This window comes from Haplochromis burtoni, unplaced genomic scaffold (genome assembly GCF_018398535.1).
Source record: "Haplochromis burtoni strain Fernald_Lab_line unplaced genomic scaffold, NCSU_Asbu1 Contig_52, whole genome shotgun sequence".
Classification (NCBI taxonomy): domain Eukaryota; kingdom Metazoa; phylum Chordata; class Actinopteri; order Cichliformes; family Cichlidae; genus Haplochromis; species Haplochromis burtoni.
The window spans coordinates 2177135-2300421 of record NW_024582413.1 but is presented as its reverse complement, the minus strand read 5'-3'; the positions used below and the strand labels follow the sequence as shown (position 1 = coordinate 2300421).

Genomic DNA, 123287 nt, shown 5'->3' with positions numbered 1-123287 from the left:
AATTTAAAAACTGTACTTTTGAGTTAAAATATATATTTATAATTTTAATAAATGACAAATTAAAAAGGCATGAACATTTTTTTTGTATCGAAAAAATATCGAACCGTGACACCAAAGTATTGAACCGAACCGAACCGTGAATTTTGTGTATCATTGCATCCCTAGTATTTACATGTAAAATTCAAACAACTATTTCCCATTTTTTCAGTTTTTAAACTACATCTAAAACATTTGCATCTGGATAGTTTAAGATATATAACTAGAGATATTTTAAATATGTAAATATACAGATATTTACATATTTACACTGATATACTCTGGAGCCTTTCCCAGTCTATCCCAGCTACCACAGGGCGAGAGGCGAGGAACACCCACACACCTCGCCAGCTCCAAGAAAACAAACATAACAGCACGAGAGGGAGAGAGAGGACCTTGTTATGGTGAGTTTATGCATGAGAAGTAACTTTATAGGACAAGGACTGGTGTGAAGTTACTCCTCACTGATATGTGTATTAATAATGGATTGCATTTATATAGCGCTTTTCGAGACCCTCAAAGCACTTTACAATTCCACTATTCATTCACTCTCACATTCACACACTGGTGGAGGCAAGCTACAGTTGTAGCCACAGCTGCCCTGGGGCAGACTGACATATTGCGCCAACGGCCCCTCTGGCTATCACCAGTAGGCGAAGTGTCTTGCCCAAGGACACAACGAGCAAGACAGAGCTGGGGATCGAACCGGCAACCTTACGGTTTACAAGATGAACTTCCAACCCCCTGACCCACGGTCGGCTCATGTATTATTGTTGCTGTGGATCTGCAGGTAAACTCAGACCTGCACACTGAAGCTCACCTCCACCATTTGATAAATGAATCCTTTTCAAGTCTTGGGGAGGATGTTATCGTCTGTTCCTTCCTCACCTGATTCTTATCCACAGGGGGATCAAGTTCAGTTATCTTGAACTTCTTCTGCTTAAGTTTTTACAAATGGATAAAGTAGAGTTTAAATACCCTGTTTTGTTATGATTCAACCATTTATTTGGTAATAACGAGATGAAAATGCTAGAACATCATACATATAGTTACAAGGCTTAATATTACCAGTGGCATGTGGAACCTATAAGGCATGCGCAACCTTTGCATAGGGCTGGAATGGCATCTTACAGTACTAGCAAAATACTGCCAGTGAGTTTATGCTTCGTCTATTTCCCTTTACAGGAGGAGTGGTGAGAGGACCGTAAGAAAACACAAAATAAACTGAAACATAAGCAAGGGATAAACGAATTAATATAGTTAAATAATAAGTAAAAGCGGAAGCAAAAGTGTCATGAAAACAGGAGATGTAAACAAGTGACAAGGAAACAGGAGGACAGCATACACACAAAAACAGCACTGCAAGTACGGCTATAGTGTTTAAACACATTGGATTGTAACTTTCATGAACACACAGTGAGAGAAAAGAGCCTCCACAGTGCCCCCTGCCTCTGACCATCAGTAACAACAGTCTTCACTCCATACCATGGGATAATATTTAGTACATATATCATATATAAATGTCTTTCACACATCTCTTAGTGAGTGTCAGTCCACCAGCTGATAGTCAGATTTAAGGGCAGCTGGGGCGACACGCTGAATTAGAAGCTGCAGCTCCTTCCTGTGATTGGCTGAGGAGGCGCTGTGTCTCGCTGGCCTGTGAGTCTGGGCTCTCTTCCTCTGAGCTGGGTGGGACGTAGAGGCCTAGGACCTGCTTAACCATAACAGGAAGCTCCTGGGGTGGAAAGGGAAGAGGAAAAAGGGGAAGTTACAAAGCAAGCAAGTTATTAAATTATCAGTTAACATAATATAGCACAAGATAAATTGTTTTCCTATTATAGTCTGATAATACTAATAAAAAAATAATAATCTCAGATTTGGACCAACAGATATTTTACTGGCTGTATGTCGAATCATGAGGTATGAAGTGGCCCTGTGTCTTACCTTGCACAGAAACAGCTGTAGATAGATGGCCTCGGCTCCACGCAGAACGCTCTGCAGGTCCAACTTCATTGTCAACTCGTTTATGTGCTGCAGATGAAAAACATTATAGAAGATGAAAATCTGTATGATTACAGAAAAAAATAAATAACCGTCATCTTTAATCCAGACACACACTTTCAGAATAGTGTTGAAGTCATGGTTCGAGCCTATCAGCTCTTCTCGCTGGGACTCGAGGATCGAACAGGCGATCAGCAGGTGAAAGTTTTCACATGGAAGACGAGTCCAGAGGACCTGAGGAAGAAAACACGATGCTATAAAATGCGATGTCAAGATGCAGCCCAAACAATCCTTACTGTAGACTTTAAAATAGTAGCACATAATATATTAAAAAAAAAAAAATGTGGGATTCGGTTTCATAACAAAAATCAATTCAAGACACGAATATGTTAAATTGGTACAGTCAAGCACTCACCTCCCACAGTGTGAGGATATCCTCAAAGGAAAACTCTCTCTTGAACCAGATGAGCAGCCAGCGGAAACAGAAGCAAAGCGAGCCGCTGTCCTGAGAGTCTGAAGGACATGCAAGGAAGGGAGAACTGGAATTTTATCTCTTTACAAAAAAGAAATTATTATTGCACATCCAGAGTTTTCTCAGTTTCATACATATGCGTGGCATGTATGTCACCTTCAGCATATCTAAACTTATATGTGAGAGGTCAGATTCAACAGAAACACGGTAATGTCTTCCTTTTGTGCACCTCTGGTCGTCTTTCTGCATTGCTGCTATATTTAAGGTTCGACTTTGCCTTCAGTGTGAAACTGACCTAACCTCAAACTGTGAATTCCTCCGCCAGGAACAACCTCTCCAAACCGAGTTCTACTATAACATCTGAGTAAGAACAATCAGTTGGGATGAGTGGAACTGTGGTGACATGACATAACAATCTTTGGTCACTACCTGCCCTAGCTGCCAGATTTTCCCTCCCTGTGACTTTATCTTCTTCCCCAAATGCAATGCAAATTGACAAGTTGCTCCTTTTAGACAGAAGCACATGTATACAAGTTAGATAGGAACTATGTCTGTGAAGGTTCTCAGTCACCCAGGTCATCGTAGTCAAAGGAGCTTGCAAAGAAAAGCATCTGGACTTCTTTAAGTTACTTAAAGAAGTCCAGACGCTTTTCTTTGCAAGCTCCTTTGACTTAGATAGGAACTGAAATTAGTGCTGAGGTGCAAATCAACACAACAATGCTTTAAAACTTCTTTATCTTGCCCAGCTTTACTTTGCACGTTTCATTTTACACTCTCACTTCTACTGTTAATGTGCCTGGCTAAATAGGAGCTCACTTACCCAGGAAGTCACAGAGCTCTGGGTCCAGCGCCTTCAGCAGGATACTGAGCTGAAGAAGCTGCTGCTTCATGGCCTCCTGAGACTCTTCAAAGTTCTGGTGCTGCAGGAAAGAAAAACAAAGACCTGTTCTTCAGCTGGAGTCTACGGATTCTTACAAATACATCAATCTTTTGGATGTTTCTGCTTTGACACTCCGCTAATTTCATTATTGTTTTTCTTTCACTGCTTCCCCAGATCTCAATGATTAATATCACATTTCAGCACAACATAGAACCAGATGACATTTTTTTTAAGAGAGAGAATGTGCATTTATTTAACATTTAACAAGGTGTAATGCTTGAGATTGTTGGCAAACAGCCTCAGGCTACAAACCAAAATCCAGTGAGTGTTTTTGTGGTTGCTTCACAACTGGAGACAGCGGCGAGTTAGCAGAAGAGCACACTGAGAGACATCCAAAGCAGTTTTAAGTGTGGGCTTTTTATATTCATTCAAATCAAATGTTGATGAGGTCTCAAGTCACTGCACAAAAATCACTTCACTGGCCCAAGTGCATTTAAACTTTCAAAGGTTATGTTTGTGCTGCTGCCGAGTTAATTATTCTCCATTCGGAGCAGAAATCGACTCAAATATAGAGTAAAAGCTTTAAAAGCTCTTGTGTGTCTCAACAGAAGATCACGGGTTTGTGACAGACGATAACAAAAAAGAGAACAGATATTTTTACTAACCACCAGCTCCATGAATCCTGTCAGACACCAGAATGACTCCACCTCATTCTGGGTGACGAACAGGATAGGAGAAAGAAGATCACTCATCCCCTGCACATAACCTGCACCGATGAAAAAGGAGACCTGTGTTACAAACATATTTACATACATACCTTACTCAAACCGCTTTTAATCGCTGCCAAACCCTTTGTTGATTGGTCTTAAAACATCATGGACATCTCTGTTGTTTCACTCCTGTGACGTTTCCTCCTGTTGTTGCAAATCTTTCTGGTCACCAGACGCCACTTGTACTGGCACCGTAATGCTTGTTCAACTTTTATTTTCATATACAAACAATATGAAGTCATGTGAAAGTAAGCTACTGAATCACGTGGTGTACTTAGAGAACCAATTTTAGCAGCAATAGGTTGACGTGATGGGTTTCTATATGACTTCATCAGTATCTGGAGGAGTTTTGGTCCACTCTTCTTTACAGCATTGCTTCAGTTAATTGGGCTTTGAAGGAATTACTCTCTTAAGGTCCCACCACAGCACTTCAATCAGGCTGAGGTCTACACTTCAACTGGGGCCTTGCAGCACCTTGATTATTTTCTTTTGCAAACATTCTGTTGTAGATTTGCTGTTGTGCTTGGGAGAGGATGTCCTGTTAGAGGACCCAATTTGGGCCAAGCTTTAGCTCTTGTACAGCCTTACATTTGACTGTGGAATACTTTTGTATACAGAAGAGTTCATGGTCTAGTCAGTGACTGCAAAGCCGTGGCACTGTTCTTCATGGCCCAACACGTCTACTTTGGTTTCATTGTTCCTGAAGTCTTGTAGTTTGCTCTTTCTAAACCTGTCCCATGTTCTTTTTAGAGAGAACGGGCTTTCTCCTGGCAACTTTTACAAACAAGCCATACTTGTCATGAACTTAGCTCATGGGTTTTCTGCTATTTCTATGCGCCTTGCACGGTGTGACCTTGGGGCGAATTTGTTGGGTCGCCCACTTCTGGGAAGATTGTGGCATTACACCTGAAAGATCCAGACCAGGAAACTACCAAAGGTGGTCTTTTTGGCAGTCACATATACCGGTGATCAATTTATGAAGTGCACATCTGTTTACCAGCGGTTCATAAATACACACCCAGATCAAAGTTGTACATGCAGTAAGTCATCAGCACGTCGTGAAGCAGGGTCAGTCCCGGATTGTCATTCCCAGAGAAGAAAGTGTTGTGTCTGTCTGTCCTGTTGACGTCTCTCTCTGTCACAACAGAACAAAGACAGTTTAACTTCTGACGGGCAGCTGACTAAACGCTGAACAGATCTTCTGTTATTAGACGCACTGACCTATCAGGCTTCTGTAGCCTCTGAGGAGGGAGTTTCTCATCTCCTGCTCTTCACTGACAGACTTCCACTGCACCTTCATCCTGAAGTACTCATCCCTGCACACGCAGAAGGGTTGTTAAAGCAAGTGAATAGTTCAAGATTTTAGGAAATACACTGGCTCTCTGCTAAGCATTAAAAAAAGAAAAAAAGTGTCTGCAGCTAGCTCAGGAGGGAGGGAGAGCAGGTCATCTACTAATTGGAAGGTTGGTGGTTCGAACCCTGGCTACTAACCCAAAGTTACTCTCTGATGTATCCAACGGAGTGTGTGTATGTGTGTTTGAATATTAGCTATGAAAGCACTTTTGTAGGAGATGTGTGTGAACAGGGCAAGTTGTATAAAGTGTTTTGAGCGCTCAGGTGGAGTAGAAAAGCGCTATATAAGAACCAGTCCATTTACCATTTACCAAGCAAGGCAATGAGAGTGTTTCCCAAAGCTTCAATAAATTATCATAAAGATATGACAGGAAAAAAAAATTCTACTAACGTTTTGACCCGAAGAATGTCCTCTCTTTCCTTGGCAGTGCTGTTCCACGGATAAAACCCCAGCAGGAATTTCCATATCTCCTTCCTCAGTGAGTGTGTGATGCCCTGCAAGATACACAAAAACCCCATCAAAGAATGCACACCTGGTTAAACATGAGAAACACATGTTTGTCTCTAAGGCTACGTTCACACTGCAGGCGAAAGCGCATCAAATCCGATTTTTTTGACCCTATGCGACCCATATCCGATCATGGTATGACAGTGTGAACGGCACAAATCCGATATTTTCAAATCCGATCTGGGTCACTTTCGTATGTGGTACTGAATCCGATACATATCCGATGTTTTAGAAAGCGACTGCTGTTTGAACGGTCATGTCGCATTAAATCCGTCTTTTACGTCACTGACACAAGACAGACGCCAATTATCAGCGCCGGAGAAGACATCGCGAACGCTTCCTGGCCATCCAGTGAAACTGTTGGGAAGACAACGTTGGAGAAACGTGAACATTTTATTTGTACTGTATAATCTGCAGATTCTGACAGAAATCTGCAGCTATCCTTTGAAGCACCGCTCCTCTAAAACAGCAATAAGGATCATTATTAGGTTATTTACATTATTATGTAAATAACAAAATAACTTAAAGCAAAAATTGGGAAACGTAAAGTCCGAAGTCTTTATATTAAGGGCCATCAGTCAAACAATACTGTTTGCTCTGGGTCTAAACAGAGCGCGTTGTGTGTGACGTCTTCTTTTGCGCATGCGGGCCGCTTTGAGGGTTCACACTAGAGCGCGTTTGCTGTCGCATTTTATTTGAAGTGTGAACGAGCAGACAAAAAAATCGGATTTGATCAAAAAATTGGAATTGAGCATTAAGACCTGCAGTGTGAACGTAGCCTAACTCTATTTACTGTCCTACCCCTCTGAACACAAGTTCTTTGATTTTTTCTTGGCAAGTCACTCGCCCCTCAGAGTCCAAAAACTCCTCCCACTTATCCAGAGGCTGTCCCCTTGTTACATCTGGTTTGGGACCAAGTTCCACACCCTTGATGAAAGAAATAAAAGCAAACATTAATAACTTATTTTTTATTCCATCTATCCGCGCTCAAATTATCTTTTTGTATCTTTCTCTTACGCAGGTGATGAGTTCGAATCCGGGCTCTTCATCAGGCTGTGGAGGCAAACTGGGATCCTGAGGAGTACGTGCGTGGATGGGGGACTCTGGAGGCCGAAGTGCTGCCCTGAAGAAATTTGTGACTTTGGAGAATCCACCAAATGTAGTGGCATACGGGTCATGGATAAATCTCTGTTATAGGTGAAAAAAAAGAATGTTTATGCAAATGAAGGCCTGTCGTTTTAAGTATGATGTTTCCTTCACTAATGTTAGCTGGTACCAAAGGCTATGATTAAAAAAGACAGATGAAACCACTGTGTCGCTGCCACCGCATGTAGTCCTGTGTTGATTGTCTGTTATATGTAGCACCAAGGTCTTGGAGGACCATTGTCTCGCTTCACTGTGTACTGTACCACTGCATATGATTGAAATGAAATGCCACTTGACTTGGTGGAACCTGTTTGAAGCTCTGATGGTTTCGTTTTTGGCCGATCCCATCTTGCTTTCTATATGCATAATCTGTATGAGAGCAGTGCACAGATACAGAAACCTGCTAATAATTAGTACAATGATCTATTAGTACAATTACCTGCACAGTTAGTGCAGGTAATTGAGGTGAAGGCTGGTAAACAGCTACTGGACAAATCTGCCTGTGATGGCATCCAACTGTCAATGTGACCATGCCCAAATAATGCAACCTACTTTAAACATAAAAACATCTGAAATTGGTTTCGGAATTTAGTTGTCATCCGAGGGGAGACTGGCTCTGGAGGCCAAAAACTCTGAACTGCAAAAATGCTATGAACATGTTTATTACTACTCTGCAGTTGGAGATGTTAACATCGGGGATCTATATAGCTCAAGCTGCTTTTAGAGGAAATTGAGATTTTGGCACTTCCACATTAGCTTTTGTTTTCAAGTTCTGATGCTGCTTCGGTGGAAGATGACCTCATCACTGGGTCACTGGTGTTAATGGACAAGCTAGTAATTCATAGATTTTAAAACGATTAAGTGCGAGATTACTTAAAAAAATTACTCACTAGAAATGCAACATGCACTATCCTCTAAAAAAATAACAACAAAAAAAATCTACTTACTGAGACAAGATCATTGCCTCCATCCTCAAGAAACTGCAGCCTATCAAAGGACTGAGGGAGCGTGCCTGAGTCCTGGGGGTAGGCAAGGAAGAGCCGCCCGTCAAGTGGTGACCTGATAACAAGAACAGAAACCACATGACACGCTGACAAAGAAGCAAAGGGCATCTGAAACTGAGGTACTAATCAGAGTTTCTCCAGCATGTAAACAATGCTGGCATTCCACTGTAATTAGAAATCTGCTGCTAAAATGATTGCAGTGATGCTTACGGGTCCAGAATAATATAGCGCTGAAGTGCCCTCAGCAGTTCCCGGGTTCCTCCTCTGTGGAAGTGCAAAGGAGGCAGTGGGTGGCCACCTCTACTAGTCAGCACGAGAAAGTTTCGACCCAAGGAGAACCGAGACCTCCGAAGAGAGTACAGCTCTGAGAGAGGCAGCGAGAACGCCCACTGACCTGTGAAAAAAAAAGAGGAGTTTTTAGTTTTCTGAGCACGAGCCTTTGCTAGGATCACCAGAAAAGCAGACTGCACCTGAACTTTTGACTGGGACGTGTTCTCGTTCTTTCTTCACGGTGCTTATAACTGCCCAGTCTGGCTCATACCCCGGGTCAAAGTTTGTATCCTCTTCCCCTCCATCACCATCCTGGTCAGGTGGAGATTATTGGATGAGAATCCTATTCGAGCTAATAACAAATACAAATACTTTTTATTTTTCAGCATGTAGCAAATAGATGGTTCCCAACCTTTTTGCTGTAGAGTACAGCAGGAGCGTTGCGACCGTCATCCTCCAGTGGACTCCACTCTAGAGCTGGCAGCCCAGCCTGAAAAAATAAAGACATGATAGGTTACCCCCGTGCTTTCCTGATCATACCTTTGACCTAAACAGTCTTAGCTCACACAGACTTTCTTACCCGCTCCACAATGCGGATGAACCCTGGGATACTAGTGTCCTGGTTACTCTTCTTGGCATTTGTGTGGAGGTATACCCCCTCCTTCTCAAATATCAGCTGAGGAGAAAAAAGCCCCACATAAATATGAAGTAGCAGAAATTAAGTGTAAAATGTATTTGCAGTTAAAGGTGTTTTTTTTTTTTTGATTGGTGTCAAATTTCAGTCACTCAAACAGGCAGGTAATAAGAATTAGCCTAAAGATTATTTTAATCAGTCATCAATAACTACAGTATAACTGATACCATGTGTGGTTGAACACCACTTGTTTCTCTCAGAAGTTGAACTTGAACCATATACAAAGAGCAGGGATTTAATGACCTGTGCATACTCCGAATTCCTATCGCTACTGGTGTTCTCAAGGTAAAGAGGTTGTCCACACCTCTTCACAAAGGCTAGGCACTCTGTGTGACATCTAAGCAGCATTTCAGGCTAGCCCAGCCCTGTTTTTGCCCAATCATTGTGGAATTTGCATGTTCTCAATACACCTGATTGGGTTCTCTCCAGGTACTCTGGCGTCCTCCCATAGCCCAACATGTCTTTTCAGCCCCAGTCACACACACAAACTGGTCAGTGACCTCCTGGCAACCCAAAATCCTCCAGCAGCCACTTTGCCTTAGGAACCAGTGGTCGCCAAACAGGTCTGTGTTCCTGACTTCGGGCTAATTGGTGGTACCACACTGACAGCAGGTTGGTTGTAAACAAAGAAAGTTTACTGTCTTGCAGTTAAAAAACAAACAAACATCCACGTGGAATAAACTCATCACATGGCAGATGGATACAAGAATTAACGTCAAACACAGCTGATACAAACTAACTCGTAGTTATCTGAGGTCAAGTGAGAAAAACAAAACGTGATCATTGTAAAAATAACGTAAACTTTAGAAATCATGAGAACTAACTGAAATACTTACATGATCACACTCAACCTATAAAATTAGCTCATTTAGTTTCAGTCTTTGTCAGTCAACACCACAAGCATTAACCCACAAAAACCATGGTGGGTTCAACTCAGGAAGCTAAATGACAGCTCGGTATTTCCTAGGAAATAGCTCAAATGCCTTAATAGCATATAGTTATGGCAAACGAGGTCTTCGAGACCTTATTTAGAAGATTAACGTATTTTCCTGTTATTTTTAAACCTCATTTGAAAAATGATTGACGATGGCTAAAACTTTTTGGAAAACTGGACAGCAAACTAAAATTAAAAACTAAATGATACTAATAAAAAATAAATAAATGCAAATGTAGCCCACCCAGTGCCCAAATGTGATTAACGAGCCCGTGCACCACGTGACCAGTCAAACAGCTGACCCGGCAGGTAAATCATAACAAAGAGCTGGTAAATGACACATTCACATCACATGACTATAAAGTCACTGCTCTGCTCAGGTCAGTGGGTGAAAGCGAGACAGCCAAACAGGAAAAGTTGAATTAAGTTCGCGACTTTCTGAACACACTTTAAGCTTTCATGTCTGTGTGGTTATACACACAACTATACAAAAAAATATATCCAGCTCTTATATCGAGCTAAAGCACCACGTAGCCCAGCTCGAGCTTAACGAACGTTACTGGAGATCCACAGCTAGCTTTAGGTGCTACCATTAGTCAGCTATCAGAAGTTCTGCCCAATATTCAACAGCACAGTTACGAACATTCACAGAAACAGCCAGTGAAAACGTGTTAAACATTTAATTCAGGAGTACCTTATAATCCTCAGCGCTTTGCTCCATTTTCCTGTCGTCTCCGTCGTTCTCCCAAAACAAACGTGACGTCAAGCTTCCTGCTAATGCAAAACCCCGCCCATGGCAACGTCATGTCAGAAAACACCCAATCAGAACGTAATTTGTACTGCTTTGTTTTTAAATTATATTTTAAACGCTTTAATATTATTACAGAGGCCAATATTTATGTAAGAGTTTATGGTATTATTTGATTTGATTTTAATGTCAGCTACAAGCAGTGACCTATTATGTCTGAATACCTTAATGTAAATATTTATGTAATGCACATGACAACCACTAGAGGGCAGCAAACAACGCTGACTCTAAACAGCAATGGATTAGAAAAAAAAGAATAACTTTAGTTGTAGTCTAAAACAACAACAACAACGACAACAACAAACACAGTTACAAAGTGCCTCACAGTTAGGATGAACACCTACATCAAAAGACTGTGCACATCCCAACACACAGTGCATGTGTTAAGTACTTGATGTAAACTTTAGCTAAAATAATGAGGAAATGATTACATGAGAGCTACTCTAGACTACTAAAAATTAGGTTTCAGCACTTTCTTTTTTAAACAAACCAATGACTCAGCTCACTTAAAGGAAGAAGAAAGGATGTTACAAAATGTACTGGTTTCAAAGACAGAAAAATGTGGGTATGCACAGCATTTTAATGTGAATGTGGCTCAAGAATATCACACAAGACCATAAAAATATTCCTAAGCTTCCATTTATGCTTTTGGAAAGTTTCATTTAAATAAAACATTGTTCACAGTTACATCAAAATATAACACTCTTTGCCTCAAACTTTGTGGGATCTGATCATCTTGCCTTGACATGACCAGAATGATCAATACAATACTACACACTAATACTAATACTAAAACTCTACAGTTACTGGAAAGATGAAAATATTTAAATTTAGATATTCTGAACATAATGGGTTACTCGGCTGTCAAATTGCAGCGGAATAACCAGAGCAGATCGGCAGGCCTTAGACAAACTCGCTGCTTTCAGGGATATTTCAAAAACAATATTTCTGGCACTGATCTCGGTGGGGATGAACAGATGGTACCTTTCAGATGCAGTCGCAGTTTCAGGCATCCCTACATCCCCTCTACACCAGCAAGATAATTACATTAGAACAGAAGATATCCATCACAGAGAAATAATAGAGTTTTTGTATGATAGCCCTATATCTGCTGCTAAAATAGTGTGGCTGATTGGGGTTTAAATAATTCATCGATTTACAACCGTTTTATGTGTTTAGAAAAATTTTACTGTGACCAAGAGCTGCTATGATCAATATTTATTTGATTGCAACTTATTAAAAGGATAAATGTAAACGTTAATGTCTATTTGGGAAATATATAAACACAGATTTATAAAGCTCAAGGAAGATCCTGAGGAGAGTGCAAAAGAGCATCTAGCTACAAAGGACCACATCTCCCTGCCGAGCGCCAGCTGAGAGAAACATGACTCCAAATTCATGCTGATCTATAGCTACTGAACGTGATGATGATATCAGGGCTGTGCTGACAATTAGTTTCTTCTGGCCTCGCAAGAAAGAAAGGAAGAAATGCCACATTTAGAGCTGCTGACCCACATTTTTTTTTTTTTTACTATTGTGCAATTTCAGACAGTGATGTTGCACTTTTTCTCAATATAACTGCTAGACTACAGCTAACATAATTACACTACTCTCAGGTGTTTCCAAATAGCAGTGTAATAATCACAGCAATACGAGCGGCTCATACTGATCATTGGATAGATGTTTATTCGGCACCCAAGTGTGCTGTTGCAAGCTCTCATTGTGACCGCCAGGTGGCAGAAAACACACAACTCCAAAATCACTCAGGCTGCTGGTTCACCGAGGTGTCGTCATTAACGACACTTTAAAGGGAGGGACGGCAGCTGCTGGAGCTATCCAGCTTTTACTGCAGAAACAACGCAGGCCCATAACTTCCGAGTAGCTGGTAGGGCAGGTGGGCTTTGTTGAGGCTAGGGGGGACAGCTCCATGTGCACGAGAACAGAGCGAGCACGAGCCCGGCCCCAAACGTCTGTCACGTGTGAAACGTGCTCTCGAATGGAAGGCAGTAAACAGGTGACGTCAGAGAGGCGTCAAGTTAGGCAGAGTTAAAAAACGGATAAGAGCCAGAGAGAGAGAGTCCTGAGTTCAAAGAGCAGAGATAGTGGTAAAAAAAAAATGTGGCAAAGCATATTTTAAAAATATTAAAACTTTTTTTTTACCCAGGGATTTGACTTGTGTTTCTATACATGTATTTTTCTTTCTTTCTTTTCTCCAATTAAAATTTAAACTAATTTAGATGAAGTGGAAAGACTTGTTTCTAGGACGGCTTTCTTACATATACGTCTCAATTTCTTTTCTTGACAAAATAAATAAATGAACAAATAAAATAAAGAACCGAGTCAGAATCCAAGCTGGCTTTACTGATTCATTTAAATACATTAGCATCACCTTGACATTTGCCGTATTAAGTGAATGTAAAATGCTATATATAACACAAACCCTGGCATTATAAAATGGTTTATCATTTTTTTAATTAAATAAATAATTTATTGCTATTAACCTAAACCTAACTTAAACCCAAGTGCTTATATTTTTGTCATTTAGTTAGTAAATATGTAGTGCATATGTAGTGTAGGGATTCCTTTGGTGCTTAGGAGATTCAGCAGTTGTAAGAACTGTGTTTGTGGGAGATGCTAAGGTAGCACAGGACCAGGTGTAATAGGCCGCTTTGTCTTGCTCAGAGAAGGAAGCTGATTCAACACAGTACTCTAATCTGTATGTGTGCAGTAGATCTACTGTTCCCTGAATGAGTTACTGTAGCTGATTGAGTAATAACTGGGGATCGGTTTTCCTCCAGAGAGACTCGTTTTAAAGTATTTCCTCAGGAGTCATATACCCATATACCTGGGCTCCGTGGTGTTGAATTTCTGTCATTCATTGAGTTGTACTTTCAGTATAGGGCTTGCTTTGTTCTGTTTGTGTTTAGGATTTTTAATTGACCTCAGTTCTTCTGTATTCTTTAGGACTTCCGGCGGCTAGTGCGCACACTTAGGCCAGTGGACTACGATGGCTTAGTAGCTTTCTAGAAAAGTTGAGTGTAGTGATATGGGAGTGTGATCATGTAGTCAGGGTGAGGTCATTTTAATAGTACCCCAACTTAATCTTTAGTAGGACCAGTGGATTTTTATTATTATTATTATTATTTTAACATTTTATTAACTGATTTACATTTCCTTTTGAGGACCACACATGTCCACGCGACTCTCTGGCAATAAACTCAAGTAATGTATGTAACTACCTATAATTAATTAATTTCAAGTTTTGGAAGTTATTAGGAAGTAAATAAACAAGTTATCCAAGTTTACACAAAAATCATTTAAAGCAAGTCTGGCCTTTGAAACACTAGGATGCTTATTTGATAAGTTATGTTGAAACTTAATCTAAATTCACTTTAAATGCACACTGAGAGATTAAAAAAATTGCAGGTATTAAATTTATTTATTAAAAACCCCTTAAAAAACAATGGGTAACTGTATACTGATTTTTCTCCTGTAAAGTAAGAGTTTAAAAAATACTTTTTCTCCGAAAGTAATATTTTTTACCAACAGCTTTGAGTTCAAGATTATTTTACTTTAAATAATTGTATTTTACTTAATTTAAAAAAAAAATGCACGCCGTGTTATGTTGACGAAACAGACTTTTATTGCGAAATTCCTGACCGGAAAAGGCCTTATTAATCCTTGCTAGCTTGCTCTCGCTGGTGTCGAGCCTAGCAAGGGGAGAGAAACCGTGGTAGAAGGCACAGTACGAAAGATTCAAACAACTTTAAGGTCGATAAACATCTGGCAGCGTGGAAGAAAGAAACTGACAAGGTAGGTGAAGGTCTCACCTCGTTTTTGTAATTTATCTTTCCAAATCTTGACTCCTACTAAAGCCCGAAAATGGAGGTGAAGTGTGCTTCCATCATGAGGAGGTTGCACACAACACTGATTAAACAACAAGATCAGCGACAACAACAACAACAGCAACAACAACAACAGCAGCAGTGGTGGCAACCGTGCAGTAATGCCCACAGCGTGCAGTTCAGAAATGAGACATAGATCAGTGCAGATGTGGCAGCAAATGGAAGCAGGAGCGAGCAGAGTGGTTTGAAAGCGATGCAGTAGCTACAGTAGTTAGCATCGGTAGGTGTCATGCAGCCCACAGAACTGGTGGGGGCTGCGACAGTCAGACTAATTCATGCAGGTTTACACGTTAACCTGCACACACCTAAATTAGACCAGGTCCCATAAAACCAAATGTGGGTCAGAGAGCGTGTTTGCATGCAACAGTGTGGAAGGCATTAGGGTGGTATTTTATTATATTTAACTTAATAAAATAAACTACGCAGGTTGAAGGTTTGGGGTTGATCACACGAAGAACAAATATGCAACAGTTTATTTGAATGCAATTGTTACAACTGCGTGTAAGCATAAAGGGAAGCTAAGGTATGTTATTTCAGCTGCTGTAATGTCTGAGGACCATCTTTGGGTGCCAGTAGGGGTACGTCCATAGATCAACACTTTTTTTTCTTTTTTTTTTGCTACATTCCTTGTGAGACTCACATGTTGACTTGTGTACACCAGACACCCCCCCCCCCCCCCCCCCCCCCCCCCCCCCCCCCCCCCCCCCCCCCAGAGATATGATATTAATCAGCTGGTAGAGCGTTTAATGACTTGCAATAGTCCACGAAGGGGCCCCAGATAGAATAAAATTCTCTGTATTTGCCCTTCGCCACAAGGGAGTGTTTTCTAGGTTGACTAAACCCCAGTTAACCTCTTCACATCCACCTAGTGAGTTGGGGTAGGGTTAGGTTGTCATCTTTCCCTTTTTATGGAGTTTACAGGTACTTGTAAATGGCATCACCACTTATTTTGATATGGAAGAGTTTTCCTTTCCTGCTGATATCTCAAAGGGATTTGTATTTCGGGTTAGAGTGAAACCACTGACTGTTTGCTTGCCAAGTGAATGTGTTAATCACTACACTATGGAGCTAAACCCATACAAAATTAGTGAATCGTGAGAAATGTTCCCATCTAACCCCTGCAAAATCAGTCTGTTTTTAATGTCTGTGACATGCAGTAACAGGAACAAGCACTGGTACTCTGTATGATTTATGTATTTTCTTACAATCCAGTGGAAGCTGAATTTTAGGTAATCTTTCCAGGGTCCTGTGTTAGGTGGCTGTTGCCTAATATGCAACTCTTTCAACCCCTGCGTTATTTGATGGTGGCTGTTAAAGGGGTTAAAGTATAATTGGAATCCTTTAATTGTCTTTAAACATCAGATGTTCAATGTAATTAGAGGCAATTCCACTATGATCTCAGTCTTGGATTGTGCTTGAAGAACTTTTAAGTCTTTTTGTAATGTTCTTTGAGAAGTCACAAATTCACAAATTGAGCCAATCAGTTGTCTGCATTTTTTTAAGTTCTTCCAACCTTTTTGTGTTTATTGTTCACATGAAAAAAAAAACCAGCAGTGATTTAACCCAACTCTATTTATTTCTATTTTTTTAGGTATCACCAGCAACTTGACAACACCTCTTCTCTCCCCTGGCTCTCCAGTGTGTAAGGACACCACCTTGTATGTCATATCTCAAAGTCACCCAGTGCCTCTCTGCCTAATAGGTCCTACCCTTCCCCTTCATCTTCATCAGTGCAAAAACTATCCATACACCAGCAAGTGAGTAACTGTAAGTTTTCAGCCATTTGAGCAAAGTCAGACACGCCACAGCTACCAAAGTCAGTATTTTGTTAAGTTTGATGCCCCCAAATCCTCAAAGCTCTTCATCACTTCTTAGTATTACTCAGCTGTCTCATCAAATCAGCTCATCAAAGAAATCTGTAAACAGCATTTAGCACCATTATGGCCTCCATCACGCAGTCATCCGAGCTCGAAATCCCAGACAACCACAAAGAGAGCTGGCTGGCACTACTTTCTGCAGCAGAAGTGTATTGCCAAAAGTCTGGCTGCGACCTGGCCATACTCACAGCCTGTAAGAAGTTCCGGTCGGTGACTGGAGAAGGAGAAGTGGGGAGGAAGCGGGAGAGCGGCAGTTCCTTTTCCAGGGAGTGCGATTTCTCTTATAATGTATGGGGTCAGGGATTTCTAGCTGAGTCGGCGCGTCGCTACATGGATGACATTGGTGTGCTGCACTCCACAACCATGCTAACAGCCCAAAAGCACACACGCCAAGCTGGAGGAGAGGGAGGAACCAAGCTAGTGGTTGACTTGACCTCTGACCCTGGAAACAGGGGGGTGAGTGAACTGTTTGCTTTAGATAGCAAACTGCGGTATTGATTCAGAAAGTTCACATCTGTAATGTGTTTGATTCTCTGTTGTTGGTGCAGAGCTTAACAAGTGACGTTGTAGTGGGAGGAGTCAGTCCTAGTGGAAGACTGTACTCCCAAAACTACCCGTCGATCTACAGCTCAGGAGCCGTGACCGGGCAGGGCGGCGGGCAGAACGGTACCGGAGAGAGGGAACGTGAGAAGAGCGCGTTGGAGGCCGAGCGAGGTCGACAGAGGTCTGGGATTGAGGATTTAGAAGAAGAGGGTGAGGATGAAGAAGAGGAAGAGGACATGGATGAGAGGAGACTCTATGGGAATGAAAGTGCAGGTGAGGAACGACACTGTAATCTGTTGCTGTGTCCCTGATCCATGCAGATTCTTACTGTGTTCTCACTGGAAACGTGATGACCTGAAGTATTCTGTTTTTTTTTTTGTTTTTGTTTTTTTAATTTAAGAAAAAAAAACCTTAATTATTATAATACATATGCCCACATATAAGTTCTATTAAACTACAATCGGTTTCACAAAAGGACACATGAAAACCACGTCAGCATCCACACTTATTCAGTTGTAGTTTGACTTTATGTTTGCTGAATTATTTTAATAAAAATTCAACACATTGCCTTTACCTAGTCTGTTTTGTAGGCCTAAAGATGGTGTTTGTGGCCATTCATTTATGCACAGCTCTCTTAAGGTCCCTCCACAGCATTTCAGTGAGGTTGAGGGCTGGACTGAGCCATTGTGAAATCTTGGTTCTTTTTTTTTGTTTTGTGTTTTTTTTTTTTTGTTTGTTTTTTCAAGCTATTCTGTTGGAGATTTTCTGTTGTGCTTAAGATCACTGTCCTGTTGCACGATCCAGTTTCAGCTATTTTTAGCTGCTGGACAGATGGACCCACATTTGACTGTAGAATACTTGGGTAGACAGAGGAGTTCATGCTTGACTCAATGATTGCACGGTGCCCATGTCCCGCAAATGATGGTGCAAAACAAGCATCATTCATCATTCCTCCACCACCGTGCTCAGTAGTTGGTGTGAGGTGTTTTTGTTGATATCCTGTGTTTTGGTAAACTCAATGCATCCTTTCCAGTATTTATCAAATGTATCAAAGTTTCATAACCATGCTCAGATATAATGCATGATAATCTTTCAGTGTGAGAGGTCTTTGACATTTGTCAAATAACAATAATAATTATTATTATTTTTAATTTTTTAATTTTTACAATCCGTCTCTAATTGTTTTCCAAAAAAGGAAGATCCCTGGGAAAACCCAAAATATCTTCATGGGACTTGGTAGTGATTTGCTCATTTAGTCCCGCAGGCTCTCTGGCACCATTACTCTCCATCCTCGGACTATTTAATTGCTAGTTTTATGAGCTTTTATGAGCTGGCCATATTTTCCAGCCACACACACTTTAGATAATGAGGAGGTTGCTCATTATTCAGGTTGTTTCAGTTTTTTGATCATTAAAACGCTTCATTCGTTCCGTTTTCACTTTCTGAAACAGAAACGTTAAAACAAAGACTTTTAAAACATTTCGATGGTGTTGAAATAGGTGCAAAAACATTTAGGAAAAGAAAATGAGAAATCAATTTGTAATGCATGTGTTGTGTTTATTCCAATTCAAAGTATGCCTTCTGCTTCAGGTGTGTTCTCTATGGATGAGGACTCTGTTTCTCGGGACTGTGAGCCGTTCTTTGAATCTGATGGAGAGGAAGAGAGCACGGATGGTGAGCGTTCATTATGCCGAGCATCATATGTACACATACACATATGTGCATGAGCTAAATTTCTTTATTTTTAAATTTGTTTCAGGCTCCTTGAGTGAGGATGCCCCTCCGCCATCGCGCGGTATGGCTGTGGGTCAGGGTGCGTATTCATCCCGTCAGTCCCATCCCATGGCGTTGGCCCGCTCCCTGCCTGTATCTGTGCCTGTGTGGGGCTGCAGAGGAGGCAGAGCTGCTCAGGGAGACAGCAACAGTGGAGAACGGGTGAGCGCATCTCGGACACTGAGGCCAAATGATCTGACCTTCTGTGTCACACATGGAGATCGGTGGGCAGCCAGTCAGTCGTTTACAGCTCAGACTAACTAGTTTTAACTCTTAACTTCTCCTAAGTGTTGATCACCATGGTTGGTTACATACAGATTCATGTCAAAAGGGGCCAGCAGCACTGACTACTGAGCAGTCGGGTAACTGGAAAAATTGTTAGAATCCTTACTGGGACCAAAACATTACATAAAATGCAAAGTGATAGTTTAGAGTATAAACCAGCAGAAACTTTGGATTGTAGGTTGAATTAGTGGTGCCTTTTGCAGTGTTTCATTTTCAACCATTTTTTTTTTTAAGCATTTCAGCATTATACAGTTTAAAAAATATGCAGTAGACCCACTAATATACTTACATAATCCTGAATAACAGTCCAATAACATTCGACTCCAAAGAGAATTCAATTTTATTAAATCTAATGATGCATTTCCTTTTGATTGCCCGTCAGTGACCTCACATCTGCTCTTATCAAACTAATCTGTGTGCTAATGTTATCAAATCGCATCACAACAACGTTCAGCAGCTCTCATGAATTTATTTGTAGTGCGTCTGTGTCAATCACAGATAACATGCTAGGCCACCCCACAATTTAATTTGCCAGATGGTGTCTGCTACTGTAGCTCTATGGCCTGCAGTCATGTAATGTAAAGTTAGTGTGATGGATCATACATTGGAGGCTGATACCTTTAACTTACTAGATAATCTTAAGTTATGTAGTACAGAACGGCAACTGGGAGAGCAAGTCCAGGAAAAAGTGGAGTTTCTGCTGGGCCAAACTCAGGCATGCCTCTATCCACACACTGTCATGCGTAAACAAATAATAGTTTGCATAAGTAAATGCATAATGCATCGAAAAATGGTGGATAGGAGCTGCACAGAGAGTGTCGTGTTTTACAACCCCTGTTCATTGCCATAAATGAAAGGAGGGGGAACAAATTAGAATTAATGAATTATTTTAATGAATTGTTGGATAACTTACCATGAGTTAAACTCAGTGCTGAGCTGAGGTTTATCTGGTGGTACTATCTGTAACTAACAAATTTCAGTGGTATTAAATGTTAGAATGTCATTATGAGGTGTTCTGATTCAGAATGAATGCAGACATAATGCCTGGCTGGTAGTTTAAACACAGATGTTATAATCTGTTAAAGAACAGGCAGTTTAAGGATTTTTTTAGTCATGAAAATAAATTCTGGAAAAAAATGTGCAAACAGAATTCAGATGCTCTGATCCAACAGCTTGATGGGCATAGATAAACGGACCTCCTGAAAAGAAATGGGTCATGACATTTTGATAATTAAGCAGGCTTTTGTTTTTAGCGTTCATGCCCGTTGGTGTCAGTCCATCCTGACATATTTCATGCTGTCTGAAGACTAAAACAAAGACGCTATTCATTTGCACCCATTAATGGCCATGACGGCACTGTCGAACACAACTGACAGAAAGAGTGTTTACGGTCGAGCTGGGAATGTCGAACACCAGAAATGTACAGGAAATGAACATGAAAAGGCAATATTTGATACTGGTCAGTTTCAGTCCATATCCCTTGTTAACCCCTCGTTTTCCCTGTGTTTGTCTCTTAGTCGGGCTGTGCTGACCTGGAGCACATCGCTGCCAGTATGAAGGCTCTGCTGGCCCCTGGAGCCACTGATGGGACGGAAATGTTTGGGGCCCTGCCTCGACCCCGTCTCAACACAGGGGACTTCTCTCTCAAGCACTGAGTGAAGGGGGGGAAGGAGAGGGTGTAGGGAGGGAAGGAAAGGGAGTGAGGCAAGTACAAAGAGGGAGAGTGGTAAAGGGATAGGAGGAAATGTGGAGAGGAGTGAGAGGAGGAACCCTGGATTTTCTGGCAAATGTGACGTACAGTATGTGACACAGTGTAAAAGCTAATACCTCCATTTATTTCTCACTAACCAAAATTAACGGCACATGCTTTGTGGAGTAACTTTCCTAAAGAAATGTGGTTATGAACACTAATAACGTTTCAACACTACCCCTGCCCCTCCCACTTCGTCAATACTAGCTTCCACGACACTACATTACAATTGGACCTCGAGATGTTTGTGTAGTGACCCACTGCACTGAACTAAAAGTCACTAAAACAGGGTGTGTAAACATGTACCTGGTGTTTTTTGGACGTTTGCCTTTTGGTCAGGTTACCTGTGAAGTGATGAGACTTTGGGGAAGAGCTGCCTGTACCCGCTTCATCATAGATGCTGCTTCTTTGTGTTTAAGTTCCAACTTTGAGTTGTATTAGCTTTATTATGAAGATGAGGCAATATGTGGTAGTTAATAGTTAAACTTTTTTTTTTTTTGATCGATGCCACTCTCAAGTCTGTTAAATGTTGAGGCATAATCCGGAGACTGTTAGCTTAGCTCGTCTCAGTTTGGCAAAGCTTTGCACACCAGAAAAGCTGAAAGCAAACCGCAAACTAGATGGACTCAGTTCAACCTATCAGCCCCACCAAAGCTAAAAATTAACATGTTATAACCTGCGTCTTTACCAACAGAGGGATCTAGGCCTGTAACTAGTTTATCCAGCCCTTCACAGCAGCACCCGACTGTGCAGCATTTCTAGCTTTACAAATGTCAACAAACAAGGAAAAATGGATACATTGGCCATAATTTCAGCTTAGGAGTGTTCAGGGGTGTTTCTTTTCACTGTCAGCATTACAGTGAAACTGTTTGAAGTTGTACTGTGAAACTGTACCCTTACATATGGTGTAAATTTTATAAGAGGTTCTGTAGTTCTTTACACAAATTCGGCAGCATATGGTGCTAAAAATGGTTCCTACCTCCACCTCAGAATTACAGGAGGAAACTAACATGGGTCTAAATGATTTGCAATAGGTAGTGGTGCTTAGTAACTTTACTATGCACACGAAACTGTCTTTAAATCGTTGCTGTAAACAAATTAGATGCATGTTAATCAGTGACTTTTAAGAGCGAGCCAGCCCCTGTGCTATTTAACCTCTGGTTCTCAGTTCACACCTGCAAAGGTATTCGTGTTTCAAAGAAGGTAAATAGGCAAATTGGTCCTTTTAAAGTTTAAAAATAGCAGGGAGAGTCTCAACTTTTATGGAGAAAACATAAATCCAACATTCCCATGAAAAAAATCCTATAAGATCCACACAGATCTGTGGGTTTAAACACAGAAAACGTTTGCATCTGTTGGTCATTAATCATTGACGAGGTCAGATTTAACTGCAGGGCCTCGCCGTCATTTAGCTCAACATGCTAAAGTTGCCACATTTGTTTTTTTTTTTCCCTTCTGTATACTCCCATCATTTACCTGGTAAGATGACCAAGAGGCCTGCTGTTGCCCCCAATAGAAACCAGTCTATTCCTTCTAAGGGGTAGAAACCAGTGCTTTGATATGAAGCTTGTGGCTTTAGATAATGTGAGCAGAGAGCAGAGGACACCAGCACCTCGTCGTAACTTGCCTATTTTTACTTTTACTTTTGCCAATGAATGACTGACTGATAGAATGATTGTAAATCAAAACTGATTTGTAGGAGATGGGTTTTTTCTTTTTTTCTTTTTTTTCTTTGCTCCTGATATGTTGTTGAAAAGATTGAATGAATGAGAAGACTGTGTGAGAGAGGGTGAAAGAGAGGTAGAGTGCATCTGAAAAGATAAATGTCCATGTGTGACATTTCGAAAAACAAACAAATGTTCCGTTAACTACTTTTATGTTTCAAATAAAGGAGCAACACCAAGAGAAAAGACTTCCTGTATCATTATAGATGTATTCTGATAAAAGGCCTCTAGAGTGTACCAGTGCTCTGTGTTTAAGTCTGCTATGCAGCAGTCACACAGATATAATAGAAGAGCTCAGTGTTATTACACAATATGAGAGTTTATTGACTACATTTGGCACATACAAAACATCCAGACTGAATAAAACAGGCAGTCTAGCTCATGAAAAGTCCCAGCTGGATTGAAATATACCATTAAATGCCCATTCTTCTAAGTTTAAATAACACAGATAAATGCCTGTTAGTACGACATTTGGGCATCTCTGGGGACTGTCTGAAACCAATAAGCTTTCTTCATGCACTAGAGAAAGCAGAAATGGTTACAGCACTTGTTCCCCAAACATCACAAGATCCCCATCTCCCCCTGCTTTTTAAATTGATACGTGACCCTCCCTCCCTTTTCCCCGATTTGCTTCTTCTACTGTATCACTGATCCTTTTTCCGAATAAGGCAGAATGAATTGGTGCCAACCCAGAATCCAGGGAAGACCTTCTCCTGGAGGTTTTCTTTGAATTTGTGAATCAGCCGCACCTCCTTCTCAGCCTCTCCCTCCACCAAGAGGAACTTTATGATGCCTGCGGGCTGGTCAACGTAGACGCCCATGGTGGAGGACAGGGGCATCTGGATGTCCACGTTCTCCGCATTGTGCCAGATTTGACAGCAGGAGCCAGACCAGCCGGCACCCCAGGAGGTTTTGTTCTCTCCGATGCCGCAGGGTCCGTCCTGCATCTTCCGGGGTGAGCTCTCGCTGACCACCCCGATCACCACCCAGCCGTCGTATTCCACCTCCCAGTACCCTCGATGGCCCAGCAGCCCTTCCTTGCACAGCACCTAAAGGTTAGACGAGCCATAGTAGGAAATTAAGCTAGCAACAAAAAAATGGCTTCAAGAATTCAATGATGAGCAGAATTATTGATTTGATTTGCAGGCAATTTGATGAAGTAATGTTCCTAATCAAATTTTCTTCAGGTGATTGCACTTCTGAACCTTTAAATTTGCTTGTCTTTAATTATGGTAAACTGTCTTTGGATTCTTAATTGTTGTTGTCAGATCAAGATATTAACTTGGAAGACTCTAGTCATTTTTGATTTTAACATACAGGAAAAAAACACCAACATGCTGGTTCCAAGACCAAAAGTTTAAATAAAGTTCTGGTTCCTGTTAGTTTTACTTCCTGCCTCTTTGATGGGCCCCTGAGCCTGTTCCCATAATGCCCAGAACGATGATTAACTCCAAGCTTACCTGTGGTGAGTGGTCGTATCTCTCAGGTCTCTGGGGATAAGGGCACACTGCATCTGATGTACGAGCCACCTTAGAGCCGCCCTCTGAAATCCACAACAGTTTCTCTGCAGTTCTGTCATCGAAAGAGAGGGGGATCCAATCTGAGGAAAGGGGAGGGCAAAAATACAAACTGAGACCGGGAGGCTGGTGATGGACTGGTCTTTCAGAGTAACCCAAAATTAAAGACTTTCAACTTTAAAATTGCACGTCTAAGTTTCGAGATCTACTGAATCCAACTCAGAAATTAGATTTTTGAGAAAGAAAACAAAAACCTTGATCTTAAATTTCTGTTGTTGCAGTTTTCAGAGTATTAATGTGCAACTTTTCTGTTTGATTTTTGGCTTAAATTATGTTTAACTGATATCTTTGGATTTAATTGGGGGCAATAACCTAAAATAGTAATATTAATGAACTATTTTTGCATTTATTCCACATTATTGTAATTTTCCCTCCTCCACTACATAAACATTATTTTGTCATCGTAAGTACATCCTTGTGCATGTACTTGCATGAATACTTGAATACTGCTTTTGCCTTTATTAAAACAGATTCAGGCCTTCTCACCAAACATCTGGACAGGTGTTCGTCATTATTCATAGACAGCTGTGTTCAGCTTCTCTTTGTTTTACTTTTCTGTTAAGTAACCCAAAGATGTTAAATGTCATAATTTTATGACATAGAAACTGTTTTGTTTTGGACCGTTCCTCTTCTGACAGGCTCCTGGAATCTTATCCAAGGGTATCTAGAAATGCTATGTCCCCAGAACCTTTGGCACTCTACCACCTCGATGCTTCACTGTCAGCACTGTGATGCATTCATTGTGAAAGTCGTGGCTAGGTTCTTGCCAAACACGCCGGACCCCTTCTGAGCCGAATAACTTTATCTTGGTTTCATCTGACAGAAGAATGTGCTTCCTGCTGTTTTGTTCCGAACAGCCAGCGAGAGTTTTCTGTCACTGATGTTTTGCAGTGTCTCTTACACTCCCTGAACTGCCACATAAGATCTTCCATCCCAGTTTCAGTGAAAAGCCCAGTACCACCCCTGTGCAATACTTGTAAGTCTATTTTTCAGAGTTAAACTGTACAAGCAGCGCATTGACCATGATGTCAATTTAGGAGCACAACCCCTGCTGCGCGGTTTACTTCCTCCACTGCTTTTTCACTTTTCTTTTTGTTTTTGTGATTACAGATTTTCTAACATGTGTAAATTTTTGTTGTGTTGAGTTTCTAACATACAAGCTTTTATAGCTGACTTGGCTGTTTTTTGATTGTTTATAAGAGAGAATCTTCATTTTAGTGCTCCTGGAGTGATTAGGATTTGGAAAATATTGTGAATTACCATGTAGCTCTGTCAAATCCAGTGTGTTATTGGGAGTATTAGTAGTTTATATTAATGAATAGCACCTGGGTAAATGTGAAAAATTCTCTCATTTTGGGGATACTTGGAGTGAGAGTTGAGGAAAGACTTGATTAATGTGACAAGTGACCCTTCAAAGACGGGCTACGTTAAACTGGCAGGTGAACTACGAACACTGCAAACATAGGTTTACCTACTTACCTATCCACCCACCCCACCTTACCCTTTTAGCATAATTAATTTAACTTTATCCACAAAATGCCTTTAAAAAAAAAAAAAAAGAAGGTGGATACACTGGATCATCCCAAGTGTGTGTGGACAGTGTGACAGGCATTCCTTTAATTTCCTTAGTGTTAAAGTGATATTTTTCAGAGGGTGGTTCTCATTTATACAGCCTGCATGAAACAACATGGTAACAACTCAAGAGGCAGTTTTTGGGATCCATTTTTGGGACATTGTAGTTTCAACCCTGCAGAGTAAAATCCCCCACATTAACTGTGCATTAGATGATCAATGACATTGTAAGTTACAGGTGGAGGTGAACCAGTAGAACCAGTTTGTTTGTGTGTGTGTAGGTCGGACCTCAGGAAGAACAGCTAAAGCTGAGGCCGATGCTTTAACAAGCAAGCAAACAAACATGAAGTGCCAGTGCCGTCAGATTCTCTGAACTCCCAGTTCTCTTAACTCCTCATGACCCTTAACATCCTTCCTTCGTTCATTATTGCTTCTCATTACTAGCTTTGTTTGGTAAAGATTAACTCCTGGGTCTGAAAAAGAAAGTCAGTGCTATAAACCTTTATTCTGTCTAACAGACAGCAGGGGGCATCGTCTAAGGTTGCAGAAAGAGGTTTGTGTAGAAATGTCTGGGAAAAGTTTAATGTCTCAGTCGCTATTTTTTAAAGTCTTATTTCATTCAGCATAGTTATTTTGTAAATTATTGTCCCATTTGAGTAAAAGAAAAATAAAAAAGGATAAACTAAGACATGCTGTGGGCCCACTGTATGACTGACACCCACTTTGAGGACACACCTGCGCAAATACAGTATTATACTTATAATTTATTCCAATGTGGATCATGTTATAGTACATGTTTGCTGACAACATCAGTAACCTGATGATGTAATCTAACTCAGCAATGTGAGTGAATGAATCTCAGGGTTGGAAAAGCTTAAAAAAAAAGTTGGGCTATATGAGAGTCAGCCCCCTGCAGAGTGCTCCCCTACAGTCTTTCTCAGAATCAGCTGCTTACTGTGTGAGCAGTGAGTATAGCAGGGTAAATAATATTTACTGACCCTATTTTAACAGTCAGCCTGGTCTAACCCCCCCCCCCCCCCAAAAAAAACCAAAAACAACAACAGCCAAAAAAAACAGGCATAATAATAAACATTAGAAGCAACTATTGGCAAGTGACGAGGCAACTTTGAATCATTTGACGTTTAAGTGGTTCGCTGTTTCTGTGGGATATAACACTTGTGAATATGCTGTTACATATTTATTTAATAATGTAGTTAGTGACTGGTTCTGGGACACATGTAATAGCCTTTTAAATACATATTAAAAAGTGTAATAGACTAATTTGAATTTGGTATTAAGTGATCCAGATATCTCAAAGTCTTACACCACGATTACTTTCTACATTTTTATTCATTAACCTTTTTATGTGGAACAAACGTTGACCATTATTATTTTCATCTTTGATCATCTTAATAAGTTTGCTCCATAATTCTTTCGAATAAAAAAAAAAAAGAAGGAGCTTCATATTAAAATAAAAAGCCTTACATTTCATGAAGTCGGCCCTGGTGGTTGGTTCGGGGATATTGGGCTCATATGGTGGCAGTGTTACTGAAAAGAGGAGGAAAGAGAGGATAAATAATGACACATTGATTTAATTTAATGCATTAATATCCACATGCAAAGCCTTCACAACAGCGGGACTCCATGCTGGTTTTTACCTTCTGTAGCACTACTGTTTTTTCTCCCTGGAAAAGAAAACGAGAGCATCATTTCACTGCTGTCTACTACAGACACTGTATATGGAATTACAGCCTGTCCTCAGACATGATTTCTCACATGAGCTTATATGACAAAAAGCTGAAAGCTCGACGCCCAGGGTGGCAGCGGCGGTTACTTTAAACCTTTTCATCTTCCTCTACAGGCTGCACCTTCTTCATAGTGTCTGCCAGCACTGCAGCTGCAGTTAATCACCTGCTGCTCTCAACACATTGTAGATCACATAGGGGTATGTGTGAAATGTCGGCTCAGCACTGATTCATGGAGTTCCCTCATGCTTTTCGAGGTTCTGGTTTCAACGTATGGGACTCCGCATACATTTGCTGGGAACACCGTTCATGGCCACTGATGACAGGAAGCTCATTCTAAGAATTGACTTTCTGTGGGATGCTTTTCCTTCCCACCGCTGTGGGCGTGTTTATCGTGTCACAGGCTCTCCGTTTGTTCTTCCTCCAGTTTGTGAGTCACTGCGTCTTCTGACATTCGGAGAAAACTGTGATCCCTCACCCGTCCGGTCATCAATCGTGCCTCTGCGTATGTCAAGTTACTGTCTCTCAGATTTCACACAGAAAACGATTCGATTATTTTATGATTCACGCTCACTTAACAGACTGTTACATCCAAGTATTTATCTGATTTGTCTAACAAAATAAGACAGAACAGGCTCGTTTTTCTGACGTCCTATATGGAGGGTATAACTGTGTTCATTTAATGAGAAGTCATAAAACACGCTTTCTTTCACTTTTTAAGAAAAAATCAAGACAATTTAACTAAACTAAACCTCACCCTACTTAAACTCTGCTCTCCCTCCCCTCATTTTTATACCATAAGAGGCTGTAACAGACTGAAATATAGTTTTATGGCAGTATTATGACCGAATCCCTGATTGTCATTCATCTCCACTAAAAATGATAGTAAAGATTTAAGGCTTGGCCATTTGGTGAGGACATGTAGATTAAGGGTTGATTGTTCAATTATAATTGTATAAGTCGTTGCTTTTAGTGATCTAGTACTTCCTGCAGAGTGGAGGCTTTGTATGGGTCAGTACATAAAAACTTAATTTGAAAGTTGTGCTTTTATTAAAGCTGTATAATATCTGTTGAATGGCCAGAATTACATTACTTTTACATTGTTGTATACTTATTCAGTCCTAGTTGCAGGCTTCATAAAAAGTCTTGAATTAAAAATAAAAGCATCCAGTGCAGGAGTATTTTTAACTTCAGTATTATGACGTAATTTGATTAGTTGATTTTAACTCCTTTAAATATTTGTTGAGTGTTTTACGCAGCGACAGTGCATCCTGTTTTATAAAAATCCTCATATACCTGTAAACTTTATTTGTTAAAAGTACTGTTTGTAGTTCCCGTCTGCCAATTTTAACTAAAGGTTTTACCAACAGGGGGCAGCGTTTTCCCACACCACCATTTGTTCTTTTGCCTGTTTAAATAAAGGTGATACTGACTTGCTGCATCATCTTGTGGTACCATATGAAAGTATAGCTTGGCTGAGTTAACCTTCAGTCAGTTACTATCTCTTAAACACAATACAAAGATGTTTTGAACATGAATTTGTAGTGGTAATTTCTTCTTTAATAGTATTAGCTCATTTTGGAAGCCTAAACAGAGGAAGGACATAAACTTGACAGGATAAATCGAATAAATTCATGCTTCAGCTTGATACTTGTTCACTTTGAGTTTATATATCTCCAGGTTTAGTTGATTTTTATATTTATTATTTTTTTTAATCATTGTCCTTATGTTTTTCTTTTTTTCCTCTTTTGTTGTAGAGATTATTTAATGGGATGAACTACAAACTCTTTAAAGCTGTTTTTGATTATAATGGTTATCCTGTGTGTAGTTTAGATTATTAACAGGAATGCAAATGCACTGGATCCCGCGTCTTTAGAAAGGTGACTTCTGAGCCCATAGAGGTTTCCCTATGTCTGAAGCGGAGAATCCGGCACGTATCTCGGCCTGGGGAAACTTTACCTCTACGACCTGTGTGACCCTCCACTGGGGAGGATGCCAGCAGCGTGACAACCAGAAGGACAAATGATGGCCTGGCATAACATCTGCAAACATCAGATATAATTGAAGGGGTGGCATTGCTTTCTCTGAAATGTGTTGGCTTGCAATTCTCTTTACTGTGGCTAATGCACCGAGGTAGGGTAGGGTAGGGTTTCCAGAAGAGGAGTGGGCCAACTTTAAATGTGTTGGCTTTTCCTCAATAGGTAAACTAATGTTCACTGGGTGCTTTAATTAAAACCTAAATATAGGCTGAGGTATTGTTTTACAGGAGCTCATTACGCCAAGAACAATTACCTGATCAACATCACTAAGGCCAGAGAATTTGATAATTGGCTGGGCATGCAGACATATTAATTAAACCCTTCTGAGTAGTAGGATTCAGTTACAGACGAGGTTTGAGTTTGGATATTGTCCACATGTCATGATTGACTTCAACAGCAAGCCTGCCAGTTTACAATGCACAAGCTCAAACGTTTTAATAGACTGGTGCGTGTGCTGCACCATTGATGGATGGGGCAGACAGAGATTTGGCAGGACAAAGCAGGATATCGTGAAGGTCATGAAGTCATCATTGGAAACGGTGGGAGCAGAAAGTCGCTGGTGACAGATCACTTCATCGGTCTTTCTCTCCCTCGTCCTTTGAGCTCTTTCAGAAAGGAACACAGCAGGTGGGATGGGGACACAATACAAGAAAAGCCTTCATTCTGATTTTTACTGGAATTGCTATTGGACAGATTAAAAAGGGACCAACAGTCATTAGATTCATCTCCAAATATGATGTCCCTGGCAACTGTCCGAAGGGAATAAATTGAACATCTCCGATAATCTTGGATATCAAGATATCAAGCCAGCAGTAAGTAAGTTGGGTTACTGGAAATATTCCAGATCTCTGGCTGCACCGTGAAGGTTAAACATCTCTGGATTCCTGTCTACACTCAGCAGTATGAACAAGAAAGCCCCACTGGGATAAACATATTCCCCAGAAGATTGATGACTTGACACAACAGCAATAGAGACATGGAGGGAACAGAGTGAGGTGTGTGGCCTAAAAATATTTAAGGGCAGTGAGGCCATAAAAGGGACGGCTAATGATTAAGCTGCAGGTTGTAATGGATGGATGTGGGTTAGGGTTAGTCCCTGAAATGATTTTAAGTGAAACTCTGGTGCCCTCCCCAAGAGCGCTCGAGCTCAGCTCAGTCCAGCTGGAAAGGTCAACGGCGACTCTCACAGTGTTTCACGAGAAGTGTTTGTTTTGGAGTGTCATGAGGTAAACCTCTTTTTTCACCCCCTCCCCAGATTCCTCTCTCAGTGGGACAGAGCTATCTGCACAGATCAGGTTCAGAGCATCCCACTGAGACAGCAAGATGAGAAGATAGTGAGATGAGGTGGAGGGAGATCCAGGATCATCCCTCTAGTTCCTGTCAAGTGTCAAAACTTCCTGGCTAGAAGCCCTATGGGTGACGAGCGCACATGTGAGATGGAGATTGGAAGGACATAAAGTACACTCAGAAGGAAAAGGCCTTTTTGAAGGGCTAATACAAGTAGAAGAGGCTGTTACAAGTATGTAGGCTCCCATAACAAATTTCCATTTTGAATTATTTAATTATTGTTAGAGTATTTTTATGCATCAAAGATTAGCTAATCATATTGGTTAGATTTGCCACATTACGCTTGCATTCATGTACATTATGGTGACGAATTAAACTTTTAATGGCACTAATTCCTCCAGGAGACGACAAACTGCAGAAGCCGCGGGTGCTATATGTTACATAAAGGCAAAATCAAACAGCCATAAATAACACCAAGATGAGCGTTTGCATTTTGGTCCCTGAATTACTGTGCAGCATTTCACACTTCATTACTGTGGCAGCAGAGGAGGGATTAGCAACAATTGAGGATGGAGACGGAGGGAGAGCGGGTGACTTGGGTTATGTAAGCTATTATGGAATTGGAAACTCTGAAAAAATCCATAAGAAGCAGGTAGGATATGGAGAATCTATATGAAATATCTTCCTCTAGCTGGAGACAGAGAATGAAGCAACGTGGGCGTGTTTGGACAGGTGTATCACGTTGCTTAGGGACAGAAACAAGAAAGACAGACAGAAATATGAGCACTGAAACTGCAGGCGAGGCTGTGACATTGACGAAACGATCACCACCCGGCGAGAGGCTCTTTGTTGACATGATTAATGGACCAAACTGGCACAATCCAAGGTGAGGAAGGATATCTGGCTCCCAGCTAATGTCCAGGGATGGTCAGCGTGAGGTAACTTAACAACGTCAAATAAACAACATATAATATAAAACACATAATAAATCAGTAATAACACACTGTGACAAACTGTAATTAAGATTTTTAAAGTCCATAAGGAATGGTAAATGAACTGCCTCTTAGATAATGCATTTTTACTCATTCACAAAAGCACTTTTTTCTTTGCCCAAGTGCATTCTATATAACAATCACACTGAGCAGCCCAGGCTTCAGTATCAAGAATAATTTGGCATGCAGACTGCTGCAGCCAAAGATCAGACCGCCAACTTTACAATTAGCAGATGATCTGCTCTACCTCCTGAGCCACCTTAATTTAAAACATACAAAAAAACAATCAAACAAAAACATTTGGGTCACATTACATTTGAAAGTCAAACATTTGAACTGCCGTATTTGTCATTAAATGCATCACAGTATAATGTACTCGAGCTTTAGAATATTGACTACAACAGTTCAAATGTCATGAAAGACATATTGAAGACACGATGCTCATAAAGACTCAGGTGAGATTGATTTCTTACCTGCTTTCCTGGGTACGGGCATGATTCTCGTGTTTCTCACGGCGCAGTTTGGCATCAATCGGGGACGTCCTGTGAAAGTGCCTGTGCATCTCCGGAGTGTCACTCTTATTAACTTCCAAATCAGTAGAGAGGGGAGGTGCACGAGTTTGGGTTGGATGTACCGGCCATCCAAAGGGATGGTCCTGTTACTTGAAACTCCTGATCCTTTCTTGGGATCGCTTGATGGAGATGAGCAAATACATCCCAAGTATGCAAACTTATCTGCGTACACATGGACTGAGCACATGCACGAGGTAAACCCCAGAGCTTACATAGTGTTTAGCACTGAGAAATTTAAGTATCTAGTTTAAAGAATGGGGGAAAAAATATAGCAATGTGCCCAAACCTCTTTGTGTCATGGATGTAGACAAACAGGGACGTTGCCAGCAGATACTTTATGTTCTGTGGATTGCCTCATGTGGCTTCTGTCAATCTATTGGATTTGGCAGGTCTGGAACTCAAAATCTCTGCTACTTTGTTGTGTTTGTTTTCTGGTAGAAGCCACTGCCTTTGGGGAGTGTCATTGCCATGGTAGGAGGGCGGTGGTGAGGTCAACATGTCAAAATGACATCAAGATGAATTTGGAAACGTGCAAATTTAATGCCAGAACATTGCATTTCAACATGAAACTCAGTGCTATTCATGCAACCTGTCAGCGGTTTTAATGTTTTGGCTAATTGGCATATGCTCACATCCACAGGGCATATCAGTGCTTAGCCTTGTAGTGGCATCATAGAGGAGTCATTAGCATATCTGCTTAATACATGAAAGACCAGGAGGAGACACAAATCCCTGTAAGGGCTGCATCAGGAAGCATCTGGTGTAAAAATCTGTGCCAAGTCACATGTGTAGATCCATACGCTATGGTGACCCTTTGCAAATAAGGACTCATCCTGTCACCTCAGCAACACGATGAACTTTGACTGACTTTTTAAACTGCAGCTTAAACTGACTGACACAAGCTATAGGGGGTTATTTTCTGTACAGCGAGTGGGAGATGTCGTCAACCCAAAAATCTCATCTATTTGCAGTTGCTTTGAGCGCACGTGGCAAAGAACTTCGAGCAAAGTTGATCAAAATGCTGCTGCACTTCAAGCTTGTAAATAGCAATTTCTAATTTCTAATTAGTCTGTTTGTCCAGATTTTACTCACATTTACTGTCAGTTATATTAAATAATTAAATATAACATTAGCATACATTTATAGTTAGTATAGTGAGTGTACTGTTTTGTGTTTGAAGATAAGATACATTTTTACAGTGTTGTGGAGTTATATGTTAATACTGTTGTAAACACCATGCACAGACATCCTTTTAAAGATTCTGTCCTAATATCAACCCACTCCTGATCCAGAAGCATCTTACCTGGGGGAAGGAGAAAAAGAACTGGACCTTAATCATCGGTCCAAAGAAACAGATTGAAAGTAGGGAGGCCTTGAATCCATGATGTCTGAAGTCCAGGGTGAAGTTTCCACCATCTGTGAAGGCTCTGCAACATCTGCAGCCATATCATCAGCTGGTGTTGGTGGTGTTGGTTGGTGGTTTTATCAAGTCCAAAATCAATGCAACCAGTTTTAGAGCCCTTCAGCTTTCCATGTGCTGACAAGCTTCATGGAGATGCCAATTTCTTTTTCTAGCAAGACTTAGCACACAATGCCACAGCTACTACCAAATGGCTTGCTGTCCATGTTATTACTGTAGCTTGACTGGCCAGCACACATGCCTGACCTGACATGGAATCTATGGGCTACTGTCAACAGGAAGATGAGGAACACCCGGCCCAAAAATACACATGAGCTGAGGGTTGCTATCAAAGCAACCTGGACTTCTGTCTATGGGCCTGATTACCAACGATAACACACATTCAGTGGACGGAAAAAATTCAAAGCAATGCAACAATCCATGGTGACGGAGCCCCGACCACGTGACGGAGTTTTAGAAGCTGGACCTGATCTCACCGACTCAAGAGATCTGATTTTATTATAATTCTTCAAATTAAAATGACAAAAGCATGAAATATTTCACTTTATGTGGAAAACAACGTTAACAATCCAAAAGGTTTTTTTTTTTTTTTAAATATACAATTTTGGGGAAATAATGTTTGGTAAAAGGAACTTTTTTTTTTTTTTTTACATATAATTGTAAGCAACATCTTAGTATTGAATTTATTGGCACATCCTGATAATTACAGTCAAAGAGGAAATAACTCCGTCTCACTGTTATTACAAGAGGAATTTTAATGAGGCGCAAGTCGCAGCTTAGTGATGGTTCCTGTAATACTACATACACACTGTAAGCCATGAAAGCAAATTTCAGCACCTGCTGCTTACTGCTGCCAGTGAGCGGTCTAACCAGTATTGTACCATGACCTTTGGTCTATGTGTGTTTAGGGGTGCTACATTATACACTCAGCAATCACTATGTAATATTCCAGTCCCGACCTGGCTGTTAAGTGTCTGATCATGTTACTTCATTGCATGTTAACATGATGGGGCTGTGGTGAAATGTATAGCACAATTGGTCGCTGGGGATTCATTGAGTGTGAGACCGTAATCTGCGGAGGCCTGCTGGGATGCTTTTCCAGGACTGTGAAGACTTCCCCTTGTAGTTTTCTTAGCTTTTCTCTGATTGACAAGGCAGGTGCTGGCCTCTCAGTGTTTTGTCCACATTTACAGTATTTGGCTCTAAGTATGTATGCTATGAAGAGTGTTTATCCCAGACTGACAGAAGTGACAAAAAGAAATATTTCATGAAAACGATCAAAGCAACCATTTAAATCTACTTAATGAGAAGAAATAAATAACATAGTCGCATTTTTATGCAAAAGGTACACAATCTAAATCTGTTATTGAATATATTTAATTAAATATAGCAAAAGTGAAAGATGCGAGAAAGAACAAAGACAGCAGAGCATTAATGTGTCTATAGGATTTGACTATTTTACTTCATATACTGTAATTTTAGACCCAACAAGGGGATCAGGAACCTTCTTCAGGGTCACGACACATATACAATCAATTTATGAAATATTCATTCAAATAAATCATATCAAAAGTATTTTTTTGGGGATTAAAAATTACAACTTCCTGAACTCAACATTTATTTAGAGAGTGATAATTACCAAAAAATAAATAAAGAGGTCAAACAACCAAAAGGAGGGAACAGATAGGGTGGACAGGGTCTTCAAGGCCAAAACAAGAAACACAGCTTATGAGTCTATGTTTGAATTTTTTAGAAGTTTTTATATTTAATCTGTACTCTTAGATCATCAAACACCACTGTAGCTGTAGCTGAGAGAATTAAAGCCTTTATTGTCATTATACACAGTATAATGAGACTAAAAACAGCTCAGTAAAAGTGCACACGTACGTAGCCCCTTTTAAAAAACTATACAATAATATAACTATAAAAAGAAAGACAAGTCGTCTGCTGGACATCGGTTTTCAAAAGAAGAGAAAAGGAGGTTAAAAATAACATGGCAGCATGGCACAGAGCTTCTACCGGGCTTCCACGCTTGCATGTTTAGAGTGCCCAGATTTACAGTGTGAAAATGACAGGCCAAAATCAACTGGGTCGTCAAAGTTTGAGCACAACATAAAACTCATAACTGCTCATAAATCACATGGTGAAAGAAGTTGGAGCGTCCTTCCTGACATAGTGACGTGCTGACATTGGTGCTCTCCAAACACAGAGGCATTTGTGAGCAACATGCTGCAGTACAAGCAGCCTGTTTGAGATCTCCTCTGTTCTCCTCACTCTGCTGCTTTCTCCCATCGTATTATCTACTGTAATGCTTCTGTCATTCATCTTTTAGCGTCTCATGGTATTGAAACATACACGTGGTAATTTCTGGACTTTGGGCTAAATATGTGTACGTTTCTTCTGTGGTTGGTAAAGAGACAAACTGCATTAAAAATGTTAATGAATTTATATAAAATGAAAAAAAATTGCAACTTTTCTAAAAGGGTCATTTTTGTATGTTACATTAACTTAAACTCAAAATCTTTACCACGGTTTAAATTGTTCTCAATAAGATGCAGACTCCAAGGGCACAGATCGTGCCACTCTGAGGAATTTGGGATCTCGCCTTTGGATACTTATTTTAAATCACTGTCTGCTGAGTTTAATTTCAGTCATCATAGCAACATTTAAAAATAACAACCATCATATCTTAGATCACCAGCCAAATGTGATTAAAAACTACTTAAAAGGTTTGCTCATTTCCCCCCCAACAACAGTGTTTTTTTTCCAACCCAGACTTGCTTTTGCTGAACTCTCTTTAGATTTAATTTCAGAACTCTCTTGTAATGTCTCTGTTCCCATTTTCTGAGACTGTACTCTCAGTGTAACCACAAATACTGGATTCCATTCCTAAACATCAGCACAACAATAATGTGTCACTGTCAGGGTCCCCCTCCCCGCTCCCTGGTACAGGGACATACATCACACCCCCTGCTGACCCTCTGGATTTATTAGTGTGTGAGATACGTAAGTGTGTAGCTGTAGTTCTGGTTTTTAAACTGTGTGGCAGGAAACATTTCAAAACAAGTTTAGTCTCGGCTCATTTAGCTGATGTTACACGAAAACCCAGATTGACCACTATCTCTAGTCTAAGCTCTGCTGCTGTCTGACAGAAGCAGATCTCTTTACAAATAGATGACTTTGTCATATGGCTTATTTCATTCCAGCTCTCATCTTTCTCTCAGCTGTTGTTATCACCTTATCCCTCATGTTATTCATCAAGATAGCGCAGGCAGTGGTTGAAAACAGTCACAGAGTAGGACTGTGTGTGTGTGTGTGATTCTGAGAAAGGTCTGGTTGGTGAGTGGAAGAGGGCAAAGGGGACCAAAGTCTTGAGGCGCAACATTTGACCTCCCAAAAGAAGAGGATGTCCCTCACAGTTGGACATGCGGACTCAAAACAGCCGGTGTGACTGACATATGCTGATGAATGTTGACTCAGGGATTCTGGGACATTCTGTTACTAAAGCCACGAAGCTGTGGTCTCTCTCCTTGACTCATAATTATAAATACACAGATTGGAGGATCCGTGGTAGAGGGGTTGTCCCGCTTTCATTTGGATTGGGCTGCTGTCCAAGCAAGTAATAGCTTACTATTCTAGGATTATGCCTTTGAAATCAGTAGCATTAACAAAATCTCTTCAGTGAATAACAGTTTTTTCTTCCTTTCATTAATTATCATAGCTGTGATCTATATTGATCACACACAGCTGCAGCTGATTAATGTATGGCTACCATAGACTGTAAATAAAGGATGGTGATAGCCACCTTGCTTTCAATCATGGTTAGTAAAGCCTTAAGATGAGCATTTTGCTGTCGTTATCTTAGCTTCTTGAAACCCTCTATGATGAGCCAAGTCTGAATCTGACTGATTTAAAGAGACTCTGTGATGTGATTCTGATGAGGATGTGATACAAGCTGGACAGATCACCAGTTCATCACAGGGCTAACAGACAGGCAGGTGTGTGGATCCTTGAGCAAATGCCTAGAATGAGAATGCCAACTGGATAATTCAGGCCAGGTTGGAGGAACATGTAAACTCTATAGAAAAAGGCCCCAACCAAGCAGGTTGCAGAGCCTTTTTGCTTTTTACATTTTGATGTTCAGTGTGTTGCATTCTTCTCTTGCACTTTTAGTGTTTCCCCAAACATCCATTTTCTTGCATACATAAGAAATCATAAAATGTAGTGAAGTTTTTTTTAAGGGATATCCTTAAATATCCTTCTGTGTGTGCAGTTTTTTTAAGCAGCACTTACTGAATAAACTGTCACAAAAGTTGACACTTGCTGGGGGAAAGCAGCAGCTGCTCTAATCCCACGGGGTTAACCCTTGGGTGTATTATAAAAGATTAAACTGCTGAATGGAGGATTTCCAGTTCACATGTGGTGGAGTGACACAGAGGCAATTCTTGCTTCACCCATTAGTGAAAGAAAACAGGAAGAAAGCCAGAATATACAAGAGCAGATAGAACTAGATTTAAAGTAACAGTTTTGAAAAATAAGGCCAGGTCTTAAAATAAGTATATGTCACTCATACATTAGATTTGGTTACCCCATTTTCTAGATCTTATTATACTTCTTATCTGCAGTTTATTTTAATTTATACTTCTTCCATTTGCAGTTTTTGTGAAGAAGAGAGGACTTTTGCACACATTGAGTCAAACTGATTGATTTATTTCCTAGCCTGAAGTGCAAGTTTCCATTTGGACAGTTTGAATGCAGGTTGTCCAGTTTTAGCAACAGTTCCTACATGAACTGCCATTCAGTTCCATTAAGAAAACACATACCCTCCAAAATGAGGCAACTAAAATAAAAAACATTATTATTTAGATGGATAAACAGGGCAGCACGGTGGCACGGTGGTTAGCACTGTTGCCACGCAGCAAAAAGGTCCTGAGTTCAATTCCACCATCAGCCCGGGGTCTTTCTGCGTGGAGTTTGCATGTTCTCCCTGCGTTTTCTTTCACTACAGTAGTTTTTTTAAATTTTTTTAATCTCCACTGACTATGAAGTTTTGGAAGCATACTACTAGTGCAACTAAATACAAATCGGAGTAAAGAGGACCTATAGTATAGTATAATAGAGGAGCAATAATATAAGCTTGAGTAACTCTCCCTCAAAAAAACAAAGACAGCTCAAGTAATAAATACTTTATTTTCACATTAGAATTAAAAACGCAGTCATCTGCAGGGCACTATATCTCTTCTACAAGAGGTAAGTTGTGTGTGACTGACGTGTATCTTCCATTAACAGCATTATGTACAGCAATGAAAAACTGCCCAAGAAGTATTGTTTAGTTCACAAAAAACAAAAACAAAACATAAATTGTTGTGTTGTTGATCATCGGCCACCGCCATTGCCTGCTCCACCGCCAGCTCCTGCTCCCGACTGATCCTGAGCGCCAGACATCATCAAGAAGAGAACGAGAGGCACAATGTACATCCACTGGAAGAGAAGAAGAAAAGGGCAACTAAATACTGCAATATTTTTGGTTTCAACGTACAAATCAACTGTGATCATCTAGCATCAGTGGCTCCTGATTGGTCATCCCAGATTAGCTTCAGTTCATTTTCACAACAGAAGAGAAGAAAAGGCATAAGTGGGTGACAGGGCCATAGAGTGACGATCTCAGGGGTCAAACACCAAACACATGCTAAATATAGTCAGAATAATAATTTCAGATATACTGGTGGTTTATCCTGTAGACTCCCAATAATACATACTGGTGGATGCCAGTGGTATCCCTAAGCCTCCTAGTAGATACCCCTATGCTATGAATTTCAAAATTCTATGTCGCCTTGTTCTGAGTTATCACATTCACAAACTTGGGTGTCGATGTCGCCTGCCAGCCCAGCGTAGTGACGACAATACACAATCAGTCTTTTACAGCTGACGAGTAAAAACAAATTTGAGCTCTGTAATTCATGTTTTTGGCATTTTCACCTTTCCTCCCAATCACACATGTATGAGAGAAACGCAGGTGGAATGTTAAAAATGCAAGTAGTCGAGATAGGGAAAGAAAATTACTTTAAATACCTGGGCCAACCCAAATGACAGACAGTGCACGAGAGAAATGCAGAATGGATAACAGCAAGAGTGAAAGAGAAGGTTTTAAGACCTGCTATGATGTACAGTTTGGAGACAATTACACTGACAAAAAGACAGAAGGTGGAGCTGGAAGTGTTCAGATTTTCATTGGAAGTGACAAGCACAAACAAGATTAGAAAAGAGTATAGCAGGGACAAAGTCAGAGAGGCAAGGCTGAGATGGTTTGAGCATGTGCAGAAGAGGAACACCGGATATTGAAGATAGAGGAAAATAGGAAGACATCAGAGGAGGCTGACGGATGTAGTCAAGGAGGAAATGCAGGGGGTTGGTGCTAAAGATCCACTGTGGCAACCCCTAAAGGGAGCACCATTGCAAGTATTTGGCATTGGACCTGAAGAGACCATGAAAAGACAGAAGGACAGAATGAGTGGACACAGAAAGGAGACGGGGTTTCATTTAGTCACGCTGACTAAAGGTTAAATACAAACTGAAGAAGGGGACAAGTAAGGAAACTGTACTTCAGTGGGACTCAGCTCTGCTCTCTGCCTCCCCCTGCTGGGGGCTGTGCTGAATTGGTGACCATGAGGAAGATTGCACCACCCAGAATCAAATACCACTGGAACACAGTACAGCATCAGGTCAACACAGATCAGTGAACACAGCAAGAAACACACAGAACAGCAAAACAAGACAGATTTAACAGTGCTCAGGCAAACTAAGACAGGATACAGGGCGGGATTCTGCCTGGAAAAACAGCTCGAAGCTAAGAAAGTCTGAAGACACACAAAACCTTACCATTGGGTTTAAGGGATTACTTTTTATGTTCTTATGCACTTTGTGGGAAAACTAATATTGGACGACTAGCAACACATGGATTCGTGAAACTGGGACCTCTAGCAAGCGACCAGCTGACTGGAGCAGTTTTTGGTATGAAAACAAATCAGACGAAAAACAAGTCTGCATACTCATATGCCCCATAAAGATAAACACTATCTGTTCCAGAATTAAGGGTTTGATTACACTGTCCATCTACATTTGACCACCAAGTCCAGTTCTTTTTACTAGTGTCTTTAACAGAGTTGCATTGCAAAGAAGAAGGAAAGGAGGAGGACTCGCATCGCTGCTTTCAGTGGAGTAAGAGAAACAAACTGAAAAGTAGTTTGACACAAACTGCAGGTAGAAAAGAGCCTTTCAACAGGACAATAGGAATCATTTTGACTTTTTGGGAGATATTTTCACTTTTTTGCCATAAATCCTGGCAAATGAAATAGCAGCAAAAGTGCAGTACAGCACTGATGTCTCCAGTGTATATTAAAACATACTACCGTAGACGTATTTGAAAAGATGTGATGCGTCTGAGAACAGAAAATACGAGCTTAACAGTCATTTTCATTTATTTATTACCTTTATTACCTTTAGGCCCTTCTAACCTATCAGCAGTTTTCTGTGTAAGTACTTACATATTTAGCGATGAAAGATTTCTGCTCTTGTGGGTTCTTCCCTTTCTTCTCAGATTCCTGTTCCATCCGTTCAAGGAAGAAAGCTGTCTCAGGTCTGGAAGAAAGGTGACAATTAGTGTTGTGAAAGGTATAGAAAGACTTGTGCCACCCAGGACAACTGACACAGAGCTGCTAAGCCAAGGCAAAAGCTAAACCAAAGGATGTGGAAAAAACATGCAGGAGGCCTTGACTTATGCAGAGACAACCACAAGTAGAGATGGAAACAATGTCAGATTGTAAAGAAGCTGTAAAGGAGAAAAGGACAAAATCACAGGTAAAAGCAGTGTGACTGACCCAGGTGCATTGACTGGAGCCATTATGCTGAGCGTGGTGTTGAAAATCTCAAGGTCGACCTCATCCTCGACCTCAGTGCCCCTGCAGGCCCCAGGTAACGTCACTATGGAGACACCGATGAGGTACCCGGAGACGTCAGTGTGGAGCGCGATCACATCGCTCAGATGGGACTCAACCATGGCACACTGAGGATCACAGGAGAATGTTAAAACAATATATAACAGCTTATTGCTTAGAAATATTTACAATTTACACTAATTACACACCGTTTGAGAAGCTTTAGGTCAGCACTGATCAAATATTTTAGAATTCTAAAGTGTGAATGCGTTTTTGTTTCTTAATTTCTATTGACAGGATCACAAAGTAACTCATGATATTATACTATCATAATACCTTTCCACTGATAGAGGGACTCTACTTCATACATTCATATATGATACATCACATAATCTGTGTATAAATGTTTACGTGTTAAAAAGAACCACGCCTTTCCTGTCCAAGAGTGAGAGCAGCGCGCCAGCCTCAGATGAACATGTGGCAATTATAAAAGAGGCTACTTCAATGGTATGCAAATAGTAGTTGGGCTACAAGAAGTCAGACCTCCAACATGTGCAATACTTTGCAAAATGTAAAAAATAGCTAAAGATGGAAACAATAAACTTCCATCCATCCATTCGCGTCCGCTTATCCTGTTCAGGGTCGCGGGGGGTGCTGGAGCCTATCCCAGCTGTCATAGGGCGAGAGGCGGGGTACACCCTGGACAGGTCGCCAGTCTGTCGCAGGGCCAACACACAGGGACAGACAACCATTCGCACTCACATTCACTCGCACATTCACACCTATGGGCAATTTGGATTAACCAATTAACCTATCCCCACTAAGTGCATGTCTTTGGACAGTGGGAGGAAGCCGGAGTACCCGGAGAGAACCCACGCAAACACGGGGAGAACATGCAAACTCCTCACAGAAAGACCCTGGCCTGATGGTGGAATTGAACTCAGGACCTTCTTGCTGTGCGGCAACAGTGCTAACCAATAGTGCTAACCTAACTAATAAATGCTGCCCGCTGCAATCATCAATAAAACGTCATTGTCAAATATCATTACACATATTCCTTGAAATACGGTGATATAACTTTGAGGCTACTTCGCCCACTCCTTGTGTCGGTTCATCTTATTTTATTTCAATTCTTTTCTTCCAACGGCCGACCTCCTGCTGTGAGAAATTTGTTCTTTAACACAAGTAAGTTAACTTCCATTAACTTTACTGCCTTTGATAAGGCCACTATGACGAGTTTATCAAGTCAAATTGGTCGAGGAACTCACATTAGAATATGTATAACATATAACTGTATAAATATTCTGTTCTATCCTTTGTGGAAAAACATAACATTTCTAAACCAACTGTATTTTTTCCAGCATAGAAGAGCAAAAAAAGAAACAACTAGACTGTAAATTATTTGGGGGAAACACATAAGATTAACCACATCATAAAAAACCTCATTCAGAGCCAAAATGTTTGCTCAAAGTTGCTCTTTCATAGCTGGAAGAAAATGTTTAATATAATTTTGTATTAACAAAAAAGTTTCTATATTTTGTGGTGAGCCGGTCTAGAGTAATTTTCATGATTCGTGAGTAAAGCAAAATTTTGCCTCACAATAATCATGTGAATTAATTTGCTTTAAACACCCATGAACATTTGCCAATAACAGCCAAAAGAATGAGGAGAAATAGGAGCTGGAATCAAGTTACAGTAATATATTTTAAGAACCTATCATTACATCCTATGATTTTACTCACTTTTCTCCAAGTCATTACCTTTTTCCTGTCTCCATCTAAAAGCTAAGTTTAACCATGCAGTGAAAACTACCCTCAAAAGCCGTCAATAAACATGTGCTCAATTTTACAGGAGGTGTTGTTTTTTAATCTTATCTGTTATTTCTGGAGAATTTGAGGGAAATACATACAGCTCTGACGAATGCTGTGAGGTAGCCTTCCATCTGCCGCTCTGTCTGTCTGTCAGCCTGCAGGAAAACACGAGGCACTCTGATCCTGTATAGACCGTCCACTGCAGCCACTTCCTGTGGGGATAGCCAAGTTAAAAACAAGTAATTTAGAAACGCATGTTCATACAGAAACATTATAAGGAGGATACATTAACACATCCTGAACTGATACTATGGTTAATGTAGTATAAATCTAGGAAAGTTCACCTATTGTTTTACTTGGCTAAACATCCAAACACATCCTACACCAGTGGAACAAGTGAGTGATGTTACCCACGTTGGTACCAACATTTTGGGTGACTTTCAGTCAAAGGTAATTCTACAGATGAGGAGGTGGTGGCTCAAGAAGAAGGTTGTCTACTTATATGAAGACTGCTTATTTGATTTACAGCTCTTCAGGCAAAATGCTGAACCCCAAATTACCTCGATTCATATATGATTAAGTGACAGGTAAAAAATGTCTGAAGCTAACAGAATGCAATGAGTGAGCGTGAGAATAGGTGACTGCAGTGTGCACTGCAAGTACCGACAAGTACTTGTCCCCCGCACCCAAAAAACAAACAAACAAAAAAAAACCCCAACTAAATATTTATTTGAAACAGGGGAAATCTCTCCATCACTGGGCCATCTTGGAAATGTGTAGAAAACATCACTAAATCAATGGTTAACATGGTTCACCTTCAATTTGGTCCTGTCTTCATCTGACAGCGGGTTCTGACTTAGTGAGACACCCGGCTCTCTTCCAGGCTTTAACAGCAGAGCTCCACGCACTTGAAACTTTGCTACATCATCTGAAATAAATAAATAAATAAAAAATAAATTACAAATGATAACAAACCTTCCCTGCTTGGAGACTTGTAAAAATCTGGGTAAAAAAAAAGAAGAACCAACACATTGTACCTCTACATAGTTCATAGTTAACCATAAAATTAAGGTAGAAGTCTGTCATCAAAGCAGAGTGTTTTATTATTGTTAAATGAAGGAATAAACTGTAACTGCCTGTTTTTTTATTTGATTGACAGCATGTTTTGATTTTGCATTTTGAGAGTATAATAAATACTGAATTTGCCCATCCAAATGCTATGATTTCAAAGGGTGTTTAATTCTGGGCTGTGAAATGACTTTTAACTGTTTGTATTGTTACAGCTGACTTTATCCCAGCTGCACGCATTATTGAGAATAATTTAATTTTAAACAGACAGAAATGTCGTAGAAAGCCTTCCGAGAAGGATGGAAACTGTTATAGCTGCTAACGGGGGAACCAACTCCATATTAATGCCAATGGATTTAGAATAGGATGTCATTAAAGCTCCTGTAGGTGTGAAGTGTAGGCGTTCATAGGTTGTTATAAACGCAAAAAAACAATTCTGAAAAATATGTACATTTGTAGCAAATCAGGTACATTCATTAATAAATGCAAAAACATATGAAACAGACACTTTTAAATGGAGTCTGGCATTTACCATGACCATTTTCTTGTTGCGTTAAGCTTAGTTAGCTTACCAACATAATCAATGTCGTATCATACAACGTTACAGTAAGAAAAGAATTAAATATGTTTCTCACCAACTTCAAATGAATGTTCAAGAGGCACAGAGAAACCACTGAACTCAGTCTCCAAGGCATCACCAACCTGAGAATGAACATGAAATCCACTGTTAGCCTTTCAGTCGGTCATACACAGCTAATGCTAAATAGCTAAAAGGTACAGCATCCACTTCACTGCATTTAAATTGATGTCGTCTATGTTATAACACTTCACACTTACCCTTCTTCCGTTATTACAACATGCGAAATGTAAACATACGAAGAAAACAGTGGAAACAACAGCAACCTTAGATTGTACCACACGAGCCATTTTTGACAGAAACAGACACCGGAAGAACGCCTCAAGTGGCATAACACATTAACTTACTTCCGGCGATTTTCATAACAAAAGCTCCTTTTCTTTTCTTATCTTTTCTTTTCTTTTCTTCTCTTTTCTTTTCTTTTCTTTTTCAAAAAGTAATTACGATTTCAAACAAAGGTTTTTTTTTCTTTTTTCTTTAAGCTGTTAGACAGCTTAATTACTTACCATCAATTAATCATTATCAAGTAATCCTACGTTGTCTGCATCATTCCTAATAATGATTGGAGACCTTCATGTGCTCTATATGTAGGTAACGTCATTGCTTGCACACACACACACACACACACACACACACACACACACACACACACACACACACACACACACACACACACACACAACTATGTGATGTGACAATAAAAGTGATTTGATTTGATTTGATTTGAGTATACTTCTGACATTATTTAGGGTCTAATTAGTATTGGAATAACAATTTTATATACGTTTAATATCTGTCACAATATGCCAAACACGCCAATTTACTCTCCTTTGCATTCTAAAACAGAAATACTGAAACAAACATGATAGAGATCTCTTGTGAGTGAGATTAACATGTACTGACACATCCAACGCCAGCAGAGGCTGCTAACAGATCATAAAACACTGCCTCGACCTTCCTCTCACCCCCATTACTTCCACAGAAGTGCCCCAAAAAGTGCAATTTTTATCAGCTGAATAATAAATATTTAAGGGGTAATTCATGTGTTACATCTTTTAGTCAGCATTTCATGCTCTACCTCAGCCAGAGTTTTATTTAGGTAAATGCCCTGCTAAGGGGTAAGTCTTTGATGAAACAAATAAAGCTCTTTAGATCCGCTCCTGCACTAATCTAAAGAGCTAGATCAGGGTTTTACATCAAGCCATAACTGGCAGCAGTTCACATCTGGCACTGGAATGTGTCTCAAGTGACCTCTTATCATCAGATTTCTTTTCCCTGCTAGACTTTTTTTCCTTTTTTTAATCTTTGCAAAACTGTGACTTCTGCAATTAGAACTCACCAAAAAAACTGGAAATGAGGATTGCAGTGGCTATTTGAAGACTTAAGTCTGGCTCCAGTACCTTCTCAATATTATTAAAGTTGGTAGTATGTACTTTGCCCAGTGCCAGGGAAGCTTATGGATTAAGTGTAGCCCTCTGATGCAGGGGTTTGAGTGCCTGACAATTCAGTTACAGTGTTTCTGTTTAGGGGTGTTTCTCTCATTTCAAATTATTTCCCTTGTGCTCCTGCTAAATTAAAAGAAACCAAATACAGAGAGGGGGCTACATGAATACTTAAAATATGCATATATTGACTTTCTTTTTTTCGGTGGAGGAATGCACATTTCTTTCCCCAGAATGAAGTATTCAATCCTAGGGTTTTCTTGGTGGTGTTTGGACATCTACATTTAGAGCTGCTTGCGTATGATAAGATTTAGAAGTATTTTAATCATTTATTTAGATTTAATTTTGAATGGGACTTTTATGAAGGGCTCAACTTTCTGTGAGTGCTCTATAAACTCAGAGGTCCTGCCTCAGTTTGTTAGCACATAGCAGCGTTCCTTCAGCTCAATAGGCTCAGTGAGTAAAGGCTGCAAAATGTGGCACCTCCAAGTCAGAATTTATGGATCGTTGCTGCTCTTTTCTGTGCCTGTGAGCACTGGATCCTGGCTCCAGCTGCTAATTTAACTAGGCTTGAAGATGCTGAAATGCTGTTGGACAATCCAAGGATCAGGTACAAGAAGCACTGTAGCTGTGACTTGACTGATTAGAGGTACCCGCCAAATATAAAAGTATCAAACCAGAGAGAAGAGAAAACAGCTGCACGTTTCTGCCAAATGTGATTGATGCGATTTATTTCTCAATGCTTATTCTTGGCTGAAGAGTTCTGCTGACATGCAATAAACCCTCTGTGGATACAAGTGAAAGGCATCAATCATTTTAAACTTCACATTTCAGCATCAAAGTGCTGAAAAGGAGTTTTGAATTCATCGTTAATCCATTAAAGTTTGGAATACCAAGAAGTCAAGGTTACTTTTGGACATCCAACTTATCTTAACTTATTTATTTATTCATATAACTCTTTGAAACAGAACTCTTTTTTTTTGTTTAAAAAAAGCCTATTCCTTTATTATTCCAGACGTTTATAAGAGTTACAATTAAGCTGAAACGAGGAAATAATGTGCAAAAATGGCTAAATAATTACTACATTTACAAAATTGATATTTTCCTGCTGTCCCAAAACAGTTGTGTGCATCTCCTTAAAAGTTCGCTCGAAATCTGCTTTAGTTTACACACAAATTCCTTCCACATCTTATATGCCAACATTAATATATTAATATATTGTATGAACTGTATTTATGATGTATTCAAACGGGTTATTTGATCATAAATTATAGATGTGCACATACTGCCATTACATTTCTGTTGATGGAAACGGTCTGTCTCTCTGGGCTTCGTCTTCAGCTTAAAGGAGCCAGAGCTCAGTATGGAACATATGGTGACTGTGGCATGTGATTCCCCCCCGGCTTTGCCTTTGAAACCATGCAGCCCTATACAGTATCCCCCCCCCCCAGTGGGAGAGCCCATTACTCTCTGTCACAGCCCTAAACAACGGTGTCACCTTACTATTCTTAGTCAAATATGAAAGCATGTATATTTATGTGAAATGACAACAGGACTTTCACTTTGAAGGAAGACACTGTCATGTCCTGTCTGCCTCCGGGCTGTTAAAAATGGAGCAGGGTGACAAATGAGAGAGAAAGCGAACAAGATGTGAGGAAAAAGAAAAAAACATCCAAAGTTGTAAATATGTTACCACAGTTTCACTAAAGAAAACATTTTCTCCCAATGCCTCAGCAGTGTAGTCTTTGTGAATAAACTTTTCATACTGCAGTGTTTACAACTGATCAGACAAATCAGATAATTATAGAAATTAAAATTGAATTGTTTTCAGTTTTTTACCGCCGTGCTAAGAATCCCTCTTTCCTCCGTTTACTGAGTGTTGCTGCGCTAGACAATTTTTTAGAGGCTGTCAAGCTGATCCTACATCGGGGTGGTGCAGCGCAGGTATGACTTCCATGTAGAGTTACACCACGAGGATCATGTGAGATTTTCCTTTATGCTGGTTCTGCCTGAGGCTCTTTGTTCTAAGAGGAAGTTTTTCGTTCCCACTGCTGCCAAGTGTTTCTCATAGAGAGTCAACTGATTGTTGGGGTTTTCATTCTAATATTCCAGAACTGAATTTTATGCAACCATCCATCCATCCCATGGCTACATAGCAAATTAAACATATTACAGCAATCTACAGCAGTCTAAAACTTATGAACACTGCTCTATCTACACTGAAAAAAGGCCATGTTGGATTTACTTAATTCAAAAGTGGACATTGGTTGCACACAAATGTTTTGCTTTGGCAGAAACTTAAACAACTGAGTTAAATCAACACAACTTTTTCATATTCAATAAACCTGTGCAATTTGTGTTCATAAAACGTGATTGAAACATGTTCAGATGAAGTAAGTTGAGCTCTTGGAATGTTTGAATCCTTCACAATTTTGTCATTTTGTTTCAACACTATTCAATAACTTTTACCCCAATACTAGTTGGTCACTTAAATACTACATGTTGTCTTCATATTACATAATGTTCAACAAAGTCTAGAGTCTGGCTAACATAAAAACTGAATGGATCTACAGCAACCATCCTCCTATCCTGGTTGCAGGGGGGCTGGGGCATAACCCTGAAGTGATAGGTTATGAGGCAGGGTACACCCTGGACAGCTCACCAGTCTATCACATAGAGACAAACAACCATTTGGACTCACATTCTCGGGTAATTTAGAATCACCAATAAACCTAACTCTAATAACCGCATGACTTTTAACTGTGGGAGGAAACCAGAATACCCAGAAAGAAACCACCACAAACTAGCCAGATTGCAGATTTGAACCCAGGACCTTCTTACGGTGAAGCAACAGCACTAACCACCCTACCAGGAAATCCAGGAAAGCTATGATTTCAAGGCTTGATGCAGAATTTTTTTGTTTTTGTCCTTGACAGGTTAAACCACAATAAATAGCAATAGCATACACGTGGTGTGTGTGTAGTTGTCTGCCTCTTATATCCCCAGCGATTTTGACATCTCCTGCGATCTTGTGAATTTTATGAGTCCAGCAACTAACCACTCTTACTAGATTGTATCATGTCATCTCAACAAGAACAAATTAAGTTGTTGAATTTTGTACAGATCCTCATTTAATTACGTTCATAGAAACATGAAATTATTGTGTTCAAATTACAAGTTAGACTTTTTTAATGTAACAACCACCCAATTTACTTTTTTCGGTATACCAAAAAAAGCAGAGGCGGCTGCTCGACTTGACTGAGATGGATGCCTTCCTCAAACCACGATCCAAAGCCCGCAAGACTGAAATCCCGTGCAGTGTCGCGGGATTTAACATTGCTATATTATTGACTTACTTCACTTGAACATGATATGAACAATTTAATCTAGCCTCTCTGCATTTCATGTAGTTTCTACACTATATCCAAGAGCCGGCCAATCCCTTTTTTTCAGTGTACCATAAGTGTGAACGTATTAGAAAACAGCTTACACATCCCATATAAAGCAACATCATCAGTGGCATGTGCAGACATGTTTCTGTCCACTCGATGTGTGTAGGTTCAGTTTCCACTCTTTTTTGCGTGGTTGCTAGCTGTCTAGGTTTACCTTAAAGCAGGTGCCTGCTGTGGCCAAAAGCACGCTGGTGTAATGCAGTGGACCCAAGCAGTATATTTTTCTGGTATAACTCTACAAAGATTGCAAAGTTGTGAGGTAGTTTTCTATGAGCACATTATAAGTATGTCCATCCCCACTGCAGAAATCTGATCTATTGTAAAATACATTTTGATGGGACATGGCATCAGAGTAAACAGGTTGATGATACTTAGTAGAAACTTTCTCAGGTTTCCATGGACCTCACTCAAATCAGGGCTAGGCCTAGCTGTTTACTAAAATATTGAAAAACGGTGTCTCAGATTTTGCATCACTGTTGCACAGCCTGTTCAAAACGTGCTCGCTTGGAGCCCAGCGGCAGGTTGAGGGTATTCCTTCTAAGCGAGCCTAGTCAATCTAAGCTTTTCAGATTTTTGCTTTCAGAGGTTTATTTATAAACTGCGTTATATACAGGTGAAATAACTAGCTTGTTTTTTCAAATACTGCTGTTTTGTCAAAGCCACTGGCATCTGACAGTTATGCATAAGGTTTTCCTTTGGTGTATGTGCTGTCACTCACTGCTATGGATGCTTATAAAGTACATGCTTATGGCGTCACACTGTGCACCCTTAAAGGGGGCTCATTAATAACTCCACATTTTTGTACTTGATTGAGTTACAGTTCAGAATAATCCTTATTTATCTTATATTAGGCTTTGATACAAACCCTTGGTTCACTAATTTACTGAAAGGAGTTTTTTTTAGCTCCTTTTAAGATCATCCTGCTTTTTCTTCTAATTGGTTCCACCTCTTAAAAATAACAGTTGGGTGGTGCTTCTTGTGCCCATAGACAGAGCACTGTACCTGAGATGACATACTATAAATCTTATTGGCACTATACAGATTCAAGAGAAGAAAAACTCTACTAGAAACTGAAGATTTAGAGTAGTGACCCTGAACCTGTGGCTCACCGGAAGTACATGTACATACACCTTATTATTTCAAAGTTTGCCTCTGTCTAATAAAAATCAAGGAAACGTGTCATAGGTCTGCATAATAAACATAACATTTAAAATATGTAGGACTATTGTTGGGAAGAAGGTGTTTTAGCTCATATCAGGATATCCTCCTGTAGTCTTTGTGATGGGTGCAAAATAGAGCCAGAACTGCCAACATAGTGATAAACCCTTAACACAAATATTTTCCAAAGCATATTACTAATTTTAAGTAGTGGAGCCACTGAATTTATTTGGTTGCTAGAAACTTCAGTGCTATTGATTAGCAAAATTTGTATGTAGGCCTCCTATTTCCCAGTTGGTAAGGAAAATAAGTTGCTTAGCGACAATTACTATGCAATTAACACTGCATTGGCTCCACCTCTGAAAATGTTTCGTATGATGTGGTGGATGGCAAATTTTATGCTTTTTTATCTTCATCTGAGCAATCTCTGCACCTGTCGCCCAGACTATAAATCCAACCACATGTTCAGTTTTTCAGTTCAGTTTTATTTATATAACACCAATTCATCACAACAGTTGCATCAAGGTGCTTCATAAGGTAAAGACCCTACAATATTAAAAAGAAAACTTGTTGTGGCTGTTGACTCAACCTATGCGGACACTGCATGCATCTGACAGAATGACAGTATTTGACACACCAGGATGAGACATTTAGAGACTCCTTTGTTTATTGGTGAGCTATACTCATCTGACCATTTTCTGTCTTTTTACTGCCATTTTCCATAAAATACTCTCAGATCACCCTGAATGTAGTTTCTCAAACACAATAAAATATATTTACTTAACAGATTTGTTTTTAAATTATTGCTAAATGACATCCATTAAAAGCTTTAACCTCTATATAGTGCTATGACGCTGTCTTGGGAGAGCTGCTGTGAGAATGGAGAGGACCTGCTTCAGCTGGCATTAAGTGTTTTTCAGTGAGGCTTAACTAATGCAAGCGTTAAATAACTCTGGTGTCATCCTCTGCAGGGAATCAGTGGATCATTTAGGACACCTATAGTAAGTCTTCTATAGCCACTTTGAATCCACAATATATGAATAATTTCAGCTCATTCAGAGAGTTTAGTCACATTATAAATTGCAACTGATGACCTGTGAATGCGTAAAAAAGATTTATTGAAGATAATTCAGCTTTAAAGTAAAGTAATGTAAAGTTATGATATACAGTAAGTCTAACAGACTCAAGGACCTTTTATGTCCTATTCAAACAGCTCTCCATAATCTTCCTCTGGGGTATTTTGTTCTCCTTGAACATATGAATCTTAAGTTGCACTTACCTTAAATAGCTGTTCTTCAATCTCTGCCTCTCTTTCTGGCTTAAGTTCTCTCTCCAAAATTAAAGTCTCAAAGAATACGTATTATTATGCAAGGTTAGGGCTGCCTGAGTAATTTCGAAAGCAAAAAAAATGAGCGCAGAAACCAAAGGAAAAAAGAGAACTGCATATGGATGAAGAAATGGAAAGTGAAAGGCTTATTAAATGCATAATTTAACACTGATGTTTGTAATTTGGTCTACAGTAAGAGCTTACTGTCCTTTTTCTGTCATTTAAATCCTGTCTTTTTTTGGTAAATATATTGATTACATCATATGTCACACATGTGAAGAACAAATCCTAGTGTGAGCATACATAGTTCAGGAACTCATAACGTGACCTCTCTCTACTCTGACCTTGCTCCGTAAATCCCTGCATGAAGCTTTCCTCTCTCACAAAGTACAGCTAGTTGACAGCTATGCCTACAAAAGAACAAATGGGATTGTCATTGCCTATAGGAACGCACGGCTGCCGCTGTTTTGCTCTCATTTTTGATTTCCTTCCCCCTCTCCCTTTCTTGTCAGCTGGGGACAGTGAAAAAATCACTGGGTGGAAGAGGGGGAGAAGAACCTTAGGGTAGGCTTTTCAGAAGAGCAACACCCTCCGCAGGGTTATTGATATATAGTTTAGACCCCTTTTCATGACACAGAAAAATACTGGAACACCTCTTACAATAATTTTTCAACACAACCTATGTTAATGGAACAACACAGCCCATTAGGAGTAGAAAGAATTGCCAAATACTCCTTATTTTGTAGCTAAGCAATGCTAAATGGGTATTCACTACAGCATAACATATATTTGTGGTAAACATGCATTATATAACAAGTTAATTCTACATGATCAGTCTGTTGTGCTACGGAATAAAGTGAGGCAAGTGCTGGCTAGTGAAAAAGATTAGAGTCACAGAAGCCTTAATTTCAAGACCGTTAGTGAAAGCAAGGCTGATACTTGCATTTGCAGTGATTTATACATGGTGACATAGTTCTCCCACAACCCTTCCATGTGCATACACGGAGAGCTGGAGGCAGGCAGAGCTGCAAGAAGACAGAAAAGAGCAGGCATCACTGAGAGATATGACACTGATTAAGTCTGATACGGGAGGAAGTGAAGACCTACGGGTTGCAAAGGAGGTTGCAGATGTGCAGCGACTGTCAGCGAGCTAAAACTTCTTAAAAAGCATGCCCTATTTGCCCTATAAGTGTAGAGGCATTTTCTTTGAGCCATCAGCTGATGTGGCTAGGGACTGAGATCGTCTGATCTGCTGGCACTGCAGCTGAGCTTGACTTTGTGGCCTTCCCAAGCTTAAGCTATGCTTAATTATAGATTTAGGGCATGGAAAAAAGGAAAAGATTCACTCTTCATTTTTTAAACCTCCTAACCCTCATTAAAGTGGCAAAACATATTATCCTCCCCTCTAATAACACAAAACATCTGTGGAGTTTTACCACTGCGGCATCCCTCAGTCAAATTGTCAGTCAGAGCTCATTAGCATCAGTAAGTTTATTAATGTTCTGCCTACAGGGCCTAATGAGTTAATCAGCTGGCAGGTTTTCCCATGGGTTGGAATTCTTTATGGCTCTGAACCACTTTTACCCCTCATGGTGTCTCAGTGCCTCCTCAGGGCTCTGCAGCTACCACTAAGGTTTCAAGTGACAACATCTCTGTCACTCTCTTCCTCCTTCCTTGTTCTGCTTGTTAAGGGGGGGCATGGCAGTGGTACAAAGTAAAAGTGTTGGGTGGGCATGAGGGGGATAAGGCGGTGGTAGTGGTGGTATGGGTGGGGGTGGCGGAGGTCATAAAAAGGGATGGAAGAGTTGGAAATGCAGGCAGAGCCACTGCCAAGCAGGGACGAAGACGCTTTCAGAGGAATCGCTGTAAACAGACACAGTCATGCCTGAGCCCCAGAACCCAGGTAAGCTGGTCCATCCTGTGAGATTAGAACAGAAAAAAACAGACGTGGAAGCTAGTGATTCTGTGCAATGTGCAGATGTGTGGGAGGAGAAAAATCAAGGCACTTCTAACTAATTTTAACCCTTAGTGTTTATTCTTGATAAAATTATCTTTTCAATCACAATAAATCAGGAGTTTTATAATGTCGTTGGTAATGAATGACCTAATATAGACTACAATTTATTAGTGGGCATGCAAATTAAAGCTGTTTAATAATCTGTGGCATGAGTGTTAGGTTTATAGGTGCATGCCTTCATTTGGTATCACTGTGCTGCTTTCTCTTTCCCAAACAACTGTTCTGAGGTATAGTGCGAAACTGCAACTGAGTTCAATGAAAGCTAAACAAGCTGTTTTAATAAATAAAGCATTACATTAACAAATATTTAAAATACTTTCAGAGTTAAATGCACTTAGGTTTTTTTTTGCCTAAATGTTGGTAATCAAAAATAAAACAATCCAAAGTTATGGATAAAGAAAAATATATTCTCTTTAGCTGCTTGAACTTGTATTTTCTTATAGGAAAAGTGTTTTGTATACATGACGTTTAATTTAGCTGAAAAAAGCAAGATGGTAAAAGTTGGCAAACTTATAGTGACGTCTGATGTGAATTTCATAGTTATAATTGATGAAAATGCACGTCATATGCAATTATCTTAAGTGACTATGTTTTATTACAGAGACAGAGTGCATACGCTTTGTTTTTACACTAAATCCAGTGTCATATAATTATGCAAAACTCCATACATTTTATATACACTGAAGTTATTTAATTAAAAGAAAAACAGAGGCTGTAAATGGCAGTAAATGCCTTCTTTTATTACTGATAATAAGCCCTTTCATTGCACCATAAACTGGAAGTATGTGGTTCCAGCAGAGCAGGATAATCTTCCCATGCATGTGGCATAACATTTGGTAAACTCAGTGCTGAAACATCACCACAGCACTGTGATGTAGTGTATGCTGTAATGTTTCTATCAGTCACTGGGTCTGAAATATGCTCCGCTGCCTTTGTCAGCAACAACCTCAAACTGTAAATCATCTTGCAGCTCTAAGCGGGAGAAAGGAGAGCATGCATGAGGGAAGGAGTGAAGGAGGGCACGAGGGAAGAAAGAGGTAACAGATAAAAGCGGAGAGATGAGGGGAATGATTTGTTAGAGGGACCTCTGTCAAGTCAGGTGTAACTACCTTGCCGTCGTATCTCTGCACCTCAGACACCTTATCTATCTGACCCTGATTGCCTCCCTCATTCTATTACACTGTCTCCTCTTCTGGCATCAATCTCCCCATTCGCCAATCTGCATGAAGTTCACCATATCACTGCTGTTATGTAAAAGTCAGAACTCCCATTTTCTCAGATATATAATTCCGATATCTGTTTTACTCATTGAGCTCTTTCAAAGTCATGTGGATCAGACCAAAAAAGGCGTTTTGCTGAAAGAGACACGCGTCTGCAAACGTCCGTATTTAGAAATGGACGTCAGCGTTGATGCATCATAAAATGCATTTGATGCACTGAAATCTGTCCCCTTTAGTGTACCTTATACCCTTTCCCTTTTTATTCTCCCATCAAGCAGTAATTCCATCCCTGCATCCAATGTGTCTCCAGGCCAGCGTCCTGACATCACACATATTATGTTCCTAACACCACATTACAGCCGTCACCCAGTCTCCTCTTGTTCTTGTGTTTCCACCCATCCCAAATTATTGCCCCGCTCATGAACTTCCTCACACATCCTCAGCTTTGGAGCCCCTCTGCCCCTGTCGATCAGCTGGTTACAGCTCATGTGACTCATCCAGTGTTAAGGCTGTTGGGGCTTCAGAAGACTTGGTGATCGGGAAGAAGCACGCATCCCAATAAACAGCCACAAGAATAGTTCTCAAGTGTAAAAGAGATGGCCGTGGTCTTGTAGATCCACAAAAGGAAAGGCGCCTCTAGAGAGGGAGGGGAAACACACTTGGATGGACCTTAGCTGACCCATATAAGACACGTGGAAGGAGCCCAGTAGGATCATAGTTTTCATGTTAATCATGGATTGTTATGTCTCATGAACCAGTGGGCGCTTTGGAATGAGCCAGTCACAGAATAATTAGACCTTGCGCACCAGAGTTGATGGTAATAGTTGCAGGGTGCAGGGTGACAGTTCGCTGGCGCTGCTCCACTGCTGAGCACGCGTAGACATAACAACACAATTTTTAATTACCAGTAACGCTGCCAGAGGCCGCCATCTCTACCCAAACACTCCCTCCCCTGTTAGCATACAAAGGAGCGCGGTTCAACTTAACAAAAAAGACTTTGAATCTGGCTTAGATTCAGATGAAGGCCAGACGTAGACTGATATCTGCATTCATCCACTGCATCAAGTTCTTGAATATCTTAAGCAGGAGTAACCATAATTTTTTTGAGTGAGCACATCGAACTGCTCGGCTCCTACTCCAGTTGTTTTAGCAGAACTTCTGCAGACTTGTCTGTTAGACAGTATGATGCTGCTCAGACAAATGAAAACAGCTATCACTACTGTGAATTTTCAACGACTACTTATGAGTGCGTGTAAATCGTCTGCTGATGCCAGCTTTTTTAGTCTCATAGACTGGATATAACAGCTAAGAAGACCAACTGTCAGTTTGAGGACTTTTGTTTTGAAGAATGGTCTTTGCCATCCTGGTCTTTTGGAGCCAGCAGTAGCTAAAAAGAGAGAGTAAACTCTATTTTCGCATTTAATTCTTGCTAGTGTTTCAGTGAGTGCTTTGCAAAGACATAGATACTTGATAAGTTGAGCATTAGAATGCCACTAATGAAAACCTGCACATCAAGCCAAGTTTTTGTCAAATAATGAATTGAATAAAACAGGTGAAAAGTAGCAGAAAGCTAGTGGCTAAAGACATCGATGCCAGCATCAACCTGTTCCAGTCAAAACAGCCATGCCACAATAACTTAATACATTTTAAACTAAAGATTTAGATGGAAATTTGCCTCTGAATTAGAGATCAAGATGTTTTTGTACCAACCTGTAAAAAATGTTTATTTCTGCTGTGAAGTTATGCATACAGAAATCAGGTGAGACAGACTGACTTTTGAGGCCAGCATCAAGTGGTCATGGAGCCACAGTTTCTGCAACTTCTGGCTTCATTTATCAGCTGGGAGGTTGCTGCTTAGTTATCCGGAGAGTGGGCTGGCTGTGTTTTTTTTAGGGTCAATTCTTTATTTTTAGTATATCTCATGGGACCAGCCTAAAACCTGTTTGTTTCTGTGACTAAAGAGCGTAAATAGATGACAAAAAACCTCCAAAATCATTAATAAATTTTAGTTTGTTTCATTTTTTTCTTTTTATTTGAGTATCGAGCCACGGCACTGCTGCAGGCCTGTTCTCCATTGAGACTATGTCACTTTTTTGAACCATTAAATTATTTTTCAGTTTTTATTTTGTTTTAAAGTTAAGAAATTTTTATCTGATTTCAGAGAGAGGGAATGTCCTTATTATGGTCACATGGCTCTGGCTGTGAGGACAGAAGCCCAAACTACCAGCTGTTCAAATCTTACATTAACAAGTAGTATCCACTCAGAAAAAAGGTGGCTTAAAGAGCAGGATAAAGGAAATAAAATGGCTTTTTTCACACAGGTGGATGAAGTGAGAGGCTACACCAAGGCCAGGTATAAGATAAATAAGGATCAATTTGAACTCTGAATCATGCTACTCCAGCACAGTCCAAGAATAAAACTGCTTTCTCTAAAGGATGAATTAAGATGTGCAACTGAATTCTTTTGATCTAAACAAGGATCTGTCTTAGTGATAGTTACAGCTGGACCAATCATGTATCTGTGTGTAAAACTGGTGCCAGAGCCTGTCTTCTTTTTTTCACAGTTGTTTAGCAGAAGGTTAAACTTCCTGTATTCCCATGTCTATTATGTCACATCTCCGCTCTTCAACTCCCCGAACCACGCGTCTCACAACGGGTCGAGTGTAGCATTACTTCATACCAAGGCTATCATCAAGTTCCCGCAGGTATGCGCCTGCTGCTTGATGGATTACAGACAGATGCAGAGTCAAGCAACTGGGCCACGAGGTCCTACAAAAAGAGTGTGAAAAGTTAACTGATCCCCTGAAATATCATTAACAAAGCCTCTCAGAGCGCAGCCCAAGCAGTGTGATGCGCAGTGGATACACACCCAGAAATGTATCCCTTTTTCTAAAAGCTTCCTCTTTGATCAGAGAGAGGCCTTAGCCTATTTGGAGCACAGGCTGGTGTTGATTTGAGCTGCAAGACAAAAGGAAATAAATGGAAAGCTGAAGTGGATGACAGCTTAATATGGTATTTAAAGCTGCCTTTGTTTACAGATTCCTCATGTCTAAATTAGAATTGCATTTAGTAATTGTTTTCTTATGTTGAGAGCGCTTTGTTCACACAATGTCAATTCATTGAAATTGTCAGGAAAGTTTACAGCACTGCTATAAAATCTAATCTTCAGTTTCACACCCATTTTTCAAACCGATTACCAAATCCTTCCCTTTCTGCGCTCTTGTTCTTCCATAAATCTTCATCCTTTTGTGTGGCAAGGAGCGAAGAGGAAGCAGGGGGAAAGAGACATGACTGGTCCAATTCAAACAAGCCATAATTCTTATCATCATCATTAAAAGTCAGTATTATATACAACCATCCAGTCTCTTGTGTTCCCTCCACAAGCTTGTGCGTCTAATCCCTCGGTCCTTGGCCACGACAGGCTTAATGCAGGATCGTTGCAGAACGCGTACAAACGGAATAACACGGTAATGTCAGCACCGTCTGAGCTTTATCAACTTCTCTCAGTGGGAGGAACATTATTAGTGACCTTTTTCTTTATAGTAAAGTCTCTATAGAGCACAGAGCTTGCTTTTGAGATCAAGATGAAATACTGAAAAGAATGGGAAGAAAGTATATCATTTCATCCTTTCTGCTGTAATAAATCAACACATAAATCACACACAGGTTCTCTAAAGGGATGACAGCACAACAATCTCGGGACCAAATCTCTCATCAAAGCACAGATTGAGGAAGGTTTGCTGTTGTACACAGTGTAAGGCTACAACTAATACCACCGCTTTCCTCGATCCATTGATTAGCTGTCTAAGGTGACGCCTTCAAATTGCTTGTTTTGTCCCACTTGCACTCAGTTTACTGAAGAAGAACATTTGAGAGGCTAGTAGCAGCAAATGTTAAAGTTAATGCAGAGATTATTGCATATATTTTCAGATTGCTCAACCAAGCTTTGTTCAGATTGTAGATTTTATGTAAACTGTGACCTTTTTAAAAAAAGAGGGCAATAATGATTAAAATGGTTCAAACCTAGACACAGTCTGGAGGAGCATACGTTCAACCATTTTCTTCTAAATCTTCTTCAAAGCACCTTTCACATCTTTTAAAGGTTCATATGAAAAAAAAAATCCCTTAAAATATTAAATATAGTTTTTTTTTCCTCCAACAAGCTAAAACTAAGCAGCCGAAAACAAAAAGTAGGTCATCCAGATTTGCAAAGACCACTCCTGTTTATTTCCTGGTTGTATCAGTGCAGTTAAAACTGCGAGTTCATATTTACCAGGCAGATTAACTCCCTTCCCGAGGCTTTCATTTTACAGATGAGTGGACATTTGATCAATACAGATTTTTTGAGTTTCAAAGTAATATTTTTTCTTATATTTGCAGTTATTTTGATCAACAGTTCAGAAAAAAAGAAGAAAAAGATCAATAAAATCTTCATAACTGCATGTTTTTTATTTTAAAACTGTGTCACAAATTGATTTCATGGAAAGCTGCTCTGTGATGTGCAGTTATTATTTTTGATTCTGACAATCACTCGAATTACGGGAACATCTGCTCTTTGATGTTTTACACCATCCATTACTACCTGCATGTCAAGCAACTATTTAATTGCTACTCGAGATTTATCCATTTACCTTCTCCTCCTACATGGAGAGACAGTCTATTCAGTACGTGATGCAGCTGTAAAGATCATCAAGACTGTCAAATTAACTTGGCAAATGATTGAGTGATCGGGAGGGCAGAGGCTTAAGCGTACCCAGATTCTGTTGACAGCTTCGCTCTCCATCCTCATCATAAAATGGTGAAACTACATCAGTCATGCTCTGCTCCCAGTGTGGATGCCAGCCAAGTGCCAATAATACCATTGATACTCATACACAGAGTCTGTTTATAAATAGACTGCTTTAATATTAATCTTCTTTTTATTTCTCCCCTGCTAATACACTGCATTTATATATATATATATATATATATATGTGTGTATCTGAATATTGTGGAAAATACAAAAAATACAAAAATACTTTCGGTCACACCGTCATGCGATTTAAGGAAAGTGTAGCAACAGCAGCAGCTTGGCCACATGTGATTACTGCATATATTAATAAAAGAGTGAGTTGCTTTTATATTGGGATTAAGGTGCTTTACAGGCATTGAGGGATTCCCTGTTGAATAGCGTTCGAAAAATGCGTAAGAATTGGAGAGGATTGGACTTTCAGTTACTGAAAACATCACTCAGTAAGAAGCAGAGCTGCTCCCAGAGCAGAAGCAGCCTGACTGGTTGAGTTAAATCTGACTAATTCAAAAAGAACAGTCTCTGCTCCGAGGTTCATGATTTAATTACTTCCTGAATCACATTTATTTATTAAAACTGTTAAAAATGTATGGCTAAATTCCACTTTTTGAGGTCAACTTATAAAGAAATGTAAAGTGTTATGAAATGAGGGGTCCTGCACTTCTCTTTTTCCATCCATTGCCAAGTCAAACCCCACATACTCACATCTCTCTTTAAGGAAACGTAGCCCACTGGCGTTACATTGATTCAGTACACCCCTTGATTCAGTAGCTTGTAAAACCAACTTTAGCATCAATAACTTGAAAGAAGCATTTTCGGTATGACTTTATCGGTCTTTCATGTGGAGGAATTTTGGCCTATTCTTCTTTAAAACATTGCTTTAGTTCACAGAAGTTTGCAGGCTTTCATTTATGCACAGCTCTCTTAACGTTCCCCCACCTTAATGACTTTGTGTTTGACGAATGACTGCAAGGTGCCCAGGTCCTGTGGCTGCAAAACAAGCCTCCCACCACTGTGCTTGACAGTTGGTATGAAGTGTTTGCACTGATATGCTGTGTTGGGGCTGTACATCTAAACTTTGCTCTCATCTGTCCAAAGCAGATTTTTCCAGAAGTATTCTGGTGTGTTCAGATGCAACTTTGCAAACTTAAGCTGTGCTATTATTGTCTTTTTCTTTTTCTTTCTTTTTGGGGGAGAGGACATTTCTATTGGCTCCCCTTTTAAATGACCCATACTTGTTCAGACCTGTAATGTCTCAGGTGTAGCTCTTAGGCTTATTGAAGTTTCTCTGACGCTTGAATGGTCTTATTTTGGGGTCAGTTTGATGGGACATTCACTCCTAGGATGATTGTGGTAGCGTATTAACACGCACTTCATGTGTCTCCAGACCAACAAAACACCAAAACGTCTCCTTCTGGAGGTGCTCACACTAGCTTCTAATCTGTTGATCATCTGTCTCTGACTAGCAGCACCTGGCTGCTGCTTACTCCTACTTACTTGCTTAATCGTGTGGAAGCAGTAAAGGCGTAATTAGTTTGTTTTGTTTTTTACAAGAAAGCATAAAGTCCTGAAAAAAATGTCCTTTTTTCACTTGACTGTATTTGAGATGCACTGAGTTGCTCGGTCTTTATTTACATACATTTGAAGTCTATGCTGTTCAAATTAGGGGTTTCCAGATTGTCTTGATATGACTGGAAATACCAAAACAAATGTTTTAATGTTGTTGTTTCAGTGTGATATGAATGTAATCCATATTTTCAGAAAAGCAATCATTGGTTTGTAGATAAAATCTGACATCAGACAGGTTATATGAGAGGCATTTGTCCAGCTGAGAGTTTGCACAGTCAGAGTAGCAGAGCAATTGTCAAAAGTCCGTCACAGTACTGTGTAGTGGCATGCCCATTAAGCACACAATGCTAGTAAGTGGACTGACCTGTATCATTCAAAAGTTCCCTTGTGGACATGTACCAAAGTCCCATCACACCTTTTCCTCTGTTTACCTTAAGCTGTTGATTCTGTGTCTTTGTGGGAAGTAATCCTAATCAATAAGTTATCTTAGATAGAATTATTTTATTCAATATAAGCACAGACACACATATGAGACAGTTTGATGTTGTGCAGCCCGTTAGGAGGCACAGATGTTATTTTTTTGCATGATTAAGATCTGCACTCTTTGGGGTTTTCTCTTCGGTCTGATTTTTTGAATCACCATCTGCTGACAAATGAACTTTTGGCATCTTAAAGAAATATTATATCTCATGAATGACACAAGTACTAAAAATGTGTAACAGGAGAAAGATCCTGTTTTTAAGTCCTGGTCTTCGTGCTATTTTGCCTCTGGAGCAAGTCTGACTCCAAAAAGTAAAAAAGTACTCGTCGGATCTGTTACATAAATGCAAACGAACACACACAGCAACATGAGCTTATAGTTTCACCTGACACACTCATCCAGACTGCAGGGCTATGACAGGGATGCTGTGCAGAATAGTGCCAGGATGCATTAACAAAGTATGAGAAGCAGGACTGTGTTACCACCAATTGGCATTATACTCAGCTGGAGAGGAGGCCACACTAGCCCCAGTTTCTGGTTAACATGTCTGCTGGTGCAATAGCTTACGGTTATAGACACGCTTAATGTATTCAGCGGTACTCCAACATGAAGCTTCAGCAGAAACAAAACCGTGTAATGGGTGCCTTTTTTGAGCTGCAGCAGCATCGGATATGTCAGTCACTGAGTTTAAAGGAGACAGCTGTTCAGTATCTAGCATCAAAACACACATTCTTATGAGGAATCTATGCCCTTTTTGGCTTTGTTCAGTGATGAGAAAGATTTCAAGATTCAAATGTTTGTCTTGGCCTGACTCCTTTGGCTTAACTGCCTGAATAAGCAGGAGGCGCACGCAGCAAAGGAAGGCAGGGAAATGTCAAGAGAGATTAACGAAGCACATTCCACAGAGGTTACCCTTCAAAAGCAAAACGGGAGGAGAGAGCGCGAGAGGCGGACGGAGCGAGGGAGAGAGAGCGCGCAAGAGCGAGAGAGACTGTCGAGGATCAGCGCAGAATTAATCTACTTATTGTTTTCAGATTTATGAAGAGAAACTAATATTTTTTAAGGCTAATTGCGATACGGCCCAGAAAACTTATAAGTTGCTGGTTCTTATTGTATTTTCTAATGCGTATGATTTGTAATGATTATAACATTACAGGGGAAATAGTAATATAAGTGATCTCTGGAATATAAATGTTTTTTAAACTGTCTCCAGTGCTGCGTGTTTCACTTGCGCTTCAGAGAACACAAGCACTAAGCCGAGTGTTTTCTTTAGTGCCGAGCAGATCAATACCTAAAGTTTGAACTCGACCATGACAAAGTCTTGTCTTGAGGTCAGTGTCAATAGGATTGATTAAACAAAAAAAGAAGCTCTAGCTTGCAGTAGCTTTATTCTGTATAAATGCTTTTCTGAGGCACGTGCAAGGGCCTCACCTCATTGGGTAAAAGAAGTGGCAGATTTATTATTTTTGTAATTATTTCATCTTGGTTTTACTTCGTGTAGGATCAAAAACACACACCTCCGTGGCTGAATAGAATCACTGTAGTCAAAATAAGATTGATATTTCCTTGTAGCAATTTATATTTGATGGCGTGTCTCTGCTCTGGGGGAACTTCTCTGGCCTTAAATGGAAAGGTCGAGACAGGGAAAGCAGCAGCTAGATCCCCATACAGAACAGAGCAGGCATCAAAGACCACAAATATGACAAAGTTAGATACAACATGACAAAAAGAGATGAGCTAGAGGTGAACTCCAGAGCTGCTTGCAAGTATACAGCAGCCATGGGAAAGCCAATTGGATACACAAATGGGCATTGACTAATTCTTCTTGAATCGGGTCATTAGAGCATAGATTTGGTTTGCCAGCCCAAATGGTGCTGATTTGGATCAATCTCATTGTTCTTTCAGGGACTTGTACCAGTGTGTAAAAAAAAGTAGAGCTAACAAAGTGATGCTGGGCTTTTATTTGCTGGCAAAAAAATGTTATTACCTCTGGTTTAGGGAACTTGTTTTCAGGATGTAAAAATGCTGATGTTAGATTTTGCAGCCATCACAGACACATACGCACAATGTCCTTTGGCATTGATGTCTTAGGCATTGGCCACAGCAACACTGCGTGACAAAAGAAAGATTTTTGAAGAACTACAGAGCCTGAGGAAGGAGGCTGGAGGGGTGGCGATGGAGTAAGTCACAAGTTACCTTTAGTTTGTGTGTTGCACCTTAATTTGGTTTGTTTTCTCTCACTCCGTTTCTTCTTTTTCACATGCTTTTTACTTTTGGCTAAGAGTTAAGCACCAGTACCGACTTGAATAGGTTTAGGAAAATATCGTGGTTTGGATTAAAACGCTCCCCTTCATCACATTAGCTGTGAAAGCTGAAGAATGACGCTCAACCAGTTGTGCTCAAATGTGAGGCAAAAACGTTTTTTTTTCAGTGTTAATATGTCAGGACATGAAGGCAGCTGTGCCAAAGGACACATTGATCTTACCAAACAGCAATATTTGCAGGCTGGTTGAAGAAAATGTACAACAGCTAAATCTAATTTATAACTGGTTCAAAAACCAAATTAGAACATTAAACTGCTCTAAAGTGCACGAAGATGAGTAAAATATCTAAAGCATAACTTATATGGATTATTACGCACGATGTGGTGAAAGATTATATTCTAAGCACACGGAAAACTCAGGTATGCATACGTCTTTTAGTATCTGTGGTCAGATAGAAAATCCCCTACCCAGGCACTTAGCTTAAAAATCCCCCCTATGTCTTGACTTCAGTTTTATGACTTAATCAGTTTTTAGCCACAGTCATGAGGTGCTAAAGTCCTCGAGACGTTAAAATGATATAAGTGATAAGCTTTTGGTCTATAATTATGGATGCACTGTGCATCAAGCGATGAGTGTATTTAAAGAACGTATTGGCAGTGGCAGGGTCAGCGAAAACTGAGTAAATCCTCTTTCAACACGCATCTCACATGGTATTTGTTAAATATAAACCATGTAGCCTATATCTCATCTCCTCCACCGAAGAACCCAATCCTTGAGCTGCTTGACCCCAGTTGGTCTGGCTCATTGTTCTTCTCTCTCCCAGTTCTAGTTTCTGCCTCTCTGCTCAGCCATTTACTTCAGAGGAGAGTGGAATCAGATTAAAGTAGGACAAAGAATTGGTGGGACCGAAAAGTGCTGAGAGTGACGATTTGCATTAAGTGAAAAGTAAGATGGAATGGAGACCGCAAGAGACATTATCCATTTAACAGATACCTGGAAGACAGGGAAGCAGACGGCTGTTGAGTGAAATTATCTAGGCCAGAGAGGACTGTCGATGAAGCGTGGATGGTAATGAGAGCGCAGATGGATCCTCGCAGACAGAGCCTTCATCAGCTGTGCATTACCTTCAGCATTAGCAGGGAGGGTTCAAGGGTTACAGTGATCCTGGTTGTGACTTTGCGGCTTGCTCACAGCTTTCTCAGAGCTGGACAGAGAGACCTGCAGTAGAGGAAGTGCTACAGGCGTGGGCTGAAGGAGAAACGGGTCACTTATGGATAATTAGAAAAGGATAAAATCGTTCTTTAAAAGCTGCACTAGGCAAGATTTTTTTTTAAATAAAATATACCCATCTTATCAGCTTTGATCACAAAGTGGAGCTACAAAAGAGAACTACGTCACTAACCTTGACTAACTGAGATGCCGTAGATTTCCTCTTTCTGCACATTTCAAATATGAGTGTTTTGTGGGAAAGTAAAGCTTTTTTTAAGAGTACATTTCACATAAAATTTAGTTTCAGGGACAGATTGTAGGTGTGTCATAGGATCTACCTCTTGGACCTCTTGAACCTAATGAAAAACATCTAGATTATCACTGATATGCCTTGAATGTCCTGGATCTGAATGAGCCATGTTATATCACTTGAATTTGCAATAATGCTACAGAAATCTAGAGAATGTTCCTCCTGCTGAATTCTGCTCTTCCAGCCTATCACACCACTATTTACTCCCTTTACTCAACTGATATGGTCTGAAAGGTCTTGCCAATGGCCAGAGTTCTCCATTGTGGGCTAGATTTTCTAAGGCCTGAAAAAAAAAAAACATACTCAGAGGTTATTATAGATATTTGTGTCCAGTGATGCCAAAAATATGTTGCCTGGCTCAGCTTTAACGGGTAATCAAATAATGTTGCAGCTGGTAAATGTGGTGCCAATTTCAACTGAGTTACACAGTTATGGGTAGCTTAATCTGAAGGCCTAATAATATGTCATCTGAAAGGTCATTACAGCAAAGCCTTAAACACCAGAGCTTTCATGTGTTTCCCAGCTTGATTTTGGATGTCGTGTTCGCTATTCCCTATCGTCAGCAGGCCTGATTTCTTTTTGAGCTTGGCATCAGAAAAAATCCCCCAAAAAACAAAAATAAAATGAAATAAAAACAGAAAATGGATGCTGGGTAGTTTTCTAGAAAGTGAGCATCATCTCTTCCAGACTGGAAATGTTTTATTTGCTTGAGAGTTATTTTAAAAGGTATTTTTACATTCTATTTTTAGCTTCTGACATTCAAAGCCAGACTAAGTTCTAATATTTGTTTTTATTTGTATTGTTTTAATATAATTTTTTCTTATTTTTTAAGCTGTACAGCACTTTGGTCATCTGTTTTTCTTTTAAAGCTGCTCATAAATAAATTCACTTGACTCGGGGCATCAAATCATTTCCACAGTATGTTATAATGTTTCATATATAAAAACCCAGCAAAGTGAAAATTAGTTAACTTTCATAAAAATCTACTGGAGAGATAATATTTACCTGCTCAGGGTTGCATTTTATTATGCTGTGTATGTAAATGGATTTAGTTATCTTTCACTCCTTGAAACATGTCAAGAAATGTCAGATAACCATGAAAGAATCTGCTGAATTTCCCACTTTTTAATCATTATATAAAAAAGTATTTTGTCTTTTATTTTGACTTATGGCAGAAAAGAAAAGAAGATACAAGACAAGAAAAAAAAAGCTCTAAGGTGATTTAATGTTAGCTAATGCTCTATCTTGGTTTTCCAACACACTGAAGTAAGATGGTGTACATTGCAAACCTGCTCAGTATCAGCTCTTTGGCATCAGTGTGAGAATTTTATGCCTCAGGGGGTGTGCCAAAAATAATTCACTTACTTATCCAAAGGATTGCCGAGGTACGCACGCGAATTACTTGGCTCTCTGAATGAATAGATCGGCTTGTCGAGTGGGAGACCCGTCTGGTAGCGCGACAAGAAAGATATCCTACTGGCCTCTTAGCACTCAAAGCTTCTCATTTTCAACATATTAACAAATGAGCACAAATGCGGCCGGCCTCATAAACAGCAGAGAAGGAGTATTGTGTTGAGAGAAAGATTGTCTCGCCGCTGTTTGACATTTCACTTCTTGGAAACAGAAGCAATCTGTGTGTCTTTTACACTTCATGTGCTGTCTGTTTTTTCACGTTTATTGCCACTTGCAGCTGCCAGTGTAAAACGTCCCTTGTACATCTTTAAATATTTTCTCCGTGCTGCATTTTGGATGCTGGGTAATAATTTGCATTTTTTCACCCCTTTATCATCATCTGCATAAAATGTTTCACCTGGGATACACAGAAAAAATCTAAAGCGCTTGCTGATACTACCCTCATGATGCAAACTACCTAAATGGGAAAAAAATAACCAATCCAGAGCAGTGAAAAGCTTATAAATTAGATGTGAAAGGGTGATCCTGATAATGTATAAAATCCCTGCGTAATCATGCAGAGAGAAGGTGGCAGTGACCTTGAAGGCTAAAAATTCTTTTGTGAAACCTAATTTACTGCACAATGAACGGTGCTGGGTGCAGTGGAGGAAACTGCGCAGAGACTGAGTGTGTCACTGTCTTGCTTGTTTGCGGTGAGACAGCACGCAGCTACAGGGTAAAGAGATCTTATACCGTACGTTTGTTTTAAAAAGCCTGTGCTGTTTTGTCATCGTATTTTCAAGTTATGATGTAAGGGGGGAAGAAAAGGTTGTCAGTTGGGATGCAAATTAGCAAGTCTAATCTCCTCTCTAATGTGTCTCCAGTTTATCACGTGACCAAAATGTTTGTTTTATTCATCTGTTGTTTAGGACGCCTCCCATTAATGCCTGCAACTGCAGATTTAGCTTTAACCGCAGTGACAGTTCTAAGATGTCACACCACATATAACATTTCAAGACAGTCAAACCAGAGTCTCTGAGCGTCAATATCTTTCTCTCATATCTTGACACCAGTGAACCAAAACTCTCATTCACTCTCATATTGCTGTGCTGCTGCTCCGCTGACACTGAATGAAGATCCGACTGAGATTTCATACAATGACAGCTGAAACTTTTACATCTAAGAAAGCTGTACAGAAAAAATAGAAAGCTATAGAACTGCTTTTAGTCAGGAAACGCTCTTTCACCATCAAACAATGTGAGGAAAATGTACTCACACTCGGCTTTCCTTCCTGAGTTTTATTAATGTGCAATTACAGGTGTACAATATAGTTTTTTATTACAATTCTATTCATCCAACTCAGGGTTGCATGGGGGCTGGAGAGGCAGGGTACAACCTGGACACACCATGAATGCTTACACTTACACCTACTGCTAGTTTGGAAACATCAATTCATCTAACACGCATGCCATTGGACTGCTGGAGAAAGGCAAAGTACCCACAGGGAACACGATGAAAATGTGCAAACACCACACAGAAAGGCACCAGCTGGCCTGTGGAGTCAAACCCAGGACATTCTTACTGTGAGAAGGAAGTGTTAACCATGACACTATTGTAGAAAACTGTGGGAGAACTGTAGAAATTCTTTTTTGAAAGGCTTAGTAAGAGGTAGTTGCACATTTGAGACCCCAGACATGATCTTTGAGCAGGTTCTGTTTTTTGTACCTTGCAATAAACTGCTATAAAAATTTGCTGTCTATTCATTTAGTTTTGCATTTTCTATAGACTGTTGGGTTATGATTGCTTCAGTAACGCCTGCCTCGCGCTTTGCTACAATCAAAACCCTGCCTGTAAAACATATCAAAATGGAGCTACATCATTGCTCAGTCCTTTCTATCAAAAAGACAATAAAATAATCATAAAAATGCTTCACCATGCTTCATTTTCTGTTGCAAATTTGGGGTCCAGTTCATTCTTGTTAACGCTGCCTATGAAACAGGAAGTTGGCGACTGAGAGTTCCCCTTTATTGATTATTTCTTTTAAAATTCTCTGATGGCAATAGTTGCACAACTGCTGTGCAAGTTATGATGGAGCTACAACGAATATGCATAGATGGTAACGTGTCCTAATCGAGTAAACAGTGTAATAAATTGTTTACTGAGGTGATAATGGAAACAGTAAAAGAACAGCTGAACAGTGTAAAGATTATATTCAATGCAGATTCCTTGACAATAAAGAATGTTATTGTAGATTACAGTAGTCCGATTGTAAAATAACAGTTTACTGCTGGCAAATCAGCTGCTGGTATTTCACTATAATTTAACAGGGAAATTTCTCTCACTTTACTTTCATGTTATTCTGTGGGGTTTAAAACCATTTATGAACAGTCTTTCATATGAAATTTTCCTCTGAGAGGCTGTGATATTTCCTTCAGTAAAGTGAGACACCAGCGGGACTCCTGTGCATAGCGCACACTTTCTGAGTTCCAGCCGTCTTTGGCAAAACGGTTATATTATTAATCACACATATCTGAAATCAGCACGGGGCTGTTTCCATGGTGATTTTGTGACATTTATTTAACGCCCCAGTTGTCTCTCAGGGTGAGAATTGTTTCTCAAAAACAAAACCTCCTCCCGTCTTCGGTTACATCATGTTGAGTCAAAGATTAAATCCTGCCAGCAAACACACTGACATCAAGGTAACATCCCTGAAAAACAGAGGACCAGACGAGCACTTAATAAAGCAAAATTCAGTGACCGACTTTCCCTCTGATTTCGAGGGGGAGAGAGGTGGGAAAGATGGTTCAGCAGGAGCCTAAAGAAAGTTTTAACTGCCTGCTGTGCCACAGATCCTCTCAAGGATTGAAGTGCTGAGAGAGGCATTAATAGATTGCTACATGAAAAACAAACCTTATCCAAAATAGAAGTGTTGCCTCCCCTTCAGTTTGCCACACATGGTATGCCAGCCTTGATCACAACCAGAGTGCCAAGGCTGAGCCTTGATATCTTAGACCCACTGTTAAGTAGGCTCATGGGACGCTCTGCCGTTCCAGTTGTGGCTTCTCGTTGGTCGTTCGGAGAGATGATAGCTGTCAAGATGATGTCCTTATTCATTTCTGTGGCTCAGCCCTTTAATAAACTTTGCCGTCTCAACTGTACCTCCCTGCCACAGTGAAACCTTCTTAACATTTAAACAGGGGCCCTAATGAGGGCGCAGACCTGCAGAATTATTTAAATGGATGGTTAAGATGCGAATGCTGCCAGAGCTGAATTATTACTGTGCTACTGTGTGCTTTAGTTTGTCTGGCAGACAGAAATTCATACCTAATCTGCCATCTCATTAAACACCCTAGAGCTTCTAAAGTAACCTAGATCTGCGATCCTGGAACTTTGATGTACTTATCCTATCAAAAGCATTTTTGTCTTGCGGCTGCCCCTTTCAGACTTTTTTTAAGCCCAATTATTCCTCATGATCGCTGACAAAATTGCTTATATTTATCTCAAGCTCACTGTTTCTGTAAACTGTGGCTCATTTGAATCAGGCAATATTCCCTCGCTGAAATCCAATATTCTGTCTTTTGCCAGCGGCAAACCCTACAGAAACCAAGAAGAGGTTCACAAAGCAGGGTTGCCGTTTCCCTGTGCGGGTACATGTGAATGTGTGTTTATGTTGTTAAAATGAAACTGTTTATTTTAAAGTGTATTTCATGTGCAGTGTGGTGTATTTATGAAGGTGTATGATCACTGCTAGTAAAAAAAAAGAGTGTGTCCCTGCAGAGTGGTTCCCAAAACCTATCTGAAAGCATCTGTGTTGACGGTGTACAGCTGAATGTAAGAAACAGAATGATGTTTTGCATTTTAGATAAATATAGCGATAAACAAGCAGCCCTCGGTTATATTAGTTATTGTCTCGTGAGGATTCAGATTACAGGATGTGGCTCTTTAAACATTTTACCGAGTCTCAGCTCTGAAAGACTATCCAAACGCTGTGCTCCTAGTGTTGTATGATATGAAATAATGAGGACGTGCAAATTAATTTACATAATTGTTGTTTAATTGCAGCAGCCGAGGGTGTTAAGGATGCAGCAGCCCCTGCTGGTAAGAGCCTTCATGACATCTAAACTGGGCCCACTAGCTGTGCTCCAGATATCCAATTTATTTTTTGAGTAATGCATACAGTGGCCACCCACTCTAAGCAGAACATGCACTGGAAACAAATATTTAAAGAAATGCTTCTAATATAATTTTTTTTCTCTCATTTACAGATAACAAGGGTAAGAAACCGGCGTTCAGTGTTGGTTAGTCTCTGTGTCACGCAGACTGTCTGTAGATCATCCTCATCCTCATCTTTCTCATCCTTTTCATCATCGCTGTCAGCTTCATCACCTTCATCCTCATCATCAAAATAATGTCTTTCCTTCCACTGATTCAGAGATGTCAGGAGAGGAGGAGGGTAAGGTTTAAAGATGAACCCGAACAAACACAGAAGCAGTGAACTTCTGTGGTGATGGGGTTGAGTGTGGAGATGCATGATCACACACTTACACACATGCACTTGAGCAGTTCAGAATTCCTCGGTAATCACTTGTTAAAATCTCGAGCAGTGAAGAAGGTGAAGAAGGTGTTTAATTCACGGGTAAGTGTCACACCGTGTATACACGAGCCCGTCTATATGATATTTTTGGCTTTATTTAAATCTGTGATTACATGCAATGGATACAGATGAATATTTGCCTTTTAGCTACATTTATATAATTTACTGGAGCAATATAGCATTCCTAAATTAAATCTTATTCGTGTAGGGAACAGCTGAGGACTTCAACCAATTTTAAATCAGTTAGAAAAAGATAAGCTGGCACCTTATCAGCACAATATTTATCCTGATATTAGTTTATTTATTTAATTAAAAAGTAGGTTTTGTGTCTGATTTTTTGTTTGCAGCTTCTACATGTGTATCTATGTTTAGCTGATATACAAAAAAGTGTTTGTGATTAGACAAAATCCAACATGGAAGACAAATCGCCCCTTTTGGTTTTTCCAGAGGGGACATATCCAGAGAGGAAAACATTAAATTTAGTATTAATTGCTGCAGGTAAATTGTAATACAATTAAAGGCATTGAAATTAAAATCTCTAGGTTGCCATGGCTACAAAAATTCTTGCCTATTTCCTCATGTTTTAAATAGCATCAGTACTACTACTGTACTACCAATGCCGATAATAAAGATATGAATAATTTAGGAAGTAAATGTGTTCGGCAGAGCCACTGCGGAAGTCTGAACTGATGCTATCTGTGCTGCTAAATAAAACTATGGCAGTGAGTAGGACTAAACAATTTACACTGGTGTCATGAAAATAGAAATGATTTTAATCAACTTCCACATTAACATCAGTTGTTAATCCAAATGTCAGATAACCTGTTGAGGTTTTACTGTTTTCGTGAAGATAAAGGTTCACTAAAATAACCACTATAAAATAGACATAATACATGTTTTACTAATGGTTAAGAATGTTAGAAAACAGAATGGAGATTCTCAACCTGTTAACCTCCATCTTTTAAGTGGAAGGAAGCTTTTATATTTACATTTTAACATTTTCTTGTTCAATATGACTTTTAACTGGAATATTGAACCGTAAACTGTTTAAGTGTCAGTTAACAGTTAATTATTACATGTAATAATGAATTATTCTGAAAATCGGCTAAAGCTCATTTTCCTGTGAATTTTCCTTTTTCGAAACTACAAACTGAAATAGTTAATATTTATTTTTAATTCAGGAGTAGTAAACCTGGGATATACCCAGCACCTCTAGCGTTTTCTGAAATGCCCGATGATGGGTTCAAATCAATAATATAAATTATTATTACTAATTATTGTTGTTGTTATTGTTCTGGTTGTGTCATCACCCTGTAGTGTTTTCCAGCCTTCTCTATAATATAAGATGCTACTTTGTATTTGTGAGAAAGAAAACTGAGTTTTATTTTCTTCTTTTGCTGATTTTTCCTCTTATTTCCATCAGGGACATCTGTAAGAAACATAATTATTTCTCTCTGCAAAAAAAATGTATGTTCAGCAATATATAGCTTTGTTCTGGGACCTCCCCACCCTTCTATGTGCATATGTAATCAGCTCAAACTGAGAGTTAGAGCAATTTCACTGGAAGTCGGGGGGCCTGGGAGGCACTTAACATATAGTAAACTATAATTAACTGTTGTTTACATATATAATATGTTCATAGATTGTGGCTGGTGTGTTACCTGTAAATAAAAGACATAGCCACTCATTGATTTATGAACTACTGTTATGAAACCTCAAGCCTCAATCAAAAGTGATGAGAGATGTGTGTGACTGAAAAACAAGGCTTTATCTGCCTTTTTGATAGAATTAAATATAATGTACAAAACAGGCACTGTGTTGTATTCACGAAGATGTGAAAGCAGCTTTAAGACCGTAAAGTTATCAGGAAAGGGTTTACTGAAGTCACAGAATACAAAGCTCTTCTCTTTTCAGACCCAGAAAGTATAAAAAGCAATCTTTTATACAGTGTATGTTTTTGATTCTGTTGCACGATGGTCTTTATTTATGTTTATGTGAATTTCCTTTAATTGCAGCTCATAAAAAGTCTTAAATAACAGGTTCCCAGAGAGTGAAGTACACTTTGTTGCACATTTATGTGAACAGTCTATTTGTGTAATATGTTCACCCTTTGAGTTCACCTCTCTGGATTGAATGTCAGTTCTTATTATGGGCCAACCGTAATAGAGGGCATGAGCAAGAAAGTTGGACACGTGGTTCTCTGCCCGTGTATGTGTGAGTGTGTGCAGTCAAGATGAATTATTACATAAACCTTCTGCAGCTCACCGGGAGTGATTAAATGTGTGTGCGCGCAGGTGCAATGATGAGGTAGAGCAGCGATTTCTACTTATACTCCAGCTCATTTATGCTTAGTCACAGTCTTTGAAGGGGTACATTGGCCAATATACAGTTAGAACCCAAATCAGACAATTCCAAGCAAACATGATTGAAAAAGCCAAAGCAACACTCAAAGCAAATGGCTGGCACAGCTTTAGTCTGTTCTTAACTCCATGACCTTTTGCTTAATATGCCATATGCCAGTGAACTTAGCTAATTTGTTTCTCAAATCCTTTCTGTTGTGCCCACCATGTTAGCGTTGGCTGCAGTTGGCAGAGCTAAAACGTTGGCTGTGATTTGAGAGTCCCGCTTTGGGGGAGAACATAAACAGTGAGGGAGGCGTGATGTTTTGCAATCTAAAGGGAAACTCTACTGATCTGATCTCGCTCCAGGTGTAGGACCGTATGAATTTATATGTGAAAAAACAAAACAAATCTGATAAGCCTCTGTTGTTTTTTTTTTTTTTCGCTATTCTAAAAAACATAAAACACAAAAGTGCTGCAGAAAGTTCACCAGACCTTGTGACTGTAAGCTTGATGTTATTTCTGTGATTTTAACAACATATGCATAGTGCATGTTAACAACTTCACCCTTACATGTCATGTATGGAGATATTTTGCATTTCTAGGGGAATTAGACACCACAACTAAACTGGGAAACACAATTTTTACCAATCTGTGATTACAATGGACAACATGATCATAGCATCTAAAGTGTCTAAGATGCACAACGACAAACTAACACCCAGACCGACATCCAGTCCAGAGTACAATAGCAAAACAGAATCGAGAAGTCCTTCAGACAATCTAAGGTTACCAAATTCAGAAATACAGCTGGCACCAACAGCTTGTATTTGTTTGTGAGAACTCACGTTTTCCCCCCCATTATTTTAGCATGGCAGAGAAGTTTAAATATGGCAGTACCCATCATCCAATGAGAAGACGCCAGTCAGTCTGTTGAGGTATTGCAAATTTAAATCATATTTTCTACTACTACAGGAATAATTGCCTTTCCTTCTCGGCCCAGGGCATCTGAAACGGCACCCCCAACTTTTCAACTCAATTTTGTGTCCAGCCTGACTTGGGTCTCACAGATCCACCATAACAGAAACTTCCTAATTTATCTATCAAAAACCTCTGAGCCATCCTTGGATTGCTGCCTTTTGTTTGTTTTTAACTTATATCTGTAATCTGGCACACTGTTTACATCTGGAAGTCTCAGTCGACATCTGTACAACATCTGGATCTTGCCACCAACAACCTACATGCCTCATGGCCTGCAACATCACAGCTTGAGTCAGTGCAGGGATTATTATGTTTTGGGGCCTGATAATTAAAATTTTCAGATTGTTTCCTTTTACACTATTATGTCACTTTCTGTGGCAGAAATGCAGCCGGCTGTAGACGGTAAGCACTGTCCTGCAGCTAAATAGCGTTATAGGTGTGCTGACATATGTGTGCGCTCATTTTGTCCTTACTCATCTGTAAAATTAAACACATTGATTTATCTCTACAATTATCACTGTAACTCACAGAGGCACGGGCAGTTTATGACGCCAAGCACTTTTCTGTCATACTGTGTTTATTTACAGCATGCATTTGCATGGAAAGCTTACAGTACATTATATCTGCATTACCACTTATTTAGTCCTGTTTATTTACAAAACCTGTGCTTATTCTTCATTAACAGATTTAGGTAAGTGCTTTGCTTTGTTGTTATATCTGTGTGTTTGTGTGTTTGTCTGAAGATACTGTGGTTGTCTGAGTGAATAGGCTTATGAATTGTCTTTAATCCGATCTTTGTTGAAGCATTTTCATTCTTTATACACAGACACACACACACACACACACACACGCTCAGACAGCCCTCTGCAGTCTGATGAGACCTGTGCTGTTCTGTGAAGACTAATTTCCATGTACCAACTGTTTCTTTTCATTTAGCCAACAATGAGCCTAGGGATGGTAAGCAAAAGACTCGACACAATACATGCCAGCTTGCTTGTGCTTTCCGTGTTTGTGCTTGCTTTGTGTCAGTCACTTTTTGCGTTAGTGGACATGGGTATCAGATGAAAAAACGCTTCCTCACTGAAGCCTGGGATTGCTCTGGTGTTGCTTAAAGCTTCAGTATTTTCACTCAGCGGACGGAGACATTATGAAGATGCAGTTTTGTTGCAGACATATAGCCACGGTGATTTCTGGACATTGAACATAACAACGACACTAATCATGATGAGAATAACTTTATTTATGGAGTAAACAAAAGTGACAAAGTGCCCCACAGCAGACAGATAAAGGAACCTAAATCAAAAGGAAGAAATCAATGCAAAGGCGCAGCTTAAAAGCAATTCAAGGCACGGCAAATTCAACTGATAGACTGTCAGATGAAACATGTTGATGGTAAAATGAGTAAATAAATACAAATATAGCAGATAACAAAAAAGCTTCTGACAATGTCTTGTGAAAAAAAGTCTTTCAAAAGGATTCAGAGAACAGTGGTTAGATTGCTTCCACCAAAGCATCCAAGCAAACGTCTGTTTTAAAAGTGAAATGATGAGATCTGATTGGTAAAAAGCGATATATCCTGCCTGTGTTTCTGCTGGATATATGCCATCTGTGTGTGTGACATGGCCTAATTATTACTAGTGCTGAAGAGTGTTACACTGCACTGATTACTGTTTACAGCCATAATGATTTTTCTGTTGTTCATGTCTTTACATAATGAGGTCCTCTAGTTTCATTATGTTTTCATACACTTAATAAGTAATAATAATAATATGTACTGTACAATTAGGATTATAGTAGTATACCATGGGTAGTACTTGACTTTATAGAACTAGAGAAATCCCGACTACTCTCTTATCTTTTCCTCCAAGTGTGAAATGTGGAAACCAAGTATCTGTTGATTCTTTAGTCAGTGTCAGTGCTCACCTGACATTACACTGCAAACTACATACTAGGCATTTCAGTAATTAAATTAACACAGTGAATGAAGTTTTCAATAACCAGTGAATTAAGTTGGTCAGAATATTCATTTTAATGGGTTTCACTAAATCATCTTTTATGATCTGACACAAAACTATTATTAAACGGAATCTAGTACTATATTTTTTTTAACCCTCTTTAACATGTGTATATATTGTTACAATAACAATATTGTTACAATAATGCTTAGTTTAACATAAGTTTAACATGCACATTAGATATACCTAATGTGGGTATCTCAGACACATGGTGCTCACTATGTCAAAAGAAGCCCCACCCACCTGCCGTATATACCTCTAATTTATGAGGCCAATCAGAAATAAGATAGCTTAAGGGCATACAGTAAATGAAATATGGGGAAAGACCAAGGCCCAGTATAAGACACTGGGAGGGAATAATTATTTCCTGCTGAATTTTTAAATTTGCTCACTTCCAAAGAAATTAAAGTGAAATAAGTATTTTGATCCCCCCAAAAACATCACTTAGTACTTTGTCTTGTCTTGTCACAGGGTTTCATCTCAGGAGGGATTTGGACGTACTCCTCTTTACAGTAACTGCTTCCTTTAGGTTTCCTGACTGCCACTTGGAAACTAAAAACCTCAGCTCCCTCTGCAGATTTCTAAAGGACTGTGGGCTGGAGAGCTAATGTGCTTTGTCTTTAGCCACTCCTTTGTTACCTTGGTTTTGTCTCACTGCCATGCTATAAAAACCATACATGATGCATTTTCAGTGTTCTGGGAGGAAAGAAAGTTCTCATCCAAAATTCATCCATCTAGTTGTCTTTTAGCCTTAGCAAAAACACCCCCCCAAAGCATAATGTTTCCACCTCTGTACTTGACTATGGGGATGATGTTCTAATCGCAGCGCTTCCTCTCATACCTTCTCTGAATCATTTAAATGTTCACTGGCAAACTTAAGACAATTAATGTTAAAATAATATCCACGAATGCTAAGACCATGTTTTTAACAGGAGAATGTAGCAGTTGTAGTTTATTAAACTCTATAGAAAAGATTAGGAAATTATGAGGAAATAAGAACCCCATACAATCCATATTATTTATACTGTGTAATCCTTTACAAACAGTTAAAAAAATCTATAAGTTGTATTTTAGAGTCTAAAAGCAATGCATGGTTAAATAGTGTTGCTTGGCATAATTTAAAACTCCCAGTGCCAAAGTACCACAGTGTCTAGAGTCAATTTCATTTAGAAGCCCCATCCCAAACACAGCCAGCATCCAGTGCAACAGCGTAAGAGTGTAAACATTCGAAAGTGTCCCCTGAGCCCTATCCCAGAATCAGTTTTACCCACTTAGCATTCCAATGGAAACCTTTTAAATCACGCTGAACATCTGAACTTGGATCTGTCCTCAGGGGTACTTTTTGATTAAAAGATCAAATTAACTGAGCCCATAAAAGCAGAGAGAGGAAGAGGCGCCAACAGTATGGCTCTCTGAATTTATGGAAGCGCATGACCTTATCTGACTTGTGACCCTGGATCCATTCTCTCAGCAACTGGTCTCGTCCAATGGATGTCCAGTCAGGGTCCTACTCACTCTATCTGATTGGTGATTCGATGTACCTTTGGCTTATTGCTTGTGTATGAACCTTTTTTCTTGTTAAATCTGCAGGATGTCTGACTCAGACAGTTTATGTAGATTGTGTACTGTACCTCAGAACAGTTGAAGTGATTTTAGGACAGTTGTTGAAGAAATAACTCATTAACAGTTGTACTTTTCTTAAAAAAAAAGAGGAAAAAATGTTAATTAGACTCTGAGAAAGAAATCTGTGTTCTTTTGAAGTGTGAGAGCACAATGATTTAATGTGTGAGTGTTCATCACTTGAAGTCAAGGTGATCACTGGGCCAATTAACGCTTGTGTTTAATGGGACAACACAAATACTGTACAGACTGACGTGTTCCTCACTTTCTCTTTTTTCCCCTTCCGATGCAGAGTTGCCTCCTGATGGTAAGAGAAGTGAATATGTTAGCATTTCTATAAAGCATATCAACTGACAAGCAAACACCTTACAAAGGTTACATCAATTTACTTGCAAAAGAAACAAGCGAGTAGATAAAAGAGCAGCTCATTTTTTATTGCCATGATAAGACTGTACAGCTTCAGCTTATGTTCTGTCGGGGTGGCAGATGATTGCAGAGAGTCAATAGTAATATGATGTCTTCAGGGGTGATCTGAGGAGTTTCTATATTCCCTGTGGGCCAGCCTGCTCCTTGGTCGCTTGTCATTTGTCAGAGGGTCCCAAATGGCTTATGCAGTGTAACAACAAAGGCATAATGCAAACAAGCTGCCTTGTGGAGAGACTGTTGCTCAGTTTCAGCACTAAATAACCGTGCAAAGACAGAATTTAGTGGGTTGAGGCTTTGTGTCCTTGAACTAAATTTCAGAATTTTCCCAAATGACTTTCAAATAGGCACTTAGAAGATGATTTGGGGGTTTGCTTGGTCGCCTGGTTGCCTTTATTTATCTAAAATCTATATGCTGTGCCCAGATAACATTTTCTTGTTTAAATTCATACTTTAGTTACTCTCTTCATTCCACTCCCGTCACAGATCATCTTCCAGGGGAGGGTCCTCAGCTGTCTGAGCCGACCGGCCTGTTTGTGCTGAAGCCAGAGAGTGTTACAGCAACAAAAGGTCTGGCAAAAATCATTGGCCATAAAAACTGAGTTATATCTGAAATGAGAGGAATGGCCACTTAGTGCTAAATTCCAGTTGTTACACACACAGTTTAATTAATTACTGCATTTAATCTTCGTGCTTGGCAGGCAAGGACATCACGTTTGTGGCTAAAGTGGACTCCTCAAACCTGATAAAGAAACCGGTGATGAAATGGCTGAAGGGGAAGTGGCTTGACCTGGGTAGCAAAGCTGGAAAGCATCTTCAGTTTAAAGAGTCCTATGACAGAAACACCAAGGTACGCATTTATACTCTCTGTTTTAAATATAACTTTTGTGAATGTATTAATAAAGAGACAGTAATATCAACGGGACCATAGCCTCATGAATATTATAGCAAATCTTTCAGTTGATTGACTGACCACTTTATTGTAGACCAAAATATCTGAGTATGTTATGGTATTTCGTACAGCACTATGGACAGAAATATTGGGCTACATAAATGTTACATGGTCTACATAAAAGTCTCATGGCATGAGAATTCCATTGCACAGTTTTGGTACTGATATTAATGCCAGAGGAGATTTGGAACTTGGCTATTATTGAGTCAGCAGAGCCGTGTTGACTATGTGACTCATCATTTGGTGACCCTGCTCAGTAACTTTACACAGTCTGCCATTTAATGGCTGAGTTGCTGTGGTTCCTAAATGCTTCCGCTTTGTAATAATACCACTTACAGCTCTCAGGGAATATGTAGGAGGGAAGAAATGTCTGGACCCAACGTCTTGCAATGGTTGCAGTTCAGTAAGCTATACAGAAGACGCATACTTTCACAAATGTTTATAATGACATACTGCATGGCTGTGTGTTTCATTTCATGCACAAATGGGATTGAAAACATGTATATTAAAAAAATTAATACGAGGAGGTCGGGGAGAAAGGGGGGAATAAATTAATAGACTACAAATAGAAATGCAAAATGTATCTCCAACTGCTGCACCTACCAACTATTCACTAAGTGGTTGTGAAACTGAAGCGTCAGATGCAAAATGGAAACAGAGAAGTCAAAGTTGCACTTTTTGAAACATGTTGGTTTCAGTGGTAAGGAGCAACTTTTACTTTGACAGTCAAAGGTTTCCTTTTACAGTATGTATTGCATTTTTGCAAAATTCACTATCACTCAGTGGTTAGTTTGCAGTTGTTTACAGAGCAGTCACTGTTCTGTGAAATCTGCTACAAACCAAAACAATCACAAGGAGGTTTTTGGTGAAACTACAGCCAACAAACCTTCAGCAACCAGTTGGCAACATGTTGGCGAATACATGTTTTTCATTAGTGACCTGCATTGTAAGTTTCAGGCATAAAATGTGAAAGTGCTAATGGCTAATGTCAGTTCTTAAATATCCTGACTGCATGCAAGTCAGCCTGCTCATTGCTTTGTCTCAGATTCTTGGTGGTTTTTAAAAAAAAATGGGATAAAACTTTGTGTAAAACTGACAGTTTTAACGAAAGATCCAAACTTTGTAACTGAACTCAGCTCAGCTGTTTATACTGATCAACCAAGTGGTAGCAAATAGTAATGTGCTTCAATATTTATTCACTTTTTGAATCCTGTGAAATCACATTTATTCCACCACGGCACAAAAAGCTTCTCGTGTAAAACATATTGAATCTTTTGGATTATACTACTGCAAACAAAGGCACGAAGGCATGCCTGTGCAAAATCCTGCCAACATTAATAGCAAATTGCAGTAATGAACAACTGAAAATAAAACTTGCAATTAATAGATTTAATGCTTTCCAGATCACACCCACAAAGTTTTGTTTATTTCAGTCAATATTTGTAAAACTCACAAAAATCAACAGCATAAAAGCTGGTAGAAATAATCTGTTTACTTACCATTTAATGACATTTCTTCCACGACATCTTTGTGTAGAAAACGGAGGACATGATGAACACGTAATCAAAGTCTAGTGAGTGACTAGCTAACCGAGCAACATTTCAAGGCATCAGTGTCACCCTGCTCGCTTTATCCATACTTCGAGCATGTGTTGGTCAGCACGTACGTGCGTGTACGTTTGAGATTTTGCGTTTGGGTGTTCATTGAATTGTGTGTGTTCCTAGCATATCATCCCCCCTCTCTCTCTCTGTCAGATCTACACTTACGAGATGAGCATCATCAAAGTAGTGGATGGAGACGCAGGTGGCTACCGCTGCGAGGTCACCTCCAAAGACAAGTGCGACAGCTGCACATTCGAAGTCTCTGTGCAGGGTAGGTCTGGAGACAGACACTTAATTACATTATTGTCATCTTCCATTCGGCGTATCCACCATTACTATGTAACTAGCTTTGTCAGGCAATAACTCAGTGAGTGCGATATACATTAGGTCCTATCATTTAGTGGCCTAGTGAGGTCATCAGTCCATTATTCCTTTGCTGCTCAAGCCTGCTGAGTAATGAATTAACCTAGCTGAGCTCTCACCAGCCTTTCTCCTTCTGTCTGGTTTCAGCTGCACAAGAGGACCAGCAGGACAACATCTTGGAGGCATTTAAGCGATCGTGAGTGTCAGTGTCGGCGTGGGTCTACTCTACATGTCACCCATCACACTGTCTCGCATATGCTCCTCTGTAGATCGCTGCCTCTGGGCATCTGTCAGTCTCAACCAGCGTCTCTGCCCGTGTGCCTGTCTATCCCTCGGTTGTAGTCGACTTTGTACGAGTCACTCAGTCTGCCATCTATCTCTTTCTGTCACGTCTCAGTGCATATGCTGCCTTGGTGTTTTGCTTCACCTGGACTCCCTCGTGGTTTAGGATCTTATGTATTTCGTCACATGTCTCAGTAACAGTCTCCGAAGGGAGTATTTCTTTTTGTGTGTATGTGTAACTGTTTCTCTCACTGTCTATTTCCGTCTCTGCTTCTGGCCTGTGTGAAGTTGGTCTATGCTAATGTATCCTGCGAATGTGTAGTCTTCTTTATTTTTTGAAAAATGAGATTTCAGCTGTTCTCAGCCTGTAAATTGTACATATGTACACGTGCCTTGTGCTGGTAAATCAGCTGACACCTTTGCACCGACACCTTGAGTCGCCCTTTTTTGTAATCTGTGATCAAAAATATAATTTCCCTCCCTCATTAGAGCATGAGTAAAAACGGGCAGGTAAGATGAAAAAGGCAACATGCAAAAAGACAGCATCATATTGTGGTTTAGACAGGATGTCGGTGCGTTTATTTGCAGAGTGCTGATAGGAGGGAACAAGAGGGTGAAGGAGAGAGAAGGTTAGTGAGATAAATGAAAAGTGAAAAGTTGGTTAAAACTCAAATATGTTGCTGGAAGAAAACAGCGTATGAGTGCGTTAAACAACTTGTTATGTGGAAGTCTTGCAGCTTAGCTTCTGTAAAATAAGAATAGAGGATCCTGTTTCCCACAGGAGGATCATTTGTGCTTCTCTCATTAACACAAGGTCTGCATGCATTAAGATACACAATCCTCTTCTCTTAATTTCTGGAGTTTTATTAACACCAGATTTTCGTGTCTGCCTGAATTAGCACAAGCTCCTCATTGTGTGCCCCAGGCATATCAGGCTATTTTTTTCTTTGTGTTGCGTCTTCACTGACTGGTCGGCCAGCTGAGAGGGCTTCAAAGGGAGACAGAAAATACACACTGTATGTTTACACAGCAGTGTTTCACCAGCATTTAAAAGCATTTCTAGGTAGAATTCTCATTATACCACTATGTTTATTCTTATCAGTGAAATGCGTACGGGCATATCTGCATTTGTTAGATAGTATGCCATGGCACTACTGCACAGAGATGAAGGTCAAAATAACAGATTCAGATGCACCACACATCTAAATTCAAAGAATTCCTCTGACACCAGATTTTATTTTGATTTATTTCTTAGTGGGCCGCGATAGGTGGTGATAACGAATCTCATTACTGCACGCTAAATCAAGGAAAAATAAAATACTGTTGTTACTAGCTGTGGAGGTCAAATACACATAATGTGTTTTTTTTTTAATATACTGTAAATAAAAGATGGTTCTAGCGACCATTGCTCTGGTTTGTGGACTACAGTTTTAGAGCTTAGCGGTAGCACGTAGCCACGTTGGTTGTTACAGTGCATCTGTTATCTTTCTTTATTTTAGAACAAGTTTAAAACAAAATCTACTTACCAGAAAAACTGAGCAAGCATCGTCTCAGAATATATTTTAGTACAAATTAACCAAACAAGCTAATGGTCCATTTAAAACCAAACACACTAAATGCATAGAATAGCACCACTATATCTTTTTGACTATAAATTATGTCCTTTTTACAAAATGAGCTTCATCCTTTAATAGAAAATACTTAAACCAGCAATTGAGATGAACTAAACAGGAAAATGTTCCCTGAACTACATCTGAATAGGTTCATTTTCTCATAGGTTTTTCTACATTACAAGTTATGAAACCAGAGAAGTTCCCTTCAGCTGCCATCAAAAAGAATGCATAATAATGACGCTTTGCTGTGTCTTTTATCTTTTTTATACAGTCTATTAGTGTTTAGCACTGCTTTTTCATTCATAATTTGAATTTATAGTGTGAATCACTGTTTGCCATACCACACAATAATATGCATTTTACACATTAACAGGTATCATTCATCGTTCTTTGCACTCATTCCACATACTCAGATACTGAAGCAGAGCTCTTCACCTCTGTTTTCATCTAAACTTTCAGTCTAGTTTTTCACATAACTTGACTTTTGTGTAGAGAGAAGCTCTCTGAAGTGCTCAAGCAGATTGAGATTCTGCATTTGCTGTGACCACAGCACCGCAGACATCGCTTTCACTCTCATCGTTTTTATCATTTGGTGGTCATGTGTGCCTGGTGATCGACGACAATACCACCCAGCGAGAATTTACCTCCATTAGGATGGCAAGGATAACACGGATGGATGTTATCCTTGGATGAACTGTTCATCCATAGGACGAGCATTATCACTCAGAATGGCTCTGAATTTACTGGCATTTATCTCTGAGGGGTTCAATGAGCCTCAACAATGCCAGGAAAACACACTCCACGCTGTAAAGGAGCTGCCAAAACCATTCACGGTGGAAAACAAGCAGCACTCGATCCTGTAGACATTTATTGGTGTGTGCCACACACAGTGCTTGTCACCTTGTTGAGCACGAGACAGCGACTGATTATGCCACAGCACATGACATTTTCACCATCACTTTATACTTGCAAATGTGCATCTGAAGGGTAATAAAGGGTTTTATGCATGGTTACAGATGCATAATTCCCCCTACTTGTATCAACAAAATATTTTGCATGCGACTGTCGCTTTTTGAGTATCTTTTTCCTTTCACTATGCTTATGTCTCATTCTTACGTATACTGTCTTTAACCACATCTTGACCAAAGATAATCTGATTACTTTTGTCAAGTAATGAGTAAAGTAAGGGATTACTATTGCAAAAAAGTAATTCGATTACTGTTACTTTCCTGTAAGCACTCTGCGTTACTGCGATACTAAACCGTGATTTTGTTTGTGAGAGTCTCTCATGACAATGACGTGCGAGTGTGCAACATCCGTGGCAGCAACAGACGTGTGTAGATCAACAATGGATAATATGGAATGTGGGAGAGAGTACGACCATGCAGCGTTTAAAGCTTGAAAGTACTGACATTAGCGTCCACTGTACACTCTGTGTGGGAAGAAAACTTCTTTCTACAGGGAAAAATTAAATGTGGCTCCTAGCACGCTGCCACAGGAAGGTGAAATTCACAGAGCGACCGAACGCGATAGAAGTGACCAAATAGTCAGGTTTACATGTAAAGTCATCATACATAGAATAAGGGAGCCAAGAGCTACATGGAGTTCTGTACAATCTGCCTTCCTTTTACAACCAGAGATGTTGCCCCCTGCTGGCCATGTGAAAGAATGCAGATTTAACAGACTGGTTTCACTTTACATTTCCGATTCCCTCCGGAGGCTTTGCATTTAGTCAAGCTGCTTCTGTAAATAACAATTTTAAGGACTTGACTGACTGATTCACTCCACTGTCTTGTGGTACAAATTGGTACTACACAAAAGTACAGCCTAGTCATACTATAAAGATTGTGCTTTAAAAAAAACACTTAGGTGGGTTGCACAGTTATAGCTCTTTTTTCCATGCTCAAATTGTATTGATAGCTAAATAACTTTTTAAAATGTGGAATTTTGAAACACAGAATTTGCAATAAGTAATGTTAATGTTGGTCCAAATCTGCTGGACATCTGTGATATGTCACATGGTCCTCTGTTTGTGGCTTTTGTGTACTTCAGAGACCTAACAGATCAAGAGTCTTATATAAACAGACTTTTATTTTATTACATGCTGCTTGTCTGTTATGATTCTTCTGTCAGTCAAGTTTAGGGCATGATCAGAGCTTATGATTCACTCTATGTTCTCACTGCCCCCATTTTCTTTTTTGCATCATTCTGAATGCAGGATGGTAAAAGGGTAAGTGTTAACCACAGGCACAAATTTGTTAGAAGTTTACTGTTCGACCATCTTCAGTATTATTGCGTATTAGAATTTCCTATGTGTAATATGGAATAAAAAAGGGTATATTATTGAATGTAAATACATTATTAATGTCTTTTTGCCACCTAATTTACAAATAAAGTAAAAAGCACAGGATAAAAAGAAATAAATAATAATCCCAGAATTGAATTTCTTTTAATTCCAGTGGAGATGCAGATGAGGATGCTGGAGAGCTAGACTTCAGTGCACTGCTCAAGAAAAGGCAAGATAATTTACATTTTCAGAGAAGCATCTTCCATCTATATGTGTCTTAAACTTGGTTTGCACTCATTAACTCATTCACAATCAATCTTAAACACCACCAGGCAGAAGAAGGAGAGGAAGGAGGAACCAGAAGTGGATGTATGGGAAATCCTAAAGAAAGCTAAGCCCTGCGACTATGAGAAGATTGCCTTTCAATACGGCATCACAGACCTGAGGGGTATGCTGACGAGGCTGAAGAAGATGAAGGCTGAGTCCAAAAAGAGTGATGGTACGGGACGGAGTTATGAGGCAAAAGCAGAGTTTGTGCTTTGAATGAGATAACAGGCAGCAGGCTGTAAATACCAGCAGCATATAAAGGCCAGCGTTTTAAGGAGGAGCAGTTTTGCTACTGGAACGACAGGTGGAATATGTGTTAGCATATGCCTGCTGTTGGTTGGCACAGGTATTATTTGGCCCTTAGAGCCTTTGTCTTTACAGCTTTCCTGAAGAAGCTGGATCCAGCATACACAGTGGACAAGGGCGAGAAGATCCATCTCACAGTGGAAGTGGCTGACCCCAACGTTCCAGTCAAATGGTTCAAAAATGGACAGGAAATCAAACCATCAGCTAAGTGAGCAACTATCCTGCATTTGTGCCAGTTTTTGTATTTAGATTCACATTTCTGTCATCTATGATTATGTGAAGAAGAAAGTTTTCATAGGAGTCTATGTAATGAAAAACTAAGTACACCCTTTCTGCAGCATATCAGGACAAACCCCTCATATCAACTGTCAACATGGTGATGATTTGGGCTTGTTTTGCAGCCACAGGACCTGAGCACCTTTTAGTTTTTGAGTCAACCATGAAGTTTTCCGTATACCAAAGCATTTCAGAATCGAGTGTGAAGCCATCTGTCTGACAGCTAAAGCTGGGTCATTCAGCAGGACAAGGACTGCACCAAACTGAAGCAACACTGTAAAGAACAGTGGACCAAAATAATGATGTGAGAGGAAGATGAAGTGATATAGAACATGCATACTTCAGGTTTTTGCTGTTTAATACATGTCTACAACCTAATTATGGGGTGTACTTAGTTTTTACGGACTACACAGAGTCCTGTGAAAACACATAACTGTGGCAACTGTAAGTCTAACTCTAACTCACATCTAACTCAGAAAAGTGCTGTGTGCAATTCAACACCATGTCTTAGGATAGACCTGTTATCGTTCTGTCTTCATCCTACAGGTCTTGTGTTGTATCTGATGTAGCTCCTTGTTCTCTTGACGCTGGTTTCACTAATATGGCTGAGCATCTAGAATGACTTACTGCTCCCGTAGCAGGATAACTGGTTTTAGGGCAATCCACCATTTTGGTGATGACTTTCCCAAGAAGACAAACTTTTGACAGTATGACGCCAGTTAAGGTCAGCCCCATGCACATAAACAAACTCGTGGGCAGATGAATATGCTAGTGATTAGATCAGCTGGCAGGATGTCCCAGATTTGTCAGAGTTCTCATTTCCCTGCATCTCAACAGAGGTTAAGAGTGCAAAGTTTGCATTGCAGCCACAATAGTCACTTTAAGGGGAGATATAACATCTATAAATAAAACATAATTGTCCTTTAAATAGTTTAGCTTAGCTTGATTGCTCTCATTATGTCACTAACATTATAGCAATAACAACTTGATCAACTGGAGCAACTGCAAGAGTTGCAGAGTACATTTCAAGCAGTTCAGCAAGCACATCCTTCCTCAAGCAAAACACGGTGCAGGGAGTGTAAACGGTTAATTCAAAATCCTTTAGCTCTGACTGGGATGTCTGACAGAATACATATGTTACTTTTTGAGCCTCTTTAGCCTGCTGAGCTTTATCCAGTGTCTGCGTCGCTCTCCTCTGTGCTCTTTTCCCTCCTTCTTCAAAGGCTACTTGTGGTCTTTCATTGAAGAGGCTACAGCTGTTTCAAGTGCTATGTTTTCAATAGCTCCACCATCTGCTATTTCATGAATCTTCATGCTGTTATTGGAAAGTAAGGCGGCCCTCTTCCTGTTATGATTAAGACAGTTACATCGGGAGAAGCGACTTTTATTTTGGCCTGAGCAGAGTCTCCCTGGAGGTCTCTCCAGGCTGTGGGCTGTGACCATTCAGCTCTAACAAATCAAATGTTTTAGGTTAGTGACTAAAAGCCATTGGGATCAGGGTATTACAGCCCTGCTCTTTTTTGTTGTTGCTTTATTTCACTCCTACTACTGCTGTGGATAAAGCATAAAACCAAAACCAAGCCAAAAACTCATTTGACATAATACATATAAAAAGAGATTATCTTATTATGGCCAGCTGAGATTCACTATTTTACCGCTCAGTGTTACACCATAGAAAAGAAATTTAATTTTGTTTTGTGTTTTCCTTCACTGATAGCAGCTTAAAACATTGTTTATTAGGTAAAGTGATTTTTCTTGAAGGCTGAGTTGTCTTTTTGTTTCATTTAATTTACCAAAGCCTCAGAGATGAGGAAAAAATGCCATACTGATTCAATTTAGTCTATCTGCACTTCTTTAATTTACTCTTCTATTAAAAAATACCATAATTTAAGATTGCAGGACGCTGTACATGACATAATGATACCTTCAAGAACTAATGTCGTGGAATAACAGACATTTACTGAAAGTTGGTTCGCAGGTGTTGGTGAAAAAAAGTATGAAAAGACGTCTGTAGCTACAGAGGGAGTGTTGTGAAGTATGGATAAATAACACATCACCCATATGGAAAAGATATATATAAATCTTATAAAGTTTGTATCTGTCTTGTGTGAAACTTGTATGAAAAGCATACAAGAGTGAAAACAGATAAAAGATTCCTTGAAAAATTATATAAATGAAACTTGTATGTTTTGGATGCTTCCTAAAACAATATATGAAAGTATTGAGAAAGTGGCCACTTTCATGAGTAAATCATATAAGCCTTATATGATTCATTATATGAAGCAAGCCAAATCTGATGCGAGTCTTTTATAAGTTTTTTCTGTTTCTTTTCCATATGGGCAATGAAAGACCACCCGTGATGCTAGTTGAGTCAGCTGGAGCTGCAGAGTTAAACAGAGTTAGGTGCATTGTGGGTAACATGGGCATAGGAAGTTCTGCAAACAGACTGTATTTTAAAGATGGCTGTACCTACAATTATGTGGCTTGTTAGATTGCGTACTTGCAATTTAAAGTTTCATCTGTCATCAGTTGAGGACAATATCTGGACAGTGCATCGGTGCAAAGTGCATCTATTGTATGTATGGATGCATTGTACAGTCGTATATACCTGCTAGTTATTAGAATAACATACAAATACTAGAATTTTACTCAAAATAACTAAAACACAGACGTCTTGGGCTGCAGAATTAATTACACTATAAGTCATGCTAGTTGTCTGATGTTTTCTTTAAAAATGTTCCTCTTAACCAGCATTGAGTGGTCCAATTCAGATGACCCCATATGTGTAGGATTTTGCAGTAACAAAAAGAAAGAACTGTCTTTTAAGAGAAGAAAGCCTCAGATTGGGACAACCACCTGCTTTGACTGTTTGGATGAAGGGAAAGAGAAGAGAGCATAAAGAGATTATGCTAAAACATTCATTATGGGAGAGAGAAGGCAAATGCTCGAGCCTACAGCGCCATAACTGAATGATAGTTCAGAGTCACCTGATCCAGCCCTAACTATAAGCTTTATCAAAAAAGGAAGTTTTAAACTCAATCCTAAAGAATTTATGTTTCCCAAATCAAAATGGAGAGCTAGCTCCACAGGAGAGGTGCCTGATAGCTGAAGGCTTCGCCTCCCATTATATGAGACAGTATTGGTGTCCACCTATGAGTCAAAGTGGACTCTTCCTTAATAACGAAAACTTCGAGTGTTTAAGAGTTTAACTGAGCGAGTCATACAAAATCACCCCCTGAAATAGCCATACAGATGCAAACATTTTATTTTATTTTGTTATTTGATTTAATTAATTTTATTATCATAAGCATATTAGTTTGATTCCTGAAATCGAGTTATTCAAAAGGGAGTCTGTGGAGAATGACTAAGCAGCAAGGGCTGAAAATTAAATCACAGCAAAACTGCTACAAGCTGCAATTCCACTTGAGGTTGGCTTTAAAAACCAGTGTTAAAATGCCAAACTCAACACCAATAAAAACCACCCTCACAGCTCGGTAAATAAACAATTGTTGGCATTATGGAAAGTTTGTCCCTTTATAACAATACTATGGTAGTGAACTTTCATCTTCTTAGATACTGGTAAGCTTTAAGGTTTGGGAGCATTTGATCGAGGGTAGCTGTTTTATAGCTATCATCTGAAAATTCAGTTCACTCCATGTTTAAGCGGTTGGTTCCTTCTGGAGGAGGTGTATTGAGGTTATGAGACAAATTGTGGTGTGGTACAGATCATCCAAGCCATTTGAGCTCAAGTTTGGATGAGTGACTAACTTACAAAAGCTTGCTAACATTAGTATTAGCTGAGTTAGCACTCATATATTAATCTGCCATAGCCAGTGTATGCTGTAGAGACTAAAATTATTCTAAATACGAGGCTGTAACCATGGTTATTTTTGCTGTGAAGTAAGGTATTATAGCTTTGGAGTCTATGAGGATTTACTCAAGTTTTTGGCATGGTCACATTTGCTTTAGTTTTTAGGTTGCGTGGTTGCCTGTTAGTTTCGCCAATGAGTGTAACAGCATTAGAAGGTACAAAAAGAAGCAATGGGGAGTTTATTACAACCTCTACTACTGATTATAATAATCACATTATACGCTGCTCAAAAAACAAGCAGAGGGGCTTATTAATCAGTTTCAGCTACTTTGGCAATAATGAAATTAACAACAGTTGTAGTAGAGGGGAGACAATGAGACAACCCTCAAAACAGGCAATGTTTTACATGTGGAGGCCACTGACATTTTTTCCTCACTAATTTTTCACAAGTTTGGTGGTGGATCAGTGATGGTGTAGGGAGGCATATCCATGGAGGATCCTGGAGGATGAAGGACTTTATACCACTGATTGCCCCCCTCACAAAACACCCCTGGGACATTGTGTTTTAATCCATCAGACAACACCAGGTTGCGCCTCAGACTGTCCAGGAGCTCGGTGATGCCCTGGTCCAGATTTGGGAGGAGATCCCCCAGGACACCATCTGTTGTCTCATTAGGAGCATTCCCCAACATTGTCAGGCATACATACAAGCAAGGGGGGCATACAGACTACTGAGTTACATTTGGTATTGCTTCATAAAAGTCTGATGGGATATTGTCGTCACCTTGCCGAGTGGCGGGCTGGCGGTGCAGACATGCAAGCTTGTGAATGCAAGAATTCAAGAATGAAGTGACGTAGTGGTTTGAAATGAATAATGCAGTTGTAGCTACTAAAAATCTCAGATGAGTTTGGGTCTCAGTGACCTCCACCTCAAGGTCAAGGTCAGAGGTCAGGTTTTCTGAAACTGCTGTGAGGGGTAGAAATCGTAGCCGACAGTATTTTTCACTTTGATTTTTGGGGTACTTTTCAATTCAGCCCTCTGCCGTGTGATCATTTTTATTTCCATCAAATGATGTGGCATCATTTTATTCCTAACGCGTCACTGAGTGTTCCTAAGTGTTCCTTTATTTGTCTCGAGCAGTATACGAGAATAATAAAGAAATCCAGGGACCATGACATGTTTACATCAATGAAATCAAAATGTAATACATTTTAATCCTGAACACTCTGTTTCTAACATTTCTGCTTAACTGTTAGCCTTACAATAAGTACTTATTCAGTATTCAAATTACACCTACTGTTAATGGACCTTGAGTGGTCTGATGATGTGAATGCTTGCAGCTTGTAACCATGGGAATCTTTCTCATCACTGCCTCATCACTGCGTGTGATGACACTGTGGCATTACTGTAGCTCTCTGATGTTTGGCACCATATTTTCACAGCAAGCTCAACGCATGTGTGTGGGAGCATATATTAAATGTGTGCATTCTTTGTCTCGATCTGTAACTTTGAGTCACTCTGTTGTCTTTAGGCCCCGTTCGCCTGACTGTGGTTGGATTTGCTGAAAGCACTTAATCATTATTCTCTCTCGCTCTCGCTCCCTTTCTTTGTCTCTCACTTCATTTCTTCTTTATCCGACTCGTATAATCTTCCCCCGCCATCCCTCTGCGTCCAGGTATGTGTTTGAGAGCGTGGGCAACAAGCGGACACTCACTATCAATAAGTGCAACCTGTCGGATGACGCAGCATACGAGTGCGTGGTCGGGGAGGAGAAGTGCTTCACGGAGCTTTTTGTCAAAGGTATATGAGTCACTGTCTTTGGAGGAATCCTTTCAGGAGGGAGCGGTTTTTCTGCTTGGTTTAGCAAATGCTGTCATTTGAGTGTTGAGAGGCCTGACAGCTCTGTTCCCTTCATGTCATCTGTGTATTTCAATGCTTTTATTCCACGCAGTAACATGCTGCGCTCTGTTGTCTGCTCACTCATTTTTAATGGGTACGTGGCGAGTGAAATTTTCATGCTTTGTTTATTGTCATGTATCATTGTCGCCGTGCTGTTTGTATTAATGTGCTGACATATTTATCCGAGTTTGACTGATATGTGTGTTTTTGAAGGACAATTTGAATATGGATCAATGGTAATAGTAAAATTGCTAGGCAGATTTGGTGTATGATAGCTCTGTATTCAGGGTTCTTGAAAGAAGCACTTGTATTTTGCGTATTCTTGTAACACGTGTCATTTTTGGTATTAATTGGGCCTATTTGATTGACTAAATGCATGCCACTTTACTGTACATTTTAATGGATGTAACTCAGTCTACTGCTTTTATATTAATCCCATACTTTACTCTCTTACATCATCAGAACCATAAAAATAAGCTCTGTAACCACTCCCAGGCAGCTACAATGTGTCTATGTGTCTTGATCGAAAATGACTCATAAAGGTGTGCTCAGACAGGAAGCATTTTCAGCTCCAGCAAACCAGGTCAAAATCTGACTGTAGAGGTGATTTCTGTAAGCTGGCTAGCAGACATCAGTTTGAGATGTGCTCAGAAACCCATTTTTTTCTGTTGATTTGCTTTAGTTTCATATATTTTCCCTCTGAGCTCTTTATGAAATAACACTAGATTCTTAAAGCGAAATCTTATTTCCTTAAGCTTATTTCCATCTTCAAATTCATATTCTGAATACTATACTGCACTACAATATACAATTTTAAAGTAGATTTGCTTGGCCTTTATAGTATCATTATTGTAAAGATACATCAATTTAGATTGTCTTGGACGATTCCAATTTCCAGTTTTTCCAATATTTTTCTTTTCTCTCTTTCCTTCTAAGAACAGAATATACAAGCAAAAATGAACTTTTCAGATATCACCCAATCAAAGAAAAGTAGCCAATCAGGGACCAGCTGGAACAGTTTAGATAAAACAAGTCATTAGATTAAGTTAATAAATATCTTTTAGTTTATACTTTATTTATCCCATATTTGTTTGTTATAGCATAATAGTGATAATAAATAATAATAATACAGGCTTACATAAATACATAGACTAACAAAATGATAATATAAAGGGATACGAGATAAACAGACATAAAAAAAACAGTTGGAAATGAAGCTTGTGATTATTTATTAAACACTAAACAGATTATGTAACTGAAGAAACCCTTAAAGCTAGATTAAATATTGCTTTTCTTGTCCTAACTGAAACCTGTATAGCTCACTCAGTTGCCTTTTGCGCTACTTCATTGAAGGGGCAAATTCATGATAAACTATTGATTACATGACTTTGTATCTACATCTACATTTCTATTGCTTTCAGTGTCTCACTTTTAGAGTTTCTGGGAGCCTCCAAACATGTCACGGTTATTCCATATCAGAGTACAAATCACATATTGCTTTTTCCAGACTTGAAGGTACGGCCGCTATTACAAACCTACTGGGCTATTTCAGTGTCATACTCTTCTAGCTGTGTCTGTGTATTCCAGAGAGAATATATTCCTCAGCTTTTATGTGGACAACATCAAATTCATTTCACAAAACTTTTGTGATGCCAGTCAGATTTTTACATATTTCTGTGGTGTTGTGAGTGTAGTTCAGAGAGTTCACGGGCACACCAGCTAAGGGGGGAAAGAATTGAAACGTCCGGAGGGGGACTGGAGGCCGACTGTGACAAATAGCTGAGGCTAGCAGAGCATCAAGCATCACAACATGTGGTTACACAATGTGACTCCCACCACCTCAGGAGACTTGAGGTGCCTTCCACCTCCACAAGACGGGTGTGTTTGGTGGGTTTGGATAAGAAATTCAAGAATATACTATGCTGTTATTCAAATACGAAGGAGCGTTTACATGTTTTGTGTGCTATCCTATTTTTCTGCTAACAGGTACTAAAGTAGGGTATCGACCATTCAAAAAGAAGAAAATAATGCTAAAAAACCTGACCTACAGGTACATGTATACTCTATTATGACATAATTAATATCTTTTAATGATAGATTCTTATTGCTGTTAATATTGTAGAAAAGCATTAGTCACTCTCCTCAAGTCCTGCTTCCTTGCAGATGTGTTCATTCGCCACACTTATTTTACTCTCCATTCGTATTTGTGTACTCCGGTGATTTAGATATGTCCAGTTTCCAGTTGGTGATTTACATAAAATAGCGTATCTCTTTAATGACTCACTTCCCATCTGTTGTTTGACTCAAAGCTATTTGTTTTCAGAACCTCCAGTCACCATCACCAAGCTGCTGGATGATGTTCATACAGTGGTGGGTGAGAGGGTGGAGTTTGAAGTGGAAGTGTCTGAGGAAGGCGCTAACGTCATATGGTGAGCTAATTTACCCTTCGGTTCATTTTGAGTTTGAAATTCATCAATGTGCTACTCAGCTAATAAAACTCTGTATAACGGAATAAACAGTCCAATGAGACAATACGTTTCAGGCCTCATAAAGTAATGCTGACGCAGCTCACATAGTGAATTTTTAAAATTTTTACAAGCTAACATAAAAGATACTGGCTAATAGTGTGTAACTGAGGTTTCTGCATAAGGACACTCCAACAGAGTCATGGCAAAAGGACAGATGTCAGTTCCTAAGGCTTTACATTTTAAAATTAAATACTGTAAATACAGTGTGATATGAATAACAGCACATGACATATTACAACATATTATGATCTATTTCTTAAAAGCTAAAATGCAAAATCCAAAATGCATTGTGTGAAAAGCAAAGTACCCAGTGATTCAATTCCTCTTAGGGCGAATGTTTGCAGCAGTAACTTGAAGTAGCTGTTTTCTATATGACTTTATCAGGCTTTCACATCACAGAGTTTTGGCTCACTTTTCAATGTTACTTGAGCTCATTGAGGTTCATTGAGGTTATTGACGGCACAGCGTTTCAATCAGGTTTTCTGTCTTCTGTCCTGTCTTAGTTTTTCAAGTATTGTTTCTGCAGGTCTGCTTAAGTTTGATTAAATAAATGATGACAAAGTGTAATATGTCATGTTTTGCTGTTGTACTGAGGTTGTATTTATATAGTTATATCATTTATATAATTTATTTATTTATATAGCACATTTAATTACAACAGGAATGTTGACCAAAGTGCTGTACAAGAATACAAAATACCTATTAAAATATCTTATAATATTGATAGCAAACATCAAATATGAATTGTCAAATAACTCTCATATTGTATTAAAAGCCAGTAAATACAAATGTGTTTTAAGATAAGATTTAAAAAGATTGGCAGTACAAGCCAGTCTGATGTGTATTTATCTAATTTTACAACCTACTAAGTAATAGGTGGACTTTATTTCTACTGTGACTATACTTTGGCTAACTGCCATCAGCAAATAAGACACTATTTACCAAATGCAATGGTGGAGATTTATCTGTTTTGTCACTTCAGTACTGAAATGGTTTATTATTCCAAGATGGTGTGACGAAAAGCTTTAAAATAAAGATTTATCGGTGCAAAAGGTGTAATGAATAACAAAACCCCCCAAAACCAAAACCTTTATTAGTAAGCATCTATCAATAAGCTCAACCAAATTGTTATATGAAACACTGCTATTAGCTAAACATTTTGCAATTGACTCTAATATCATTGTCTAATAATCTTCTCCACAAAAGAAGAATCTTTGTGGCTTTTATTTTATTTTATTTTATTTTGAGTTTCTGTGTTGTACAAAGCCAGACAGTTTCTAGGCAAAATCTACAAAGATATCTTTTGGGTTTTTGTTTTATTGTTGAAATAATACACAGCAATCAAAGCTGTCTGAGGCAATTAGGGGAAGCCTAGATGGGCTGTTAACTGGGACACTGTCTTCCTTGCTTCCTTCTTGTCTGCACTTTTTTGGACATGGTTATTCCACTCAGAGATTTTTAGAGAGCCAAACTAAAAGATATGAGTATGAATGCATGCATTTTTTTCCTTTGCTATACACAGCTTTTTTTGGTACAGATATTGTACACAAAAAAATCCTCACCTACTGCACAACTTTGTCCCAAAGCCTTTTGACTCCTGAAGGATCTCACTATCTACAACACTGCCAACATCTCAAGTATCAGTCCCTTTTCTCGCGTTCCTGTGCTAAAGTATTTCAGATGTATATATGTGTGTGTGTTTTCTTCACAGGATGAAAGATGGAGTGGAGTTGAATAGAGACACTGCAGGTTCAAAGTACAGGTTAAAGAAAGATGGGAAGAGACATATTTTGATCATAAATGAAGCCACTAAAGAGGATATTGGAACGTATTACGTCTATACCAACGGTGGGGAGTCAAAGGCAGAGCTGGAGGTTGAAGGTATTTGTCCTCCAGTCCACCAGTGCTTGAAAACTTGCTATCCAGGCTAACCGGGCTTATTGACAACAAACGGGGATCATGAAAAGCAAATAACAACATGATCATATATTATTGGAGCAATTAAAAATTAAACATTACATAATTATTAATTAAAATAAAAATTAATAATTAAAACATTAATGTTCTTAAATTGCAAAGGCCATGAAATCTGTGGTGCTGTTTAAAGTTTACAGACATGTATTTCCAGTATGACTCCTCAGTTAGAAACAAACTTCAGCACATGTTGATGTTTTCCGTCCTGACAAGCATGAAAAGCAACAAATTAGTCATTACTCATGTCATCATTAATTTTATTTCATTAATCTCTTGTATCAGTTGTATCACACTATTCGTCATACTAATTTGGTTTTACACCTCCAAAATTGATATCAGGCTTCAGATATCAGGCACTTACACGCTGTGAGTCAAACGAGTCCCATAAATTGATTATAGTGTGAGAAAATCTCTGTCCTTCCCCTTCAGATGAAGGATAGAAATACAGAGAAAAGATAGTATAGTTATAGTAACTGTGAATTAGGTAGCTGATATAAACAAAGTACTACAGTCAAAGTGGCTAAAACCAGCATGGCTAAAGCCCATGAGGTAATGAAGGAATGCTGGATAATAATTTTCCTCTCAGAGACTGCACATACCAGATGGGCATAGCCATAGTGTTGCCTGTGTCACCGTCCAGTAATGTGACTACTGCTCAGATCTACTGTGAAGAAAGAGATGAGCGTGAAAGCAAAGGTGTTGATTTACCAGCTGATCTACATTCCTACCGTTCACTTGTGGCTGCAAGAAAATTGCAGATATAAGAAAATTAGTTTCTTCTGTACTGATTCTGGGATCTTCTAGGTCATCCAGAACTCAGAACTGCTACTCTCCATAGTGGTGGTTAGGGAATCCGAGTAGGATGGGTTCTTTCAGATAAAAGATGACCAAAAAAGCGGGTTTGGGGTGTCTCTGAAATGGTTTACAAAATGTATGTATGGATTAGTTGTACTAAAACGAATGCATAAAAGGGGGAAAATGGCTAAAGACACGTTTTTGCGATCATGTTTATTGCTGCGGTGCAAGAGGCAGCTTAACATAGGAGTCTGTGGAGACTGACTCAGTTTTAGCCTCAAGTGCTCATTCACAGAACTGCAGTTTTGACGTTTGTGCAATGGTTTCATTTGGTTGTGGAGGTCGCTGTTAGTTTGTAGCAATGCCAGCATAGGTATATAGTAGAGTTTTTTTCTTTTAAAGAAAAAAAGGGGGAGGAAGCAATTCCTCCAAATCCAACGTTACTTTATAAATACTTGGTAATAATTAGGTTTCTAATGGGTAGTTAATGTAACTCAACACTAAGATTGGAAATGGGAACACACAAATAAAATCCAGGAAGTTGTAATACTCAAGCGCAAAACTGTAACATTGTATTTGCACTAATTTTGCATGGATACACTTAATTAATTAGGCTTTTTTTTATTAATTAAACTTTTGATTGATCTTTGTGGTGCAGATAAGGAGCTGGAGGTTCTACAGAGCATAGCCGATCTGACAGTGAAGGCATCTGAGCAAGCTGTATTCAAGTGTGAGGTGTCTGATGAAAACGTGACCGGAAAATGGTTCAAGGATGGTGTCGAAGTCGAGGCCAGCGATCGCATCAAAATTTCACACATTGGAAGGTATCGCTATCAGACTCCAGTGGGTTAATGTTCTGTTGTGATAAAACTGTTGTTTCCAGCTCGGCTACCTATCATGTACAGCTGCACACATTATGACAACAGCAAACACACACACCCAGGCTCACAAAATCATACAGCTATGACAATAAGCAGTTTGCTACATGGCTTGGAAAACTATTACCAGAGGGCTTTCTTAGTTGTTTGACCCATTTTTTGGGGATAGGCTGCAATCTGTAAAGCTCTAACCTCTAAACACATACACACGCTCCCTCAAACACTCACACATGGTCACACACAAACAACAAACAGACCCCAAGGGTCTGGGTTTTCTCTCAGTAAGCCCTCCATCAGAGCGGCCTATGGAAGCAGATATGCCAAGGTGACAGCGGTCACACAAGGTGAAAGCCATTTAGTAGCTTTCTCACTCAGAGATATTGTCTCTTGAAGTATGTTGCTAGGGCAACTGTCCTTTGCATAAATGCGGGTCATAACAACTGCTGTCTCCTTGGTAACATCTGGCGACATGTCCCCAGGATCCACAAGCTGACGATCAATGATGTGAAGGCTTCAGACGCTGGAGATTATACCTTCGTCCCTGATGGCTACGCACTTTCTCTCTCAGCAAAACTGAACTTCCTGGGTGAGAGCGACGTAAAAATCAAAATACCAAGCGGTTCTTCTGAATTCAACCTATAAGTTGCAAATTTGAATCTTCCTGATCTGTTTTATTTTTCCCCACAGAGATAAAAATTGAATATGTTCCACGACAAGGTAGGTGCTTTTTTAAAAGACAAAATTCATACTTTATACTGTCGTGTATGACAGTAAATGTTAGAGATAATTATTGAGCTAATCAGCTGTTGAGAAAATATAGCAAATATCATATAAGATGCCACTGAGTGACCCTCTGAACAGGGAAATGGTTAAATGTCCTTGTGCCCTTTTTAAAAAATCAAATAGTTGATCATGTATTGTTAGTGTAACACTCTTATTGATTGATGCCTAACCGTACGTTATAGTTAGTGGGACAGATTCTGTCTATGTCAGGTTTTCCTCTATCCCAGAAGCACATCAAGGATTTCATTTCAGTTTTTTAGCGCAGACATTATTATATGCTTTGGTAATACAAATAGACTGGGTGACAGTTATCTGGGCTATCTCTAATCTTCATATAGTCATCAAAAAATTTAATGTTTGTGTGCATGTTGTGTTTTTCGTGTTATACAAACTCATCAACAGTTAGCTACAGAGGTTATGATTATATGAAAGCTACAGTTAGGCACAGAAGTCAGTATCTGGCCTAAAATAAAGTTACTTCATACATAATTACTTGCATTAAATATCCTTAAAGGTGCAATATGTAAGACTGCTAAACAAACCATCAGAAAAATAAATTAGCTGATAAACAATCATTACAGTGTGTCTGCATGTTGTTTCCAGAGATACCAAGCAAGCTCACGTGATACCAAAATAGTGGTGTCCCATTGCACAAGGCCACATTTGTACCTCAAAACAGGACAGTGAGTCTATGCTGTGTTCATTTTGCTCTAATTTCAAAACAAGAAGAGAAAGAAGTAACTTTCTCTCCTTGTTTTGGAGAACAAAGGTCATATATGATGACGAATGACTCTGAACCTTACGTCAAATTCTTGATTTTGTCAGTGAATGGACAAATGAAAAATGCAACAAAGGCTGAAGATACTGGCGAGCATCCATATGTGCAGGTTTTGTTTGGAGCTTAGCTCTGGTTGCTGCACTTATAATGTCCCTGAGCCATAAGAGGATTGGAGGGACTGAAAACCTGTCACTGAACTTAACTGTATTTACAGTTTTTCCTACTGATAAGGGAACTCTGCTATTGTTACTCATACTATGCCAAAATAATAAAGTAATAGGTAAACAAAAACAATTAAAACACAGAAGCATTTTACTATAGCAACTTATATTTTTTTTATAATGGGTCCATGAGGGGGAGCATTTTCTGTAATTTTAGACATAGTGACAGATGTCTTATTGGCAGATTTACTTACATTTCTTAATCATAAAACTGAACAATACTGGTGAAATTGCACTTCCTTTTTTATTTAACCACACTCAGACTGATGCTTAGGTATGTCTGTAGTACACTTTGTTCCACCTGCAACAACACCCTAGAGTTTACAGACGTACCCTGGAGTTCATTTATACATCCCTGCAGAAAGGTGTGAAGTTAAATCACAACAAACTGCTTTTTAGCTGCTGTTAAGTTGCTCTTTGCTCTCTGTTTTGTTCTCAAAATTGTGTGATCTTTTCATAAAATGCAACACAAAAGGGTCTTCTATGAAACAATTTAAAAATATATAATGAACTGAAGAATGTGAAAGTTGAAAATGCTCACAGCTCTGGGAAGCCATCGAGTAGACAAAAGCTCCAACTTGCTTGTTTGGCTTTAGGCAGTATAGTATGATGCTGCTCCAAATGTAAAACCCCCAAATCCCTCTAGTGTTTTTTTTTTTGCCAGAGTCCAAAAAGACCATATATAGAATAAAAAAAACAGTAAATTTAGTCTTTGTGCCACCTTTGAGACACCTTGAATCTCAAATATAAAAAACAAAAAAAGAACCAACATCATTGTTCTAAACTAAATGGTCTCTTTCTTCCTGTCTTCATCTGGTCACAATGAAAGATCCTCCCAAGATCTTCCTGGACACCGGTAGCTCCGGCGGCAAGAACAACATTACGGTGGTGGCTGGAAACAAACTTCGCCTGGACGTTCAGTTCACAGGAGAACCGGCCCCCACTGTGTGCTGGATGAAAGGAGACCAAGTGAGAAAGAAATGGCACTTATCCTTCACCTCGCATCACAAACACGTCAGATATTTTATATGTTCTGCGTCAATCGGAGTACCTCGCCGTTAGTCATTAAACAGCACAAAAGAAGAATGAAACAACACTAGAGTGGGACGGTTGAATCACCTGTCTTTGTGGTGGCTGTTGTCATGCGACACAGTCCTCTTCAGCAATCTCCTTTTGTTCTGTCTCTCACTCTGTGCTGCCCTGTGTGGTAGGTGTTGTCCGAGGCTGAGGGACGGGTCCACGTGGAGTCAGAGCAGAACGTGTGCAGCTTTGTAATAGAGGGGGCGGAGAAAGCGGACGAGGGCCAATACTCCATCACGGTGACTAACCCTGTCGGCGAGGACAAGGCGGATCTCTTTGTTAGAGTTGTGGGTCAGTGGCTGTTTCTTACTTTTGCCTTTTTCTTTCCTTGATCCCTTTCTATTACTTCTGTCTGACTGAGGGCAATAGTTCCTCAGAGTTTGAGACTGGGTCATGGTAAAAAAAAAAAAAAGGAAATCCATAATTTTCAATAGTGGTGCCATCTTTTAAAAACTCACATCATCTGAATTTTAGGTCCAGTGTCTTTGCAGCTTCTACCCAGAACAATTAACATATTAAAAAAAACACATGTTTTTAGACTTTCACCTCAGATATTGTTTTTCATTAAAATACATACTGTAAGGAATTTGTCTGTCTCTTAATAGAGTTAAGAATGACCAAGACATAATTTATATAATAAATAATAATTATCTAGTCTCTAGTCCAAGATGGATTTTTGGGTAAGCAATGAATAGAGAGCAGTGGATGAAATTACTTAAATAAGGGACATAGAAACATTTGATTAATAGTTTTTAAGAGTCACAAAACACACAGAATAGCTTGCTCTAACATGATTTGTAATCACCACTGATGTAATTTATTCTACAAAGTGGCAATGTCTATATAGAGGTAATAAAAAATGTAACGTTTTTCATTTGTGATCAGTGAAACATATGATGGCTTTACCAGTGCATTTGGTGTTGACTCCCCAAATCACATCTGCATGTTGTCTTACGTACTGTACTACATCAAAAACCTCAAACGCTCCCATTTCTCTCTGTGTTTCATCTCTCCATGCTTTCAATTTCCAACTGTAACCTGTCTCTCCAGATGTGCCAAACTCTCCTGAGAACGTCAAGTGCGCATCAGTTGGCGAGGACTCTGCCATCATCACATGGGACCCTCCCGCCTTTGACGGTGGAGTTGCCGTTAAAGGTACCCCTGAAACATGCAGCGTGTAATATTCACATCTGATGTCTTCCTCCCAGGAGAAAAGAGGAGTTTAAATTCCATTTTGTTTATTACATTGCAATATTTTTTTCTAACTGACGTGGAGCTGTTTTTAACGACTTCACCGTATGTTGATCCTGCTTCCTCGAGGGTACCTGATGGAGAGGAAGAAGATAGGCTCGCCCAGATGGACGAAGCTCAACTTTGATGTTTACGAGTCCACCACATACGAGGCTAAGAAGATGATTGAAGGTGTACTCTACGAGATGAGGGTGTTTGCAGTCAACGACATTGGCATCTCTCAGCCCAGTGCAAGCTCAAAGCCCTTCATGCCCATTGGTGCGTTGCCATTTGTCATTAGCAGAATGGTTAATTAACAGAGGCTTTTCACACAATGCTCATTTTGAAGCAGCTTAACCTACCTTCCCATCCCATTATACCCCGTATTAACGTATTAATTAGCTCTTGTCTCTCTCAGCCCCCACCAGTGAGCCCACTCGTCTCACAGTAGATGATGTGACAGATTCTACCTGTGCACTCAAGTGGCGTCCTCCAGAGAAAATCGGAGCAGGTGGCATCGATGGCTACATCATTGAATACTGCAAAGAAGGAAGTAAGAATAACCAAAATGGATATCACTTTATACTAAGGATTTATTTTGGATTTGTAAGCTATAACTAACGACATTAGATAAATGTCAGAACTTTACAAATTGGGGATATTAACAGTAAATTGTGGGCTAATACATATTTATGCACCTTTGAGTTAGCTAGCAAGAGGAATTCATACTTACACCTGCTATTCTGAGTGTATGATTGTTTTCCGGCTCTCAATCAAGGCTGCATGAAATGCTCTACACGTGTGAAACACTTGTCACGCTCAGTGGTTGCCATCTTGGCTATGCAGCAGAAAGGAAGGGGCCACTAAACAATTTTAAGCAGGTTAGATAATCATTACAATATAAATGCTAACAGTGATATTTGCATCTGTTGTGTTTTGTGTATATACATGAATTATGTATAGCCAGAGGCATGACAGGCAGAAGATAGTGGGATGATCACAGTCAAACATTAGAAATGTTATTTCCTGAAACTGGAAAGTTTAACATGTTGGATTTAACACAACATTACCCCGTTGAAATTCATTTCCTTTACAAGTCAACTCATAATGTACTACATGGCACTGGGATTCTGCTGTAGAAACACAAACAGAGAGACATGGAGGCTACAAGCCTGACTACTTGCTGCTTTTGTTACCTGTCTGCTGAGCTTTATCGTCACTCTTGGCTAGCTTTATGTTAGCATGCTGTTTGAGTAGATGCTTGCAAAGAGCCAAAGTTTTGGAGTATAATATGGTTGTTTATGTCCTGGAGTTTCTTTTGTCCGATGGGAAAAAAATAATAATATCCATATCACTGCTCCTCAAAAGCTCTAAACCGCTCCAGCATTTTTCTCTTGTCATGCACGAAAAAAAAAAAAATCAGTTGAACGCAGCACAAGTGTAGGAAGAAGTCTAAGGAGCTTGGAAAGAAAAGCGTTGGGACTTCTTTAAGTTGCTTGAAGACGTTTCACCTCTCATCTGAGAAGCTTCTTCAGTTCGCACTGCATTACTGAAAAATGTAATGTGATTACAGTAACACTGAACACTGGAATTTAGACACATTAGAAATCAGTCATGCAAATGAGATTCTTCAAATCCTGGCAACCCAAAAATTATTCATACAAAGAGAACGATTGATCATTTGCTAAACCTCTCTGCCTAAAAGTTATTTATTATAGGAACTGTAATAGTCATGGTTATTCCTTCGGTTAAAGTAATAAATGAGTGATATGACAAATCCTTCTTAAAACAAACAAACAAAAAAACATGAGCAAAGGCAAAAGAAATCATGTGTTTGGTGTAATGTGAGAGGTACTTATAGATGCTCCCTTATTTCCCAAAGCATTGCCACAGCACACACATCCGCATGTTTGATTTGGCTCAGATTTTGCACCAGATGCCCTTCCTAATGCAACCTTCTCATTTATCCAGGCTGTAGGAGTACACTAGCTTGTGACCCCCTGAGAAAAGGCCACCTGAGGCTGGATTAATGTGCGCTATAGAAAACTGTCCAACTTTCTGCCTACTGTAATAGCAATCATCATTCAGCTATTTACAAACTGTATGTGAGTTTTTAAGATTAGTAGGTATAAGAAAAAAGTTTGAGTGAAGACGTATTTGCCAATGTGCCTGTGTGTGTGTCTTAGTGTTATTTGTATATCTGCCTGTTCACTGGTAAGCAATATTTATACGTGATTAATTTCTCAGCATTAATCTCAAAGTTACACACTAATCCTGGTTTTCTGATCTGTTTCTTCACTATTCCTACTATTGCTTTTAGGTGACCAGTGGGTGCGGGTTAATGAGGAACCAGTGGGAAATATCCATTACAGGGTGAAGGGACTCCCAGTGGGGGAGAAAATGCTATTCAGAGTGATCGCAGTCAACATTGCCGGCCACAGTCCTCCTGCCGTTCTCTCCCAAGCCGTCACTATCCGAGAGATCGTGGGTCAGAAACAAGCTTTAATCAAACACAGCATTTAATGAACACATTTGTTTAACAGCACTAGAAATATTTAGTGTATTCAGGGATAGACATCATGTTCAGCAACCATTTAGGATCAATTAGAGGGGAAAAAATAATTTAGCTATTATAAATTTACTGCAAATATCGGAGATTTTTAACCAATAAGAGTCATTAATTTCTACTGTAACCACGCAAAGGAACATACACAAAACCTAAAAGCTCTACATATTTTACATTGTACATATCTATACGCCCCCACATCACCCACTCTTTCACAAAGTTAACTTTTGCTTCTCTGTGTCCACCAACCAGAAAATCCAAAGATACGCCTGCCTCGGCGTCTGAGAACCAAATTCATCACACAGGTGGGCGAGAAGGTGAACTTGGTCATCCCCTTCCAGGTGAGTCTGGTTTTAGAGTTTTAGCTTTTACACTTCATTTGCAATATCGGGAAAAAAAGAGTGGACAATACAAGGTGCTCTTATGTGGTTTTTGTTTGTTTGTTTATTGTTTAACTACATAAAATGTAAATGAACAAGGTGGAGTCACAGGCAGTAAACAACTGTAAACAGAACACCAGTCTCACTCCTCATGCAAACAGCACATATTTCCTCTTCAAAATACAAAAACAAACAAAAAACAGAAATGAGATGTAAACAATCATAGTAAATATTAAGAAATATACAAATATTAGAACAGTGGTTCTCAAACTGTGGAGTGGGTTCTCTGGGTGGTTCCAGCATTTTGAGTTTTTGGAAATAAACATTTTTTTGTATGTTTTTATTTCTGTTTATTATTTAGGCTTTTATTCTAGTTCTAGTTTGTTTTTATGGTCCCCTCAGACACGGCAGTGTCTCATTCTGCGTCTTCTCCCATCTGTTACCTTCACTCATGTCTCTGTGTTTTCTTTGTTGCAATTATTGTTACTCATTTGGTATTTTCCGTCTCTTTGGTCTTACATTTAGTTTTACTAAGAACCTTCTGTCTCATTGTATAGATTTGGTTCAGTTGTGTCTTGTTACCCTCCTGTTTCCACTTTCCCCTCTTGTGTAGAAGTAGTCGTGTCCTTCGCCTCAGTCTTTGTTTATCTTCCCTTGTGCTCTCTTTGTTCTTTCCCTTAAAGTTTATGGATTCGTTTAAGTTTTATGTTGCAATTTGCTGTGCTTTTGGATTTCTTTGTTAAATACATTAATATAAATAAAAGGTTTGCTTTTGTTACCTTCTGCCTGCTTATTGGAGTCCTACATTTGGCATGTGCTCAGAGTCACCAAAGGTGAGGGACAGATGACCATGAAAAAATATGGAGTGAAAGCAAATACGGCTTGTTTTCTCATAAAGTTTAATGATTGATTTTTGGTTTTGAATCAGAGTAAGTGGGGGGATATATGAGTAGACAGTGAGGGTTGAGGAGAATGAGATTATGTTAAAGGAATAACAGCCAAAATACAGCTCTTATGTCTCAAGGCTAAAATTCTGGTTTTGAGGTATTTTTTGAGTTCATTTAATAGAAAAACAGGATATTGTACTCATAAATATACATTAATTAATGTGATGTATAATTATGCCTTTCAACAAATTGATGCAATCTAATAAAGTTATATATAATAAACTTAAATAATCCATTAAAAATACATAGCAGCAGGCACTGCTTTGTGAAAGCTATCACGTTGCCCTGCCATCTTGACTATAGCACCCGAGATGGACACTGCTGTTCTGCTTAATTGTGTTTTATATGTGTGGCTTGAGACCAGCTGCATATGTGGTACATCAAAGGCGGTGGAGAAGAGAACTCATAGGTGTTCTTTTGCTGTCAGGGCAACTTTTATTCACGCCAGACTCAAGATATGAAGGATCGTACCTACAGTATGTTTTATCACATAAGACGGGGTTCTCATCACCAAAGATGCAAAACGTGAAGGAAAGAGACAACACAATCAGCATCTGGTTAAAATATCATGCTTTTTCTCTTTACCTCAGACCTCATCTCCCAAACTGAAGTCAGGGTTTGTGCAAAACCATCTTATTTATTCCAAATATGTTTGCAATTACTTATTGTCATTAAATGTGACCATCCTGTTTCCGAACGGCTGATAATGACCTGTCTAATCAACAACAACAGTTTGTTAAAATAAGCTAACATCATGCAAGTGTTCTAGAATTCACTTTCCCTCTTATAATCAGTCTTAGTCCCCACTAAGTCCAGCAATTGTAGATCCACTTTAAAGAAATTTTTACTAACACACTAACAGTAGCTAACAGTGGCAAAAAACAGCAGCACTTACCAAAAGAAAAGTTCAGGATTTCCTCAACAACTCCCCCCAGTATCGCTGTCATCACACAGAAGTGAGCTTCACTTCTGGAGGAGTTTTAAAGCCTCCAGAATAAATAGACACGGACACACATAGACAGCTGAGGTAAACAGCTTACTGTTTTTACCCCTCAAACACTAACATTTTTTGAGGGGTAAAAACTCTACTGAAGCCTAGTGGTGATATTTTATACACTTTAACTTTGAACAAAGTGTCAGTACCCCATGTCTAATATTTAATTAAAGGAGAGTAAAGGCAGAATATCCACATGACACCTAAAAATATTTTTTATCTAGCTTTGGTAAAGTGGTCAGAGAGTAGATTAAAGAAATGTTTTCCACCCATTGTAAATCAGGCTTTCACATCACACATACCTCCACTCGACTGCCTATGGAATATTTATAGAATCTAAAAATACAGAAGGAGTCAAAATCAGTCATGAGCTTTGAAATATGAGCTGTGAGCAAAACCGTGAGGTTGGACAGAAAACATAATGACTAACTGTTGAAAATGATTTAAAAAGACATACATTCAAATCTTTACTAGTTGCTATTCTAAATTTATTTCCACTAGAAAATGCAATTTCACCTAAAGATGGCAGAAAAACATGATTAGCTAGTCAAGCAATCCCCAGCCAAAAGTTATTGGTTCACATTTCTGGTGTTTGGGGCCATCTGTAAATACCACATTACCTTAACTTTAAACTTGCTTTTTTCAGTTATCTTTAACAAATGGCTATATCATGCACCGGGGCATCTAAAAATCTAAAAATGGGGTAACATTTGTATCAAAGCCTACCCAAGCTCAATCCCACTGCACATTGTAGATATTTTAAGTGAATCCTTGAGTGGTCATTTGAAGAAAAAACAGCCAAGCCCTTATTTCCCCATGGCTGCTACTTGAAAACATATCGTCCTCTTCTGGAATCTAATGTGCTAATGTTGGTAGTAACAGGGGAACAAGAGTTCTAAAGGCACAGGGAGCGTTACAGCTTTTGACAGCAACTTGCAAATTATGGCAGTGGTAAAAAAGAATTTAACCATAAGCTGTAAAGGGTAAACCATTGTTCTAAATAAAAATAGACAAGAAGAACGCGAGCCATAGCTCGGTCTCCTTTTGAAGAAGCAGATGAAAAGCCTTCTCTGAGACAGAGAACATGGCTACATAGTGTTCTCCTGGGAAAAAAAGAGCACCGACTGTTCTGTCATCTCATCCACGAGCTGGACTGAGTGTGTTCCCGCGGCTGTTTTTACACTGATGTAATATCAGGCCATAACTAAAGTTATCGGTGACATGTTTATTAAAATATTTTATGTGCAAAAGTTTAAATTTTTTTTTAAAAATATTCTATAAGATCAATTTATTGTTAATCAAAAGATCAATTTACTAGTAAGGACATTATTAGTGAGTAATCAAGTCAGTTGTTTCATTTTCAACAGATTAACCAAAGCATTAGTTTAGGTGGGCCCCCAGATCGAGGTCAGATGAAATAATGGCATATCAGCTGAAGACTCAGCTACTGAGTTAGTTATTCTGATACGCTGCCAGTCAAACGCTTGGACACCTTCTCATTTAATGTTTCTTTTCTTTTACTATTTTTTACATTGTAGGTATAAAAAGAAAACATCAAATGTATGAAGCAAGATATATGGAATTATGCACCAAAGAAAAAATTGATAAATAACTCTAAATATGTTTTATATTTTCGATTCCTGAAAGTAGCCCCCTTTGCTTTATTGACAGCACAGCAAACCCTTGGCCTCTCAATGAGCTTCATGATGCAGTCACCTGAAATGGTTTTCACTTCACAGATGGGCCTTGTCAGGGCTTATTTGTGGAATTTGTTGTTTTCTTAATGGGGTTGAGATCATCAGTTGTGTTGTGCATAAGTCAGGTTGGTACACAGCTGACAGCTCTATTTGACAAGTGCTAGAATTCATATTATGGCAAGAACCAATCAGCTAAGTAAAGAGAAATGACAGTCCATCATTACTTTAAGAACTGAAGGTCAGTCTGTCTGGGAAATTTGACTTTGAATGTGTCCCCAAGTGCAGTCACAGAAACCATCAGGAGCTACGACGAAACTGGCGTACATGAGGACAACCCCAAGAAAGGAAGACAAAAAGTCACCTCTGCTGCTGAGGATAAATTCATCCGAGTCATCAGCCTCAGAAATCGCAAGTTAACAGCACCTCAGTTTACAGACCAGATAAATGCTACACAGAGTTCCAGTGGCAGACACATCTCTACGTCAACTGTTCAGTGGAGACTGTGAATCAGGCCTTTATGGTCAAATAGCTGCTAAGAAACACTACTAAGGAAAAGCAACAACCCAAAGAGATTTGTTTGGACCAAGAAACACAAGGAATTGCCATTAGACCAGTGGAAATCTGTGCTGGGAGGAGGTGTGATGGTGTGGGGGTGCTTTGCTGGTGACATGGTTGGGGAATTATTCAAAATTGAAGCCACACTGAACCAGCGTGGTTACCACAGCATCCTGCAGCGACATGCCATCCCATCCGGTTTGCGTTTCGTTGGACCATCATTTATTTTTCAGCAGAACTATGACTCCAAACACACCTCCAGGCTGTGTAAGGGCTATTTGACCAAGAAGGAGAGTGATGGAGTGCTGCACCAGATGGCATGGACTCCTTGGTCACCTAAACCCAGCCGAGATGGTTTGGGATGAGATATCAGATGTACGGCAGGAGCAAAGAGCAGGTTCAAATCAGGATCAGAATATTTATATTACAGAGATGCTGAGCACTTGTTGGCCCTTTTGCCTTCACTCTGCAGTCCATCTGATATTGTTGCGATTCTTTGCCAACAAATCTTTATTCAGATTTACTTCAGTGGCATATCTCTATCTTTGGGCAGGCTGTGTATCTCTGTATCTGCAAGCTGCTTTGTAACCCACCTCTACCCCAGCTACCCACATAGCAAGCAGGTCTGGCCCGGATCTGGTATCAAGCCGGTACTGCTGGCTGACTTCTGGCATGGTAAAACGTATGTCATCAAGATATGGGCCAGGCCTGGCATAGATCACACTATGTGATGGCATGCCATATCTGGCTCGATTGTGGTTTGGTTTAGGAGGTAGAGCAGTTCACCTATTGATCACAAGGTTAGTGGTTCGATCACTGGCTCTTCCAGGCTGTATGTCAAGTGTGAATATGTATAAATGTAGTTCGGAAGCACTCAGTTTAGAGAAAGTGAGTGTGGTGTGTTTGAGTAATCTGGCAGAGTAGACAAGTGCTATATAAGAATCAGTCCATTCACTGTCTGAACAGAGTTTTGTCATGTTACTTTGCACTATTATGCACGTTGTTATTACATGGCTTGATTAAGGTACACATTAGGCTGACATCTGGGGCCAGAGCTGAAACTGTTCTGGGCCAGCACAGGGCTAGCAAAAGGCCACTTGTGGACACATTGCTGGCCATGCGTGGGCCACATCTGGCAAACCTGATCTAGGCCACCAAAGGGCCGTCATTCTTTGCGGTATGTGGGCCATGTGTAAGCACATTGTGTGGGCCAGATCTGGGCCATACCAATTTTGCTATGTGGATAACACCAGGTTTGTTGACAGTGATGATTCCTCTGTTCTGTGCTGAAGTCTTCCTGCTTCTTTTGCTGCCTCAGTATTTTAAAATAAATGCTTAGCGGGGCAGAATGGTCTCATGGGACAATAGAGACATACTGTCTGACATGATGGAAATTATGATCTTCTTTTGCTATAAGGGTTGTGCCCGATTTTTGGAAAGACTGTATTCCTTGAAATATTTGGAATCATTTCCTTTCCTTTCCTTTCCTTTAATTACAGGGAAAGCCTCGTCCTGTTGTGACCTGGTATAAAGATGGTGTTCCCATGGAGGACCGCACAGTGGGAACTCGTACCAGTGAAGTTGACACCATCCTCTTTATTCGCTCTGCTGAGAGGGTCCACTCTGGAAAGTACACACTGTCTGTTCAGATTGAAAACATGTCAGACAGCGCTGACATACACATCCAGGTTGTAGGTCAGTCCCTTCACCATGGCAACACCTTCTAAGCTTCACCTAAAGAATGTAAACTCGCACCTCGTGTTCTCTCATTGAGATTAGAACATAGCACGTAATTCACAAAGTGCATGATTAATAACCTTTTTGAAATGGGATGATGGTTCGAGCTTGAATCTGTGACATGTCAAGAGTCTTTTTTTTGTCAAATTTGATGATAATTCCTTATTTCATACTCTGAAGGATCTGTGACTCAAAGTAGCAAATCATCAAAGTGCTCAGTCCTCTTTCTCACTCTGTTATAATCCTGGCTCCTGCCTCTGTGGCCGCCAGCTCATTCCCCAGCTTACTGCTCGTCTCCGCGGGTCAGGGTTCTGGGTGGATTATTTGGTGGGGCTCTGCTGAGATTATTTGCTTATAGACTTGGATTAGGTTTGGATTTTGAGGGCTATTCTGTCACTTCCTCTGCTGAGAAGGTTGAGCTAATAATGAGAGGCTCTGATCCCCCCCTCCTCAGTTGATCTGTCACTGTACTCGTTTAGCAGGAGACAGTACAGGAGGGATTAAAGGGGAAAAACAGAAGCAGTGCTCACAGTTTGTACTGTACTCCAAAAGAAAAGAGTGTTCACAGCAAGATTAATGAGACACACACTACTATGTTGCACTGTTTTCTTTACTGCACTGTGTTTGGTGAAGGCCACAGAGAAGGATCAGTGATAAATACACTGCATTTCTCTGCTTTGTTATCGAGGCATACTTCTTCTTTGTTACGTCTATGCCAACAGTTTTTCTAGTAATGTATGCAACTATCACCGCCTTCCCTTGATCCTATTGTCTTTTGCTCTGCTAATCTGTCAATCTTTCTAATCTGTCTAATCTGTCAAATCTCTACGGCTGCAAGTGTTGATTTCTTTGTCTCACTGGGACTTCCCTGCTCCATATCTGTTTGTACATTTCTCCCTCTCTCAGCCTCTAAAAGCCTTGCCAACATCTATGTCTAGGCAAAGAAGAGAGTTATCTCAGCCAGCTATGCATGTGTGGAACATTTTTTCACCACCCTTGAGCTGTGCAGTTTAATGAACCTGTCTTGTTCATAGTTTCACACAAAATCCTCCACCTGTATCTCGACTCTGCCACTTCTCACAATCCCACCAGAAAAGCCTGGTCCTCCCATCGCCGTGCATGTCACAGATATCTGGGGCTTCAATGCTGCGCTGGAGTGGAAGCCGCCTAAAGATGACGGCAACTGTGAGATTATTGGCTACACCATTCAGAAAGCTGACAAGAAGACTAAGGTATGCATGACAGAGTGTACAGGTGGTACTGAGAGGGTTTGTCAAGCAAGGTAATTCGCTAATAATAGTGCTGGAGGCATGCAACTCTGGAGCAACAGTGTCTTTTAAATTATGCATCCAAGTACAAGTTGAACCAAATTCTTCTGTGTTTTGTTTTTAATGTCACTGGGATTAGATTTAATTGTTTTTGCCTGACATTTTCTATATTGTGGTTTGCTAAATGTTAAACAGCCAGGCATGCTCCATGAAAATCAGTCCTGCTTTGGGATCTTTTGCTGACATTAGCTGCTGCAGAATAAATTTGGAACGATAACACTGTGTCTGATCATCAGAAAAGAAACAGAATGTAAAAAACCCCCCAGAAAATGCAAGCTTAAACTTTCTGTAACTACAGAAACAAAAACTGCACCTGATTTGTCTCATTTTGCCCATCAGGGTCGCCTCCTTGTGCACCTATGGATCACTTCCAGAGCTCACTTTTCAACTTCTATGTTGAACTAACCCAAGTTTCATGTTAAAAAAACCCCATCAATATGTTTATATTTTAACACACACACACACACACACACACACACACACACATACACACACACACAAAAAAATAGATACATAAAAAAAAAATATATATAAAAAAAATTATAGCATTTTCTGCTCATTGTTGTTACTCTCCCCCCTACAATTTTATGAACAATTTCTTGAAAGCAGTAAACCTCTAAAAGCCCACTTTACACTACAGTCATGGTAAAAAAGAAATCAACTGTCAGTTCTAAGTTTTTCAATCAGTTTGTCAATCAGCACATAATAAAGATCCTTGGAAGGTGTTAAAATTGGGTAAAATTACATATGAAATATTACACCCTGCCATTATTTATTTAATAAAAACTAAGTCAAAATGCAGAAGCAGTGTGCAGAAAAAGTAAGTACACCCTTACTGTGTCAACAGGAAATATAAGGGAAAGCGAAAGACAAGTGCATATAATCAAATGCATTTAATTAACTGATAGTTGATAAGTGAGAGCACTCCTGTAAAAGCTAGTCTGGAGCATTCAGGTGTGTAGATACATTGCCAAGATGCAAAGACATCAGCTATCATGTTAAAGAAACAATATTTGCTGCCCATCAATCTGGGAAGGTGTTTTGAGACTTTGAAGTCCATTATTCCAAGTGAGAAAGATTTTTCACAAGTGAAAAACATGTCATCTTCACACGGCATTCCCACTCTGGCTTCCTAGAAAATTTACTCCAAAGTCAGAATGTGCAATGCTCAGCGAATGTGCAAAAAACCCAACGTCGTACGTCGTACGCAAAGCCGTCGTACGCTACCATGGTCGTTATGTTGAATAAATCGACAGGAAGGCGGCCTAGAAGCACATAGATGTTGGGCACTGGAGATTCTTCAGCATATAGAGCTCCACCTCAGCTATAAGCCTCTTTGAACCTCTCCTTCTCTCTCATACATCAGGAGTGGTTCACGGTCTATGAGCACAACCGCAGGCCCAGCTGCACTGTGTCTGACCTGGTCATGGGGAACGAGTATTTCTTTCGAGTGCTCAGCGAAAACATCTGTGGCCTCAGCGATGAGCCTGGCATCAGCAAGAACACCGCTGTCATTACCAAAACAGGTAATGAAATCCCCGCAGAGCTCTGCTCTCTGTAACATGATAGTATTGCTTTTGATGCTGAGCAACATCTAACGCATGCTGAGCGGTAGACCACATTGTATTCAATTGAAAGATAAAGTGAGCATTGTGGTTTGTAAAGGGTACAGTAGTGAAAAACAGAAGCTACACTAAATAAAACGCAGCCTTGTATTATTTTCGCTGTAGAACACAGTAACGACATTAGAACTACCTATAATTAATTATCGGCTGTGATTAATTGCTTGAACATGGTTTAAAGCTAAATTAATTCACACTGATTACGCTTAACAGATATATTCTTTGACAGAGTGTTAAATACCATTTAATATTGGCCGCATATTATGAAAGCAACCAGGCTGGGAAATTAACACCTGCCACCAGCCAAATGCTGCTACTGTTTTTGTGTTGTTGCATTTGCTTACTCTCCCAGAAGACTTGGCAGCCCACCAGCCAATCTCTTTTGTGTTCCAAGCATCAGTCTGGCCTATAAAATTTGGAGGGTTGTTGATCGCGGTGCCCACCTGACCTGAGCATAAAACAAAAAGTCAGCTTCCTGCCTCGATAACTCAAAAGCCAGTTGAGAACAGTTGCTTGTGTGAGAGGATGCGGCGTGGATATTACAGACAAAACATTCCCAAAATAGTGGACAGTGACAACTGAAGGTTAATAATTATGCATTTCAGTCTATGTGTTACACATTTCCTGGACAGAATCGACTTTTACAGCGTGGTACAAACTAGCTTGGCGTCTTTTAAACTGAGACATGCCCCACCGAAATGAAAACATCTTTCATCCACTACACTATGTAAGCCTTTTCAGCTACATGGCCTTCATCTGTCTTTTCATCATATTCTTCAGAAAATTCTCAGAATTATTTGAATTTCCTCTTAACCAATCAATGGGTAGATTTGTTGAATATCCATTATTGATACAAGGAAGCAAATTCGGTATTATTTCAGTCTCACATTCACCATAGAAAGAGCTGGAAAGCACAGGACAAAAACCTTTGGGGAGTCAGCGTTAGCTTTTATGCTCCAGTCTGCTGGAGGACGTGTTGAAATCTTTAATCATAAACTTGAAGCTTACCTCTTTACCCTGCCTTTTGATTTATTTATGGATATATGTACTTTATTTTCATCTATGTTGACTTTGATTATGTTTCATTATATCTGTGTTGGCTTCATAGCAGCCACTGTTATTATTACACATCAAGCAGTGTGAGTGTATGTGTGTCTCAACGTCTTCACCCCATGGCCAGGTTTGCTCTACAACACTTCACCCTACAAAGAGATAGACGTGAGCAGCTGTCCTAAATTCACAGCTCCCCTGGTGGACAGAAGTGTCATTGCAGGATACAGTGCCGCCATCTCCTGTGCCGTTCGTGGCAACCCCAAGGTATCTGAACTTTACTTTTTACAGGTGTGTGTCAGTGATGTCGTTTTTTGGGCATTTGATTGGAGTTCATTTATAACCCAAGGTATTTATCCTTCTGCTCTTAATTATTTGTCTTTTTATATTTTTAAGATATAAAATAATTTTTAAAAATCGGTTTAAAAATTGGTCTGTAAAACCAAGCAACAAGGTATTTAGACTGTTAGGTATTTAGACACCAATCAGTATGTGGATTTTGATGGTAGTTTGTGTGCGGCTCACAGATTCAAACATATCTAGAAAACCTAAAGATAAAATATAGAGAAGTGTGCTTCCTAGTTTACAGAGGTGTGGACTCGAGTCACATGACTTGGACTCGAGTCATTCATTTTATGACTTTAGACTTGACTTGAAAAAATGTTCTAAGACTTGTGACTTGACTTGTACTTTTACACCAATGACTTGGGACTTGAATTGGACTTGAACCCGTTTACTTGAAAAGACTTGATATTTTACCCCAAATATAAAATTTAACATGCATATTATATAGAGATTGAAAATGTGACGTCATTCACGGGTAGAACCGCAAAGGATTCTGGGAACTCGTGGCAAGCGGTACTAGCGCACGCAGGCTTTCAATTAAAATCAGTTATACAGCGATAAAAAGAAACACAAAAATGTCAAGAAGCTGTTGTATTATTAACTGCAATAGCCGGTCGCATGACAGCCACGGGAAGCCGACGGGTAAAGAGATCGGTTGTTATCGGATTACGTCGTTGAAGAGAAATTGTTCGAGCCATGTTTCCGAAGTAACAAAGACGCGACGGATGGCCTGGATTGCAGCCATTCAAAGACCAAATATAACGTCCCAGAACACTCCAGCTCACAGGTTAGTCTGCTCCAAGCATTTACACGAAGGTCAGTGTTTTTTAGTAGTTAATACGTCATTTTCATAACATAATTAGTGATATAGGTTACAAGCAAGTCTGGCGCTGAACAGAAATTGTCGCGCTATGCTCCTTTGTTTATTGTGCATAAATAGTGAATTGTCCTGACACAATATTGCGTTTCGCTTCTGTTATTATGGTACATTGACAAAAACATATACTTTTATTCACAGGATAAAACAGGTTTTTTGTATCACTAATTGCCCAGTGCGATTACAGCATACAGTATTATTGTCACTGCTACATTTCTGTGATGGGTACCAGAAATTATTTCCACTACTAATTAATTACCGTTGAGCTCAAAGGTCCTATTAATAAACGGTTAACGAATGTGTATTTATGACGACAATTTGTGAGACTGGTAAACTTATGATATGTACGATGGTCTTTCGTTCTACACGGTGCATTTCAAGGTCCTGCACCCATCCGTCGGTAAACTGTACCTGGGCTTGTTGCAGTGACCTGAAGTTACTAAACTTCATGAGTGTGTGCACTCACTCCAAGAACCGTATAATTATAAATATGCATATAAATATGCTACGATGAGATAGCTGACTTCATCTAACTAGCAAATGTTGTCCAGGCTACGTTGGTGATGCAGTTTTTTTTAATGTGTATGATATTTTTGTCATGCGATTTTAAAGCTGGTCCTACAACCGCATCCAAGAATAACATGCAGCTTATCTCAGAACTGTCGGTGAAAATTATTCTTGGAGCTAGGTTTAATTGAGCTGCATTTTAAAGAGGTGCAATTTCACAATTTGTGTATATTTTCTAAGTTCACTATTTTGTCATGTGTTGAGAAAAACACAGATTTTAAAATTACATGGTCTAATATTTACATTTAGCATAACTGCAACATTATTTTTTCGTTTTTTTTTTTTAAAGACTCGAAAGGACTTGAAATTCAAAGTTTCAGACTTGTGACTTGACTCGGACTTTTACACCAGTGACTTGAGACTCGACTCTGACTTGCCTGACATTACTTGAGACTTGACTTGAGACTTGAGGATAAAGACTTGAGACTTACTTGAGACTTGCAAAACAATGACTTGGTCCCACCTCTGCTAGTTTATGCATGACGAGTGAAATAAATGTGAAATAAAGTGAGTACAATGTGTCCTAGTGTGGTTGTGTTAAGACAAAAAAAAAAAGTCATGGCTGTCAATAAAGCAGTGCTGAATGCACAAAAGGTAACCCCCAGCTGTTTGTTGCAAATGACTATACTACACACTACAGCACCATCGTGTGTGGACTTTACCTGGATTGGCCTGTGATAGCTGCACTGCAAGGGTTTGCCACAGATTTCCTGCTTTGTGTTTTTTACAGGTTTTGAGTGTCAAGCAGTGAGTGTGTGAACAGTCAGAAAGGATTTTGATGCCTTTGCTGCAGGAATGTATTTTTATGTAGGAAGCTAGAACAAGAGGTGGAGCAGCTAGATCTTTTAGCGCATGTATTTTTTTTAATCACACAAAATCGGCAAAGATTTGTCAAGGCGAAACGTTGACCTAATTTCACCTCCTACCCTCCTCCCTCTGCTCTCTCCTACCCTCCTGACGTCCCTCGCTGTGTTATCCCCCCCACGCGCACACTCACACACCCTTCTCCTCTCCTTTCCTGCAAACCACCAATTTTGCTTGCTCCTCCAACATCCTACTGTGCCTTAGCCAAAGATCATTTGGATGAAGAACAGAATGATCATCGGTGAAGACCCCAAGTTTCTGATGCAAAACAACCAGGGAGTGTTGACTCTGAATATCCGCAAGCCAAGCCTGTTTGATGGGGGCAGATACTCCTGCAGGGCCATCAATGACCTCGGGGAAGACGAGGTGGAGTGCACTCTGGAGGTTCGAGGTATGTCGATGTAGTTTTCACTTCCCACAACAATGTAGTTTCAAAGCTAAAGCATGACCTGAAGTCAGGGCAAGTCTCTCCCTGGCAGGCTTCAATAAAGCTCACCATGACAAATCTCCATCCCCTCAACCCCTTTTGCCTGAGCTGTTGTTCAGGCGAAAGCAGAATTCCTTTTCCTGTGCTAAATATAAATCACCTTATTGTATTTGTCAGAGAAAGTTTCAGAGCCACAGATGACTTTAAACAGGATGATCTGCTGGCCCCTCGTGCTGATTTAAATTTCTCTTTTTCTCCACAGTTTTACAAGAGAAAGGGGAGGAGGCGAAGAAATGAGCGGCACTGCGAAACAGCAGAGGATACAGTTGAACAGGAATAGTAATGGATTATGTATAACGGGATAGTCATGAATAAATATGATTAAAATAGATCACTTGTGAGGCTCTAAAGCCACCCCGTGCACCCCCCACCCCCCTAAACGCATATGCTTGCCTTTCACCGCTGCTATGATGAATGCCATATCAGTAATATGCCATAAATTCTTTCAGCACGCTGCCACCTTGTCACTCCCTGACTGAGAGAACCCACAGTGTAGAGTAGTAGAGCTGCCCTGCTGTGACCACACACACAGATGGATCCTTCTTATCTGTGAAGTGGACCTGTCACTGAACACACTTATAAAACAGCCTTTCATCCATTACGGCTCCCTGTGTTGTCTGTTTTGTGTCCTGGACGTTTTTATAGGTTGGTATGAATTTATGATTGGGATGCAGCTGCAGCACTGAAAGCACCGCAGTGTGACTGACCGGCTGTACGCACGCCCCTGTTTCCTCGCTGTGGTGTGTGAGCTGTAATGGTTCAATGGAGGGATCAATATTCAGTCAGGCATAGCCGACATCATGGCGTAACCAGGATTAAAGAGGTTCTCATACACAGATATAGCCCTGCTGCTCCACCACACGCACACACAAAGTACCAGTGTTGACTCACAACGCACTCTCTTGCAGTATTTACCCATTCCCTCATGCTCTCATACTACATTCCTCATGGCATGACCTATACTGGTGGGCCTTTACAGAAACATGGTTTACACTCATGCACATGCGAACACAAACATACACACTCCAAATCAGGGTCTCATTAGCATCACACACTAGAGACTAATTAATGCACCCATCAACACTGCCCTAATTAGCTCTCCCACGTCATTACTGAGCAAACGAATTACCGCTAATTTACACACCCGCAAAACAAACACAGCACCGTCTCTGCTGGGAGAGTCCGCGGCGGCTCGCCTCGCACACCAAATTAAAGCCTCACCGATGTGCTGCAACTCCGACCCAAGTGTGCCTGCCCTCCCTCACACGCACACACACCCTAACTTCACCTGACTGAAGGAAAAGCTCAAGTTGGAGAGTGAAAGTGTGAGGTGTGTCATTTGTGAACTAGGGCAAATACATCACCCTCCCTTGGAGATGTGAAGGTACTTTTTACTCTCGAGACCTGTCCCACCGCTGAGTACATCAGGTCCCGGTCTCTTGTCTCTCCAGCAGAGGGGGTAAGAGCACAGTGACAAAGAACACAACTGACCACCATTAGGGTCTGTGCTGTAATTGTGAGTGGCAGGTTATTAAGCATCATTACATTACTGATGCACCGCTTATCGAAACACCGAACCTGGCTCCCAAACTGTGCCAATCTTCCCGTAACTCTTGGCACTCATCCTGAAACACTTCCAAGTACAAGAAATTGAATTTCCTCCTTTACATCGCAGCATAAAGATGAGTTGAAATAGGATGAGGCCATATGTGGCCAGATAAAGCGGGGAAATCCTCCAGATACCTGAAAGTAGGCCATGATTGGTTACACAGTAGACCTGCAGTGCGGTACAAAGCTTATATTTTGAACCCTGTCGAGCAGTAAATGACTCTGCGAGTATGTGTGTGTGTGTGTGTGTGGATTATGTGTGGTGTTGATATAATCGTATTGTCAGTTAACCTGAGACACAGCGTGGTGTGTTACTCTGCTGATTGACACATTAAAGCGGCACTGAAGATACACCGCGTGCTACTTTGCATGGAAGTTTTGGGAAAAACAGATTCTTTGGGAAAAAAAACAGCATGTAACCTCGATACTCCACCTGAATCTTACCCTGTCTCAAAAGTGATGTTCTGTTGCTAAGCAATCAAACTAATTGTATCTACTGGCATCATCCACAAGCCATAGGAAACTTTAAAAACATTAGAAGGTGCTGGTTTACAATGCCACAATCAGTGTTTATGTGTGTGTGCGCGTGTGCGCCTCTTGTCTTCTCACACAGTTCGGGAAGCTTTAAGTTGTAAGCAAGAACAAAAAAAATTATAGAGCATTTTGTTTCCCCTCATTCCCTGTGACACACCTTAAGGCTCTTTAAGTTTGCGATGTCTGGATGAATAATTAATGAGGAAGCATGGCAGCTCAGGAGTAAAGCACCAGCTTCTTCATGCACACTGTATCTGCTCTGCTGTCTTTCCAATATTAGAACAGGCCTGCCTCAGACGACGACTAAACAAAGAAAAGTGACAAGACAAGTCTTACCACCAGGCAAAGGGAAAGGGTGGGAGAATCAGTAGGGTGCAAGCACTGTTGTGTCTGTGTGCGCGGGATGTGTGAGTGCTCGAGAAAGACAAGCGATACCAGAGAGACAGAAACAGACCTCCTGAAACAGTAGAACGGAGGGAACTATAATTATGCAAGTAATTATACATGAAATCACAGACTTGGATTGAGAGAGGGAGAGAGAAAGAGCACTGGAGGGAAAAAGCCTTGCAGTGAGTCTCATCCGTGTAATTGCAGTATAGGAACTAAATGAAACAGAAGGGGAACACACACATTACATTGGACCATCCACCTGTTTTCTCTCAACGTCACACCAGGTCCAGCCAGCTACTTTTAATCTACATCCAGGCTATTGCACAGTAATTCTGTACATTTCACCACATGGACTTTATGTCTTCATCTTCTGGTTACTGTGGTGTGCTTTATTGAAGATCACTGTGACTTATACCCTGTGTCATTCTGTTCATTGATTAAAGAGCCCGAACCCTCCCGCAGCTCATGATCCAAATAATGAGCACACTGTATCTGCAGGGGGGTGGGGGGCATAAAGTAGAGAGCTGCCCTCACATTTCACAATAATGACAACTTCATGACTGCATGCGGCTGACAGAAACAGCTCTGTTTCTGCTAACGGTGGCACAGCGCTGTCATACCTCTGCAAAGGAAGATTCCCATTTTTAGAGCTCAGGTGAGCGCTTAGAGTTTGCAACGTTGGCATTTTGCCAGCCGGATCAACTTCAGGTTCGACTCGCTTATGCACTAAAAAGCAAACAAACGTAAAGCTTGGAAATGTTTGCA

General features: G+C 39.8%; 5 protein-coding genes across 9 annotated transcripts; 2 read left to right on the top strand and 3 right to left on the bottom strand.

Annotated features, from left to right (window-relative positions):
- Window positions 1-1016: 1016 nt before the first annotated feature.
- tbc1d17 (TBC1 domain family, member 17) lies at window positions 1017-10870 on the bottom strand. Its single transcript, XM_005921770.2, has 17 exons — window positions 10763-10870; window positions 9021-9116; window positions 8853-8930; window positions 8641-8752; window positions 8381-8564; window positions 8114-8225; window positions 7038-7208; window positions 6822-6947; window positions 5904-6007; window positions 5381-5475; window positions 5178-5294; window positions 4055-4155; window positions 3330-3429; window positions 2453-2550; window positions 2155-2271; window positions 1981-2067; window positions 1017-1771 (listed from the first exon to the last, which is right to left on the bottom strand). Exons 1-17 carry the CDS (start codon window positions 10787-10789, stop codon window positions 1610-1612), a joined length of 1887 nt encoding a protein of 628 aa, XP_005921832.1. The 5' UTR covers window positions 10790-10870; the 3' UTR covers window positions 1017-1609.
- A 3673-nt stretch (window positions 10871-14543) lies between these two features.
- Window positions 14544-22914, top strand: akt1s1 (AKT1 substrate 1 (proline-rich)). The gene is made up of 6 exons (XM_005921771.2): window positions 14544-14689; window positions 16373-17114; window positions 17207-17474; window positions 18792-18875; window positions 18961-19136; window positions 20777-22914. Exons 2-6 carry the CDS (start codon window positions 16722-16724, stop codon window positions 20912-20914), a joined length of 1059 nt encoding a protein of 352 aa, XP_005921833.1. The 5' UTR covers window positions 14544-14689; window positions 16373-16721; the 3' UTR covers window positions 20915-22914.
- A 122-nt stretch (window positions 22915-23036) lies between these two features.
- On the bottom strand, window positions 23037-32614 carry zgc:195001 (uncharacterized protein LOC567531 homolog). The gene is made up of 5 exons (XM_005921772.2): window positions 32419-32614; window positions 27541-27567; window positions 27368-27430; window positions 24194-24333; window positions 23037-23782 (listed from the first exon to the last, which is right to left on the bottom strand). The coding sequence occupies exons 1-5, from the start codon at window positions 32471-32473 to the stop codon at window positions 23378-23380; spliced, it is 690 nt and encodes a 229-aa protein (XP_005921834.1). The 5' UTR covers window positions 32474-32614; the 3' UTR covers window positions 23037-23377.
- Window positions 32615-39108: 6494 nt separating this feature from the next.
- Window positions 39109-45725, bottom strand: emc10 (ER membrane protein complex subunit 10). 2 transcript variants are annotated; one of them, XM_005921774.3, is made up of 8 exons: window positions 45588-45725; window positions 45386-45452; window positions 44498-44610; window positions 43781-43894; window positions 41815-41999; window positions 41482-41575; window positions 40540-40637; window positions 39109-39418 (listed from the first exon to the last, which is right to left on the bottom strand). In XM_005921774.3, exons 1-7 carry the CDS (start codon window positions 45717-45719, stop codon window positions 40551-40553), a joined length of 792 nt encoding a protein of 263 aa, XP_005921836.1. In that variant the 5' UTR covers window positions 45720-45725; the 3' UTR covers window positions 39109-39418; window positions 40540-40550. The 2 variants fall into 2 exon arrangements, with proteins under 2 accessions (XP_005921836.1, XP_005921835.1); XM_005921773.3 differs by lacking the exon at window positions 40540-40637.
- An 8825-nt stretch (window positions 45726-54550) lies between these two features.
- Window positions 54551-120615, top strand: mybpc2a (myosin binding protein Ca). Of its 4 annotated transcripts, XM_042220646.1 has the most exons (31): window positions 54587-54669; window positions 72080-72115; window positions 72283-72291; window positions 72450-76888; window positions 79859-79873; window positions 80476-80559; window positions 80691-80839; window positions 82696-82813; window positions 83053-83101; window positions 87260-87316; window positions 87420-87586; window positions 87796-87928; window positions 93484-93608; window positions 96031-96136; window positions 97947-98116; window positions 99663-99828; window positions 100362-100468; window positions 100570-100599; window positions 102494-102633; window positions 102876-103035; window positions 103795-103899; window positions 104065-104253; window positions 104393-104527; window positions 106295-106462; window positions 106793-106881; window positions 112613-112808; window positions 113943-114082; window positions 115545-115704; window positions 116981-117117; window positions 119708-119894; window positions 120193-120615. In XM_042220646.1, exons 7-31 carry the CDS (start codon window positions 80750-80752, stop codon window positions 120225-120227), a joined length of 3159 nt encoding a protein of 1052 aa, XP_042076580.1. In that variant the 5' UTR covers window positions 54587-54669; window positions 72080-72115; window positions 72283-72291; window positions 72450-76888; window positions 79859-79873; window positions 80476-80559; window positions 80691-80749; the 3' UTR covers window positions 120228-120615. The 4 variants fall into 4 exon arrangements, with proteins under 4 accessions (XP_042076578.1, XP_005921837.1, XP_042076580.1 ...); XM_005921775.3 differs by lacking the exon at window positions 72450-76888 and having other exon boundaries at window positions 54562-54669; XM_042220645.1 differs by having other exon boundaries at window positions 72283-76888.
- The last annotated feature ends 2672 nt before the right edge of the window (window positions 120616-123287 follow it).

Coding starts and splice junctions, on each gene's coding strand:
- tbc1d17 (XM_005921770.2), bottom strand. CDS start 10,789: ATGGAGCAAAGCGCTGAGGATTATAAG. Junction 8,565..8,640: donor CGTCCCAGTCAAAAGTTCAG/GTGCAGTCTGCT, acceptor TTTTTTTCACAG/GTCAGTGGGCGTTCTCGCTG. Junction 2,551..3,329: donor AGAGCTCTGTGACTTCCTGG/GTAAGTGAGCTC, acceptor CATGTCCTTCAG/ACTCTCAGGACAGCGGCTCG.
- akt1s1 (XM_005921771.2), top strand. CDS start 16,722: ATGGCCTCCATCACGCAGTCATCCGAGCTCGAAATCCCAGACAACCAC. Junction 17,475..18,791: donor CTATGGGAATGAAAGTGCAG/GTGAGGAACGAC, acceptor CTTCTGCTTCAG/GTGTGTTCTCTATGGATGAG. Junction 19,137..20,776: donor ACAGCAACAGTGGAGAACGG/GTGAGCGCATCT, acceptor TTTGTCTCTTAG/TCGGGCTGTGCTGACCTGGA.
- zgc:195001 (XM_005921772.2), bottom strand. CDS start 32,473: ATGCCAAACTGCGCCGTGAGAAACACGAGAATCATGCCCGTACCCAGG. Junction 27,431..27,540: donor AAACAGTAGTGCTACAGAAG/GTAAAAACCAGC, acceptor TCCTCTTTTCAG/TAACACTGCCACCATATGAG. Junction 24,334..27,367: donor CAGGGCCGACTTCATGAAAT/GTAAGGCTTTTT, acceptor CCCTTTCCTCAG/ATTGGATCCCCCTCTCTTTC.
- emc10 (XM_005921773.3), bottom strand. CDS start 45,719: ATGCCACTTGAGGCGTTCTTCCGGTGTCTGTTTCTGTCAAAAATGGCT. Junction 45,453..45,587: donor GTTGTAATAACGGAAGAAGG/GTAAGTGTGAAG, acceptor GTTCATTCTCAG/GTTGGTGATGCCTTGGAGAC. Junction 41,576..41,814: donor GCTCCAGTCAATGCACCTGG/GTCAGTCACACT, acceptor CCTTTCTTCCAG/ACCTGAGACAGCTTTCTTCC.
- mybpc2a (XM_005921775.3), top strand. CDS start 54,648: ATGCCTGAGCCCCAGAACCCAG. Junction 103,900..104,064: donor CGGTGGAGTTGCCGTTAAAG/GTACCCCTGAAA, acceptor TGCTTCCTCGAG/GGTACCTGATGGAGAGGAAG. Junction 117,118..119,707: donor CCGTTCGTGGCAACCCCAAG/GTATCTGAACTT, acceptor ACTGTGCCTTAG/CCAAAGATCATTTGGATGAA.